Source organism: Arachis hypogaea, chromosome 16 (assembly GCF_003086295.3).
Source record: "Arachis hypogaea cultivar Tifrunner chromosome 16, arahy.Tifrunner.gnm2.J5K5, whole genome shotgun sequence".
NCBI lineage: Eukaryota > Viridiplantae > Streptophyta > Magnoliopsida > Fabales > Fabaceae > Arachis > Arachis hypogaea.
This window is the reverse complement of record NC_092051.1, coordinates 63,295,185-63,439,363: the sequence shown is the minus strand read 5'-3', so window position 1 is coordinate 63,439,363 and position 144,179 is coordinate 63,295,185. Positions and strand designations below refer to the sequence as shown.

The 144,179-nt window shown below is 38.3% G+C and overlaps 3 protein-coding genes and 4 non-coding genes across 18 annotated transcripts; 5 read left to right on the top strand and 2 right to left on the bottom strand.

Annotated features, from left to right (window-relative positions):
- The first annotated feature begins 31,492 nt into the window (after positions 1 to 31,492).
- Positions 31,493 to 31,600, top strand: LOC112760420 (small nucleolar RNA R71). Its single transcript, XR_003180862.1, has one exon. It is a non-coding gene; the product is annotated as a small nucleolar RNA R71 (small nucleolar RNA).
- A 31,061-nt stretch (positions 31,601 to 62,661) lies between these two features.
- Positions 62,662 to 68,738, top strand: LOC140180336 (uncharacterized). Of its 12 annotated transcripts, none has more exons than XM_072220835.1 (11): positions 62,662 to 63,110; positions 63,927 to 63,995; positions 64,384 to 64,499; positions 64,834 to 64,887; positions 65,269 to 65,327; positions 65,566 to 65,652; positions 65,772 to 66,797; positions 67,760 to 67,821; positions 67,924 to 67,969; positions 68,226 to 68,259; positions 68,347 to 68,738. In XM_072220835.1, exons 4-7 carry the CDS (start codon positions 64,872 to 64,874, stop codon positions 66,117 to 66,119), a joined length of 510 nt encoding a protein of 169 aa, XP_072076936.1. In that variant the 5' UTR covers positions 62,662 to 63,110; positions 63,927 to 63,995; positions 64,384 to 64,499; positions 64,834 to 64,871; the 3' UTR covers positions 66,120 to 66,797; positions 67,760 to 67,821; positions 67,924 to 67,969; positions 68,226 to 68,259; positions 68,347 to 68,738. The 12 variants fall into 12 exon arrangements, with proteins under 12 accessions (XP_072076936.1, XP_072076934.1, XP_072076935.1 ...); XM_072220830.1 differs by lacking the exon at positions 67,924 to 67,969 and having other exon boundaries at positions 62,684 to 62,874; positions 63,037 to 63,110; positions 63,932 to 63,995; positions 64,771 to 64,887; positions 67,760 to 67,860; XM_072220829.1 differs by lacking the exon at positions 67,924 to 67,969 and having other exon boundaries at positions 62,684 to 62,874; positions 63,037 to 63,110; positions 64,771 to 64,887; positions 67,760 to 67,860.
- Positions 68,739 to 74,556: 5,818 nt separating this feature from the next.
- LOC112760578 (small nucleolar RNA R71) lies at positions 74,557 to 74,664 on the bottom strand. Its single transcript, XR_003181011.1, has one exon. It is a non-coding gene; the product is annotated as a small nucleolar RNA R71 (small nucleolar RNA).
- Positions 74,665 to 103,809: 29,145 nt separating this feature from the next.
- On the bottom strand, positions 103,810 to 103,917 carry LOC112760780 (small nucleolar RNA R71). The gene has a single exon (XR_003181203.1). It is a non-coding gene; the product is annotated as a small nucleolar RNA R71 (small nucleolar RNA).
- Positions 103,918 to 118,064: 14,147 nt separating this feature from the next.
- LOC112757119 (uncharacterized) lies at positions 118,065 to 118,505 on the top strand. Its single transcript, XM_025805722.1, has one exon. It carries the CDS (start codon positions 118,065 to 118,067, stop codon positions 118,503 to 118,505), a length of 441 nt encoding a protein of 146 aa, XP_025661507.1.
- A 12,254-nt stretch (positions 118,506 to 130,759) lies between these two features.
- LOC112758102 (protein IWS1 homolog 1) lies at positions 130,760 to 132,665 on the top strand. The gene is made up of 5 exons (XM_025806683.3): positions 130,760 to 131,086; positions 131,278 to 131,511; positions 131,611 to 131,761; positions 132,102 to 132,150; positions 132,585 to 132,665. Exons 2-5 carry the CDS (start codon positions 131,420 to 131,422, stop codon positions 132,596 to 132,598), a joined length of 306 nt encoding a protein of 101 aa, XP_025662468.1. The 5' UTR covers positions 130,760 to 131,086; positions 131,278 to 131,419; the 3' UTR covers positions 132,599 to 132,665.
- Positions 132,666 to 141,360: 8,695 nt separating this feature from the next.
- On the top strand, positions 141,361 to 141,464 carry LOC112760185 (small nucleolar RNA R71). The gene has a single exon (XR_003180637.1). It is a non-coding gene; the product is annotated as a small nucleolar RNA R71 (small nucleolar RNA).
- The last annotated feature ends 2,715 nt before the right edge of the window (positions 141,465 to 144,179 follow it).

The window sequence follows — 144,179 nt, the reverse complement described above, 5'->3', positions numbered from 1 at the left end:
AATGTTATTTGAGGTATTGCAGTTTAATATTGCTTTCTTTTATTTATGTTACCATTGCTTTCAATCTGAAGACATTATTATTCCAGTAGATTTATTTTTCCCTTTTTGGTTTTGGTTAAGAAATCAGTAACTCAGGAGTTATCCAATTCAACAAATAGGATTCGAAGGTCAAACTAATTAGTCCCTTGACCTTCCTTTGCTTTAGTAAAGGTTAACTAAGTGGAATTACGATTCAATTTTCATTATTATTGATAAGGATAACTAAGTCTGGACTTCCAATTTCTCATACCTTACCAAAAGTTTGCTTTACAGTATTTATTTATTTTAATTGCCATTTAAACTATTTGTCATACTTATTCCTCACTCTCAACCCCGATTTACAACCTTTATAGCCAATAATAAGAACATACTTCCCTGCAGTTCCTTGAGAAGACGACCCGAGGTTTGAATACTTCGGTTAACAATTTATTTAGGGGTTTGTTACTTGTGACAACCAAAACGTTTGTATGAAAGGACTTTTGAAGGTTTAGAAACTATATTTGCAATGAGAATTTATCCACAAATTTCTAGACCACGCAAAAGTTCCTCTCATCACTATCCTAGACTCTATACTCACCTAGTCCCTCTACACTACTAAAGCGAGCGAAAATATGTTCTAGGTCTTCAAAACTCGAGTCAGGTCGAATGCCATCAAAAGGTGGAAGGTCATCTACTACTCCTCTATACGATCATACATTGCCATATGACATCCCACGGGTACTCCATCAAGTAGCCACATAACAGGAGTCCCGTACACAGGATTTAGGCTAAAGTGCACATACGAACAGGGTGCAGACGTTGGCTTGTCTCACAGTATATATTTAAAAACAGAGAACGAGATTCACCCGAGACTCAGAAGACTACCTAGAGCTGAATCCTTTTTACGTACGATCATCAACGAACTACGAAAGGGAACTCATACTTCCATCTGAAGGGGGAAAGGAGAGAGAAGGGGTAAGAACTAGAGAGTTCTTAGTAGGGCCGGGGTTATTAGTTAAGTTTATTAATTCTGTGTTTTTTAGCAGACGAATAGCAAACTACAAAAAAGCAGTAAATAGAAGAAATAGATAAATAGAGAAAATAGAGAAAACAGAAAGCAAAACACGAATGAAAGAATACAAGAAAATAAGACGTAGACAGTAGAATCCAAACAAACAAAGCATACATTCATTCAACAATCATAACAGAGGAAATGCACAACCAAGTATGATGCATGTCTGTCCTATGCAGGCCATGAGCTCATGTTTCGGTTTACACCCTGCATCCCGACATTACCTAGGAACTAGTCCTAGATATGGCTTCATCTCTCTAGGTGAACTTCGGCCTACAGAAATGGTGCCCTTGTAAGTGAACTTCGGCTTACAGAAATAATCTAAATATAACACAACAACTTTCTGTAGGTGAATTTCGGCCTACAGAAATAGCACTCCTGTAAGTGAACTTGGGCTTACAAGAAAAGTCTAAACACAATACAATAACTTTCTGTAGGTGAACTTCGGCCTATAGAAATGGCACCTCTGTAAGTGAACTTTGGCTTTTAGGAATAGCACCCCTGTAAGTGAACCTTGGCTTACGGGTATCATAACTCTCTCTAGGTGAACTTCAGCCTACAGGAGCAACACACTGAGATACACAATTGATATTCACTGTTGGTGAACTTTGGCCTACAGGAATAACAACTTACTATAGGTGAACTTGGTCCTGCAGGACTGATAAACCCCGATTTCGTAATTTATCTTGTGCTTATTTTAGGGGATTTTACCACATTTTTTCACATTTATTCAATGAAATAGCATGGTTTTGTAATTCTCCCTTGAATTGTGCTTAAGTGTAAAAACATGCTTTTTAGGCCCTTAAATTAATGATTTTGATTCACTTAAATTCCATTCGATGCCTTGATGTGTTTGTTCAGTGATTCCAGGTTCATAAGGCAAGTATTGGATGAAAGAAATGAGGAGAAAAGAATACAAAGAGGAGAATGCATGAAGAAACAAAGATTGGGAATGCATCAATAGGCGCACACGGGTACAAAGCGCGCACGCGCAGAAGTGGTTTCACATAGGCACGCGCACGCGTACATGACGCGTCCACGCGGATAAGGAATTTGCCAATCGACGTGCACGCACACATGGCGCGTACACGCCGATAGTCTCACGTGACCCACTTAAAGGCAAAACGCTGGGGGGCAATTTCTGAGCTGCCCAGGCCCAAATCTAACTTGTTTCTGAGTGTATTTCATGCAGAATTGAAGTCGAAGCAAAGGGGGAACAATTAGCTTAGCCAACATGAGCCTTTAGTTAGTTTTCTAGAGAGAGAAACTCCCTCTTCTCTCTAGAATTAGGTTAGGATTAGGTTAAATTGTCATAGATCCATGTTTAATTCCTTGATCTCATCTTGTTTCCTTTATAATTTCTCATTTCTACATCTTGATTTTCTTAGTTGTAAAGTTAATTTCTCATTTTTCTCTCTTTTGTGATGATGAACTCAAGTTGGATTTTGTTTGTATTTAATGCAATTTGATGTTGATGTTTCTTTTTATTGATGAATTGAGTTGTTGATTTACTTTCCTTGCTATTTGTAGTTGTTAGATTTTACTATTTCTTGTCATTTATTATGCTTTCCTTTTATGCCTTCCAAGTGTTTGACAAAATGCTTGGAAGGATGTTAGAATAGACTTTGAGCATTCTTGGCTTGGAAAGAGTAATTAGGCAATCTTGAGTCATGAAAACCCAACTTAAGTTGGTGATCTAGAGTTGTTAGCAAGTATGATTTCCATTGACTCTAATCTTTTGCTAATTCTATTAGTGAGTTGATTAGTACATTTGGATTGAGATTAGCTAGTCATATTAGACTTTCTCTGAGTGTGAGGATAACATGATACTTTCTTCCATCTTCGGGGATGAGGTAATGAGATAAATTCTTGTTTATTATTGTGATGTGATTGATTAATCTTGTTTGACTTTTTCCCTATGTGTTGGAGTTGACTAAATAAGATGAATTAATCATTATATGACTAGGATAGAAAGCCTATGATCTCAACTCTTGCCATGAATGTCTCTCTTCTTTACTTGCTTCTTTTAATTGCTTGCTTGATTTACTTTTCTTGTCATTTAATTTCTTGTCCTCTCACCAATCAAAACCCCCTTTGCCCCTTCATAGCCAATAATCATACACTTCACTGTAATTCCTTGTGAGATGACCTGGAGTCCAAATACTCCGGTTAATTCTTATTTGGGGTTTGTACTTGTGACAAAACCATAAATTTTTGATTGGGAGGATTGTTTGTTGGTGTAGGACTATGCTTGCAACGAGAATTCATTCATTTTGTGTGAAATTCTATACCGACACGACAATTCTTCTTAAATCAAAATGGTGCCGTTGCCGGGGAGTTACAATGGTGCTATATTATTGGCTATTGTATATATTGTGAATAGCTTGATTTTGGTTTGTTTGTTAGTTTTTGCTAGTTGTAGGATTTTTGTTCTCTTTGTTTCTTGTTAGTTTTTGTTTTTATTTTCCCTTTCACTATGAATTCTCATCCTTTTTGCTATGAACATGGTTACAACTATGTTGTAGGAAATGGAAGCTTCAATGAGGATGTGCATAAAGTGTTTGGAGATCAAAGGTGGGAGGAACTCTAAGCTTATGGACAATCTTCTTGGCAACAACTTCCTCCGGCTTCTTATGGGTACAATTCAAATCTTGATGTATTCCAATCTAATGTATGTGATGACCCTCATTGCGGTTGTCAACCACGACCATCATATGCAAATGAACCCCCTCCTCAACATAGCCCTCCACCATACTCACAAGCCCCATGCCACCATTCACCTCCATATGATTCCATCCCGTATCCACCATACCAACCACCATATCAACCATATATAGAGCCGCTACCATTCCAACACCAATACTCCCATGAACCACAAAGTTCATACACACCACCTCAAGAATTTCACCAATATATGAACCACCTTCGAACTACAATACCCTTCCCTCAAGAAATAAACCCTCTCTTCCACCATCACCTCCCGATGAAGCCCTTATGCTAGAATTGAGAGATCTTCAATCTCATATCTTAAGGCGACACGAGGAGGATGAAAAGAAGTTTGAGGAGTTAAGAGAAAAAATGGCTATCATGGTAAAAGCCATTGGCAATATAGTCTTATCCCACCTAAGCCTACGCGATCAAGGAACTCCCATTATTGAATGTGGAGAAGCACCCAAAGAGCTTAGTAAGGGATTGGAATTGGAGCTTTAAGGTGGAGAAGAAGAGTTGAAGAAAGAAGTACAGCAAGAGGAGAAGGTAGAGATGATTGAACCAAAGGAAGTAGTGGTTGGAGCCTTAGGATATGTTGAATACATAGAGGAAGCACAAATTGAAGAGCCTTCTTCCGTGGAGCTCGAATTTGATGTTGAGGAGGAGAGTGCACAACCTCCAAAGCTTAATGTGATTGAAGAATTGGAAGAAGTGTTCCAATCAATAGGCCCTCCTATTTATGATGATTCCATACCAACATATGATCCTTTTGAGCTTGAAGAATCCTTTCCCACTATGCTTAGAATTGATGATGAGGTAGATTTCACTCAACCTCCTATTTATGATTTGAGTGATGGGGAAGATCTAGAGGACATTGGTGAAGAAGAACTTGAACTTGAGGAAGCTTGGCAAGAGGTAGAGCATGAAGTATCTTGCCAAGTGGTGGAAGCCTCTAGAAGAGGATGGACGGGAGTGGAGCGTGCATTATCAAGATCATTGGGAACTCCTCCTCCTAGGTTATCATCCAATCCTTCATTCGAATGGGTAAAACTTCTAACTCTTAGCTTTATTATCCCATTTGAATTTGGTTTGCTTGAGACGGATGGCCAACTTAGGGCGTTTTGTGGAATTAAGCATAAGAGGAGGATGTTTAGTGGTTGGCATTGTAAGTCTAGGCTCATTATGGTTGGAAGCTCAAAATTGAAGAGCATGGATTGGTGTAGTACTCAATTGAATGGGTCTAGGAGGATAGTTTGGTGCTTCCATGAGAATTCATCTCTCTTGCCACCCGGAGGAAATCACCATGATCAACTCAAGGACGGGTGTGAAAACAAAGTGTGGGATCTCGGATCACACAAGGAAAATCAACTTTGGGAGCCTATGGTTTGTGAAGAACTCCATCAAAGCTTGGAGTTATTAACCTTGAATGATGAAGCACAATGGAAGTCCAAGCATTGGTGGATGTTCAAGGATGGGTTTAAGCACAAGCCACCTTGATGAGGAGCTCCCCATAAGTCCAACTTAAGGACAATAAACAAAAGTACTAGGTGGGAGACAACCCACCATGGTAAACTCTTTCTTTTTTTTCTTTTGTAAATATTGGTAAAATAAGTTTAATTTCATGTTTTGTTTGATTAGTTGAGTCTAATTGGGAGTCTAGTAGGTTAAATAAGGTTTTATGATGTTTCGGTAGCTGTTTGGAGGTTTGGAATGCTTGGTTTGGTGCAAAAACATAGAAAAATTTTGAAAAACAGAGCACCATCCATGCGCACGCGTGCTTCACGCGTATGCGTGCTTCACGCGTACGCGTGAATCAAGCAATTTCGACCATCCGTGCGCACGCGCCATGTACGCGTACGCGTGGATTGAATTTTTCCACCTCCTATACATTCACCCGAGAGTTGTGCCTGGAGTGTGCCAACTTTGTGCCTCAAGGCACGCGCACGCGTACCTTGCGCGTCCACGTCGACTCTCTGCTTTGCCATGCACGCGTACGCGCACTACACGAGTACGCATCGCTTCCCTTTCATCAATCCACGCTTACGCGCACATGACGCGCACGCGTGGATTGCCCTGTTTTACTCACCTTCTTTTCTTCTCCTCTTTCCATCTCTTTCCTTCTTCTCTCTTCTCTTCTTTTCTTTCCACCCTTCAAACATCATCCAACACTACCAAACACCATGTAACACCATTTCTTTTAGTTAGTTAGTTAGTTTAATTTTCGTTTTCTATTATGAGTGTTGGATTACTAATCTTGTTTACTGTTTTCTGCTGCCGCTCATTGATAGGATGTTAGTCTAACATCATTATTTTAATTGTCATTGTTGGATTCTTTGTTGAGGTTATATTTGGTTACTTGGTTCGGAACTTTTCATGTTTGATATTTGTGAGCACCAAGTGAATGTTACATTGCCTTTAAGCTTCTTAACTCTTTTGAATTGCATGTTTTGGCCACCATGCATTCATCACCCATTGCTAGGCAATTGTATATTATCATTGCATTTTTTTTAGGTGATGCTTGTTTATGGTTTACCCTTATTCACATCACTTATTTCATGCATTGAAATTTTAGAGTTGTGAAATTGGATCGAAAGCTTACATAGTGACATATTTTTGAGCTTTTCAAGCTTTGTGGACTATGCTTGCTATGTGATTGATCTTAACTCTTATATTTCTTTTTCTAAATTCTATAGCATCCATGTGTTTCACCTCTATGTCACTTAGGTGTTGCAACAACTTCAATAGGTGTCATTGATTGTGGTGTAAGTTTCATATACCATTATGTTCATTAAGTTCACTTACACATCAATCAATGCCCATTCATTATCCAATTTCACAGTCACTTGATTTTTGCTTGAATGCTTTTATGCTTCTTCACTACTTGTTGGGTTGTTTTAGCCTACGAGTCTTTTAAAGTATCTTAAGCACACTAGAATGAGTGAAGTGCATGTTTACTTTTGTATAATTGTGACATGATTTTTAAATACTAAGGTGTGAGTTCTAAACCGCGCGCAATTTTAGAACCCACACACCTATCTTTCATCAATGTCACACCAATTCACCCACTCAATTCTAGTGATTTACCTCATTCCAACAATTCATGCTTCCTTGCTTTTGTATTTTCTCATCTTACGGTGTTTATTTTGTTTTTCATGATTGATGCACCATAAGCAAAAATGGAAGCGGAAGGAAGAACACGCAGCACCGGTTGACCCACCAGCTGAAGGTGGCAACTCGAAAAGTCGCCCTAACCCCCCTTGCTCATCTTTGGATGCACCGAGGATGGTGCAAACTTTTATGTGTGAGGAGGTCGTCCGACCACTCGGCATTTTTGGGTAACAAGTTTCTAATCCCAACACTTTTGCATTTCATTTTAGGATTCTTAGTTGCATTTTCTCATTTTGCATATGTATATATTAAGCTTAGTCAAAATCATGACATTTCTCAAGAATTTTATCTATAGGCACCCCAATTGATTGAAAAAATTTTTTTAGAACTTGCTTGAATTATACAATTGTGGATCATGTTTTTGAGCTAAGAACACAAGCATGTGAGATTTGAGCCTAATTGTGTGGTTACATCCGACATAACCACTTACTTTAATTCTTGTGTGCATTATTCTCTTCCTATGAGTGTAATCTTTGATTTGTTTGATTCTTTATGTCCATTATTTTGTGTATACATGCATTTATATGATTGAGGCCATTGTTCAAATAGCTCACTTACCCAAATAGCCTACCTTTTATCTTCCATTGTTAACCAATCTTGAGCCTATGTTTAACCCATTTGTTTATAATTGTAGCATATTACAAGCTTAAGTGAAAAATAATAAATGTCCCTTGTTTGGATCTTTGATTAGCTTAGGCTAGTGAGAGTGTTCATCTATTGATTTTGGGAAGTTGGGAACATTGGGTAGAGATAAAAGTGTTTCTATATTTTTGTTGAAAAAAATTTTGGGAATTGGGTACATACTCATGTATTAATCATGTGTAAACCATATACATTGATGTTCTTGTATATATTTTAGCTTTTAAAAAAAATTTGAAAAAGAATTGCAATAAAAAGGGGACAAAAATGCCCCAAGGTTCAAAGTTTAATAATGATCAATGCATATGTGTGATGAACTAAAAGAGAATACATGAGTGTGTGTAAAAGAGAGAAGAATGGATAGCTAGGTTTGTTTAGAATTGTATAGGTTGTCATAAGGTTAGGTGGGAAGTTTAAGTTAATCAAAGATTCGAATTTCAAGCTCACTTGACCATATGCATCCTACCTTGACCCTAGCCCCATTACAACCCATGGGAAAGTCCTCATGATATTTGTATGCATGCATAAAGTAATTGCTGATTGTTAGATAAAAAATAAATCTTGGAAAGCATGATTAGGGGAGAATTGAGTGAATCAACCCCATATACTTGAGTGCCTAGAGCGGATACACATCCGGTGAGGGTTCGATCGCTCAATTACATGTTTCCACCCATGATCATCTTTTCTTACAAGTTTGTAAGATATTTCAATGATTCAATCCAATTGTGGTTTGATTTGATTGCTATTGCCTTAGCCCTTGTGCTTGCATGTATATTTTTGGACATTGATTCATTTTGATTGAGCCATTGCATTCATGTAAATAGGTTACATATAGATAGATTGCATTTAGTTAGCTTGCATTGAATACATGTTGATACCCTTTGCTTCTTTCTTGATTTTAGCATGAGGACATGCTTAGTTTAAGTGTGGGGAGATTTGATAAACCCCGATTTCGTGATTTATCTTGTGCTTATTTTAGGGGATTTTTCCACCTTTTCCCACATTTATTCAATGAAATAGCATGGTTTTGTAATTCTCCCTTGAATTATACTTAAGTGTAAAAACATGCTTTTTAGGCCCTTAAATTAGTGATTTTGATTCACTTAAATTCCATTCGATGCCTTGATGTGTTTGTTGAGTGATTTCAGGTTCATAAGGCAAGTATTGGATGGAAGAAATGAGGAAAAAATCATACAAAGAGGAGAATGCATGAAGAAACAAAGATTGGGAATGCATCAATGGGCGCGCACGTGTACAAGGCATGCACGCGCAGAAGTGGTTTCGCATAGGCATGCGCACGCGTACATGACGCGTCCGCGTGGATAAGGAATTTGCCAATCGACGCGCACGCGCACATGGCGCGTACGCGCCGATACTCTCACGTGACCCACTTAAAGGCAAAATGCAGGGGGAAATTTCTGAGCTGCTGGTGCACGAAATTGTGTATGTCAATGTCAATATTACTATTTCTCACAAATTCGCACAACTAACCAGCAAGTGTATTGGGTCGTCCATGTAATACCTTACATGAGTAAGGGTCGAATCCCACGGAGATTGTTGGCTTGAAGCAATCTATGGTTATCTTGTAACTCTTAGTCAAGATATCAATTATATTTATCAGTTTGAATTGCGAAAAATAAAAGAGCATGAAATAAATACTTGTTCTGCAGTAATGGAGAATATGTTGGAGTTTTGGAGATGCTTTGTCTTCTGAATCTCTGCTTTCCCCCTGTCTTCCTCTTCATGCACGCAAGGTTCCTCCTATGGCAAGCTATATGTTGGTGGATCACCGTTGTCAATGGCTAGCATCCGTCCTCTCAGTGAAAATGGTCCAGGTGCGCTGTCACCGCTCGGCTAATCATCTGTCGGTTCTCACTATGCTGGAATAGGATCCGTTGGTCTTTTTGTGTTTGTCACTACGCCCAACCTTTGTAAGTTTGAAGCTCATCTCAGTCATTCAATCCCTGAATCCTACTCAGAATACCACAGACAAGGTTTAGACCTTCCGGATTCTCAAGAATGCTGTCAATGGATTCTAGCTTATACCATGAAGATTCTGATTAAGGAATCCAAGAGATATTTATTCAATCTAATGTAGAATGGAGGTGGTTGTCAGGCACGCGTTCATAGGTTGAGAATGGTGATGAGTGTCACGGATCATCCCATTCATCATATTGAAGTGCAAATAAATATCTTAGATAGAAACAAGCGTGTTTGAATGAAAGACAGAAGTAATTGTATTAATTCATCGAGACACAACAGAGCTCCTCACCACCAACAATGGAGTTTAGAGACTCATGCCGTCAAAGAGTACAAATTTTAGATCTAAAATGTCATGTGGTGCAAAATAAATCTCTAAAAGTTGTTTAAATTCTAAACTAGTAACCTAGGTTTACAGAAAATGAATAAACTAAGATAATTGGTGTAGAAATCCATTTCTGGGGCCCACTTGGTGTGTGCTGGGGCTGAGACTTAAGCTTCTCACGTGCCTAGGCTATTTCTGGAGTTGAACGCCAGGTTGTAACCTGTTTCTGGCGTTCAACTCCAATTTGTAACCTGTTTCTGGCATTTGACGCCAGACTACAACATCGAACTGGCATTGAATGCCAGTTTACGTCATCTATCCTTAAGCAAAGTATGGACTATTATATATTGCTGGAAAGCCCTGGATGTCTACTTTCCAACGCAATTGAGAGCGCGCCATTTGGATTCCTGTAGCTCCAGAAAATCCATTTCGAGTGCAGGGAGATCAGAATCCAACAGCATCTGCAGTCCTTTTTCAGCCTGAATCAGATTTTTGTTCAGCTCCCTCAATTTCAGCCAGAAAATACCTGAAATTACAGAAATACACAAAAACTCATAGTAAAGTCCAGAAATATGATTTTTATTTAAAAACTAATACAAATATAATAAAAACTAACTAAATCATACTAAAAACAATGCCAAAAAGTGTATAAATTATCCGCTCATCACAACACCAAACTTAAATTGTTGCTTGTCCCCAAGCAACTGAAAATCAAATAGGATAAAAATAAGAGAATATACAATAAATTCCAAAAATATCTGTGAAGATCAGTATTAATTAGATGAGCGGGGCTATTAGCTTTTTGCTTCTGAACAGTTTTGGCATCTCACTTCATCCTTTGAAGTTCAGAATGATTGGCATCTATAGGAACTTAGAATTCAGATAGTGTTATTGACTTTCCTAGTTTAGTATGTTGATTCTTGAACACAGCTACTTTATGAGTCTTGGCCGTGGCCCTAAGCACTTTGTTTTCCAGTATTACCACCAGATACATAAATGCCACAGACACATGACTGGGTGAACCTTTTCAGATTGTGACTCAGCTTTGCTAGAGTCCCCAATTAGAGGTGTCCAGGGTTCTTAAGCACACTCTTCTTTTTGCTTTGGATCTCGACTTAAACCGCTCAATCTCAAGTTTTCACTTGACACCTTCACGCCACAAGCTCATGGTTAAGGACAACTTGGTTTAGCCGCTTAGGCCATGATTTTATTCCTTTAGGCCCTCCTATCCACTGATGCTCAAAGCCTTGGATCCTTTTTATTACCCTTGCCTTTTGGTTTGAAGGGCTATTGGCTTTTTTTGCTTGCTTTTTCTTTTTTTTTTTCTTTTTTTTTCTTTTTTTTCTTTTTCTTTCATTTTCGCTATTTTTTTTCTGCAAGCTTTTGTATTCACTGCTTTTTCTTGCTTCAAGAATCATTTTTATGATTTTTCAGATTATCAAATAACATTTCTCATATTTCATCATTCTTCAAGAGCCAACAATTTTAACATTCATGAATCAACAATATTAAAAATATACACTGTTCAAGCATTCATTCAGAAAGACAGAAGTATTGCCACCACATCAAAATAATTAAACTGTTTTAAAATTTGAAATTCATGCACTTCTTTTTCTTTTTCAATTAAAAACATTTTTCATTTAAAAAAGGTGATAGATTCATATTCATAACTTTAAGGCATAGACACTTAGACACTAATGATCATGTAACAAGACACAAACATAAACATAAAGCACAGTAAATGAAAAACAGAAAAATAAGAACAAAGAGATTAAGGAATGAGTCCACCTTAGTGAGGGTGGCGTCTTCCTCTTCTTGAAGAACCAATGGTGCTCTTGAGCTCCTCTATGTCTCTTCCTTGTCTTTGTTGCTCCTCCCTCATAGCTCTTTGATCTTCTCTAGTTTCATGGAGGATGATGGAGTGCTCTTGGTGCTCCACCCTTAGTTGTCCCATGTTGAAACTTAATTCTCCTAGGGAAGTATTGATTTTCTCCCAATAATTTTGTAAAAAAAGCACTGCTTTTTCCATAACAAACTTAGAATGTTTGCTCGTCCTCGAGCAAAAGAAAGAAAGTAGTAGAGGAAGAAGAAAATAGATGAGATGGAGAGGTGTGAGTGGTTTGAATGATGGTTTTGGAGGACTAATGGAGGTGATTGGTGGAGGTTAATTTGGGGAAGAGTGTTATGGAAAGGTGTAATAAGGAGAGAAGAAGAGGTGGGGATCCTGTAGGGTCCACAGATCCAGTGGGGTTAAGGACTTAACATCCCTGCTCCAATTAGGCGTGTAAAACGCCCTTGCTGTGCAATCCTGGCGTTTAAAGCCAGACTGCTACCTGTTTCTGGCGTTAAACGTCCAAATGTAGCTTGTTTCTGGCGTTTAACGCCAGGTAGATGCTTGCTTCTGGCGTTAAACACCAGCTTGGTGCCTGTTTCTGGCGTTAAACGCCAAACAGATGCTTGTTTCTAGCGTTTAAACGCCAGACTGTTCCTCCTCCAGGGTGTGCTATTTTTCATTCTGTTTTTGATTTTTCAGTTATTTTTGTGACTTCACATGATCATCAACCTAAGGAAAACATAAAATAGCAATAGAAAATAAAGTGATATAATTAAATAACATTGGGTTGCCTCCCAATAAGCGCTTCTTTATTGTCTTTAGCTGGACCTTGCTGAGCTTTTAATCTAGCCTCAGCCTTGAGCACTCTTGCTCAACATTGCCTTCAAGATAATGCTTGATTCTTTGTCCATTAACAATGAACTTCTTATCAGAATCAATGTCTTGAAGCTCCACATAGCCATATGGTGACACACTTGTAATCATATATGGTCCCCTCCACCGGGATTTCAGTTTCCCGGGGAAAAGCCTGAGCCTAGAGTTAAACAACAGAACTTTCTGTCCTGGTTCAAAGACTCTAGATGACAACTTTCTGTCATGCCATCTTTTTGCTTTCTCGTTGTAAAGCTTGGCATTTTCGAAAGCAGTGAATCTGAATTCCTCTAGCTCATTCAGCTGGAGCAATCTTTTTTCTCCAGCTAATTTGGCATCAAAGTTTAGGAATCTGGTTGCCCAGTAGGCCTTATATTCCAGTTCCACAGGCAGATGACGGGCCTTACCATACACAAGCTGGTATGGAGAGGTCCCTATAGGAGTCTTGAATGCTGTTCTGTAAGCCCACAGAACATCATCCAAGCTTCTTGCCCAATCCTTTCTACGGGTACTTACAGTCCGTTCCAGGATTCTTTTTAGTTCTCTATTAGAAACTTCAGCTTGTCTATTTGTCTGTGGATGATATGGAGTCGCCACCTTATGGCGAATCCCATACCGGACCATGGCAGAGTAAAGTTGTTTGTTGCAGAAGTGAGTGCCCCCATCACTGATTAGTACTCTAGGGACACCAAACCTACTGAAGATATGTTTCTGGAGGAACTTTAGCACTATTTTAGTATCATTGGTGGGTGTGGCAATGGCCTTTACCCATTTTGATACATAGTCGACTGCCACCAGAATATAAGTGTTTGAGTATGATGGTGGAAAAGGTCCCATAAAGTCAATTCCCCATATATCAAACAACTCAATCTCCAAGATTCCTTGTTGAGGTATGGCGTAACCATGAGGCAGATTACCAGATCTTTGGCAACTGTCACAGTTACATACAAACTCTCGGGAATCCCTATAGAGTGTAGGCCAGTAGAAGCCACATTAGAGGACCTTGGTGGCCATTTGCTCACCTCTGAAATGGCCTCCATATTGTGATCCATGGCAATGCCATAAGATCCTCTGTGCTTCTTCTCTAGGCACACACCTACGGATTATTCCGTCTACACATCTCTTAAAGAGATAGGGTTCATCCCACAAGTAGTACTTTGCATCAGTAATTAATTTTTTCTTTTGTTGCCTGCTGTACTCCTTGGGTATGAACCTTGCAGCTTTATAGTTTGCAATGTCTGCAAACCATGGTGTTTCCTGAATGGCAAACAAATGCTCATCCAGAAAGGTTTCAGAGATCTCAATAGAGGGAAAAGATGTCCCTTCTACTGGCTCTATCCGGGACAGATGATCAGCCACTTGGTTCTCTGTCCCTTTTCTATCTCTTATTTCTATATCAAACTCTTGCAGAAGCAACACCCATCTTACGAGCCTGGTTGATCAATCAGCTGGTCAGTGTACACAATCACTTTTGATCCTACTAAGTATGATCTGAACTTGTCAATGGTATAAACCACTGCAAGAAATTCTTTTCCTGTGGTTGTGTAATTTTTTTGGGCATCATTTAAAACACGGCTAGCATAATAAATGACATGCAGAAGCTTGTTATGCCTCTGTCCCAGTACTACACCAATGGCATGATCACTAGCATCACACATTAGTTCAAATGGTAATGTCTAGTCTGGTGCAGAAATAACTGGTGCTTTGACCAGCTTAGCTTTCAGAGTTTCAAATGCCGGCAGACACTCTGTGTCAAATACAAATGGCATGTCAGCAGCTATCAGATTGCTCAGAGCTTTTGCAATTTTTGAAAAATCCTTTATAAACCTCCTATAGAATCCTGCATGCCCCAGAAAGCTTCTGATTGCCTTAACATTGGCAGGTGGTAGTAATTTTTCAATTACTTCCACTTTAGCTTGATCCACCTCTATTCCCTTGTTTGAAATTTTATGCCCAAGGACAATTCTTTCAATCACCGTAAAGTGACATTTTTCCCAGTTTAAAACTAGGTTAGTCTCTTGGCATCTTTTCAGAACAAGTGCTAAATGGTCAAAGCAGGAGCTGAATGAATCTCCAAATACTGAAAAGTCATCCATGAAGACTTCCAGAAATTTCTCTACCATATCAGAAAAGATAGACAGCATGCATCTCTGAAAGGTAGCGGGTGCATTACACAGCCCAAATGGCATCCTTCTGTAGGCAAATACTCCAGATGGGCATGTGAATGATGTTTTCTCTTGATCCTGGGGATCTACTGTAATTTGGTTGTAGCCTGAATAGCCATCCAAAAAGCAGTAATAATCATGACCTGCTAGTCTTTCTAGCATCTGGTCTATGAATGGTAAAGGAAAATGATCCTTTCTGGTGGCTGTATTGAGCCTTCTAAAGTCAATACACAAGCACCACCCTGTAACTGTTCTTGTAGGAACCAGTTCATTTTTTCATTATGAACCACTGTCATGCCTCCCTTTTTGGGGACAACCTGGACAGGGCTCACCCAGGGGCTATCAGAAATAGGATAAATAATCCCAGCCTCCAGTAACTTGGTGACCTCTTTCTGCACCATTTCCTTCATGGCTGGATTTAGCCGTCTTTGTGGTTGAACCACTGGCTTAGCATCGTCCTCCAATAGGATCTTGTGCATGCATCTTGCTGGGCTGATGCCCTTAAGATCACTTATGGACCACCCAAGAGTTGTCTTGTGTGTCCTTTGCACTTGAAGTAGCGCTTCCTCTTCCAGGGGATTTAAAGCAGAGCTTATGATTACCGGAAAAATGTCACATTCTCCCAGAAATGCATATTTCAGGGATGGTGGTAATGGTTTGAGCTCGGGTTTAGGAGATTTTTCCTCTTCCCGAGGAAGTTTCAGAGGCTCTTTCAATTCCTCTGATTCCTCCAGATCAGGCTGAACATCTTTAAAGATGTTTTCCAGCTCTGATTCGAGACTCTCAGCCATGTTGATCTCCTCTACCAAAGAGTCAATAAGATCAACTTTCATGCAGGCTTTTGGTGTGTCTGGATGCTGCATGGCTTTGACAGCATTCAACTTAAACTCATCCTCATTGACTCTCAGGGTTACTTCCCCCTTTTGTACATCAATGAGAGTTCGTCCAGTTGCTAGAAAAGGTCTTCCGAGAATGAGAGTAGCACTCTTGTGCTGCTCCATTTCCAGCACTACAAAGTTAGTGGGGAAGGCGAATGGCCCAACCCTAACAATCATCTCTTCAATCACGCCTGATGGGTATTTAATGGAGCCATCAGCAAGTTGGAGACATATCTGGGTTGGTTTGACTTTGACGTTAGGATTTTTGCCAGTAAAGAATGTCATAAAAACAGTCGTGTTGTAGATATAGTCTCTAAACCGACAGAAATCCCTTCGTACAAACGTTTTGGGTGTCACAAGTAACAAACCCCTTAAATATTTGTTAACCGAGTATTCAAACCTCGGGTCGTCTTCTCAAGGAACTACGAGGAAGTGTGTTCTTATTATTGGCTATAAAGGTTGTAATCGGGGTTTAGAAGGTGAGAAGCAAGTAATTTAAATGACGAGTGAATTAAATGGCAATTAAAAATAAATAATAACGGTGAAACAACTTTTGGCAATATAAGGGAAATTAGAAGTCCAACTTAGTTATCTCTCTCAACAATAATGAAAGTTGTATCTTAATTCCACTTGGTCAACCTTTACCAGGGCAAAGAAAAGTTAAGGGACTAATTAAATTGACCTTTGAATCCTAATTATTTCCTAAGAAAAGGTTGGGATTATTTAAGTTCAGCTCAATTAGCAAGATAACGATTATCAGTTATGTTGAGTTTAATAACTGTTGAGTTACTGAATTCTTAACCAGGACCAAAAGGGGGAAAAGTAAAATTGCTGGAATAATAAAAATATCCTTAGATGGGAAGCAATGGTAACTTAAATCAAAGGGAACAATCATAAACTGAAAATACCTCAAATATCATTAATTCAAATAACTGTCTATAACATGGAATAATTCATGAATCAAATTATAATAATCAATTCAAATGTTGGAATAAATAAATATAGAACTAAAATAAAAGAACATTAAAACCTGGATCCAGAGTTACTCCCAAAACAAGAAGAAGTCCTAAATCCTAAAAGAGAGAGAGAATCTCTCTCTAAACTAAATCTAAATCATGAAAACTAGAAATTGGCGAGCTCTCTTTGAATGGGTGCATTCCCACACTTTATAACCTCTGGTCTATGCTGTCTGTACTTGGATCTGGGCCAAAAAGGGCTTCAGAATTCGTTGGGGGCGTATTCTGTAAATTCTGATACGTGGCCTCTGTCACGCGTCCGCGTGGGTCACGTGGTCGCGTCATCTGGAGCTTTTCCTTTCCACGCGGTCGCGTCAGTCATGCGATCGCGTCATGTGCGTTCTGCTTAAGGCGCGCGGTCGCGTCAGTCATGCGGCCGCGTCGCAGCTGATTCGTGCTTGGCACGCGATCGCGTCATCCATGCGATCGCGTGAATACCAGTTTCCTTCAAAGCTCCGTTTTGCTTTCTCCTTCCATTTTTGTATGTTTCCTTTTCTATCCTTTAAGTTATTCTGCCTTAGAAAATCTGAAACTACTCAACACACTAATCACGGCATCGAATGGAAATAAATGTAATTAAAATAATTAATTTTTAAAGCTTAGGAAACATGTTTTTCACAATATGACATAATAAGGAAGGGAAAGTAAAACCATGCAATTAATGTGAATAAGTAGGTGAACAATTGAATAAATCACTCTAATTAAGCACAAAAGAACTCATGAAATATGGGTTTATCAACCTCCCCACACTTAAACACTAGCATGTCCTCATGCTAAATCCAAGATGAATAACTAAGGTTAAAGTGATGGAATGTTATGAAATGCAACCTATGCTAAATGCATCTACCTAATGAGTCATGCATCATGCAACTCTAACTTATTCACTCATATATAAAGCTTACATGTAGTCAAGTTAATTCACATTCTCAAGGAGTCAAGTATATATATATATAGCTAACCCTTAAATAATAAAGCATCTTAGCAAATGAGATGTGAAAGAAAATATTGTACAAACTTGCAAAACAATTAGTAAATATAAGCACAGATATATGTTGATGAGTTATAGAACCCTCACTGGATTTTGTGTTTACTCTCTAGTCACTCAGTGTTTATTGGGTTTATTCACTCTATTTTTCTTTTTATCCTTAATTTCTATAGCTTTGTTTTTCATCTAACCAATCAACAATTATAGAATATAGTCATACCAAAAAGTCATGAGGTCTTAATTAAGGTTGTAATGGGGCCAAGGTAAAGGTAAGGATTTATGTATAGGGTTAAGTGAGCTAATAAGCGAATCCTTAATTAGACTAAGATCTCACCTTAACATACATTTTTAGCAAGATAAAACTTCTTTACCTATTCTCCCATATTATCCTACTTATTGTTTTACATGCTCATGTTTTACTTTTTATTTTTATTCCTGTGCATTGTTTTTATTTTGCATTGGGGAATTTCTTTTGTATCCCCTTTTATTTAGATGCTGAAAAATAAATTTTTTTTATTTGCACATGGTAGTTGAATCACTTTGATTTTCTCATGAACATGCTTCCCAAATTTATTTTATTTCTTTTAACTTTTCTACCTTTTGTTTCTATCATCCATGTTTCCAAAAGGTTTCCCACATTTAACTCTATTAAGGATTTTCTATCTTAAGCTAACCAAGGATTCACTTGGGATTTTCTTTTGTTTTTCTTGCTTAAGGCTAGTAATTTGGCTAAATAGAATAAAGGGGTTTTTAAAAGGCTCAAGGGGGCTAACAAGGGTGATGTAAAAGGTAGGCTAATTTGGGGTAAGTGAGTTGAAATCAAATGATGGCCTCAATCATTCTCTTGGTATGTATCTATTCTGTATTCTATAACTGGACATATAGATTAAAGCAAAGGAAAGAACATCAGAATAAAAAGAAATGTAACACACAGAAATGAAATTATGGTTTGAATGCAACCATACAATTTAAGCTCAAGACTCACAGGCTGTGTGTTCTCTAACTCAAGCATCATATATCATTTATATATTGTATGCAGGTTTAGTTAAAAATTCCCATTATTCTCCTAAAAAAATTATTTAGGGTGGCTTTTAAAGTTTTAATGTTCCTCCTTGATGAAATGTTGTCAGCTTAACTACATCATGTAATGCTATATATACAAGGTTTTATGGATCTAAATCTATTATGTTCAAGTTCCTAGCTTACTCTTTTTTATATTTGTCAATTTAAACTAAGCTATAACTAAGCTATCTTATGTAAAAAGGGTAAACTATACTAATTAATCCACTAATAAATCAGAATTGCAAACTAAACTAAATGACTAAAATGTGAACAAAAAATGCAAAATGCAGAAAATAGAGTAAAATACACAAGTAGCAATGTATAAGTACTCAAAAAATAATAGTAAAAGAAAAAGAGAAAAAAATACAGAAAAATATCCAAAATGAAAGAAAAAGTATGTAGTAGTTCACCAAAATAAACGCCAGAGATGGCGACCTCCCCACACTTAAAAGGAAGCATCGTCCCCGATGCTCAATCAAGCCGGGTGTGAAGGAGTGTCATCACTAGTAGGGATGGTAGCTGGGGTCTCTGTGGCGGTGGTGGGCTGAGAGTCTTGCTGCTGTAGAGGGGGGACTGACTAGAGCGGAATCTCCGGATCTGTAGCCTCAAGCTGATGTGGGGCCTCCTGCTGTGGTGTGGCGTGCTCTGTGCCTGCCTGCTGATGAGTCTCCGCCTGGGAATGAGGCTCCTCCTCGTGCTCATCCTCCTCCTCCTCTGATGGCTCTGATGGTGTGTCGGGCTTGGAGGGGATGTCGGCGCCCTGTCTGATCATCAGCTTTAGATGGGAATAGCGTCGCCTGCTGCGGCGCTCCAGTCTCTCATACCGGCGCCTGTTACGGCGCTCCATCTGATCAAGCTGGCGGAATAGACGGTGCACGAGGCGATAAACTGGCTCAGAGGCGGGTGGAGGTGCAGTGGTGGCAGCAGGGGCAGCTGGGGCAGCTGTAGATGAAGAGGGTCCAGCAGACAGAGGGGCTGTCTCATCAGTAGTAGTGACAGGTGGTGGTCTGTAGCCCAAAGCAAGGAAGTTCCTGCTGTGAGGGATGATCTTCCTGTAGTCCGCTGGTGGTGGTCGCTCATCGGCATCCTCCCAAGGCACATCAGCCTGACAGCCTAGCCGTGTAACCAGATAAGGAAAGGGGAGGGTGCCTCGGACGTGGACCCTGGCCATATAATGCCAGATAAAACGAGGCAAGTATAGGTCCTTACCCTCCAGCACACACCAAAGGAGGGTGATCATGGTAGCCGGGATCTCCGTCTCGTGAGTACTCGGCATCACAAAATTACTCAAGATCTGATGCCATAGCCGAGCCTCATCATTCAAGTACACTCTCTTGATCCCTCTAGGCATAGTGGTGTTCTGAACCATCTCCCAAGGAATAGCAGGGTCGAGAGCTATCCGTGCCTTTACGGCGTCCCAATCAAACCGCATCTGGCCCATGTCATCCTCAGCCTGTGCAAAACCATCTGGCTGATCGGACTTGGCTGGGAGCTGGAGAATGGTCTCGATGGCCTCCTCAGTGACCAGAATTTTCTTTCCCCTCAGGTTCACTGCATCTAGGGTAGTAAGGTAGTAGTTGCAATAGAATTCCCGGACCCAAGATGCATTGACCTCTGTTAGTGGTCTCTCCAGAAAGAACCAGCCCCGTTGCTTGATTTGCTCAGTAGTGTATTGCTGGAGGGCTTCTGGAATCTTCAAGGTACGTTCCAGGTATATATTTCTGGAGTTTGCAAAAGTCGGGTACTTCAGCTCACAGTACCGGTTTGGAAATTTTATAGGATCAGTCGAAGGGAGCAGCTGGTCAGCTTTTTCCTGCTGTGTAAAGTTCTTCTCCCGCCATGAGGAATCGTGCATTAGAGCAATGATGGACTGGGAGGAATCTTCTCTCTTGCGCTTGCCAGTAGCCTTGCCTTTGCCTTTTTTCTGTGAGGCAGACATCGTGGTAAGCGGAAGGGGTGGACCAGGGAAGAAGGTGGCTGCGGCGGGGTCCGGCGCGGTGGTGGTGCACGGCGTCGCGGTGGCTGCTGATGGGGGCAGTGGCGGCGAGGGTTTTAGGTTAGTGATAGAAGAAGGGGGGTGCGGTTGGGTGGCGGAGAGAGAGGGGGGTGCGGCTGGGTGGCCGGCGGTTGGGGGCGGTGGTCGCGGAGGCAGTTGTGGTGGAGAGAGGGGGAGAGAGGAAGATGGAAGAAGAGAGAAGAGTAGAGGGTTGGGGCGGCGGCGTACGGGGTGGCGGCGGCGTCTGGGTGGCCGGCGGTGGCGGCTGGGTGGTGCTGGGTGGTGGTTGGAGGGAGAGGGAGTAGAAAGGGAGAAGAGGGTTGGGGGTGGAGGGGGGCTCGCGACTGATAGGGTTCGCGGGCTGGGGGGGTTATATTTTCGAATCCACGCGGCCGCGTGGGGCACGCGGTCGCGTGGTTGGGACGAAAATGGGAGTGACGCGATCGCGTGGGGTGCGCGATCGCATGAGAGGGGGGAAGAAGGTTGACGCGATCGCGTCGGTCGCGCGATTGCTTCGCTGGAATTTGTGCTAAACGCACGACTCCAGCGCCGTTTTAGCGCAACTCTCTGTCTCCTTTTGGGGTGATGTGCAATCCATGCGACGCGATCGCGTCGATCACGCGGTCGCGTGGGATCGATATTGGGTAAGTGAAGCGATCGCATGGGGCATGCGATCGCGTGGGCCAATTTGTGCGAAACGCACAGGGGCTGCACGATTCCAGCCTAACTTTCTGTTCGTTGGATCCTTACGCCGATATATATATCACGCGGCCGCGTGGGTGACGCGGTCGCGCGGGTGGTGTTTTCTGCGATATGACGCGATCGCATGGGGCATGCGGTCGCGTCGTGCATCCCCTTTTTTTTTGTGCATGAAAAATGCAGAATGCAATGATTAATAAGAATGTTATGCATGATTCCAGGTTTAATAAATTAAAATGAAAAAGGAAAAATGAAAGCAATTAAAAAGAAATAAATCGAAAAAGAAGCGACCATACCCTGGTGGGTTGTCTCCCACCTAGCACTTTTAGTTAAAGTCCTTAAGTTGAACATTGGAGGAGTATCCTGCTATGGTGGCTTATGTTTAAATTCGTCCAAAAATTTCCACCAGTGCTTGGAATGCCAATAGCCTCCGGGGTCCCAAACTAGGCATGTAAAGCTTTTAAGCAGCTTCAAACAGATATTCAGCCTCCCGGGATGACGAATGTCAGAATATAATCCATGATCCCAAGCTGTGTTTTTAGATCCGCCTCCGTTTTGATTTGTAAGTTTCCATTCGGGCGGGTTAAAAAGTAGAATCTCACCGTGGTGACCAAACTTTCTCCGTGATCCATGCAATTGAGCATGATACCAACCCGTGTACTTCGAGGTGAAGCGTGGAACCTTATTGAAGCTGGTGCACTAGTTCTGAGTACGAGCCAATTCCCTTTTACTCTTAAAGCCGCAAAGAGCTCTAAGTTGGCCATCTGTTTCAAGCAAACCATATTCAAGTGAATAAGTAAAATTATAAGTTAAGGATTGTACCCACTTGAAGCTTGTATTAGGTGGTAATGGCCTTGGGATAGGTGTTTTTGGTGGTTCTGCAAGTTCCGTTTCCTTGTGCTCTTCTGTGAATTCTTCTACTTCCTTGTAAAGATCTTCAATTGTATATGTATCCTGGTCGAAGTCTTCTATGTCTTCCTCATCACTCGAGTCATAGATTGGAGGTTGAGAGAAATCTACCTCCGCATCATCTTCATATTCACTTGGGAAAAATTCTTCAATCTCAGAGAATTCACTTGCGGACGCAAGTTCATCACTAGGAGAACTAGACTTGTGACTATCATCATCAAGGAAATTTGCTTCTTGGGTTATTCCGTCTGATTCTTCGTAAACGACTTGCCTTGGAGATTGTACGGTATCCTCCTTAGCATCAACTGTAGCATCTTGGACGGAGTTTTCCTCAATTCTGGATTCCCAAGGAAGTTTAGCATCTCCTAGATCTTCAACCAACTCTTCTACTTGAACAATGACAGTTTCTTCCACTTGTTCTAGTACGTATTCATTCTCTGTCTAGTCCACTGGAGTCTCTAGTATTTCTTTCATGCTATGCTCTTCATCGGGCTGTCCACATGGAGCTCTGGTTGGTCCTTGTATATTTGAGCGTCTAGTGGCCCATTGAATTACTGCTTGCTCCAATTGTTAAATGGTTGTTTAAAATTTACTCACTGTTTCTCTTAGGCGATCCTCTGCTTCGCGGTTTGCCAGACTTGGACATGATACAAAGGAAAGTGGTGATGATTGGGAACGATTGGATTGGTATTGGGGTAAGGAAGGACCATATGATGGCGAATGGTGAAGAGAAGCTTTTGAGTGTGGTGGTTCGAGCTTATGTTGAAAGGATGGTTCATATGCACGGGGTGGGGCTTGTTGGTAGTTACAAGGTTGTCCACCATGTCTTTCAGCTGGGTATGCACGGTAGAATGGTCTTTGCCCAGGATATCTCAGAGGGTGTTGCTGCCAAAAGGGTTGATTAGATCCTCTTGGTTCCATCCATCCTTGATTGGTCTGACCTTGATGCACATTCCTGCTGTAACTTCTATTTCCTTTAACAATATTAGAACCAAACTCAAAGCGAGGGGGGTAAGAGTTTATAGTAGCAAATAAAGATAAAAAGGAAAAACAAAAATAAATAAACAAGCAAAAGAAAAAAATATTTACAATAACCAATAATAAGGCACACGTTAGCAGTTCCCCGGCAACGGCGCCATTTTGACGTTAGGATTTTTTCCAGTAAAGAATGTCATAAAAATAGTCGCGTTGTAGATATAGTCTCTAAACCGACAGAAATCCCTTCGTACAAATGTTTTGGGTGTCACAAGTAACAAACCCCTTAAAAATTGTTAACCGAGTATTCAAACCTCGGGTCGTCTTCTCAAGGAACTGCGAGGAAGTGTGTTCTTATTATTGGCTATAAAGGTTGTAATCGGGGTTTAGAAGGTGAGAAGCAAGTAATTTAAATGGCGAGTGAATTAAATGGCAATTAAAAATAAATAATAACGGTGAAACAACTTTTGGCAAGATAAGGGAAATTAGAAGTCCAACTTAGTTATCTCTCTCAACAATAATGAAAGTTGTATCTTAATTCCACTTGGTCAACCTTTACCAGGGCAAAGGAAAGTTAAGGGACTAATTAAATTGACCTTTGAATCCTAATTGTTTCCTAAGAAAAGGTTGGGATTATTTAAGTTCAGCTCAATTAGCAAGATAACGATTATCAGTTATGTTGAGTTTAATAACTGTTGAGTTACTGAATTCTTAACCAGGACCAAAAGGGGGAAAAGTAAAATTGCTGGAATAATAAAAATATCCTTAGATGGGAAGCAACGGTAACTTAAATCAAAGGGAACAATCATAAACTGAAAATACCTCAAATATCATTAATTCAAATAACTGTCTGTAACATGGAATAATTCATGAATCAAATTATAATAATCAATTCAAATGTTGGAATAAATAAATGTAGAACTAAAATAAAAGAACATTAAAACCTGGATCCAGAGTTACTCCCAAAACAAGAAGAAGTCCTAAATCCTAAAACAGAGAGAGAATCTCTCTCTAAACTAAATCTAAATCATGAAAACTAGAAATTGGCGAGCTCTCTTTGAATGGGTGCATTCCCACACTTTATAACCTCTGGTCTATGTTGTCTGTACTTGGATCTGGGCCAAAAAGGGCTTCAGAATTTGCTGGGGGCGTATTCTGTAAATTCTGATACGTGGCCTCTGTCACGCGTCCGCGTGGGTCACGCGGTCGCGTCATCTGGAGCTTTTCCTTTCCACGCGGTCGCGTCAGTCATGCGACCACGTCATGTGCGTTCTGCTTAAGGCGCGCGGTCGCGTCAGTCATGCGGCCGCGTCGCTGCTGATTCGTGCTTGGCACGCGATCGCGTCATCCATGCGATCGCGTGAATACCAGTTTCCTTCAAAGCTCCGTTTTGCTTTCTCCTTCCATTTTTGTATGTTTCCTTTTCTATCCTTTAAGTTATTCTGCCTTAGAAAATCTGAAACTACTCAACACACTAATCACGGCATCGAATGGAAATAAAGGTAATTAAAATAATTAATTTTTAAAGCTTAGGAAACATGTTTTTCACAATATGACATAATAAGGAAGGGAAAGTAAAACCATGCAATTAATGTGAATAAGTAGATGAAGAATTGAATAAGTCACTCTAATTAAGCACAAAAGAACTCATGAAATATGGGTTTATAAGACTTCTTCAGTTAAACCAAGCTTTCTGATAGTGGATGCAGGTATTAGGTTGATGCTTGTCCCAAGATCACATAAAGCTATCTTGGTGCAATTACCCTCTAATAAGCATGGTATCGTAAAGCTCCCAGGATATTTAAGCTTTTTTTGGGAAGATTTTCAGAATGATTGCACTGCATTCTTCAGTGAGGAGAACTCTTTCAGTTTCTCTCCAATCCTTCTTATGACTCAAGATCTCTTTCATGAACTTGGCATAAGAGGGTATTTGCTCAAGTGCCTCTGCAAACAGAATCTTTATTTCAAGAGTCCTGAGATAGTCTGCAAAGCGGGAAAATTGCTTATCCTGCTCCTCTTTGCAGAGTTTTTGAGGATAAGGCATCTTGACTTTGTATTCCTCAACCTTGGTTGCTGCAGGTTTATTTCCTACAGAGGTGGTTGGAGAATCCTTTTTAGAGGGGTTGTTATCAGTACTTGTGTGTGTCTGATCCCTCACTGGCATTTGAATGCCAGGGTTAGAAGCTTGATTGGCATTGGACGCCAACTTCTTACCTGTTTCTGGCGTTTAAACGCCAGAACTGAGCTTCCATTGGGCGTTTGACGCCATCTCCTTGCCTGTTTCTGGCATTTGAACGCCAGAACTACGCGTGGGTTGGGCGTTTAACGCCAGCTTTGCATCCTTTTCTGGCGTTTGAACGCCAAAGTTATTCTTCTCTGGGCTCTTACTGTCCTCAGAGGGATTTTGGATAATATTTTGTTCATCCTCTGTCAGTTGTTCTTTTCTTGGCTTTCTACTACTCTGAAGTGAGGTATTTAATGTTTTCTCACTTCTTAATTTAACTGCCTGGCACTCTTCTGTTAACTGCTTTGATAATTGCTATTTTGTCTGATTCAATTGTGCTTCCATATTTTTATTTGCATTTTTTATGTCTTCTAGCATCTCCTTGAATTCTGCTAACTGCCTTGTTATAGAAGATAGTTGCTGATTGAGTTCAGCAACTTGTTCCTGAGGACTAAAGTCAGTTGATACTGCCTTAGTGGTGCTCGAAATTGTGATTCATACTTAAATTGTTGTTCGAAATTGATTCCCTGGTAATGGCTCCAAAAACGTATGCACAATACCATGGTCCAGACATAACTTCACAACTTCGCGCAACTAACCAACAAGTGCACTGGGTCGTCCAAGTAATAAAACCTTACGTGAGTAAGGGTCGATCCCACGGAGATTGTCGATATGAAGCAAGCTATGGTCACCTTGTAAATCTCAGTCAGGCGGATATCAAATGGTTATGGAGTTTTCGAATAGTAATAATAAATAAACATAAAATAAAGATAGAAATACTTATGTAATTCATTGGTGAGAATTTTAGATAAGCGTATAGAGATGCTTTCGTTCTTCTGAACTTCTGCTTTCCTGCTGTCTTCATCCAATCAGTCTTACTCCTTTCCATGGCAAACTTTATGTAAGGGCATCACCGTTGTCAATGGCTACATCCCATCCTCTTGTGAAAAAGGTCCAAATGCTCTGTCACAGCACGGCTAATCATCTGAGGTTCTCGATCATACTGGAAAAGGATTCACCCTCCTTTTGCGTCTGTCACTACGCCCAGCACTCGCGAGTTTGAAGTTTGTCACAGTCATTCAATCCCTGAATCCTACTCGGAATACCACAGACAAGGTTTAGACTTTCCGGACTCTCATGAATGCTTCCATCAATCTAGCTTATACCACGAAGATTATGATTAAGAGATCCAATAGATATTCATTCAATCTAAGGTGGAACGGAAGTGGTTGTCAGGCACGCGTTCGTAGGAGAATGATGATGATTGTCACGTTCATCACATTCATATTGATGTGCGAATGAATATCTTAGAAGCGGAATAAGTTGAATTGAATAGAGAAACAGTAGTACTTTGCATTAATTCGTGAGGAACAGCAGAGCTCCACACCTTAATCTATGGAGTGTAGAAACTCTACCGTTAAAAATACATAAGTGAAAGGTTCAGGCATGGCCGAATGGCCAGCCCCGAAACGTGAGCAATATGATCCGAAGAAGAACTAAAAATCATAAGATGTCTAATACAATAGTAAAAAGTCCTATTTATACTAAACTAGCTACTAGGGTTTACAGAAGTAAGTAATTGATGCATAAATCCACTTTCGGGGCCCACTTAGTGTGTGCTTGGGCTGAGCTTGAAGTTTACACGTGGAGAGGTCATTCTTGGAGTTGAACGCTAGTTTGTAACGTGTTTCCGGCATTCAACTCTGGCTTGTGACGTGTTTCTGGCGTTTAACTCCAGACTGCAACGTAGAACTGGCGTTCAATGCCCTTTTGTGTCGTCTAAACTCGACTTATGGACTATTATATATTGCCGGAAAGCCCTGGATGTCTACTTTCCAACGCAATTGGAAGCGCACCATTTTGAGTTTTGTAACTCCAGAAAATACACTTTGAGTGCAGGGAGGTCAGAATCCAACAGCATCAGTAGGCCTTCTTCAACATCTGAATCTGATTTTCGCTCAAGTCCCTCAATTTCAGTCAGAAAATACCTGAAATCACAGAAAAACACACAAACTCATAGTAAAGTCCAGAAATGTGAATTTAACATAAAAACTAATAAAAACATCCCTAAAATTAACTAGATCCTACTAAAAACATACTAAAAACAATGCCAAAAAGCGTATAAATTATCCGCTCATCACAACACCAAACTTAAATTGTTGCTCTTCCCCAAGCAACTGAAAATCAAATAGGATAAAAAGAAGAGAATATACTATAAATTCCAAACTATCAATGAAACATAGCTCCAATCAGATGAGCGGGACTTGTAGCTTTTTGCCTCTTGAATAGTTTTGGCATCTCACTTTATCCATTGAAGTTCAGAATGATTGGCATCTATAGGAACTCAGAGTTCAGATAGTGTTATTGATTCTCGTAGTTCAGTATGTTGATTCTTGAACACAGCTACTTTATGAGTCTTGGCTGTGGCCCTAAGCACTTTGTTTTCCAGTATTACCACCGGATACATAAATGCCACAGACACATAATTGGGTAAACCTTTTCAGATTGTGACTCAGCTTTGCTAAAGTCCCCAATTAGAGGTGTCCAGGGTTTTTAAGCACACTCTTCTTTTGCTTTGGACCTTGACTTTAACCGCTCAGTCTCAAGTTTTCACTTGACACCTTCACGCCACAAGCACATGGTTAGGGACAACTTGGTTTAGCCGCTTAGGCCAGGATTCATTCCTTTAGGCCCTCCTATCCACTGATGCTCAAAGCCTTGGGATCCTTTTTATTTACCCTTGCCTTTTGGTTTTAAGGGTTATTGGCTTTTTGCTCTTGCCTTTTGGTTTTAAGAGCTTTTGGCTTTTTCTGCTTGCTTTTTCTTTTTCTTTCTAATTCTTTTTTCACCTTTTTTTTTCTTTCTTTTTTTTTCTGCAAGCTTTTGTATTCACTGCTTTTTCTTGCTTCAAGAATCATTTTTATGATTTTTCAGATTATCAAATAACATGTCTCCTTGTCATCATTCTTTCTAGAGCCAACATATTTAACATTCATAAACAACAACTTCAAAAGACATATGCACTGTTCAAGCATTCATTCAGAAAACAAAAAGTATTGTCACCACATCAATATAATTAAACTAAGTTCAAGGATAAATTCGAAACTCATGTACTTCTTGTTCTTTTGAATTAAAAACATCTTTCCATTTAAGAGAGGTGATGGATTCATATTTACCACTTTAAAGCATAGACACTTAGACACTAATGATCATGTAATAAAGACACAAACATAGATAAACATTTAGCATACAAAAACGAAAAACAGAAAATTTAAGAACAAGGAATGAGTCCACTTTAGTGATGGTGACGTTTCCTTCTTGAGGAACCAATGATGTCCTTGAGCTCTTTTATGTCTCTTCCTTGTCTTTGTTGCTCCTCCCTCATTGCTCTTTGATCTTCTCTAATTTCATGAAGGATGATGGAGTGCTCTTGATGTTCCACCCATAGTTGTCCCATGTTGTGTGGAGGAAAATGTATCTTCTGAGGTATCTCAGGGATCTCTTGATTTGCAGTCAAATGTTCTACCACGAGCTATAGACCCTTGAGATGAATCTTTTCATCTCCCATGACTTGGAGGTGGAAGCTTTTGTCTTCCCTTTCCCTTTTCTAGAGGTTTCTCTGGCCTTAGGTGCCATCAATGGTTACGAAAAAACAAAAAAACTATGCTTTTACCACACCAAACTTAGAATGTTGCTCGACCTCGAGCAAAAGAAGAAAGAATAGAAGAAGAAGAAGATGTGGAAGAATCTAGGATTATGAGGAGGGAAGGTGGGGATCCTGTAGGGTCCACAGATCCTGAGATGATCCTGTGAGGTCCACAGATCTTGAGGTATCAAGGATTTACATCCCTGCACCAATTAGGCATGTAAAATGCCTTTGCATGCAATTCTGGCGTTTAAACACCGAACTGATGCTTGTTCTGGGTGTTCAACGCCCAGATGCAGCATGTTTCTGGCGTTGAACGCCAGTTCTATGCTTGTTTCTGGCGTTCAGCGCCAGATCCATGCTCTGTTCTGGCGTTGAACGCCAGCCAGATGCTCCTTACTGGCATTTAAACGCCAATAAGCCCTTCCTCCAGGGTGTGATTTTTCTTCTGCTGTTTTTTATTCTGTTTTTAATTTTTGTAATTATTTTGTGACTCCACATGATCATGAACCTAATAAAATATGAAAGAACAATAAAAATAAAAATAAAATTAGATAAATAAAAATTGGGTTGCCTCCCAACAAGCGATTCTTTAATGTCAATAGCTTGACAGTGGGCTCTCATGGAGCCTCACAGATGTTCAGAGCATTGTTGAGACTCCCCAACACCAAACTTAGAGTTTGGATATGGGAGTTTAACACCAAACTTAGAGTTTGGTTGTGGCCTCCCAACACCAAACATAGAGTTTGACTGTGGGGGCTCTGGTTGACTCTATTTTGAGAGAAGCTTACTGTGCCTCTTTTCCATGTTTACAGAAGGATGTCCTTGAGTTTTAAACTCAAGGGAGTCCTCATTCAATTGAAGGACTAGTTCACCTCTGTTAACATCAATCACACCTCTTGCTGTGGCTAGGAAGGGTCTTCCAAGAATGATGGATTCATCCTCATCCTTCCCAGTATCCAGGATTATGAAATCAGCAGGGATATAAAGGCCTTCAACCTTTACTAACATGTCCTCTACTTGTCCATAAGCCTGTTTTCTGGAATTGTCTGCCATCTCTAATGAGATTTTAGCAGCTTGTACCTCAAAGATTCCAAGTTTCTCCATTACAGAGAGTGACATGAGGTTTATTCCTAACCCAAGGTCACATAGAGCCTTTTCAAAGGTCATGGTGCCTATGGTGCAAGGTATTAGGAACTTTCCAGGATCCTATTTCTTCTGAGGCAATCTCAGTTGATCCAATGCATTTAGTTCATTGGTGAACAGGGGAGGTTCATCTCCCCAAGTCTCTTTACCAAATAAATTGGCATTCATCTTCATGATTGCACCAAGGAACTTGGCAACTTGCTCTTCAGTAACATCTTCATTCTTTTCAGAAGAAGAGTACTCTTCAGAGCTCGTGAATGGCATAAGGAGGTTCAATGGAATCTCTATGGTCTCTAGATGAGTCTCAGATTTCTTTGGTTCCTCAGAGGGAAACTCCTTATTGATCACTAGACGTCCCAGGAGGTCTTCCTCCTTGGGATTCACGTCCTCCCCTTCCTCCTTGGGTTCGGCTATGATGGTTATATCAATGGCCTTACACTCTCCTTTTGGATTTTCTTTTGTATTGCTTGGGAGAGCACTAGGAGGAGTTTCAGTGATCTTCTTACTCAGCTGGCCCACTTGTGCTTCCAAATTTCTAATGGAAGACCTTGTTTCATTCATGAAAATCACAGTGGCCTTAGATAAATCAGAGACTAAGTTTGCTAAATTAGAGATATTTTGTTCAGAGTTCTCTGTCTGTTGCTGAGTGGATGATGGAAAAGGCTTACTATTGCTAAACCTGTTTCTTCCACCATTATTAAAGCCTTGTTGAGACTTTTGTTGATCCTTCCATGAGAAATTTGGGTGATTTCTCCATGATGTGTTATAGGTGTTTCCATAAGGTTCAACCATATAATTTACCTCTGCTATTGAAGGGTTCTCAAGATCATAAGCTTCTTCTTCAGAAGATGCCTCTTGAGTACTATTGGATGCAGCTTGCATTCCATTCAGACTCTGAGAAATCATATTGACTTGTTGAGTCAATATTTTATTCTGAGCTAATATGGCATTCAGAGTATCAATTTCAAGAACTCCCTTCTTCTGAGGCGTCCCATTACTCACAGGATTCCTCTTAGAAGTGTACATGAACTGGTTATTAGCAACCATGTCAATGAGTTCTTGAGCTTCTGTAGGCATTTTCTTTAGGTGAATGGATCCACCTGCAGAAGTATCCAATGACATCTTAGCTAATTCAGACAGACCATCATAGAATATATACAGGATGGTCCATTCTGAAAGCATGTCAGAAGGACACTTTTTTGTCAGTTCTTTGTATCTCTCCCAAGCTTCATAGAGGGATTCACCTTCTTTCTGTCTGAAGGTTTGAACATCCACTCTAAGCTTACTCAGCTTTTGAGGAGGAAAAAACTTGGCTAAGAAAGCCGTGACCAGCTTATCCCAAGAGTTCAGGCTATCTTTGGGTTGAGAGTCCAACCACACTCTAGCTCTGTCTCTTACAGCAAAAGGGAAAAGCATGAGCCTGTAAACTTTAGGATCTACTCCATTAGTCTTAACAGTATCACAGATTTTCAAGAATTCAGTTAAGAACTGAAAGGGGTCTTCAGATGGAAGTCCATGAAACTTGCAGTTTTGTTGCATCAGAGAAACTAGTTGAGGTTTAAGCTCAAAATTGTTCGCTCCAATGGTAGGGATGGAGATGCTTCTTCCATATAAATTGGAATTAGGTGCAGTAAAGTCACCAAGCATCCTCCTTGCATTATTATTATTTTCGGCTGCCATCTCCTCTTCCTGTTCGAAAATTTCTGTAAGGTTATCCCTGGGTTGTTGTATTTTAGCTTCTCTTAGTTTTCTCTTCAGAATCCTTTCAGGTTCAGGGTCTGCTTCAACAAGAATGTTCTTGTCCTTGCTCCTGCTCATATGAAAAAGAGGGAACAGAAAAATAATAATAATAGGGATCCTTTTTGCCCAAGTATAGAGGTTCCCCTGTGTGAGTAGAAAAAGAAAAGAATGTAATGTAAAGAAGGGAAGAAGAGAAAATTCAAACACAGATGGAAGAGGGGGTTCGAATTTGGGTGAGATGAAGTGTTAGTAGATGAATAAATAAATAGAAGGAGATGAGAGAAAAAGAGGATTCTCGAAAATAAAATTTTGAAAAGGGGTTAGTGATTTTCGAAAATTAGGAATGAAATCAAATTAAAATTAAAAATTGAAACAATTAGTTAATTAAAAAGAATTTTTGAAAAAGAGGGAAGAGATTTTCGAAAATTAGAGAGAGAGTTAGTTAGGTAGTTTTGAAAAAGATAAGAAACAAACAAAAAGTCAATTAGTTAGTTGAAACAAATTTTGAAAATCAATTTTTAAAATATAAGAAGATAAAAAGTTAGAAAAGATATCTAAAAAAATCAAATTTTTGAAAAAGATAAGATTTTAAAAAAAATGATAGGAAGATATGATTAGAATTATTTTTGAAAAGGATTTGATTTTTAAAATCACAATTAATGACTTGATTCACAAGAAATCACAAGATATGATTCTAGAACTTAAAGTTTGAATCTTTCTTAACAAGCAAGTAACAAACTTGAAATTTTTGAATCAAAACATTAATTGTTGATGATATTTTCGAAAATTATGATATAAAATTAAGAAAAATATTTTTGAAAAATATTTTAAAATTTTTGAAAATAAATAAGAAAAGTGAAAAAGATATAATTTTTTAAAAAGATTTTGAAAAAGATAAGATTTTCAAATTGAAAATTTGATTTGACTCATAAAAAACAACTAGATTTTAAAATTTTTTTTGAAAAAGTCAATCAAATTTTTGAAATTTATGAGAGAAAAAAGGAAAGATATTTTTTTTATTTTTGAATTTTTATGATGAGAGAAAGAAACACTAAAAATGTTCAATGCATGGAAATTTTAGATCAAAACAATGAATGCATGCAAGAATGCTATGAATGTCAAGATGAACACCAAGAACACTTTGAAGATCATGATGAACATCAAGAACATATGTTTGAAAATTTTTTCAAGAAAAGAAAACATACAAGACACCAAACTTAGAAAATTTTCATGTATAGACACCATGAATGCAAGAATGCATATGAAAAATAAGAAAAGACACAAAACAAGAAAATATAAGGATCAAACAAGAAGACTGGTCAAGAACAACTTGAAGATCATGATGAATGCAATGCATGAATGCATGAATTTTCGAAAAATGCAAAGAATTTTTAGAAAAAATGCAATTGACACCAAACTTGAAAGTGGCTCAAGACTCAAACAAGAAACACAAAATATTTTTGATTTTTATGATTTTATGAATTTTTTTTATATTTTTCGAAAATTATTTGTGAAAAAGAAAAATAAGGATTCCAAAATTTTTAATATGAATTCCAGGAATCTTGCACTCTTAGTCTAAAGCTCCAATCTGAGGGTTAGACATGGCTTAATAGCCAGTCAAGCTTTAGCATGTAAATCAGGTGGATCAGGAACAGCAGCAGGTGGATTAGCAACAACTAGCTTGCTCTTAATAATGTTGGGTTGGAAGCCCCAGTCCAAATAAATTTAGACATGGCTTTGCAGCCAGCTAGGCTTCACATGCTTCATGAAACTCTAGAATTCATTCTTAAAAATTATGAAGAAAAAATATATATTTTTTTTTGAAAATAATTTTTTTTTTGGAAAATTTTTTTGAAAACTTTTTGAAAATAAAATAAGAAGAAAAATACCCAATCTGAGCAACAAGATGAACCGTCAGTTGTCCAAACTCGAACAATCCCGGCAACGGCGCCAAAAACTTGGTGCTCGAAATTGTGATTCATACTTAAATTGTTGTTCGAAATTGATTCCCTGGTAATGGCTCCAAAAACGTATGCACAATACCATGGTCCAGACATAACTTCACAACTTCGCGCAACTAACCAGCAAGTGCACTGGGTCGTCCAAGTAATAAAACTTTACGTGAGTAAGGGTCGATCCCACGGAGATTGTCGGTATGAAGCAAGCTATGGTCACCTTGTAAATCTCAGTCAGGCGGATATCAAATGGTTATGGAGTTTTCGAATAGTAATAATAAATAAATAGAAAATAAAGTTAGAAATACTTATGTAATTCATTGGTGAGAATTTCAGATAAGAGTATAGAGATACTTTCGTTCTTCTGAACTTCTGCTTTCCTGCTGTCTTCATCCAATCAGTCCTACTCCTTTCCATGGCAAACTTTATGTAAGGGTATCACCGTTGTCAATGGCTACATTCCATCCTCTTGTGAAAAAGGTCCAAATGCTCTGTCACAGCACGGCTAATCATCTGAGGTTCTCGATCATACTGGAATAGGATTCACCCTCCTTTTGCGTCTGTCACTACGCCCAGCACTCGTGAGTTTGAAGTTTGTCACAGTCATTCAATCCCTGAATCCTACTCGGAATACCACAGACAAGGTTTAGAATTTCCGGACTCTCATGAATGCCGCCATCAATCTAGCTTATACCACGAAGATTCTGATTAAGAGATCCAAGAGATATTCATTCAATCTAAGGTGGAACGGAAGTGGTTGTCAGGCACGCGTTCGTAGGGGAATGATGATGATTGTCACGTTCATCACATTCATATTGAAGTGCGAATGAATATCTTAGAAGCGGAATAAGTTGAATTGAATAGAGAAACAGTAGTACTTTGCATTAATTCGTGAGGAACAGCAGAGCTCCACACCTTAATCTATGGAGTGTAGAAACTCTACCGTTAAAAATACATAAGTGAAAGGTTCAGGCATGGCCGAATGGCCAGCCCCTAAACGTGAGCAATATGATCCGAAGAAGAACTAAAAATCATAAGATGTCTAATACAATAGTAAAAAGTCCTATTTATACTAAACTAGCTACTAGTGTTTACAGAAGTAAGTAATTGATGCATAAATCCACTTTCGGGGCCCACTTAGTGTGTGCTTGGCCTGAGCTTGAAGTTTACACGTGGAGAGGTCATTCTTGGAGTTGAACGCCAGTTTGTAACGTGTTTCTGGCGTTCAACTCTGGCTTGTGACGTGTTTCTGGCGTTTAACTCCAGACTGCAGCATAGAACTGGAATTCAACGCCCTTTTGCGTCATCTAAACTCGGCCAAAGTATGGACTATTATATATTGCTGGAAAGCCCTGGATGTCTACCTTCCAACGCAATTGGAAGCGCGCCATTTTGAGTTCTGTAGCTCTAGAAAATCCACTTTGAGTGCAGAGAGGTCAGAATCCAACAGCATCAGCAGTCCTTCTTCGACCTCTGAATCTGATTTTTACTCAAGTCCCTCAATTTCAGTCAGAAAATACCTGAAATCACAGAAAAACACACAAAGTCATAGTAAAGTCCAGAAATGTGAATTTAACATAAAAACTAATAAAAACATCCCTAAAAGTAACTAGATCCTACTAAAAACATACTAAAAACAATGCCAAAAAGCGTATAAATTATCCGCTCATCACTTAGCTTCTTCTTTCATGGAGGACTCATTACCTATGTACAGATGCTGATTTCTAGCAACTATATCAATAAGCTCTTGAGCCTCTTCAATAGTCTTTCTCATGTGTATAGATCCACCAGCTGAGTGGTCTAGAGATATCTGAGCTTTTTCTGTAAGCCCATAGTAGAAGACGTCTAATTGCACCCACTCTGAAAACATTACAGAGGGGCATTTTCTTAGCATCCCTCTGTACCTCTCCCAGGCGTTATAAAGGGATTCATCATCCTCTTGTTTAAAGCCTTGGATGTCCAGCCTTAGCTGTGTCATCCTTTTTGGAGGGAAATATTGATTCAGGAATTTGTCTAATAATTGTTTCCATGTCCTTATGCTTGCTGTGGGTTGGTTATTTAACCACCTCTTAGCTTGATCTTTTACAGCAAATGGAAACAGTAACAGCCTGTATACGTCCTGATCTACCTCCTTGTCACGCATTGTGTCAGCAATTTACAAGAACTGCGCCAGAAACTCAGTAGGTTCTTCCTGTGGAAGACCGGAATACTAGCAATTTTGCTCCACCATGACAATGAGCTGAGGATTTAGCTCAAAACTGCTTGCTTTGATGGGAGGTATACAGATGCTACTCCCATATGCAGCAGTAGTGGGGTTAGCATATGACCCCAGAGTCCTTCTAGACTGTTCATTTCCACTTAGGTCCATGATGGAAAAAGGGAGATGATGCGGATTGCAAATAAAATATTTTTATTTTTATTTTTTTTTTGAAAACCGAAATTAAAATAAAATAAAATAAAATAAATGAAAAATTGACTATAATTTCGAAAATTAGAAGAAAAAGAAATAAAAAATTGAAAACTAAATTAATTAATTAAAAAGATTTGAAAAAAATGTGGGTGAGGATTTTTGAAAAAATGAAGAGAGAGAAATTGGTTAGGAAGTTTTGAAAAAGATACGTCTTAAAATTAAAGATACTTGTAAGAAAATAAAATAAAATAAAATAAAATAAATAAAAGAAAAGATATGAAAAAGATTTTATTTTAAGATTTGAGATTTGAAAAGATAAAATAAGCTAGGTAAGAGAAGATAAGGAATTTAAATTAAAAACTTTTGAAATTTAAATTTTGAAATTTGAAATTTGAAATAAGATAAGATAAGTTTTTGAAAAAGATATGATTTTTTTTTTTGAAAAAGATTTGAATTTTGAAATTTTTTTTTAAAACTAAGATAAGATAGAGTAGAAATTTTAAAATAAAAATCTGAAATTCTTATGTAAATTTCAAAAATTACATAAAATAAAGAGAAAAGATATATTTTTTGAATTTAATGAGGAAAGAGAAAAACAATAAAATGACACAAAACTTAAAATTTTTAGATCTAATGCTCCTTATTTTCGAAAATTTGGAGGAAAAACACCAAGGAACACCAAACATAAAAATTTTAAGATCAAAACACAAGCAAGACTCAAGAACACCTTGAAGATTCACAAGAACACGAAGAACAAAAATTCAACGACTCAAAGTACTCAATAACAAAAAAAAGAACACCAAACTTAAAATTTGACACAAGATTTAATCAAAGAAAAATTATTTTTGAGAAAATTTTAGAAAGAAGGACTCAAAGGAGCAACTATTCACAAGAACATAGACGCATTCAACAAATGCAAGGATTAAACAGAGAAAAACTATTTTTTTTTTGGATGACAAAAACACAAAGGACACCAAGCTTAAAACATGCAACTAGACTCAAATAGAAAACTCTAAAGATTAATAAAGAAAAATAATATATTTTTGGAAAATTTTTGAAAAGAAAATAAAAGACTCTGACCCAAAAGACAAAATTTTCCTAATCTAAGCAACAAGATGAACCGTCAGTTGTTCAACTAGTAACCTAGGTATACAGAAAATGAATAAACTAAGATAATTGGTGCAGAAATCCACTTCTGGGGCCCACTTGGTGTGTGTTGGGGCTAAGACTTAAGCTTCTCACGTGCCTAGGCTGTTTCTGGAGTTGAACGCTAGGTTGTAATCTGTTTCTGGCATTCAACTCCAATTTGTAACCTGTTTCTGGCGTTTGACGCCAGACTGCAGCATTGAACTGGCGTTGAACGTCAGTTTACGTCGTCTATCCTTGAGCAAAGTATGAACTATTATATATTGCTGGAAAGCCCTGGATGTCGACTTTCCAACGCAATTGAGAGCGCGCCATTTGGACTCCTGTAGCTCGAGAAAATCCATTTCAAGTGCAGGGAGGTCAGAATCCAACAGCATCTGCAGTCCTTTTTCAGCCTGAATCAGATTTTTGCTCAGCTCCCTCAATTTTAGCCAGAAAATACCTGAAATTACAGAAAAACACACAAACTCATAGTAAAGTCCAGAAATATTATTTTTATTTAAAAACTAATAAAAATATAATAAAAACTAACTAAATCATACTAAAAACATACTAAAAATAATGCCAAAAAGCGTATAAATTATCTGCTCATCAGCTGCCCAGGCCCAAATCCAACTTGTTTCTGAGTGTATTTCATGCAGAATTGAAGTCCAAGCAAAGGGGGAGCAATTAGTTTAGCCAACATAAGCCTTTAGTTAGTTTTCTAGAGAGAGAAGCTCCCTCTTCTCTCTAGAATTAGGTTAGGATTAGGTTAACTTGTCATAGATCCATGTTTAATTCCTTGATCTCATCTTATTTCCTTTATAATTTCTCATTTCTACATCTTGATTTTCTTAGTTGTAAAGTTAATTTCTCATTTTGCTCTCTTTTGTGATGATGAACTCATGTTGGATTTGGTTTACATTTAATGCAATTTGATGTTGATGTTTCTTTTTATTGATGAATTGAGTTGTTGATTTACTTTCCTTGCTATTTGTAGTTGTTAGATTTTACTATTTCTTGTCATTTATTATGCTTTTCTTTTATGCCTTCCAAGTGTTTGACAAAATGCTTGGAAGGATGTTAGAGTAGACTTTGAGCATTCATGGCTTTGGAAAGAGTAATTAGGCAATCTTGTGTCATGAAAACCCAACTTATGTTGGTGATCTAGAGTTGTTAGCTAGTATGATTTCCATTGACTCTAATCTTTTGCTAATTCTATTAGTGAGTTGATTAGTACATTTGGATTGAGATTAGCTAGTCTTATTAGACTTTCTCTGAGTGTGAGGATAACATGATACTTTCTTCCATCTTCGGGGATGACGTAATGAGATAAATTCTTGTTTATTATTGTGATATGATTGATTAATCTTGTTTGACTTTCTCCCTATGTGTTGGAGTTGACTAAATAAGATGAATTAATCATTATATGACTAGGATAGAAAGCCTATGATCTCAACTCTTACCATGAATGTCTCTCTTCTTTACCTGCTTCTTTAATTGCTTGCTTGATTTATTTTTCTTGTCATTTAATTTCTTGCCCACTCACCAATCAAAACCCCCTTTGCCCCTTCATAACCAATAATCATACACTTCACTGCAATTTCCTTGTGAGACGACCCAGAGTCCAAATACTTCGGTTAATTCTTATTTATGGTTTGTACTTGTGACAAAACCATAAATTTTTTATTGGGAGGATTGTTTGTTGTTGTATGACTATGCTTGCAACGAGAATTCATTCATTTTGTGTGAAATTCTATACCAACAGGACAATTCTCTTAAATCAATGACCTCTAGGGCCAACAGATAAGTAGCAGATGAATATAAAATAGAATATCTTGTCGCAAGGCTTAACTCTTTATTTTTACACTCTTTCCCTCTATTCTCTTAGTTATATTACTCTTTTCTCTTTGTCTCTTTATTCTTCTCTAATTACTCTATTCTCTGTGTCTCTCTTCTCTTCTCTGATTTCTCTGTTTAACGTATGTATTTAAAGCTTATGCAAATTTTGGTATGAATAGTTAGCCTGTCCCACGTATAGGTTCATTAAGTCTACACTGAAACAGTTTAACTTTTCATATAATACCTAACCCTAGGCGCAACTCAATAACTAACTATGTTGCTCCAAGTTCATTCACTAGTCTGTGTTAGTTTTTGTCGTTAAAACTTTACAGACTTTTTCTTTGATTTTTATGTTTTCTTTAACTTTTTATCTTTCCTTTGTCTTTGCCTCACAAATATGTTTTTACAACTCCCTAAGTTTTTTATGAAGGTGATTATGAGATTCTGCGCTTAAAATTGTTTTTCTAAAGCTTTTGCCTTTTCCACATTATTTTATTATTTTTATTAAAATATTATTTTTAATTAAATATTATTATTTAATATTTTATTATTATTTATTATTTTATCATTAAATTTTCGAAAATTACCTTCCTTTTACCTTTTACTTTATAAATTCACTTTTTACCACCCGTAACTTTTAATATTTCTACTTTAACCATCCTAACTTTTGGAAATTACCAAATAACCCCCCAAACACAAAAAAATTTACTTCCTTGCCCTTTTCAAGATCTAAGGCCTGTTCTTCCATGTTCTTCATCACACTCAAAGTGTTCTTCGTGAATTCTTCATATTCTTTCTCTGTTTTCACCCGTTTTTCAATCTTTTCAGCAACCGATTTTTACCATAATTCATAATAAGTTCCCAGCCACTAAAACCCTATCTTTTTTACATAATTTTAACACAAATTAAATCCCAATTTGAGGTCTAGGGTTCATTTTTCCAGCTGCACTCGAGAACATGTTTCATAGCTTGAATATCATCAAATTTCATCAAAATTTCAACAAACTTTCACCAAGAATAGCTCATATAAGCAATCAATTTCAAGCATAACCAAAGAATACAATAATCACACGACTCAAACACAATTAATAAAGATTAATTTCATCAAACCCTACCTTGATTTGCTACTCCAAATTCGGTTACTACTTGAAGTGTTCTTAAAGTACTTTTTCCTCCTAAATCACATCAAGAACAACTTTAAATCCACAAATCCTCAACTGACCAAATCTCATTCAGCATGTTAGGAAGAGATTTATCACCTTAAACTTGCTGGAAATAAACATTTCTTGGTCCTCAAGTCAAGTTAAGCATGATTCCTAAGGAAGAACATCAAGAAAACACATGTTTTTAGCATGATTCCTTGAAAACCAAATTCAAAGGGGAAAGGAACAGCCATCTTACCTTATTTCCATCCTTGATAAGTTACATGGTTATGTAGAGGAAGAAGAGAGGATCATTTTAGTGTAATCGGAGTTCTGATTTGAGTTTTAGTTCAGAAAAAATCAAGCTTTGAAGATTTATGAAATAAGAACTTTCTCTCCTTTTCTCTTGATGATTTTCGGCCACAATGAGCAAATGAGGCAGCCTTGGAGGTCTTGAGGGTGTAAGTTGAGTTGTGATTGGTTGGCTTGGAGGTGTGTTAAAATAATATTAAAATATCTCAGGTGTATAACTACTAAAACTAGATGTATTGGAACACTGGTAAAAACATCTCTAAAAATTCTTTTCTGAGCTACAAGCATAAATGACACTAGTAACATATTTAATATGAGAATAGAACATGTATGATGAGGCATTAGCAATGCTAAAGTCATCAAAGCGTGCTGGTGCTAAGCTGCACCAGTAAACTGTGTACCCGGTTAAATCGATTTCCTGTTTTTAACTAAAACAGACCAGGTAACCTTATAATAACATTCAAGCATCTTCTAATACTAATATAATGATAATAGTATACTATTATCTTTCTTATCTCATGAATCGAGTCTGGTTCGTCAAACAGAGACTATTTACGAAAACTAGAATCAAAACTCCAAACTGATATGGTTCAAAAACTAGGTTCTTCATGATTGCGTTATTGAGCTTGCCTCAGAAGAAGTTCTAGCTTAAGGATGACATAATGACAATGAGTATTGAGATGCTTGATGATACAGCAGAGGTGTTCCCTTTACTGATCTTCTGGAAAAATCCGTGCCCTCAAAAAAGATCTCACGTACTCGAAAAACGGGGTTGTTACATTGGGAGTATAGCAAAGGGAGAAATTCTATTCCCACTAGTATTTCATACTCTAATTTAAATGATGAAGCTCGTATATGGCTTCAGATTGTGGCGGACTACATCAACCCGAGAACCCACACTACCCATGTGAGATTTAGAACTGCTTTGCTACTGTGGGCTATTATGGAAGGGAAGCATATAGCCATTGTACTTTTGTTGTGCAAATCGATTTGGAAATTAGTTGAGAAGAAGAATATCAACATTCCATTTCCGTCGAAGGTGATGCGCTTAGCAAATGCAGCGGGGGTAGAGAGGCAACCAATGGATATCATGTTCGAGTTTCCAAGAGGCAACAAGTTCATTCCGAGGGGAGAATTGGATGGATCATCAGATAAGACACCCTCGAAGAGGAAGGCACCCATAGCACCACCATCAAGTCAACCAACCTCATCGACTACTTTACCGGTTCTCTGGTCTCTTCCGAATTTATTCCGAGACATCTTGCACGATATCCACCACATGGAGCAATTGGAGCAGAAGCATTTTGAGTGGATATCGACAAAGCCAGAAGGAAGAGACCTCGGCCTAGCTCCTGAGGCTTCATCCGAGCTAGTTGGGGAGGAGTATGATGAAGGTGACCAACCCATTCCTAATACCACCAGCTGAAGGTGGCCTCGAAGTTCTCATTCTCCCGAATCCGAAGCAAGCATGGAAGACCGTGCAAGAACTAAGTGTGGGGGAGTATCGACTCCGTGGATGGTAAAAATTTCTTTTCTCAAAACACTTTGCAGTACTTTTTTAGTTCTTTTTACTGAATTTTAGTAGCTTTATCTTTATTGCATCTTAGTTGGTTTGTCTATATATATCTCTTTAGTGTTCATAGTTATATGGTAGTTAATGTTTGCATGTTGCATGATAGAATGAATAAGTTGGTGAAACACCAAGGAATTTCCATGAAATCTTTCTAAGGGCATACCATCGGTTGAATTGAAGAAAAATTGTGTTTTCTAACTTGCTTGAAGTTTTCTGTTTGTGGAACATAGAAAAGAGCTAGAACAACATACCTTACAAGATTTGAGCCTTGATAGATGGTTGCTTTTTTCAACCATAATGTTTGTTCTAGTATGATTTCACTCCTTTTTTATTGTGATCATTGATTTTCATGATTCTTTACATCCTGTATTTGTTTTTTGGATGCATTTAGCATGATTGAGGCCATATTTGATGTTAAACTCACCAACCTATACGGCCAACCCTTATACTCACCATTGTGAACCCTTGTTGAGCCTGTAATTCCCTTTTGTTTTAATTTTAGCACATTATTTCCCCTTAAGCGAAAAACCATTGATGTCCTTGAATTACTCTTTGATTAGCTTGGGCAGATTAGTGTGTACATTCTAAGTGTGGGGGGAATTGTTGGGAAGCATTTGCTGATAAAGGCATGGAACTCATTGTGAAAAATTGGCAATTGAAAAATGCTTATGGCTTCATTGTTTTAGGTCATATGCATCTCTTGTGCTAACAAAGGCAATAAATAATCTAAAAAAAATTGTGCATAATAGAAAGTGAAATAAAAAGTTAAAATAAAGGATCCATATTTTCATGTTTTGAAAAGAAAGTACATGAGTAAGGTGATATAAGAGGAAAATTGGGTAGCTAGGTTGCATTGTTATGAGTGTATAGGTGATATAGGATTAGGTGGACACTTAAGCTAATCAAAGAACTAATTCTTTAAGTCCATGTAACCATATTTATCCTACCTAAACCCTTGCCCCATTACAACCCTCAAAAGACCTCATGATATTTGTCTTTCATGCATCAAATACTAGTTGATTGTTAGATGAAGTGCAAATCTTTGAAAAGCATGATAAAGGAGAATTGAGTGATTAAGCCCTAAACACTGAGCGAATTGAGCGAATACACATTCGGTGAGGGGTTCGATCGCTCAATTCTATGTTCTTGCATCTCATGTTGTATCTTCTTGCAAGTTGTTTGTTGATTAGATCTGAAAAGTTCAATTCAATTCTTTAGATATTGGTTTTAGTGCATAAACTCTTTGTATTTGCCTAATAAACCCCGATTTCATGGTTTATCTTGTGCTTATTTTAGGAGATTTATTCACCTTTTCCCACATTTATTCAATGAAATAACATGGTTTTGTAATTCTCCCTTAATTTATGCTTAAATGTAAAAACATGCTTTTTAGGCCCTTAAATTGGTGATTTTAACTCACTTTAATTCCATTCGATGTCTTGATGTATTTGTTGAGTGATTTCAGGCTCATAAGGCAAGTATTGGATGGAAGAAATGAGGAGAAAAGCATACAAAGTGGAGAATCCATGAGGAAACAAGAATTTGGAATGCATTGATGGGCGCGCACGCGTACAAGGCGCGCGCGCAAAAGTGACTTTGCATAGGGATGCGCACGCGTACATGATGCGTCCGCGCGGATGAGAATAGCCAATTCGACGCTTGCGCACATGGCGCGTACACGCCGATACTTGCACGTGACTCACTTAAAGGCAAAACGCTGGGGGCGATTTCTGAGCTGCCCAGGCCCAATTCAAACTTGTTTCTGAGTGTATTTCATGCAGAATTGAAGCCCAAGCAAAGGGGTAGTAATTGTTTGTAGGATTAGTATCATGTAGTTTAGTTTCTAGAGAGAGAAGATCCCTCTTCTCTCTAGAATTAGGGTTTCTAGGATATTCCCATCTTAGATCTAGGTTCAGTTACATGTTTTCATCTTGTTTCTTTTAGGATTTCTTGTTCTTATTACTTGATTCCCTTAGTTTTCATGTTAATTTCTCCTTTTTGCTCTCTTTTATGTTGATGAACACTTGTTGGATTTGGGTTTTCTTTTAATGAGATTTGATTTTGATGTTCTTTTATTGTTGATTTGAGTTATATTCTTACTTTCCTTGCAATTGGTAGTTGGTAGATTTATATTTCTTGCTCATTTACCATGTTTTCCATTTGTACCCACCAAGTGTTTGACAAAATGCTTGGTTGGGCTTTAGAGTAGACTTTGAGCATTCTTGGCTTGGAAAGAGTAATTAGGTAATCTTGAGTCATGAAAACCCAATTTAGATTGGTGATCTAGAGTTGTTAGTTAATATTAATTCCATTGACTCTAAGCTCTTGCTAATTCAATTAGTGAGTTGATTAGGACATTTGGATTGAGATTAGCTAGTCTTGTTTGTCTTTCTCTCATGGAAGATAACTTACACCTTCTTCCAATATTGGAGATGACAAAATAAGATAAATTCTTGTTAATTATCGTTATTAGTGACTAGGATGGAAAGCCTATGATCTCAATCCTTGCCATGAATGTCTCTCTTTATTACTTGCTTTCTTTAATTGCTTGTATTCTTTAAATACTTGCTTGATTTACCTTTCTTGCCATCTATTTTTCTTGCCAATTAAAAATCAAACCCCTTGTCCTTCATAGCCAATAATCATTCACTTCATTGCAATTCCTTATGAGATGACCCAGAGTCTAAATACTTCGGTTAATTCTTATTTGGGGTTTGTTCTTTGTGACAACCAAAATTTTTTATGTGAGAATTGTTTGTTGGTGTAGAACTATACTTGCAACGAGAATTCATTCATTTGAGGAAATTCTATACCATCACAACAAATCTCATTATCATTGCCCCAAAGCCTTCTTGTGATGGATTGGAATTTCATGGTCTGTTCTACCAACTCTTTGCATAGTACATATCGGTAGTAACCTTTAGGATAGTTGCATGCATTTAGGTAGTACTTAGAATAAGTCGTTTTCCTTTCATCTATCTCCTTTGAGTATGTTTAGCATGAGGACATGCTAGTGTTTAAGTGTGGGAGAATTGATGAATCCATATTTGATGATGATTTTTGGTTGAAATTGAATGGATTTCATCATATAAACTTGCACTTATTCCACTAAATAGCATGCGTTTGAACTTTCCTCCTAATTTGTGCTTAATTATGAAAACATGCTCTTTTGTGCCTAATTTGATTAATTTTATCCCATTTAACTTCCATTTGATGCCTTGATATTATTTGTGAGTGATTTCAAATGTATAAGGCAGGAATAGCTTGGAGAAAATGGAAGAAGAGCATTCAAAGTGGGGGAAGCATGAAGAATTAAAGGAGAAGAGCTCAGCCTAGTGTGCGTATGCACAGACCTACGTGCGTACGCACAGCCATCAATTCAAAGCCACACGTGCGCGTGAGCCGTACAATGCGCGTCACACGTTCCATTCAAGCATCACCTAGTGTGTGCGCGAACAACCTCCTGTGCATACGCACGGGTCGAGATTTTTCGCAGAGTGTGCGGACGCACACGTCTGTGCGTCCGCACAGGTGGACGCACATACCTTCATTAAAATCTCACGTGACTCGTGATTTTGGTGGTTTGGAGGCCCATTTCTGAAGCCATTTATCTCTTAAGGAAGGGAAAATGAAGACCATACCATAGCATAACATTAGTGTAGCTTAGGAGTTAGTAGTAAATAGCTTTTAGTGTAGTTTTTCTTTAAGTTTTTCATCATCTTCTCTACTAGGGTTTATACTAGGGTTTCTACATTCAAGTGTCATTTCCATTTTGATCTTGGATTTTGCTAATTCCCATTGTAAGTATCTCTTTGTTGCTAATCTTTATAGTTACATTGTTCTTACTCTTTCTTATAATTCAAGTTATAGTTCAATTTCACTTCTCTTTTGCAATTTCTATTTCTTGTTGATAAATTTGATCTTTGATGATTGTTACATGCTTTCTTGAGTCTTTATTGTTGATTGAGATCATTTGTTGCTTTTGGTTTCAAGCTTTTTCTCATTTTTCCCATGTTTAAGTTTTTTGCCCACCAAGTGTTTGACAAAATGTCAAGTATGATTTTGGGCTAGTTTTCTATCTCTTGGCTTGGGAAAAGTGAGCAATTGGGTTTCTAGAGTCGGAATGTCCAATATTTAGTGTCAATTTTGGATTGTTAATTGTTCTTGTTACCACTAACGCTATGTTGTTGCTAAGGCAATTAGCAAGCAATTTAGGGTTTGTGTGTTGAGAACACTTATGCTCATTTAACTTACCCTCCGATGTGAGCGTTGATCAAGTGAGATTAATCCATTTTAGTTGTCATAGTTATGGTTCCAACAAGGAAAGGACTCTTAGCTCACTCCAAGCCAAGACACCTTTTATGCTTCAATTTCTTCATACACATTTACATTAGTTCCTTTTTATACCTTTCTTGTCTGTATTGCAGTAACTTCATTAATTCCTTTATTAGTTCATTTATTATAATTTTGCATGTTTTTTTATTGCTTTATATATTAATCTCTTTATTGAAAACCCCATGATCCTCACAACCAAGATTACACACTCATTGGTCTCAAGTGTCCTTGGGAGATGACCTGGGAATTGAAACTCCCAGAATTGAACTGGTTTCAATTGTGACATATCCTTTGGATTAAACATTTGATTTAGAGAGTAATCGTTGGTCTAGGCTATACTTTCAATGATAGAATTCTAATTTGTGAAAACCTACATCGACGGTGTAATCTAGCCAACATCACACTGGTTTGAGCAGCTGCCAATACTCTTCCAGATCTGAACCCCAGGTTTAGTGTGGATCCATTCTGATTGAGGGTGAAGCTTGTATTGGTTCTAGCCTCTACCACAGAGACCCTAATCTCCCCGAAAATCAGTTGAACTGATGTCTCGAGAAGTCCCCAACAAAGTCGTGGATTAACCGTCCGAGAGACGTGTATTCAAGCTAGTGGTTCATCATTGTCCAATGAAAGATGCACTTTGAACCCATGTAGAATGTGATAACCTTATGCCAGTTCAATGCATTCATAGTGATGAAGAACGAATACACATGTTAGAATTAATCAAACACAGATCGAGAAGAAACAGAAATACTTTTATTTATTCATAGGACTCAGCAGGGCTCCTCCCCTTAACCTAGGAGGTTTAGAAACTCATACTAATGTGAAAACAATGACAAAAATGTGTATGGTGTATGATATGTTCTGAAAATCATGTAAAATACACTTTAAATGCTAAACAGATGACTATTAAGGGTAAAATAGTCTATTTAGTGCTAAAATCCACTTATGAGGCCCACTTGGTGAGTGTTTGGGCTGAGCTTTGATGAGATCCACGTGCTATGAGGCTCCTTGGGCCTTTGGATGCTGGGCTCTGCTCCTTGGGCGCTGGATGCCTGGAAGGGGGGCAGGAAGCCGGCATTGAACGCCAGTTTTGGGCCTTCTAATCCGAAGCAAAGTATGGAACATTATATATTGTTGGAAACCTCTGGAAGTTAGCTTTTCATATCCATTGAGAGCACTCCATTTGGACTTCTGTAGCTTCAGAAAAGCTCTTCCGAATGCAGGCAGGTCAGATCCGAACAGCATATGCAGTGCTTTCTCTGTCTCTGAATCAGACTTCTACTCCAGCTCCTCAATTTCAGCCAGAAAATACCTGAAATTATACAAAATTACAAAAACTCATAGTAGAATCAAAAAATGTGAATTTAACAGTAAAATCTATAAAAAATTAATAAAAAATAAACAAAAACTACTAAAAACTATATGTAAGTGATGTCAAAAAGCTTATAAAATATTCGCTCATCACAATACCAAACTTAAATCGTTGCTTGTCCCCAAGAAACTAAAAACACAGTAGGATAAAAAAAGAAAATTAAGATACAATAAATTTCTAAGTTTCAAATGAAGCTTAGTTATAATCAGATGAGCGGGACTTAGTAGCTTTTTGCTTCCGAATAGTTATGGCATCTCACTATCCATTGAAACTCAGAGATGTTGGCATCTTTAGGAACTTAGATTCTAGATGATATTATTGATTCTCTTAGTTAAGATTATTTTGATTTTTTAGCACAGCTTTCTGAGTCTTGGCCGTGACCCTAAGCACCTTGTTTTCTAGTATTACCACCGGATACAATAATGTCACAGACACTTTACCTGGGTGAACCTTTTCAGATTGTGACTCAGCTTTGCTAGAGTCCCCAGATAGAGGTGTCGAGGGTTCTTAAGCACAATATTTTTGTTTTGGACCATGGCTTTAACCGCTCAGTCTCAAGCTTTTCACTTGACACCTTCACGCCACAAGCACATGGTTAGGGACAGCTTGGTTTAGCTGCTTAGGCCAGGATTTTATTCCTTTGGGCCCTCCTAACCACTGATGCTCAAAGCCTTGGTCCCTTTTACCCTTTCCTTTTGGTTTAAAGGGTTATTGGCTTTTTTTTATTTCTTTTTATTTTTTTTTCTTTTTATTTTTTGCCACTTTTTTTTTCGCATGCAAGCTTTTTCTTTTTCTTTTTGTTGCTTTTTCTTGCTTCAAGAATCAATTTATGGATTTTTCAGATCACCAATAATACTTTTCCTTTATCCTTATTCTTTCAAGAGCCAACATTCATAAATTTCAACTTTAAATATGCACTGTTTATTTTATACATTCAGAAAACAAAGCAGATGACACCACATCAAACTAATTAAACTAATCTTATTTTAAGTATGAAATTCATGCATCTCTAAATTTTTTTCAATAAAAATTTTCATTTAAGCAAGGTGAGAGATATATGGAATGTTTTACAATTTAAAGACATCAATGCAAATGATCATGCAACTAGAACTAGAGAACAGATAAATAAACAGACAGAAAATAGAAAAATAACAGGAAATGGACATAAAGAGAACAAATCCACCTGAATGATGGTGGCTAGTGCTCCTCCTTGAGGATCCAATGTAGTGCTTGATCTCTTCAATGTCACTCCTTTGTCTTTGTTGAGGGGGCTGCACAGGCTCTTCTGCATGCTTCCTGGTGCACGAAATTACAATCACACTTTTGCAATTCCGCACAACTAACCAGCAAGTGCACTGGGTCATCCAAGTAATACCTTACGTGAGTAAGGGTCGATCCCACAGAGATTGTCGGCTTGAAGCAAGCTATGGTTATCTTGTAATTCTTAGTCAGGATATCAGTAATGATTCTTAGTTTTAATTGTAAAAAGTAAAAGAACATAAAATAAATACTTGTTATGCAGTAATGGAGAACAGGTTGAGGTTTTGGAGATACTCTGTCTTCTGAATCTCTGCTTTCCTATTGTCTTCCTCTTCACACACGCAAGGCTCCTTCTATGGCAAGCTGTATGTTGGTGGATCACTGTTGTCAATGGCTACCATCCGTCCTCTCAGTGAAAATGGTCCAAATGCACTGTCACCGCATGGCTAACTATCTGTCGGTTCTCACTCATATTGGAATAGGATCCATTGATCCTTTTGCGTTTGTCACTATGCCCAGTACTCGTGAGTTTGAAGCTCGTCACAGTCATCCCTTCCCAGATCCTACTCAGAATACCACAGACAAGATTTAGACTTTCCGGATCTCAGGAATGGCCGCCAATAATTCTAGCCTATACCACGAAGGTTCTAATCTTTGATTAGAAACCCAAGAGATATGCACTCAAGCTATTTCAGATAGAATGGAGGTGGTTTTCAGGCACGCGTTCATAGGTGAGAATAATGATTAGTGTCACGGATCATCACATTCGTTAGGTTGAAGTGTGAGTGAATATCTTAGAATAGAAACAAGCGTGATAGAATAGAAAACAGTAGTAATTGCATTAATTCATCGAGACATAGAAGAGCTCCTCACCCCCAACCATGGAGTTTAGAGACTCATGCCGTAGAGAATATAATATGAAACGTGTAAAGTGTCATGAGTTGTGTAAATACAATAGCAAAAGGTCCTATTTATAGAAAACTAGAAGCCTAGGGTTTACAGAAATGAGTAAATGATGCAGAATCCACTTTCGGGCCCATTTGTTGTGTGCTTGCGCTGAGCATTGAAGCTTTCACATGTAGAGACTTTTCTTGGAGTTAAACACCAGCTTTTGTGCCAGTTTGAGCGTTTGACTCCAGCTTTTATGCCAGTTCTGGCATTTTGACGCCAGAATTTTTATGCTGAATTGGAATGCCGGTTTGGGCCATCAAATCTCGGGCAAAGTATGAACTATTATATATTTCTAGAAAGCCCAGGATGTCTACTTTCCAACACAATTAAGATCGTGCCAATTGGGCTTCTGTAGCTCCAGAAAATCCACTTCGAGTACAGGTAGGTCAGAATCCAACTGCATCTGCAATCCTTTTTCAGCCTCTGAATAAGATTTTTGCTGAGGTCCCTCAATTTCAGTCAGAAATTACCTGAAATCATAGAAAAGTACAAAAACTCATAGTAAAGTCCAGAAATGTGATTTTTGAATAAAAACTAATAAAAACATAATAGAAACTAACTAAAATATACTAAAAATATACTAAAAACAATGCCAAAAAGCGTATAAATTATCCGTTCATCACAACATCAAACTTAAATTGTTGCTTGTCCCCAAGTAACTGAAAATCAAATAGGATAAAAAAAAGGGAATATACTATAAATTTCAAATTATCAATGAAACTTAGCTCCAATTAGATGAGCGGGACTAGTAGCTTTTTTGCCTCTGAACAGTTTTGGCATCTCACTTTATCCCTTGAAGTTTAGAATGATTGGCATCTTTAGGAACTCAGAATTTAGATAGTGTTATTGATTCTCCTAGTTCAGTATGTTGATTCTTGAACACAATTACTTTATGAGTCTTGGTCGTGACCCTAAGCATTTTGTTTTCCAGTATTACCACCGGATACATAAATGCCACAGACATATAACTGGGTGAACCTTTTCAGATTATGACTCAGCTTTGCTAGAGTCCCCGATTAGAGGTGTGAAGAGCTCTTAAGCACACTCTTTTTGCTTTGGATCACGACTTTAACCGCTCAGTCTCAAGCTTTTCACTTGACACCTTCACGCCACAAGCACATGGTTAGGGACAGCTTGGTTTAGCCGCTTAGGCCAGAATTTTATTCCTGTGGGCCCTCCTATCCACTTATGCTCAAAGCCTTGGATCCTTTTTACTTTACCCTTGCCTTTTGGTTTAAAGGGCTATTGGCTTTTTCTGCTTGCTTTTTCTTTTTCTTTCTTTTTCTTGTATTATTTTTTTCGCCTCTCTTTTTTTTCGCAAGCTTTTCACTGCTTTTTCTTGCTTCAAGAATCATTTTTATGATTTTTTAGATTATCAATAACATTTTTTCTTTTCCATCATTCTTTCAAGAGCCAACAATTTTAACATTCATAAACAACAAATTCAAAAATATGCACTATTCAAGCATTCATTCAAAAAAACAAAAAGCATTGCCACCTCATCAAAATAATTAATCTGTTTTACAATTCGAAATTCATGTACTTCTTTTTCTTTTTCAGAAAATATTTTTCATTTAAGAAAGGTGATGGATTCATAGGACATTCATAGCTTTAAGGCATAGACACTACGACACTAATGATCATGTAATAAGACACAAACATAAATAAAACATAAAGCATTGGGAACGAAAAACAGAAAGTAAAGAACAAGGAAATTAAAGAACGGGTCCACCTTAGTGATGGCGGCTTGTTCTTCCTCTTGAAGATCTTATGATGTGCTTTAGCTCCTCTATGTCTCTTCCTTGCCTTTGTTGCTTCTCTCTCATGGCCTTTTGGTCCTCTCTAATTTCATGGAGGATAGTGGAATGCTCTTGTTGAGGTCCATGAGTGGGCTCTCTTGTTTGCTCCATCCTTTTCTTAGTGATGGGCTTTTGAGATGAATATCTCCATCTCCCATGACTCGGAGGTGGAAGCTTTTGCCTTTTCTCTCCTCTTTCTAGAGGTTTCTCCTGCCTTAGGTGCCATAAATGGTTATGGAAACACAATAAGCAATGCTTTTTCCACACCAAACTTAGAAGGTTTGCTCGTCCTCGAGCAAAAGAAGAAAGAAGGGAGGATAAGAAGAAGAAATTAGAGGAGATGGAGAGGTGTGAGTGGTTAAGAGGTGATGGGGGAGAGTATTTAGTGAATGGTGTTATTGGAATGTGTGAAGAAGAAAGAGATTGTGCTGAGGTAGGTAGGGATCCTGTGGGGTCGACAGATCCTGAGGTGCCAAGGATTTCTAATCCTTGCACCATTTTGGCGTGTGAACGCCCCTTGGAGTGCCAATCCTGGCGTTAAACGCCCAGAATGGTGCCAGACTGGGCATTTAACACCCACTCTGCTATCCTTACTGCCGTTTAAACACTAGTAAGTTCCTCCTCCAAGGTGTGCTGTTTTTAATGCTGTTTTTGATTTTGCTTTGATTTTTGCAGTTGTTTTTGTGAGTCCACATGATCATCAACCTAAGGAAAATATAAAATAACAATGGAAAATGGAAATTAACATAGATAAATAAAAATTCGGTTGCCTCCCAATAAGCACTTCTTTAATGTCAATAGCTTGACTTTTTACTGAGCTTTAGTCTAGTCTCAGTTTTGAGCATTCTTGCTCAACATCGCTTTCAAGATAATGTTTGATTCTCTGTCCATTAACAATGAACTTTTTGTCAGAGTCAATATCCTGAAGCTCAACATATCCATATGGTGACACACTTGTACTCACATATGGTCCCCTCCACCGGGATTTTAATTTCCCGGGGAATAATCTGAGCCTAGAGTTAAACAGCAGAACCTTCTATCCTGGATCAAAGACTCTAGATGACAGTTTCTTATCATGCCACCTTTTTGCTTTTTCCTTATAAATTTTTGCATTTTCAAAAGCATTGACTCTGAATTCCTCTAGCTCATTCAGCTGGAGTAATCTTTTCTCTCCAGCTAACTTAGCATCCAGGTTTAGGAATCTGGTTGCCCAGTAGGCCTTATGTTCCAGTTCCACGGGCAGATGACAGGCCTTTCCATACACAAGCTGGTATGGAGAGGTCCCTATAGGAGTTTTGAATGTAGTTCTGTATGTCCACAGAGCATCATCCAAACTTTTTGCCCAATCCCTTCTACGGGTAATTACAGTCCGTTCCAGGATTCTTTTTAGTTCTCTATTAGAGACTTCAGCCTGCCCATTTGTCTGTGGATGATATGGAGTTACTACTTTATGGCTAATTCCATATCGGACCATAGCAGAGTAAAGCTATTTATTGCAGAAATGAGTGCCCCCGTCACTGATGAGTACTCTGGGAACACCAAATCTGCTGAAGATATGTTTCTGGAGGAACTTCAGCACTATCTTAGTATCATTAGTAGGTGTGGCAATTGCTTCTACCCATTTAGATACGTAGTCTACTACCACCAGAATGTAAGTGTTTGAGTATGATGGTGGAAAAGGACCCATGAAGTCAATACCCTATACATCAAATAACTCAATCTCTAAGATCCCCTGTTGAGGCATGGCGTAACCATAAGGTAAGTTACCAGCTCTCTGGCAACTATCACAATTACGCACAAACTCTCGGGCATCTCTATGGAGAGTAGGCCAGTAGAACCCACATTGGAGGACCTTAGTGGCTGTTCGCTCACCTCCGAAATGTCCTCCATACTGTGATCCATGGCAATGCCATAGGATCTTCTGTGCCTCCTCTCTAGGTACGCATCTGCGGATCATTTCGTCTGCACATCTCTTAAAGAGATATGGTTCATCCCATAAGTAGTACTTTGCATCAGAAATTAGTTTTTTCGTTTGCACCCTGCTGTACTCCTTGGGTATGAACCTCACAGCTTTATAATTTGCAATGTCTGCAAACCAGGGTGCTTCCTGAATGGCGAAGAGTTGCTCATCCGGAAAGGTCTCAGAGATCTCAGTAGGAGGGAGAGACGCCCCTGCTACTGGTTCTATCCGGGACAGGTGATCAGCTACCTGGTTCTCTGTCCCTTTTCTGTCTCTTATTTCTATATCAAACTCTTGCAAAAGCAACACCCATCTTATGAGCCTGGGTTTTGAATCCTGCTTTGTGAGTAGGTATTTAAGGGCAGCATGGTCAGTATACACAATCACCTTTGAACCTACTAAATAGGATCTAAACTTGTCAATGGCGTAAACCACTGCAAGCAACTCTTTTTCTATGGTTGTGTAATTTTTTTGTGCATCATTTAGAACACGGCTGGCATAGTAAATGACGTGCAGAAGCTTGTTATGCCTCTGTCCCAGCACTGCACCAATGGCATGGTCACTGGCATCACACATTAGTTCGAATGGTAATGTCCAGTCTGGTGCAGAAATAACTGGTGCTGTGACCAGCTTAGCTTTCAAAGTTTCAAACGCCTGCAGACACTCTATGTCGAACACAAATGGCGTGTCAGCAGCTAGCAGATTGCTCAGAGGTTTTACAATTTTCAAAAAATCCTTTATAAACCTCCTATAGAATCATGCATGCCTGATAAACCACTATTTTATGGTTTATCTTGTGCTCAATTGAGTGGTTTTTATCTACTCTTTACCCACTTATTCATACTATTTGTATGCTTTTACATTTGCCTTCCTAATTATGTGCTTTGATTGAAAACATGCTTCTTTGATCTTATATTTGCTTATTATTAATCCTTTCTTATCACCATTAGATGCCTTGATATGTGTGTTAAGTGTTTTCAGATATTATTGGGCAGGAATGACTTGGAGGATGGAAAGGAAACATGCAAAAGTGGAAGGAATACAAGAAGATGAAGAAGTTGCTAAACTGTCCAGCCTGACCTCTTCGCACTTAAACGGCTATAACTTTAGCTACAGAGGTCCAAACGCGGTTCCAGTTGCAGTGGAAAGCTAACGTCTGGGGCTTTGATTTGATATATAATATGCTATCGTTCCTCTGACGCTAGGCGACGCGACCGTGTGATCCATGCGGCCGCATTGCAGTGACGGAAATCAGCGTGTTTGAATTCTTCTCCAGCAATTTCCGGGCTGTTTTCGACCCAGTTTACGGCCCAGAAAACACAGATTAGAGGCTATAAAGTGGGAGAATGCATCCATTCATAAGGAGGCTCTCACATTCACAATTTTAGGAGTAGATGTAGTTTTTAGAGAGAGAGGTTCTCTCCTCTCTCTTAGGATTAGGATTTAGGATTTCTCTTAGTTTTAGGAGTGCCTCTAAATCCCAGGTTCAACATTCTTTTTACTTTATATTTCTCTTTTTACTTTCAGATGCTTCAATGCTTGTATTAGATATGTTGCCCAATTGGCTTGTGAACCTTTCAATGTTATGACTTGAATTTATGTTTAGACGTAGTTTGATTGCTTTATTTACATGAATGCTTTTAATTTAATTTAGATATTCTCTCTTTGATTTTGGTTAAGAAATCAGTAACTCAGGAATTATCCAACTCAACAGCATAATTGATAACTATTCTCATTGCTAATTGAATTGAGCTTCAATAATCCCAAACTTTTCTTAGGAAATAAATAGGATTCGAAGATCAAACTAATTAGTCCCTTGACTTTCCATTATTTTAGTAAAGGTTGACCAAGTGGAATTAAGATTCGACTTTCATTGTTATTGATAAGGATAACTAAGTCTGGACTTCCAATTTCTTATACCCTGCCAAGAGATTTTATTATTATTGTTTTATTTTACTTGTCATATAACATATTCCCACCTTACTTCCAAAACCCCCAATTTACAATCTTCATAACCAATAATAAGAACATACTTCCCTGCAATTCCTTGAGAAGACGACCCGAGGTTTAAATACGCGGTTATCAATTTTAAGGGGTTTGTTACTTGTGACAACCAAAACGTTTGTATGAAAGGACTTTTGAAGGTTTAGAAACTATACTTGCAACGAGGATTTATCCACAAATTTCTAGACCACGCAAAAGTTCTCTCAACAAAATGGCGCCGTTGCCGGGGAATTGCAAACATGTGCCTTATTATTGGTTATTGTAAATATTTGCTTTTTGATTTGTTTTTATTTTTATTTTTTTATTAAATTAAGAGGTTATTGATTTTTATTTTAAAATTTTTATCTTATCTTATCTTATTTCAAAAGTCAAATTTCAAAATTCAAAATTAAAATTTTTTTTTAAAATTCAAATTAAAATTTTTTTTTCAAATTTCAAATTTCAAAATTTAATTTTCAAATTCAAAATTTAAATAACCTTTTAATTTTAATTTGTTTTTATTTTTATTTACTACTATGAACTCTCACCCCTTTGGCTATGAGTCTGGTTACAATTATGTTGCAGGAAGAAGAAATTACAATGAGAACAGGCATCAAGGTTGGAACAATCAAAGATGGGAGGAGCCACAAGGACTTGATCAATCCTCATGGCAACAACCACCTCCAATGGACTATCAACAACCACCACCATATGCCTATGAATCCTTTCCTTAACATAACTTTGGACCACCAAACTCACAAGCCCCTTTCCGCCATTCACCTCCATATGACCCTAACCCTCAACCACCATACCAGCAACCTTATGAGCCATATGAACCATATATAGAACCACCCCAATTCCAACCCAATTACTCACAAGAATCACCACTTCAATATTCATCATCTCCATATCCATCAATCCAAGAGTACTATTATCCTATTTATGAAAGCCGAGTGCATCAAGAGACAAAGGATCGTTTCAAGGAAACAGTGGATCGATTTCAGGCAACCATTCGACAACTAGAGCAAGTAGTAATTCAATGGGTTTCTAGGCGCTCAAATACACAAGGATCAGCCACAGCCCCATGTGAACAGTCTAACGAAGAGCGTAGCATGAAGGAGATACCAGAAACTCCAGTGGATAAGACAGAGAATGAATTCGTGCTAGAACAAGTAGAAGAAGCTGTCATTATTCAAGAAGAAGAGTGGGTTGAAGACTTAGGAGATGCAGAACCACCATGGGAAAGTCTAGTCATAGAACCCCTTCCAAGACGTTTGAAATTGATGCTGAGGAGGGTGTACAACCTCCAAGGCATATCACAGTTGAAGACTTGGAAGAGGTTGATCAAGAGATGGAGATTCAAGAAGAAGAAGCACAACCTCCCATGCCCTTGGAAAGCAATGAAGAGGAGATTGAATTGGAAGAAAGCTACCAAGAGGAAGAGGTTGAAATTAAAGAAGTTTGCAAAGAGGTGGTAATTATCAGAGAAGAGCACAAGGGAGTGGAGCTTGCAATTTCATTAAAAACACCTCCCCCTAAGTTGCCATCATCCTTCACAACATTCAAGTGGGTAAAATTCATATCCCTTAGCTTTCTAATTCCACTTGAATATGGGCTACTAGAGACGGATGGTCAACTTAGAACTCTTTGTGGCATTAAGAGTAGGAGGAAGATGGTCAGTGGTAAGAACTGTCCTGCAAGGTTCATTATGGTTGGAAGCTTTAAGTTTAAACGCAAAGGTTGGTATAAAGCTCAACTGAATGGGTCTAGGAAGTTGTTTGGCCGCTTACGTGAGAATTCAGACTGCTTGCCACCCGGAGTGAACAATATTGCTCAACCAAAAGACGGGTGCAAAGGCACGGTCTGGGACCCCGGAATCCATTCTATCAATCACCACAATTGGGGCCTGATCACTTGCTTTAACTTACTTGAAGGCTTTCTGCGCCTAGTTTGGGACCCCGGAGGTTACTGAAATCACAAACATTGGTGGAGATTCCTGGATGAGTTCAAACATAAGCCACCATAACAGGAAGCTCACCAAATGTCCAACTTAAGGACTTTAACTAAAAGTGCTAGGTGGGAGACAACCCACCATGGTATGATCGTTCATTTTTCATTTTTATTTATTTGTTTTCGAGTTTTATTTTATTTTATTATATTGAACCTAGAGTTTTGCATTAACACTGTATTCTGCATCTTTTTTCAGATTATCCAAAAAAAAAAAAGCGAGCACGCGACGCGACCGCATCAGCGACGCGTCCGCGTCGCAAGGAGATGGGAGACAATATTAATATGAACAGAGAGTTTTGCAGGAGCAGCGCTGGAGGCGTGCCAATGGCATAAATCACCCCACGCGACCACGTCATATGGGAATAATGGCCTCCCACGCGACCGCGTCATCCACGTGGCCGCGTGACCTGAAATCGGCGTAAAAATGATGTATGGCAGAAAGTTAAGCTGGAGTTGGGCTGGACCCGTGCTAGTAGCACAAGCCCTGCCACGTGAACGCGTCACCCACGCGGCCACGTCATATTGGAAATAAGGCCACCCGCGCGATCGCGTCAACCACGCGACCGCGTCACCCTAGATTTTGGCAATACTGAATTTTGAACAGAGAGTTGTGCGACCGCGAGGCTGCACTCGCGCTACTAGCACAAATCAAGTCACGCGATCGCGTGCCCCACGCATCCGCATCACCCAACCTTATCGCGCACCACGAGACCGCGTCACCCACGCGACCGTGTCGCCAGCGTCGCACAACCTATCCAGATTAGTGCCAATTTTCTTATCTTCTCTTTTCTAATCCAAATTTCTTCCTTCTCCCTCCTTTCCCACTTTGTTTTTCTTCTTTTCCTCCTTTTTCCCTCTCATTTTATTTTATTTTATTTATTTGCATACTTTCATTCATTGCATATTTTTATTTTTCTAAATTTATTATTTTACCATTGGTGTTCAAATATTCTTATTCAACTATTATTTCTTTTCTGGTATTATCTTGGTGCTTATGACTTGTTTTATTCTGGTTAGGTAATATTATTTAAACCAATGCCAATCTTTTATACCTGTATTACTTTTGTATTGATTTTTAATTTATATTATCTTTTCTTCCCCACTCTCTTCCCCATTGTTGCATATTCTGTACCACTGGTATGCCATGGCTTCTATTGTTTTCTCACTTACATGTTGTAGCTACCATGTAAATGAGTCCTTTTCATTTGGCATTAACCCAACCATACTTCATTTATTTTTGTTATCTCTATTATTGGGTTACCTTTCTTTCCTTTTTCTTTCAGGATGGCCACCAGGAAGAGACCCGGAAGACGTTTACATGGGGAGACAGACAAGTCCATCTGCACAATCTTTAGAGAAAAGCAACAGTTAAAATAACCCGTCCACTTGCACATCTCAGCATGCACCGAGGACGGTGCAATCTTTAAGTGTGGGGAGGTCGATCCTGATCTCCGTGGGTTAGTACCTTCCTATCTCAAACACCAATGTTTTATTTTTTCTTGTTAGTTGTTGCATTTGCATATTTAATTGCATGTTTATTTGATTTTATGCATTTAGTTACTACTTGGTTGAAGTAATATTTTCTTTTTCAAGAAATTTTATAGCATTTCACTAATTTAAAAAAAAAAATTTATGTTAAAACTTGTTTAAAGTTGTATTTGGAACATGGTTTTTGAGCTAAAGAACACACAACCTGTGAGATTTGAGCTTATTTATATGGTTACATTATTTAACCATAAATATTTTATTCTTGTGTGTTTCCTTCTCTATGATTGTAATCTATTTTTTTGTTCCATTCTATATGTCCAATATTTAGTGTATTTACATGATTGCATATGATTGAGGCCATTGTTTGATTTTAGCTTACTTATCCTAAAATTAGCCTACCTTTTACATCACCCTTGTTAGCCCCCTTGAGCTTTTAAATCCCTTCTGTTTTATAACCACATTACTAGCCTTAAGCAGAAAAAAAAAAATAAGAATCCCAAGTTGAATCCTTGGTTAGCTTAAGATAGATATTGTGTAAAATTTAAGTGTGGGAAATTTTATGGGAACATGGGATGATATGAAAAAGTAGGGAATTAAATTGAATAAGTTATTTGAAAATTTGGGAAGCATGCTCATGTGAAATCAAAATAATTAAATTACCATGTGCATTGAAGAAAAATATATTAAGTAATTAAATAAGGGGATACAAAAAAAAGAGAAGAAGAAAAGAAAAATGAAAAAAAAAATATATTACCCCAAATGCAAAGAATCAATGCACATGGGACAAAATTCGAAAATAAGTTTGATACATGAGCATGTAATACAAAAGTGGGAAAAATTTGGGTAGTTAGGAAAAGTATTTTAAAATTGTATAAAGTATATATATGTTAGGTGAGATCTTAGACTAATCAAGGATTCACTTTACTAGCTCACTTAGCCTTATATATATACCCTTACCTTTACCTCAACCCCATTACAACCCTGAAAAGACCTCATGATGTTTGCATTAGTACATTAAATATTTGTTGATTGGTTAGATGAAAAACAAGGTTTAGAAATCATGATTAAGAGAAGAGTAGAGTGATTAACCCTATACACTTGAGAGACTAGAGTGATATACACTACCAGTAAGGGTTCAGTGCTTAATTCTATGTTCCCTGCTTTCATGAGCTATCTTCTTACAAGTTTATTTGCTTTTATTGTATGACTTGAATTAGTGAAATCTGGTTTATGTTTGTCTTAAAGAGCTTATTCACTTTTAACCAAGTAGGTAGAAACATTTTGCATGTAGTTGCATTCATATAGATAGGTTGCATTTCATACATCCTACCATTCCTCTTCATCTTTATAGTTTCTCTTGAGCTTAGCATCAGGACATGCTAGTGTTTAAGTGTGGGGAGGTTGATAAACCACTATTTATGGTTTATCTTGTGCTCAATTGAGTGGTTTTTATCTACTCTTTACCCACTTATTCATACTATTTGCATGGTTTTACATTTGCCTTCCTAATTATGTGCTTTGATTGAAAACATGCTTCTTTGATCTTATATTTGCTTATTATTAATCCTTTCTTATCACCATTAGATGCCTTGATATGTGTGTTAAGTGTTTTCAGATATTATAGGACAGGAATGACTTGGAGGATGGAAAGGAAGCATGCAAAAGTGGAAGGAATACAAGAAGATGAAGAAGTTGCTAAGCTGTCCAGCCTGACCTCTTTGCACTCAGACGGCTATAACTTTAGCTACAGAGGTCCAAACGACGCGGTTCTAGTTGCGTTGGAAAGCTAACGTCCGGGGCTTCGATTTGATATATAATATCTTATAGTTCCCCTGAGGCTAGGCGACGTGACTGCGTGATCCATGCGGCCGCATCGTAGTGACGGAAATCAGCGTTTTTGAATTCTTCTCCAGCAATTTCCGGGCTGTTTTCGACCCAGTTTGCGGCCCAAAAAATACAGATTAGAGGCTATAAAGTGGGAGAATGCATCCATTCATAAGGAGGCTCTCACATTCACAATTTTAGGAGTAGATGTAGTTTTTAGAGAGAGGTTCTCTCCTCTCTCTTAGGATTAGGATTTAGGATTTCTCTTAGTTTTAGGAGTGCCTCTAAATCCCAGGTTCAACATTCTTTTTACTTTATATTTCTCTTTTTACTTTTAGATGCTTCAATGCTTGTATTAGATATGTTGTCCAATTGGCTTATGAACCTTTCCATGTTATGACTTGAATTTATGTTTAGACGTAGTTTGATTGCTTTATTTACATGAATGCTTTTAATTTAATTTAGATATTCTCCCTATTGATTTTGGTTAAGAAATCAGTAACTCAGGAATTATCCAACTCAACAGCATAATTGATAACTGTTATCTTTGCTAATTGAATTGAGCTTCAATAATCCCAACCTTTTCTTAGGAAATAAATAGGATTCGAAGATCAAACTAATTAGTCCCTTGACTTTCCTTTATTTTAGTAAAGGTTGACCAAGTGGAATTAAGATTCGACTTTCATTGTTATTGATAAGGATAACTAAGTCTGGACTTCCAATTTCTTATACCATGCCAAGAGATTTTATTATTATTATTTTATTTTACTTGTCATATAATATATTCCCACCTTACTTCCAAAACCCCCAATTTACAATCTTCATAACCAATAATAAGAACATTCTTCCCTGCAATTCCTTGAGAAGACGACCCGAGGTTTAAATACTCGGTTATCAATTTTAAGGGGTTTGTTACTTGTGACAACCAAAACGTTTGTATGAAAGGACTTTTGAAGGTTTAGAAACTATACTTGCAACGAGGATTTATCCGCAAATTTCTAGACCACGCAAAAGTTTTCTCATCAATCCCCCAGAAAGCTTCTGATTGCCTTAACATTGGCAGGTCACTACAATAAAAAGATCTTAAAAGGGCATTAATAATATGGCATTCTGATATATCCGCCATAATATTCAGATACTATGGCGTATTATGTTATTGCCGTAATTAATGTGCGCAAAATGGCGGTTTTTGATGATTTTGGCGGTTTAAAACCGCCATTATTTGGGTCCATTATTTAAAAAAATCCACGTAGTCACGCATTCTATCTGATTCCAACCCTAATTGCAAAACTAACGCACTGTGTCTTTGTAAGGTAACGACGTTACCACTGGGATCTACTCCGCGCGCGATCTGTAGCAAGGATCTCCTCAGCGGCGTTCTCCGACTAGAATCTCCTCGCCGTTCACTGCCATCGTTCATCTCCTCGCCGCTGCCTCCAATGAGCTTCTATGATCTTGTTCTGGCTTCGATCTAAAGGTTAGCCATCGCCTCTCATCTCCCTTGCTGCTTCGTTCATCACCTCGCTGCCGCAACAACATTGTTGCTGCGAGCTTCTACATTTTGATTCCGCTTTCTCTTCACGTTTGTGATTACGTCCTTGCTCTCACCGTTGAGAACTTCCTCGAGCACCACCTCCAGACTCTTCTCTTCAAGGCCGGCATGGCCAAGTCAATCCACCATGCCAAGGTCCTGATCCGCCAGCGCCACATTAGGTCTTCCGTTCTTCTTTTCACTTTTTTCTGAAATTTAATATCAATTGTTGTTTGCTTTTGCTTACTATCAAATTAAGCATTTAATTTCCTTGATTTCTAGGCTTTTGATAAAATTTTCTAACATCAGATTAACCTTTCTGTAAAATTGCTCTTAGATATATAATATCAGTATTACTAAAGGTATAGGATCATCACAATTATATAGAGTGGTTTAGTTTAGTCAAAGTAGATGAAAAAAATTCACTCAAAAATCTAACCGGAATACCTTATTAGCTTAAAAATATTTTGAAAATATTATTAAATTTTGATATTATAGAAGATCTGTGCAATATAAAATTAGGCGGATAATTCCTTCCGAGTATTTTTGTTTGCTGAAGTAGGAGGTCTTATGTCATGTTTTGATATTTGATTTGGTAATTGAAAGTTGAAACACTTGCCTGATTTTCTTTCTATATGCATGTATGTAATATAATATAATTGCAAGAATATAATTGGATCTTATGAAAAATCAATTCTACATAGCTTTTGGTGCACTTGGTCATGTCAATTTCTAGTATTTGGTCTTGCCTTGAATAACTGAGTTCACCAACATGTTCCATGTTACTATAAGTGAACTAGATTCCTTGTCATCTTAAGTAATTTGAGTTCATCTTAACATCTGTGTAAATTGCATGCTCAGAGAAAGAAAAATGAAAAATTTAGTTGTCATTGTTAAATCCTTTCAATTTTTTTTCATTACTTCTGGTTTTTAAATGAAAATCTCTTGGAGCAATCCAGCAGGTTTTAAATTCTTTTCTCTTTTCTTTATTTTACTAGAGAAGGTGAATGCAGCAATCAATAACATGGCATCCTATGCTAAAGCAAATGCATCATAGTCCCGAAAAAGTAGGTTAACAATCAAATTCTTTTCAGATGTAAATTGTAGAGTACATTCTTTAAATTCTTGATAATTGTTCTATTTGTTCATGAAGTTGGCAACACTAACTGTGAATATTCTTGTCTATCCATATCAAATTTGCTTTAATTCTTCCAAAAAAGAAAAAAAAAGTGAATCCATGATTATTTATTTGTTTCCATTCTTACATTATAAATGTTCTGTTTTGCTATTCAACAATTCACTTCTGATAATGATTATGTCCTTTTCTTTTATTTCATTTGATTTGATATAATTTGGTACTTCTAATGTTGCTTGTAATTTTTAATTTTTCATTTATTCTTAATATGAAAGCTCATGCTTTATATCTTACTATGTGGTGGATTGTTTTATTGAAAGCTTTAAATTTTGGTGACGTGGGACAAGGGCAACCGTGGTCGAGATTGCTTCAGGAATCTGCTGCCAAAGAATATGGCAAGTCTGGAGACCCCTTTCTTCATTCAATCCCATTTCAGGTGTGACCCTTATAATCTCCTATTCCTTCATGTTGAACTTTAGAAGGAGAAGGAGGAGTATTAATATATTTGGAAGTTTAGTTAGCATCAGCAGTAATTTAGATTTAATGGAGACTTTAGACACCCTTTCTATTGATAAAAAGATTTAGAGTTTGATTTGACTCCTAAAAGAAAATTTCATTAGACACCCTTTCTATTGATAAAATCTATGTGAATTTCTCCATGTATAACTAATATATTTTTCTATGTGAATTCATTTTTATTTTACTAGCACACAACATGCCTGATGAAATGCTTCAACTAAATTCTGCCCTTATCAATGCTTTTATGACAGAACTGGAACCTGATTCTCCGATTATCCAGGTGATAACTATGATCTTCTTAAGAGGTAATTTTGGTTATTTAAAAGTTTACTTTATGTTATCAACTAATGTTTTTCCATTGCAGTGTGATTATGATCGTCTTCAATTGTCAACTAGTTCATTAATGGAGTATAAATTTTGATTCCACTTACATATTATGGAGTTTAGCCTTTACTCATGAAAGTATTTTATCAGTTTAGTTTTAACTGATGACCAATGTTAATTTTGAAAAGTAGGATATAATATTATTTGATTTGGAAGAACCAGTATTTCTTATTTGATCTCAAATTTGTGGAGCATTGAAATGTACATCTTAGATAGTATTTCTTGAGAGTGAGTAGTAACCTTTATTTTTTCTTCAATCCTTCTGATTTGGTGATTTAATTGGTATGTGATACATGCTGTAGTTGACTTGCCGCCATGGTTCTCTATGCCGTCTATAGCATTGAACTCAAATGTAGACCTTGTAAGTATATTCACTTCATACTTCTTTGTTGGTAGGAATGATGATTGTTAATTGAATTCATTTCATGTTATTCTATTTTGATGTCTTGTTTTATGATGCCTCATATTGTATTAGTTAAAGTTAAAATGAAATAGTGCTCTGATTATCGTAGCTCTCTAAGATATCATCTTACTGTGTGATCGGTGGGCTCGGAAATATTTTTTGCCTCTTTCATTTGTTCGTATGCACACTATTTCAGGATGTCTTAAGAATTGAAACAGCTCCACATAGTATGTTGCCGATCATATGCTTTAGAGACGGTAAAAACTACCTGAAAAAAAAAGAGGTAAATAAGCTTAGTTCATAAATAATTATATTACAATTTTATATACTTTTATCAATATCATTAGAAAAAGAGGCAAGCCTGAATAATCAGGTGATGAATAATGATTAATGATCTGGCAGGTACTTCTTGGGGACATGGGAGTAGGGAAGACAAGTTTGGTTCTTAGATTTGTGAAAGGCCAATTTTCTGAGTACCAGGTTACTCTTAGTTATTGCATTTTCTTAATATATTATATGGCTATTAGTGTTGGGAATGGATTAACCTTATTCTATGTAGAAGGGTGCAGGAATCAACAATTGGGGCAGCTGATTCTTCAATTTTGGTTATATTTTTCAATTTTGGTATATTTATCTCAATTTTGGTTATATTTTTCAATTTTGGTGAAAGGTTACTTATCTCAATCGGGTAAGATTCTTCAATTTTGGTATATTTATCTATTTGATTTGTTGTTACCTTTTAATATTTGAAGGTACATTATGTTTGAACTTTGCAGATTCGACCTGGTTCTGGTAGTATTTTTCTGGGGCTGCTGACAAAATTCAGCTAGTAGTATTTCTTAAATTTTCTCATTCATCTCCAATTGGATCCTTCTTATTCCACTTGGTCCATATGCACAACTAACATAGATTAGTTGACTTTATTTACCGTCCTAACTAGCATATATAAGCCTAATATTTTTAAATAACCAACTAACACAAGGACCATTCAATGTTGTTCATATCCCTTTTGAAGAATTCACATTCATATAAACATGAAGAAGAATATTTATGTTATCTATATATAGCTCATCAGCTAGTTTTTTGAGACCATATATATGATATCTACATACGTAATTAGTCTGGCCCCATTTAATCTAATCAATTGTTTAGAAAGAGATATAGCTAGCTAGCACTACCACTATACATATATATATATATATATACATGTTCACATTTGATGAAGCCGTCAATTATGATATGATTGTTGTTCTTACCAAACTTTTATCGTGCTACAAAATATATATATATATACTCAATTTACTCAGTTTGTTATCAGTAGAAAAAGACTTTGACAAGTGCATCATCAACTTTTGGGACCTTGACAAGCTACTGGCATTGGCTAGGAACATATTTTAGGCGTGAAAGCTAACAATCAAATTAAACCAAGTAAGTAGTGAATAATTCAGTTAGATCGACATAGAATACAATTGGTCAACCAAGGTTAGCTTATTCTAGATAATAAAGTATATATATTTTATAAATTTAAACGGGGAGTGCTCGGGGCAAAAAAATTTCTAAGTGTCCTTTAAGTTGTTATTGAAACTGGAGTATTGTATTATTTATTAATTTGATGGAATAATATTTTTAAAAAGGAGTGGAGAACAACTTTATCTATTTAAGAAACTTGATAAATGCAGCAAGGCAATCATGGTGAACCTTCAAATCTCAAACACCTTTAGTAGCTTCATTCTTTTGTCTTAGTTATGAGGTCTTCCCCTTCTTCCAACACCATTGCTTCTTTAAGGTATTTGGCTATCATCTCTACTAAATGAACATAACAATTAACACATTATGGATATAATACTAGAGAAAAGATAGACCTAGAAATTTGATATATTCATTTTTTTCTGAAATATTTTGTTATGTATCCATACAAAAAGAAAAAAAAAAATCATAAGGCTAATGTCCAAGACTCTTCTGATCTACAAAATCGTTAATAGGAAAGGGTCAATACATGGAAGCTTGACCTCCTAAATTCTTTAACAATATCAATTCCAATGGAGGCTTCACTAGCGATTAGAATTTAATGATGCTACTTCCTCTTTTTTTTCTGTTTTTTTATTTTTATTTTTTTGTTTGCTTCTCAAATTCTGAAGAAAGTGATTGATATTCACACCTGAAGATTCTGGTGATGGCTTTTTTTTTTATTGATTTTGGTTATCATGATTCCATTCACAGGAACTAGAAAGGTTATCACAAAAATATTAAAAAGTCTTGTTTTGTAGGTAAAGTCTTGTTCTTGATTGGGTTCTTGGAACTCATGGTTATCCATAGAGTAAAATGTCCTTGATGCAAATATTGCATTTGTTCTACTATGAATTTGAGTTAAATAGTTGAATTTGTTGCAGGCTCTTGCTAGCTGTTCTTCATAGGGTGATTACAGAATGTGGGACTCAGGACTTGGATGAAAGCATGCCTCTTGCACTTTCTTTAGCTTCTTTATTACAAGGTAGCACCTTGTTAATTTATTTCTCAGCCCATTGTATAACTTGTCCATCTTATATATTTGCAGAGCTTGGTTTAGTTTGTGAAGAAAGGTTACTCTTATTCCATGAAAGGTGATGCTTACTGTGACTCATTACATTCTAAACTTTAATCTGACAAACTAGTAGGTAGAATTTTGATACTTAAATGCTGTAATGATCGAATGATGCTTTAAGTTTCTGTATTATTTATTCTTAGTTGTATGTCTTGTAGGATGCTTTAGGTTTTTGTGTGATTGGAAATAGACATTATGAATTTTAAGTTGAATGAAGTAGTTAGTGTTCCATTGACATTTTTTTTAAATTGATCATCTTGTGTTACTTTTTGCAGGAATCTTGATAACTCTAATCTATCTGGACATTTGGTATCTAAACTTGGGAAGCTTAAGCATTTTATAATATCTATATGCTATATATACTATGGTTAAAATTTTCTGTGTTTTGTTGTTCAGGGGTATTGCTTGGGGACTGGTGAAACTGTGGCTATAAAGAAGGTTCTTCAAGACAAGAATTTGAAGAGGTTTAAAATCAGTGGAAAGTCAAGGAAAGTTCTTTGGAGACTAGGAATTCTGGTGGGTTAATTTCTCGAGCTCATGCCAATGCTACTAGAAATATTATGATGCCAGAAGTCAACTTTTTAGCTCACAGCTCATGTCCTTCGAGCTCCTTTTTTTGCATGCCTATGCTAATACTTCTCAAAGTAATAGTTAGTGGATATAATTTGCTTAATTATTTGTATAGAAAAAGTAATAGTTAGTGGATATAATTTGCTTAATTATTTGTATAGAAATTATTACTTTTGATTTCTAAAACTAATAAAAAAAGTTATATATTATGTTTGATATTTTATTTGAGTTAGGTAATATTTTGTTTATGGGTTTAATTTTTTGTTATTGTAAAATTTTAAACAAAAAATTGTTTGTTTCACGTGGTAAAAATAATAGTTAAAAATTCATTTTTAAACGATAAAAAATGTCATTTTTATTCAGTAAAAACAGCAGTTTATGAATGTCATTTTAAACATGAAATGCCATTTTAACTCGATAAAAATGTCGGTTTCAAATGTCGTTTTAACCAATTAAAAAATACCATTTTATCTAAAAATAATGACGGTTTGAACCGCCGTTTTAATCAACAAAAAAATGCCATTTTTTCCGGAAATAACGGCGGTTTGAACCGCCGTTTTAACCAACCAAAAAAATGTTGTTTTATCCGGAAATAACGGCGGTTTGAACCGCTGTTTTAACCAATTTAAAAACGCCATTTTTTCCGGAAATAACGGTGGTTTGAACCGCCGTTTTAACCAACCAAAAAAACGCCGTTTTATTCGGAAATAACGGCAGTTTTAACCGCCGTTTTAACCTGTTAAAAAACCGCCGTAATAACCAAATGGCGCTTAGAATTCTAGCGGTTTTTCTTAGTCGCCATTCAAGGTAATAATGGCGGTTCAAACCGCCGTAATAACCCTAAAAAACCGCCATAATTACCAAGTTTTTTTGTAGTGGGTGGTGGTAATTTTTCAATTACCTCCACTTTAGCTTGATCCACCTCTATTCCCTTGTTTGAAAATTTATGCCCAAGGACAATTCCTTCAGTCACCATAAAGTGACATTTTTCCCAGTTTAAAACTAGGTTGGTCTCTTGGCATCTTTTCAGAACAAGTGCTAAATGGTCAAGACATGAGCTGAATGAGTCTCCTAATACTGAAAAGTCATCCATGAAGACTTCCAGAAATTTTTCTACCATATCAGAGAAGATAGAGCGCATGCACCTCTGAAAAGTTGCAGGTGCATTGCACAGACCAAAAGGCATCCTTCTGTAGGCAAATACTCCAGAAGGACATGTGAATACTATTTTCTCTTGGTCTTGAGGATCCACTGCAATTTGGTTGTAACCTGAATAGCCATCCAAAAAGCAGTAATAGTCATGACCTGCTAGTCTCTCTAGCATCTGGTCTATGAATGGTAAAGGAAAATGATCCTTTCGGGTGGCTGTATTGAGCCTTCTGTAGTCGATACACATTCGCCACCCTGTAACTGTTCTTGTAGGAACCAGTTCATTCTTTTCATTGTGAACCACTGTCATGCCTCCCTTTTTGGGTACAACTTGGACAGGGCTTACCCAGGGGCTATCAGAAATAGGATAAATAATCCCAGCCTCTAGTAACTTAGTGACCTCTTTCTGCACCACCTCCTTCATAGTTGGATTTAGCTGCCTCTGTGGTTGAACCACTGGCTTAGCATCATCCTCCAATAGGATCTTGTGCATGCATCTTGCTGGGCTAATGCCTTTAAGATCACTTATGGACCACCCAAGAGCTGTCTTGTGTGTCCTTAGCACTTGAATTAGTGCTTTCTCTTCCTGTGGACTTAAAGCAGAGCTTATGATCACCGAAAAAGTGTCACCTTCTCCCAGAAATGCATATTTCAGGGATGATGGTAGTGGTTTAAGCTCAGGTTTAGGAGGCATATCCTTTTCCTGAGGAATTTTCAGAGGTTCATTTATTTCCTCTAGTTCCTCTAGATCAGGCTGAACATCTTTAAAGAAGTCCTCTAGCTCTGATTCTAGACTCTCAGTCATATTGATCTCTGATGAGCGGATAATTTATACGCTTTTTGGCATTGTTTTTAGTATGATTTTAGTATGATCTAGTTAATTTTAGGGATGTTTTTATTAGTTTTTATGTTAAATTCACATTTCTGGACTTTACTATGAGTTTGTGTATTTTTCTGTGATTTCAGGTATTTTCTGGCTGAAATTGAGGGACTTGAGCAAAAATCAGATTCAGAGGTAGAAGAAGGACTGCTGATGCTGTTGGATTCTGACCTCCCTGCACTCAAAGTGGATTTTCTGGAGCTACAGAACTCAAAATGGCGCGCTTCCAATTGCGTTGTAAAGTAGACATCCAGGGCTTTCCAGAAATATATAATAGTTTATAATTTGGCCGAGTTTAGACGATGCAAAAGGGCGTTGAACGCCAGTTCTACGCTGTAGTCTAGAGTTAAACGCCAGAAACACGTTACGAACTAGAGTTGAACGCCAAAAATACGTTACAACTTGGCGTTCATCTCCAAAAGAAGCCTCTGCATGTGTAAACTTCAAGCTCAGCCCAAGCACACACCAAGTGGGTCCCGGAAGTGGATTTATGCATCAATTACTTACTTTTGTAAACCCTAGTAGCTAGTTTAGTATAAATAGGACTTTTTACTAATGTATTTACATCTTATGATTTTTAGTTGAACTTTGGATCATATTGATCACGTATGGGGGCTGGCCATTTGGCCATGCCTGGACCTTCATCACTTATGTATTTTCAACGGTAGAGTGTTTACACACCATAGATGAAGGTGTAGAGCTCTGCTGTTCCTCGTGAATTAATACAAAGTACTACTGTTTTTCTATTCAATTCAACTTATTCCGCTTCTAAGATATCCATTTGCACCTCAACATGAATGTGGTGATCGTGACAGTTATCATCATTCCCTATGAACACGTGCCTGACAACCACTTCCGTTCTGCCTTAGATTGAATGAGTATCTCTTGGATTCCTTAATCAGAATCTTCGTGGTATGAGTTAGAACCCATGGATGGCCATTCCTGAGATCCGGAAAGTCTAAACCTTGTCTGTGGTATTCCGAGTAGGATCTGGGAAGGGATGGCTCTGACGAGCTTCAAACTCGCGACTGCTGGGCGTAGTGACAAACGCAAAAGGATCAATGGATCCTATTCCAGTATGATCAAAAACCGACAGATAATTAGCCATGCAGTGACAGCGCATTAGACCATTTTCACTGAGAGGATAGGATGTAGCCATTGACAATGGTGATGCCTAACATATAGCTTGCCATGGAAAGGAGTAGGAATGATTGGATGAAGACAGCAGGAAAGCAGAGGTTCAGAGGAACGAAAGCATCTCTATACGCTTATCTGAAATTCTCACCAATGATTTACATAAGTATTTCTATCTTTATTTTCTGTTTATTTATTATTATTATTCGAAAACTCCATAACCATTTGATATCCGCCTGACTGAGATTTACAAGATGACCATAGCTTGCTTCATACCGACAATCTCCGTGGGATCGACCCTTACTCACGTAAGGTTTATTACTTGGATGACCCAGTGCACTTGCTGGTTAGTTGTACGAAGTTGTGAAACAGATATAAGATCATGAACGTGCGTATTATGTTTTTAGCACCATTACCAAGGAATGGAATGATCACGATTTCGCACACCAAGTTTTTGGAGCCATTACCAGGGATCACAATTTCGTGCACCAAGTTTTTGGCGCCGTTGCCGGGGATTGTTCGAGTTTGGACAACTGACGGTTCATCTTGTTGCTCAGATTAGGTAATTTTCTTTTTGTTTTATTTTCAAAAATCTTTCAAAAATTTCTCATCTGTTTTCGAAAATTATTCTAAATTTTTAAGAATGAATTCTAGTGTTTCATGAAGCATGTTGAAGCCTGGCTGGCTGTAAAGCCATGTCTAATTCTTTTGGACTGTGGCTTCCAACCATTAGCATAGAGGCAAGTTAACTGGAATATCAGCTGTTGCATGCCTGATTTATATCCTAAAGCTGGCTGGCTATTAAGCCACGCCCAACCCTTGGATTGGAGCTTTAGGCCAACATTGAAAGATTCCTGGGATTCTTATTAAAAATTTTGAATTTCTTATTTTCTTTTTCCTATATGTTTTTCGAAAAAAAAATTAAAAGAAAATACAAAAAAAATCATAAAATCATAAAAACCAAAAATATTTTTTGTTGTTTGTTTGAGTCTTGTGTCAAATTTTAAGTTTGGTGTCAATTGCATACTCATCTTGCTTTTTTTTTTTTTGAAAATTGCATTCATGCATTGCATTCATCATGATCTTCAAGTTGTTCTTGATAAACCTTCTTGATTGATCTTCATATTATATTGTTTTGTGTTGCATGGTGTTTTTCATATGCATTCTTGAATTCTTAATGTCTAAGCATTAAAGATTTCTAAGTTTGGTGTCTTGCATGTTTTCTTTGCATCAAAAATTTTTCAAAAATATGTTCTTGGCTTTCATCTTAACATTCATAGTGTTCTTAGTGTTCATCTTGACATTCATAGAGTTCTTGCATGCATTCATTGTTTTGATCTAAAAATCCTCATGCATTGAGTCTTTTTGATGTTTTTCTCTTTCATCATTAAAAATTCAAAAATAAAAAAATATCTTTTCCTTTTTCACTCATAAATTTTCAAAATTTGAGTTGACTTTTTCAAAACTTTTTAAAAAATTTAGTTGTTTCTTATGAGTCAAATCAAATTTTCAATTTAAAAATCTTATCTTTTTCAAAAATCATATCTTTTTCATTTTTTCTTAATTATTTTCGAAAATTTTAAAAAAATATTTTTCAAAAATCTTTTTCCTAATTTTATCTCATAATTTTCGAAAATATTATCAACAATTAATGTTTTGATTCAAAAATTTCAAGTTTGTTACTTGCTTGTTAAGAAAGATTCAAACTTTAAGTTCTAGAATCTTATCTTATGATTTCTTGTGAATCAAGTCATTGATTGTGATTTTAAAAATCAAATCTTTTTCAAAACTAATTTCAATGATATCTTTTCAAAAATATCTTTTTATCTTATCTTTTTCAAAATCATATCTTTTTAATCATACCTTTTCATATCATATCTTTTTCAAATATATTTTCTAACTTCTTATCTTCTTATCTTTTCAAAATTGAATTTCAAATCTTTTTCAACTAACTAATTGACTTTTTGTTTGTTTCTTATCTCTTTCAAAACTACCTAACTAACTATCCCTCTCTAATTTTTGAAAATACCTTCCTCTTTTTCAAAAAATTCTTTTTAATTAATTAATTGTTTCAATTTTTAATTTTAATTTTAATTTTATCTTAATTTTCGAAAATCATTAACTCTTTTTCAAAATTTAGTTTTTGAAATTCCCTCTCTCCCATCTCCTTCTATTTATTTATTCATCTACTAACACTTCTCTTCACCCCAAAATTCGAACCCCTTCCTCTCCTCTGAGTTCGAATTCTTCTCTTCTACATTCTTATTCTTCTTTTCTTCTACTCACACAAGGGAACCTCTATACTGTGGTAAAGAGGATCCCCGGTATCTTTAGTCCTCTTTTTTTTTTTACATGAGCAGGAGCAAGGACAAGAACATTCTTGTTGAAGCAGACCCTGAACCTGAAAGGACTCTGAAGAGGAAACTAAGAGAAGCTAAATTACAACAATCCAGAGACAACCTTACAGAAATTTTTGAAAAGGAAGAGGAGATGGCAGCTGAAAATAATAATAACTTGGTGACTTTACTGCACCAAATTCCAATTCACATGGAAGAAGCATCTCCATTCCTACCATTGGAGCAAACAATTTTGAGCTTAAGCCTCAACTAGTTTCTCTGATGCAACAAAACTGCAAGTTTCATGGACTTCCATCTGAAGATCCCTTTCAGTTCTTAACTGAATTCTTGCAGATCTGTGATAATGTTAAGACTAATGGAGTAGATCCTGAAGTCTACAGGCTCATGCTTTTCCCTTTTGTTGTAAGAGACAGAGCTAGAGTGTGGTTGGACTCTCAACCCAAGGATAGCCTAAACTCTTGGGATAAGCTGGTCATGGCTTTCTTAGCCAAGTTCTATCCTCCTCAAAAGCTCAGTAAGCTTAGAGTGGATGTTCAAACCTTCAGACAGAAAGAAGGTGAATCCCTCTATGAAGCTTGGGAGAGATACAAGCAACTGACCAAAAAGTGCCCTTCTGACATGCTTTCAGAATGGACCATTCTGGATATATTCTATGATGGTCTGTCTGAATTAGCTAAGATGTCATTGGATACTTCAGCAGTGGATCCATTCACCTAAAGAAAACGCCTGCAGAAGCTCAAGAACTTATTGACATGGTTGCTAATAACCAGTTCATGTACACTTCTGAGAGGAATCCTGTGAGTAATGGGACGCCTCAGAAGAAAGGAATTCTTGAAATTGATACTCTGAATGCCATATTAGCCCAGAATAAAATATTAACTCAGCAAGTCAATATGATTTCTCAGAGTCTGAATGGAATGCAGGCTGCATCCAATAGTACTCAAGAGGCATCTTCTGAAGAAGAGGCTTACGATCCTGAGAACCCTGCAATAGCAGAGGTAAATTATATGGGTGAACCTTATGGAAACACCTATAACCCCTCATGGAGAAATCACCCAAATTTCTCATGGAAGGATCAACAAAAGCCTCAACTAGGCTTTACTAATGGTGGAAGAAATAGGTTTAACAATAGTAAACCTTTTCCATCGTCCACTCAGCAACAGACAGAGAATTCTGAGCAGAATCCATCTAGCTTGGCAAATTTAGTCTCTGGTCTATCTAAGGCCACTTTGAGTTTCATGAATGAAACAAGGTCCTCCATTAGAAATTTGGTGGCACAAGTGGGCCAGCTGAGTAAGAAGATCACTGAAACTCCTCCTAGTACTCTCCCAAGTAATACAGAAGAGAATCCAAAGAGAGAGTGCAAGGCCATTGATATAACAATCATGGCCGAATCCAAGGAAGAAGGGGAGGACGTGAATCCCAAGGAGGAAGACTTCCTGGGACGTCTAGTGATCAATAGGGAGTTCCCCTCTGAGGAACCAAAGGAATCTGAGACTCATCTAGAGACCATGGAGATTCCATTGAACCTCCTTATGCCATTCATGAGCTCTGATGAGTATTCCTCATCTGAAGAGAATGAGGATGTTACTGAAGAGCAAGTTGCCAAGTTCCTTGGTGCAATCATGAAGCTGAATGCCAATTTATTTGGTAAAGAGACTTGGGGAGATGAACCTCCCCTGTTCACCAATGAACTAAATGCATTGGATCAACTGAGATTGCCTCAGAAGGAACAGGATCCTGGAAAGTTCCTAATACCCTGTACCATAGCACCATGACCTTTGAGAAGGCTCTGTGTGACCTTGGGTCAGGAATAAACCTCATGCCACTCTCCGTAATGGAGAAACTTGGAATCTTTGAGGTGTAAGCTGCCAGAATCTCATTAGAGATGGCAAACAACTCAAGAAAAGAGGCTTATGGACAAGCAGAGGACGTGTTAGTAAAGGTTAAAGGCCTTTACATCCCTGCTGATTTCATAATCCTAGATACTGGGAAGGATGAGGATGAATCCATCATCCTTGGAAGACCCTTCCTAGCCACAGCAAGAGCTGTGATTGATGTTGACAGAGGTAAACTAGTCCTTCAATTAAATGAGGACTCCCTTGTGTTTAAAACTCAAGGTCACCCTTCTGTAAACAAGGAAAAGAGGCACAGTAAGCTTCTCTCAAAACAGAGTCAACCAGAGCCCCCACAGTCAAACTCTAAGTTTGGTGTTGGAAAATCTTAATAATGCTCTGAACATCTGTGAGGCTCCATGAGAGCCCACTGTCAAGCTATTGACATTTAAGAAGTGCTTGTTGGGAAGCAATCCAATCTTTATTTATCTAATTTTATTTTTATTTTTGTTTTTCTTTCATGTTTTATTAGGTTCATGATCATGTGGAGTCACAAAATAAATAGAAAAATCAAAAACAGAATCAAAAATAGCAAAAGAAAAATCACACCCTGGAGGAAGGCCTTACTGGCGTTTAAACGCCAGTAAAGAGCATCTGGCTGGCATTCAACGCCAGAACAGAGCATGGATCTGGCGTTGAACGCCAGAAATAAGCAGCATTCTGGCGTTCAGGCGCCAGAAATGCACACTGAGGAAAGCTGGCGCTGAACGCCAGAAACAAGCATAGAACTGGCGTTCAACGCCAGAAACATGCTGCATCTGGGCGCTGAACGCCCAGAACAAGCACCAATTCGGCGTTTAAACGCCAGAGTTGCATGCAAAGGCATTTTAGATGCCTAATTGGTGCAGGGATGCAAATTCTTGACACCTCAGGATCTGTGGACCCCACAGGATCATCTCAGCATCTGTGGACCCCACAGGATCCCCACCTACGTCCACTCATATTCTTCCCTCTTCTCAATGTTCATCCTCTCTTCCCAATAAACACCCTTCCCCAAAACCCTTCACCAATCACCTCAAAGCTCTCTTCCCTATTACCCATTCACCACTCACGTCCATCTACTCTTCCCCATAAACCTACCTCATAAACCCCACCTACCTTCAAAATTTAAAATCACTTTCCCACCCAAACCCACCCCATATGGCCGAGCATTAACCCCTCTCCCTCCGCTATATAAACCTCTCCATTCTTCTTCATTTTCACACAACACATCCCTCTCTTCCCCTTCTTGGCCGAAACACAACTCTCTCTCCCTCTCCTCCATATCTTCTTCTTCTTCTACTATTCTTTCTTCTCTTGCTCGAGGGCGAGCAAAAATTCTAAGTTTGGTGTGGTAAAAGCATAAAGCTTTTTGTTTTTCCATTACCATTGATGGCACCTAAGACCGGAGAATCCTCTAGAAAAGGGAAAGGGAAGACAAAAGCTTCCACCTTTGAGTCATGGGAGATGGAAAGATTCATCTCCAAAGCCCATCAAGACCACTTCTATGATGTTGTGGCCAAGAAGAAGGTGATCCCCGAGGTCCCTTTCAAACTCAAGAAAAATGAGTATCCGGAGATCCGACATGAGATCCAAAGAAGAGGTTGGGAAGTTCTAACAAACCCCATCCAACAAGTCGGAATTCTAATGGTTCAAGAGTTCTATGCTAATGCATGGATCACTAAGAACCATGATCAAAGTAAGAACCCAAACCCAAAGAATTATCTCACCATGGTTCGGGGGAATTACTTAGATTTTAGTCTGAAAAATGTGAGGTTGGCGTTCAACTTGCCAATGATGGAAGAGAACGCATGCCCCTACACAAGGAGAGTCAAGTTTGATCAAAGGTTGGACCAAGTCCTCATGGACATATGTGTTGAAGGAGCTCAATGGAAGATTGACTCAAAGGGCAAACCAGTTCAACTGAGAAGACTGGACCTTATGCCTGTAGCTAGAGGATGGTTGGAGTTCATTCAACGCTCAATCATTCCCACTAGCAACCGGTCTGAAGTTACTATAAACCGAGCCATCATGATCCATAGCATCATGATTGGAGAAGAGGTGGAGGTTCATGAGATTATACCTCAAGAACTCTACAAGGTGGCTGACAAGACCTCCACTGTGGCAAGGTTAGCCTTTCCTCACCTCATTTGCCATCTATGCAATTCGGCTGGGATTGACATAGAGGGAGATATCCTCATTGATGAGGACAAGCCCATCACTAAGAAAAGGATGGAGCAAACAAGAGAGCCTATTCATGGATCTCAAGAGACGCATGAACAAGCTCATCACCAAGAAATCCCTGAGATGCCTCAAGGGATGCACTTTCCTCCACAGAACTTTTGGGAGCAAATCAACACCTCCTTAGGAGAACTGAGTTCCAACATGGGACAACTAAGGGTGGAACATCAAGAGCACTCAATCATCCTCCATGAAATTAGAGAAGATCAAAGAGCTATGAGGGAGGAGCAACAAAGACAAGGAAGAGACATAGAAGAGCTCAAGGACATCAGTGGTTCCTCAAGAAGAAAACGCCACCATCACTAAGGTGGACTCATTCCTTGTTCTCAAATTTTCTGTTTTTCGTTTTCTTTATGTTAAGTGCTTATCTATGTTAGTGTCTTATTACATGATCATTAGTATTTAGCAACTTTGTCTTAAAGTTATGAATGTCCTATGAATCCATCACCTCTCTTAAATGAAAAATGTTTTTAATTCAAAAGAACAAGAAGTACATGAGTTTCGAATTTATCCTTGAACTTAGTTTAATTATATTGATGTGGAGACAATACTTTTTGTTTTCTAAATGAATGCTTGAACAGTGCATATATCTTTTTGAAATTGGTGTTTTAGAATGTTAAATATGTTGGCTCTTGAAAGAATGATGACAAGGAGACATGTTATTTGATAATCTGAAAAATCATCAAAATGATTCTTGAAGCAAGATAAAGCAGTGAATACAAAAGCTTACAGAAAAAAAATGGCGAAAAAAAATAGAAAAGGAAAAAGCAAGCAGAAAAAGCCAAAAGCTCTTAAAACCAAAAGGCAAGAGCAAAAAGCCAATAACCCTTAAAACCAAAAGGCAAGGGTAAATAAAAAGGATCTAAGGCTTTGAGCATCAGTGGATAGGAGAGCCTAAAGGAATAAAATCCTAGCCTAAGCGGCTAAACCAAGCTGTCCCTTACCATGTGCTTGTGGCGTGAATGTGTCAAGTGAAAACTTGAGACTGAGCGGTTAAAGTCAAGGTCCAAAGCAAAAGAAGAGTGTGCTTAAGAACCCTGGACACCTCTAATTGGGGACTTTAGCAAAGCTGAGTCACAATCTGAAAAGGTTCACCCAATTATGTGTCTGTGGCATTTATGTATCCGGTGGTAATACTGGAAAACAAAGTGCTTAGGGCCACGGCCAAGACTCATAAAGTAGCTGTGTTCAAGAATCAACATACTGAACTAGGAGAATCAATAACACTATCTGAATTCTAAGTTCCTATAGATGCCAATCATTCTGAACTTCAATGGATAAAGTGAGATGCCAAAACTATTCAAGAGGCAAAAAGCTACAAGTCCCGCTCATCTGATTGGAGCTATGTTTCATTGATATTTTGGAATTTATAGTATATTCCCTTCTTTTTATCCTATTTGATTTTCAGTTGCTTGGGGACAAGCAACAATTTAAGTTTGGTGTTGTGATGAGCGGATAATTTATACGCTTTTTGGCATTGTTTTTTGTATGATTTTAGTAGGATCTAGTTACTTTTAGGGATGTTTTTATTAGTTTTTATGTTAAATTCACATTTCTGGACTTTACTATGAGTTTTTGTGTTTTTCTATGATTTCAGGTATTTTCTGGCTGAAATTGAGGGACTTGAGCAAAAATCAGATTCAGAGGTAGAAGAAGGAATGCTGATGCTGTTGGATTCTGACCTCCCTGCACTCAAAGTGGATTTTCTGGAGCTACAAAGCACAAAATGGCGCGCTTCCAATTTCGTTGGAAAGTAGGTATCCAGGGCTTTCCAGAAATATATAATAGTCCATACTTTAGCCGAGTTTAGATGACGCAAAAGGGCGTTGAACGCCAGTTCTACGCTGCAGTCTGGAGTTAAACGACAGAAACACGTCACGAACCAGAGTTGAACGCCAAAAACACGTTACAAATTGGCTTTCAACTCCAAAAGAAGCCTCTGCACGTGTAAACTTCAAGCTCATCCCAAGCACACACCATGTGGGCCCCGGAAGTGGATTTATGCATCAATTACTTACTTTTGTAAACCCTAGTAGCTAGTTTAGTATAAATAGGACTTTTTACTATTGTATTTACATCTTATGATTTTTAGTTGAACTTTGGATCATATTCATCACGTATGGGGGCTGGCCATTCGGACATGCCTGGACCTTCATCACTTATGTATTTTCAACGGTAGAGTTTCTACACACCATAGATTAAGGTGTGGAGCTCTGCTGTTCCTCATGAATTAATACAAAGTACTACTGTTTTTCTATTCAATTCAACTTATTCCGCTTCCAAGATATCCATTCGCACCTCAACATGAATGTGGTGATCGTGACAGTCATCATCATTCCCTATGAACACGTGCCTGACAACCACTTCCGTTCTGCCTTAGATTGAATGAGTATCTCTTGGATTCCTTAATCAGAATCTTCGTGGTATAAGTTAGAACCCATGGATGGCCATTCCTGAGATTCGGAAAGTCTAAACCTTATCTATGGTATTCCGAGTAGGATCTGGGAAGGGATGGCTGTGACGAGCTTCAAACTCGCGACTGCTGGGCATAGTGACAAACGCAAAAGGATCAATGGATCCTATTCCAGTATGATCGAGAACCGACAGATGATTACCCATGCAGTGACAGCGCATTAGACCATTTTTACTGAGAGGATAGGATGTAGCCATTGACAACAATGATGCCTAACATACAGCTTGCCATGGAAAGGAGTAGGAATGATTGGATGAAGACAGTAGGAAAGCAGAGGTTCAAAGGAACGAAAGCATCTCTATACGCTTATCTGAAATTCTCACCAATGATTTACATAAGTATCTCTATCTTTATTTTCTGTTTATTTGTTATTATTATTCGAAAACTCCATAACCATTTGATATCTGCCTGACTAAGATTTACAAGATGACCATAACTTGCTTCATACCGACAATCTCCGTGGGATCGACCCTTACTCACATAAGGTTTATTACTTGGACGACCCAATGCACTTGCTGGTTAGTTGTACGAAGTTGTGAAACAGATATAAGATCATGAACGTACGTATTGAGTTTTTAGCGGCGTTACCAAGGAATGGAATGATCACGATTTCGCACACCAATCTCTTCCACCAAGGAGTCAATAATATCAATGCTCATGCAGTCATTTGATGTGTCTGGATGCTGCATAGCTTTGACAACATTTAACTTGAACTCATCCTCATTGACTCTCAGGGTCACTTCCCCTTTTTGGACATCAATGAGAGTTCGTCCAGTTGCTAGGAAGGGTCTTCCTAGAATGAGAGTTGCACTCTTGTGCTCCTCCATTTCCAGCACTAAAAAGTCAGTGGGAAAGGCAAATGGCCCAACCTTGACAATCATGTCCTCAATTAGCCTGATGGATATTTAATGGAGCCATCAGCAAGTTGAAGACATATCTGGGTTGGTTTGACTTCTTCAGTCAAGCCAAGCTTTCTGATAGTGGATGCAGGTATTAGGTTGATACTTGCTCCAAGGTCACATAGAGCTGTCTTGGTACAAGTACCCTCTAATGTCCACAGTATCATAAAGCTTCCTGGATCTTTAGGCTTTTCTAGTAAGCTTTTCAGAATGACTGCACTGCATTCTTCAGTGAGAAAAACATTTTCAGTTTCTCTCCAATCCTTCGTATGACTTAAGATCTCTTTCATGAACTTAGTATAAGAGGGTATTTGCTCAAGTGCCTTTGCAAATGGGATCTTTATTTCAATAGTCCTGAGATAGTCTGCAAAGCGGGCAAATTGTTTATCCTGTTCCTCTTGGCAGAGTTTTTGAGGATAAGGCATCTTGGCTTTATATTCTTCAACCTTAGTTGCTGCAGGTTTATTCCCTACAGTGGTGGTTGAAGAAACCTTCTTAGAGGGGTTATTATCAGCACTTGCAAGTGTCTGATCCCTTATTGGCATTTGAACACCAGGATTAGGTGCTGGATGGGCGTTTAACGCCAGCTTCCCACCCTTTTCTGGCATTTGAACGCCAGAAGTGGGCATCCACTGGGCGTTTGACGCCAATTTTTCACCCTTTTATGGCGTTTGAACGCCATAATTATTCCTCTCTGGGCTTTTTCTGTCCTTAGAGGGATTTTGGACAATGGTTTGGTCATCCTCTGTCAGTTGTTCCCTTCTTGGCTTTCTGCTACTTTGAGCTGAATTATTCAATGTCTTCCCGCTCCTTAGTTGGACAGCTTGGCATTCTTCTGTTATCTGTTTAGATAGTTGCTGTCTTGTCTGATTCAATTGTGCTTCCATATTCTTGCTAGCATTTTTAGTGTCTTGGAGCATCTCTTTTAATTCTGCTAATTGTTTTGTCATAAGGAGTAATTGCTGATTAAGTTCAACAATCTGTTCTTGAGGATTAGGATTAGTAGTTACTGTCCTAGCCTCTTCTTTTATAGAAGTCTCACTGCTTGAGTACAGATGTTGATTTCTAGCAACCGTATCTATGAGTTCTTGAGCTTCTTCAATCGTCTTTCTCATGTGTATAGATCCACCAGCTGAGTAGTCTAGAGACATTTGAGCTCTTTCTGTAAGCCCATAGTAGAAGATGTCTAACTGTACCCACTCTTAAAACATTTCAGAGGGGCATTTCCTTAGCATCCCTCTGTACCTTTCCCAAGCATTATAAAGGGATTCATGATCCTCTTGTTTAAAGCCTTGGATGTCCAGCCTCAGCTGTGTCATCCTTTTTGGAGGGTAAAATTGATTCAGGAATTTGTCTGATAATTGTCTCCATGTTTTTATGCTTGCTGTGGGTTGGTTATTTAACCACCTCTTAGCTTGATCTTTTACAGCAAATGGAAACAGTAATAATCTGTAGACATCTTGATTCACTTCTTTATCACGTATTGTGTCAGCAATTTGTAAGAACTATGCCAGAAACTCAGTAGGTTCTTCCTGTGGAAGACCAAAATACTAGCAATTCTGCTGCACCATGATAATGAGCTGAGGATTTAGCTCAAAATTGCTTGCTTTCATGGGAGGTATACAGATGCTACTCCCATATGCAGCTGTAATGGGGTTAGCATATGACCCCAGAGTCCTTCTAGACTTTTCATTTCCACTTATGTCCATGATAGAGAAAAGGGAATTGATATGAATTGCAAATAAATTATATTTTTAAATTTTTTTATTTTATTTAATTAAAAGTAACCGAATAAAATAAAACAAAATAAATGGAAGATAAAAGAAAAGTTTCAAAAATTAGAAGAAAATGAAATAAAAGTAAATTGATAACTAAATTAATTAATAAATTAAGAAGATTTTGGATTTAGCAATCAGAAAGATATGATTGAAAATTATTTTGAAAAAGATATGATTGAGAAGATATGATTGCAATTTATTGAAAAAGATATGATTGAAAATATATGATTGAAGAAATTAAAAAGATTTGATTTTTGAAAAATATTTGAAAAGATCAATTTTTGAAATTAGAATTTTGACTTGACTAAAAAAAATATGATTTTGAAATTTATGAGTAAAATAAGGAAAATGTATTTTTTTAAGTTTTGAATTTTAATGAGGAAAGAGAAAAACAACAAAATGGCACTAAACTTAGAAATTTTAGATCAAAACAAAGAGAACAAACAAGAAAACTTTGAATGTCCAGATAAACACTAAGAACACTTTGAAGATCAAGATGAACACCAAGAACAAATTTTTGAAAAATTTTTATGTGAATAAAAGCACAAGGGACACCAAACTTAAAATTTTTAGAAAATCAAACACAAATTTTCGAAAAATTAAAGGAAAACACAAAGAAGACACCAAACTTAGAATTTTTAAAGATCAAGAAAGAACTAAGAACATGCAAATTCGAAAAATTGAAAGAAAATAAAAGCATGCAATTAACACCAAACTTAAAATATGAAACTAAACTCAAATAAAAGACTCAAATTTAGTGGCTCTAAACCAACAAAAATAAATTATTCCTAATCTAAGCAACAAGATAAACCATCAATTGTCCAAACTAGAACAATCCCCGGCAACGGCGCCAAAAACTTGGTGCACGAAATTACAATCACACTTTTACAATTCCGCACAACTAACCAGCAAGTGCACTGAGTCGTCCAAGTAATACCTTACGTGAGTAAGGGTCGATCCCACGGAGATTGTCTACTTGAAGCAAGCTATGGTTATCTTGTAATTCTTAGTCAGGATATCAGTAATGATTCTTAGTTTTAATTGTAAAAAGTAAAAGAACATGAAATAAATACTTGTTATGCAGTAATGGAGAACAGGTTGAGGTTTTGGAGATGCTCTGTCTTCTGAATCTCTGCTTTCCTACTGTCTTCTTCTTCACACATGCAAGGCTCCTTCCATGGCAAGCTGTATGTTGGTGGATCACCGTTGTGAATGGCTACAATCCGTCCTCTCAGTGAAAATGGTCCAAATGCGCTGTCACCGCACGGCTAATCATCTGTCGGTTCTCACTCGTGTTGCTCATCCATTGATCCTTTTGTGTCTGTCACTACGCCCAGCACTCGTGAGTTTGAAGCTCGTCATAGTCATCCCTTCCCAGATCCTACTCAGAATACCACAGACAAGTTTAGCCAATAATTCTAGCCTATACCACGAAGGTTCTAATCTTAGATTAGAAACCCAAGAGATATGCACTCAAGCTATTGCAGATAGAACAGAGGTGGTTGTCAGGCACGCATTCATAGGTGAGAATAATGATGAGTGTCACGGATCATCACATTCGTCAGGTTGAACTGCGAGTGAATATCTTAGAATAGAAACAAGCGTCATAGAATGGAAAACAGTAGTAATTGCATTAATTCATCGAGACATAGCAGAGCTCCTCACCCCCAACCATGGAGTTTAGAGACTCATGCCGTAGAGAATACAATATGAAACGTGTAAAGTGTCATGAGGTGTGTAAATACAATAGCAAAAGGTCTTATCTATAGAAAACTAGTAGCCTAGGGTTTACAGAAATGAGTAAATGATGCAGAATCAACTTCCGGGCTCCTTTGGTGTGTGCTTGGGCTTAGAATTGAAGCTTTCACATGTAGAGACTTTTCTTGAAGTTAAACGCCAGCTTTTGTGCCAGTTTGGGCATTTAACTCCAGCTTTTATGCCAGTTCTGGCGTTTTGACGCCATAATTTTTATGCTGACTTGGAACACCAGTTTGGGCCATCAAATCTCGGGCAAAGTATGGACTATTATATATTTCTGGAAAGCCCAGGATGTCTACTTTTCAACGCAATTGAGAGCGCGCCAATTGGGCTTTTGTAGCTCCAGAAAATCCACTTCGAGTGCAGGTAGGTCAGAATCCAACAGCATCTGCAGTCCTTTTTCAGCCTCTGAATCAGAATTTTGCTCAGGTCCCTCAATTTCAGCTAGAAATTATCTAAAATCACAGAAAAACACACAAACTCATAGTAAAGTCCAGAAATATGATTTTTGAATAGAAACTAATAAAAACATAATAGAAACTAACTAAAATATACTAAAAACATATTAAAAATAATGCCAAAAAGCGTATATATTATCCGCTCATCACTTCCTAGTTTGCTCCATCCTCTTCTTCCATACTTAGGAAAGGTAGAAGGCTAAAAGAAAAGCTTTTGCAACACCAAACCTAAGAGTTTTGCTCGTCCTCGAGCAAAGTAGAGTAGAAAAAGGTGTAAGAACCAGAGTTTTCACGTAAAACCGTTTTAAATAAAATAATTTTAGTGCCCGAAATAGATTCAAAATTTAGAAGTTTTAATTTGAAAATAGAAAGGTGAATTTTGATTTTAGTTGATTTTTCTAAGTTGGAAAATGTAGCTTTTTCGAAAAGTTTTTGTAAAAATACGTACTAGCACTTAAGCTGGCAGTACCGGCTCTAGTCTGTCCAGAACTGCGTATTGTGGAAAAATGAGATTTTGGGAAAATGGATTTATTATTTTGAAAGGATAAAAATAATTTAGAATAAAAAATTGGACACTAATCTTAAAGGTGTTGACCCAAAGTGGGGCAAACGGGCTAAAAACGCTAACGAGTTGGACTGGGCCCTAACCGGGCCCAAGACCCAACATATATAAGCTCATTAAATGAGCTTTTCCACTCATTCTTCTCCCCAAATGAGAAAGAGCTCGGATTGAGAAAGAAGAGAGGTGAGGGTGGGGTTTCACTATTCACCTCCACCTTTTGGGAGCCATATCTTGAGCTACAGAGCTCCAATTAACGAGCCATTTGCGGCCACGTGAAGCTCTTGACGAGCTCTTCCTTTTTATCTAAAGAAATTTGGTAATATTTCTGTCTTCACGCCCCAGTTTTCTGCCCTAAGTTTCTGCACATTTTTGTGCTGGGATTTTAAGCAAGTTTTGTGGTTTTGCTTGTTTAGGTGATCTCTAGTAGAGAGTAATTATTGGATTTTACCCCTAATCTAGTTGGGTAAGATAAGATTTCACTAAACCCTTGTATTTAGTTATTTTGTGTATCTTAGGTTTTGATGTTAGTGATATATGTGTTGTTAGTTTGAGCTTTGGTGTTGGTTGGAGTTGGTTGAGGCTTTCGATCAAGTTTGGTGGCTTCGATTTGGTGTTTGGTGTGTTTGGGAATCGGCCAAGGTATGGTTTTGGTTTCCTATATGGAATATGTAATGTTTCTGGAAACTTAGGCTAGTTGACCTTAAGATAGGATTGAATGCTTTGGGTGTATCTTTGATTGTATGTGATTTTGATGTTTGGGAATAACTTATATGATAGTGATGATGATATGGAGTTTTGGTATGAGGAGTATATAAGTTTGATGATGATTGTTGGTATTTAATGATGATGAAGGTAGATGATGAATGTGTGATTTAATTGTAATCAAGGAGGGATTGATGATTATTGAAATTGATGAGGATTTGTAGTGATTGTTCATATTGTTAATGGTTGATATTGATTATGAGTGTTATGATGGTTGTTGATGTTGATGAAATTGAGGATGAATGTTGATATTTGTTATGGTTGTTAAGAGTTGTTAGTATTGTTGATGATTATTGATGAGTTGTGTTGATTATGGTAAATGATGGTGTTGGTGTATGATGTGGGAATTGGAAAATGGTGACTTTTGAGGATTATTAATGGTTGATGGGGTTTGTTGATGTTAATAAGGTTAATGGAAAGTGGAAAATGTGAATTTAGTTGGATTAGAAATTGTTGAATGGTTTAGAAGGTTGTGTGATTGAGAAAATGGTTGAAGTAGTGTTTGTTATGAATTTTGGGTTGTTTTGGTATGGTTGAAATGAGATTGATTTGGTATTGGATTGTGAGTAGTATGGTTTTGAAGTGAGGGTTTTGTTGAAAGTAAGTTTTAAGGTTTTTGATAAAAACAAATTTTTGGTGAACTTTGACGGATCATAACTTGAGCCTCAGTTTTTAAAATTGGTTGGGATTTACTTTAAATTAAAGTTCATTGAAAACTCTTCAAATTGATATAAAGTCTGTACAATTTGGATTTTTGTAGACGAAGTTATGATCATTCAAAGTTTGGTGTGAAAATTTGAAATTCTGCAAAGCTGCAGAATTTTGTGATTTCTAGTATGTGCGCATGGACAGCCTTGCGCGCATGCACAACCATGCAAGATTTTAAACCTGTGCGCAAGCACAGACCTGTGCGTACGCACAGGCAGGGATGGGCATGCTATTTGCAGCGCTAGCACAACTTGTGCGCGCACACACCAATGAGGAATTGCAACCTGTGCGTACGCACAGTCATGTACACACGCACACGTTGGGAAGGTCAGTCTGTTGGGGGCATTAGCACGGCTTGTATGAGTGAACAGACTTGAAAATTTTTGTACCTACGCGTTCGCACACCCCTGTGCGTACGTGCACTTTAAAAATCTTCCTGGGCGTGCATACGTACACTTCTGTGCACACACACACGCCTGTTTCTCAAATTTAAAACTTTTTTTCAACTATTTGACCTTCCCAGCAAGCTTGTAAGCTTCTGTGACACCATTTTAAGACTCTTGGGCTCAATTTTTAGATTTTGGGACATGGGAAAGGTCCTAGGAGGTTTAATTGGGTTTTTCTTTGAAAAGTTAGCAAACAGAGGTTTAGGTTTCTGGTGTAGTGAGGATGAATTGGTTGAGAGAGAAGGAAGAGTGGTAAATATGGTGATTGCTGACAACGAATTTGAGAAACTAATGAACTAAGCAGTTCGGAATGGAACTTATGAATTGATGATGGTTGTGATGAGTATGAGTGGAAGTGTGCTATGAGCAGTGGCCTCTTAGATTGAATACGTGATTGTGATATGTATTGTTATCCGTCATATGGGCTGTGAAAGTCTTCCGCCTACGTTCGGATGTGTGAGTTGATGCTAGGCTTCTCACTCATATTTCTCGCAACCAGAGGAAGGTGGTAGGGCACGCTCCCTCGGAATGTTTCCCTCTGAAAGGAGAAGGTGGTAGGGCACTCATCCCTCAGAATTATTCCTCCTGAAAATGCAATTTCTCTCTGATTGCAAGGTGGTAGGGCACTAACCCACGAAATCATGCGGCAACCAGAGGAAGTTGGTTGGGCACGCTCCCTCAGAATATTTCCCTCTGAAAGGAGAAGATGGTAGGGCACTTATCCCTCAGAATTATTCATCCTTATACGCAATAGAGAGACTAATCCGGGAGTTGTCGACCAGATTTTCTGTCGGGTTTGGCAATAACTGACATGTGATATCACAGCCAATAGGACAGACATTCATCATGTGTATCTTCTATATGTTTGCTTACTTTGATTACTTGAGTTTGCGTAATTGTATAATATGCCTACTTGCTTCTTGAAATACTTGTTATATATATGAATACTACCTGTGTTTTACTTGCTTTCATTAATTGTGATTGTCTAGAGATGTGGAGGTTAGGTAGGTGGTGGTGATGGGATCGCACGAAGGTTAGGTTGGTGAAGGCTGTGGGATACAGCGGTGTGATTAGTATTAGTTAGAATCATTTACTTTTAGAAGACCCTATTTATTGTTTAAGGTTTATGTTAATTATTTTGTTCTAAGCTTGAATATCGGTTTGGTGTGAAGTTCTAGGATTGCCTTTGGCATCCCGGGGCCTTACATTTTACATATTGGGCACTGTTACCATACTGAGAATCTCCATTTCTCATTCCATACTTTGTTGTTATTTTTCAGATGCAGGCCGTAATTCACTTCGGTGAGATTGCGGATATGGTGACAGAGCGGAGTATGGTTCCTCCTTGGTTTATTTCTATTTTACTTTGTTATATCTACTCTCACATTTCTTTGTATATTTATCATTATGGCCTTAGAGGCTTATTTGAGAGAATAGTTGTATAAGCTGTTTTTAACTCAAAAACTCTGTATTTTACTATTTGTAACTTGTCGGCTTAAACTCTGCAAGTCGTGGCTAGTTCCCTATGATAATTATATTCTTATATCTATATATGTTCTATTCTTTGCATCTGTACCTTGTATCATATGCGTTAGCTTCGTGTGAACTTTTTGCGCTTTTGTAATTCTGTCTTTGAGCTTAATCCTTCTTCGGGCTTCTAGAATATATTATTGCCTTCTATATATAATATGTATATGCCTTAGAATTGTCGTAACCTCTGATTAACCTTTGCTTTACGGCTAGAGGTAAGGCTCAGGGTAATTAGGGTGTTACAGAAGGTGGGGTAGGTGGAGCTTTTGTGGGACCTACAGGTCCTGAAAGGCTGGGAAATCTAGTTTTCCTACTTCTCTGCATTGGCATTTAAATGCCCAGGGGCTGCTCCCTAGCTGGCGTTCAACTTTGACACTCTATCCAGAGTGCTCTATTTTCACTGCCGTGGATTCTGTCTCTTGACTGATGCATATGATCATGACTCTGACAACTAAAAAGAAAAAAAATAAAGAAAATAAATATAGTTGAGTAAGGTTGGGTTGCCTCCCAACAAGCGCTTGTTTAACGTCACTAGCTTGACCTTTGCTGTACTTAATTTAGTAAAAAAGTTGAGCCTCCTGGCTCTATATCTCCTTCAAGGTAATGCTTAATTCTCTGTCCATTGACAGTGAACCTGTTTTCAGGATCTTTTCTTTGAAGTTCTATGTGTCCATAAGGTGATACTCTTGTAATCACATACAGTCCCTTCCAGCAGGATTTGAGTTTCCCAGGGAATAATCTGAGCCTTGAGTTGAAGAGCAGAACTTTTTGCCCTGGTTCAAAGACTATAGAATCTATCTTCTTGTCATTCCACCTCTTTGACTTTTCCTTATAGGTCTTTGCATTCTCAAATGCATCTAAGCGAAATTCATCCAACTCATTTAGTTGGAACAGCCGTTTTTCTCCTGCTGCTTTAACATCGAGGTTGACGAATCTAGTGGCTCAATAGGCCTTGTGTTCTAGTTCCACTGGTAAATGACAGGACTTCCCATATACTAACTGATATGGTGAAGTTCCAATGGGGGTTTCGAAAGCTATTCTGTATGCCTACACAGCATCATCAAGCTTTCTGGCCCAATCCTTTCAAGAGGCACTTACTGTCCTCTTTAGGATTCACTTTAGTTCTCTATTTGAGACTTTAGCTTGCCCATTGGTTTGTGGATGATACGGTGTTGCTACTTTATGGTGAACTCCATAAAAGCTCAAGACAGAATTCAGCTGTCTGTGGCAGAAATGAGTTCCTCCAACACTGATTAATGTCTTAGGGACACCAAATCTACTAAAGATGTTCTTTTGGAGGAACTTCATTACTACTTTGGTGTCATTGATGGGTGTTGCTATTGCTTCAACCCATTTAGACACATAATCTACTGCCACAAGGATGTAGGTGTTTAAGTATGAAGGCGGCAATAGTCCAATGAAATCTATGCCCCGTACATCAAACAACTTAATCTCTAGAATTTTTTGTTGAGGTATGCTGTGACCATGAGGAAGATTATCAGCCCTCTGGCAACTATCATAGTTACGTACAAACTCTCTAGAAAGTTTGAAGAGAGTAGGTCAGTAAAAACCACTTTGGAGTACCTTAGTGACTGTCCGCTCACCTCCAAAGTGTCCTCCATAGTCAGAGCCATGGCAATTCCATAGAATTTTCTGTGCCTCTTCTTCAGACACACAATTGTCAACCAATCAAGACCACAAGAAGCATCTAGAATAGGAATTTTCATTTAATTGTAATTTGCTTTTAATTTCATTTTGTAATTTAGGAGAGCCTATATAAAGGCCTTAGTCTTTACATTGAAAGCATTCGAGAGATTCTGGAAATCCTGGAATGGGGATTAGAGAGGGGTCTTCGGACTCCCTCCCCTCACACACTTTTCCTTTTCTTTCTTTTCTTTGTACTTTTCATTTATGAATTTTGAAGTTTTATTTTCGGTTTTTATCTTCATCTTTACTTTTCTGCAACTTTCTTTCTTTTCTATTTTTGTAGAGCAATGATCAACTAACTCTTTACATTGGGTTAGAGAGCTCTATTGTGATTCAATGGATCAATTGTAGTTCTTATTCTTCTTCTTCTTTCTTTTCTCTTGATTTTACTTGAAAGCTTTCGATCTTCATCCAATTGGGTAGTTATCTTGGAAAAGAAACTATTCATACTTGGATCTCTTCTGAACCTTGGAAGAGGAATGAAGAGATCATGCTAGAAATGCTTTCTCATGCTGGACCAAATTGGGTGTGGATGGATATGTGACTATAATCCTTCCAACACTTGATTTGGGAAATGCATGTGGTATAATCAGTGACCATACTTCATCTCTTCTCATAAGCAATTGGCCAAGGAATTGGCTATTGATCAAGATTTGAGAGATTGAATTCCAAGAAATTGGAATTCGATCAATTAAGATTGCCAAGGAGATCAATGAATGCATTGATTGAGGAAGAGATGAGAATGAACTTGATCCGGAGGATTGCAATATCTCTTGATCCCAATGTTTATTTTATTTTTTTAGTTCTTACATTTACTTTTCTTGCCATTTTACTTTTCTGCACTTTATCGCTTTCTTTACTTTCATGCAATTTACATTTCATTGCTGCTCATCATCCAAATCTGAACCGTCTAACTAGGATAATCAATTAACCATTGATTGCTTAATCCGTTAATCTCTGTGGGATTCGACCTCACTCTATTGTGAGTTTTTACTTGACGACAATTCGGTACACTTGCCGAAGGAGATTTGTTGCGAGACAAGTTTTTCGTGCATCACGGATGCAAGTTCATTACTAGGAGAACTTGACTTGTGACTATCATCATCAAGGAAATTTGCTTCATGAAAGACTTACTCTGGGGATTGCGCACAATCCTCCTTAGCATCAATTGTAACATCTTTGACAGAATGCTCCACAACTTTGGATTCCCATGGAGGTTCAGCGTCTCCTAAGTCTTCAACCAACTCTTCTTCTTCAATAATAATAGCTTCCTCTACTTGTTCCAGTATGAAGCCATGCTCTTTCTTGTCCACTGGAGTTTCTAGTATCTCCTTCATACTACGCTCTTTGTTAGATTGTCCACATGGGCTGTGGGAGGTCCTTGAATGTTCGAACGTCTAGAAGATAATTGACTTACTACTTGCTCCAGTTGATGAAGGGTTATTTGAAGTCGATTTACTATTTCCTTGAGGCGAACCTCTGATTCTTGGGGTGATAGATTTGGATATGGTACAGGGAGAAGTGGTGGTGTTTGGGAGTGATTGGATTGGAACTGGGTTAAATGAGGATCATACGGTGGTGAATGGTGAAAAGGAGCTTGTGAGTGTGGTAGTTCGAAGTTGTGTTGAGAGGATGGTCTATAAGTACAGGGTGGGGCTTGTTGGTAATTACAAGGTTGTCCACCATGCCTATTAGCTTGGTATGCATTGTGGAATGGTCTTTGTCCATCATATCTTGGAGGGTGTTGTTGCCTAAAGGGTTGATCAGATCTTCTTGGCTCCATCCATCTTTGATTGCTCTGACCTTGATGCATGTTCCTGTTATAACTTCCATTCCTTTCAGTAACATTAGAACCAAACTCAAAGCGACAGGGGTGAGAATTCATAGTAGCTAAAAAGAAATAAAGAGGGGAAAAATAAAGATAAATAAATAAGCAAAAGAAAAATATTTACAATAACCAATAATAAGGCACACGATTGTAGTTCCCCGGCAACGGTGCCATTTTGACGTTAGGATTTTTGCCAGTAAAGAATTTCGTAAAAATAGTCGCGTTGTAGATATAGTCTCTAAACCAACAGAAATCCCTTCGTACAAAAGTTTTGGTTGTCACAAGTAACAAACCCCTAAATAAATTGATAACCGAAGTATTCAAACCTCGGGTCGTCTTCTCAAGGAACTGCAGGGAAGTATGTTCTTATTATTGGTTATGGAGATTGTAAATCGGGGTTTTGAGAATGAGGAGTGAATAGTTTAATTAGCAAATAAAGTAAATGAAGAACAAGCAATTTAAATGGCAAGTAAAATAAATTAATGACTGTAAATAAACTTTTGGCAAGGTATGAGAAATTAGAGGTCCTATCCTAGCTATCCTTATCAATGATGATGAGAATTGAATCTTAATTCCACGTTGTTAACCTTTACTAAGATAAAGGAAGGTCAAGGGATTAATTGGTTTGATCTTCGAATCCTATTTATTTCCTAAGAAAAGATTGGGAATATTAAAGTTCAATTTAATTAACAAAGATAACAATTATCATTCATGTTTGAGTTTGATAACTCCTGAGTTACGGATTTCTTAACCAAGACCAAAAGGAGAAAAGTAAATCTACTAGAATAAAAATGTCTTCAAATGGGAATAACAATAATGTAAATAAGAGAAAGTAATATTAAACTGAAATACCTCAAATAGCATTAATTCAAAAAAGTAATCTATAACATGGAAGAATTCATAATATAAATTGCAAAAGTAAATAAAAGGGAATATTGAACCTGATAAAGAGATAATCCGGAAAGCGAATAAAATCCTAATTCTAAATCCTAATCCTAAAGAGAGAAGAGAGAGGAGAGAACCTCTCTCTAAACTAAATCTAAATCATGAAAACTAACTGAAGTGGTGTCTCTCTTTGAACAGATGCATTCCCCCACTTCATAACCTCTGGTCTATGCCTTCTGAAATTGGATTTGGGCCAAAAAGGGCTTCAGAATTCGCTGGGAATGTTTTCTGCAATTTCTGGTGCGTGGCCTCTGTCACGCGTCCGCGTGGGTCACGCTATCGCGTCATTCGGAGTTTTTCCTTGTCACGCGGTCGCGTCAGTCATTCGACCGCGTCATATGTGTTCTGCTTAAGGAAAGGAAAGTAAAACCATGCAATTAATATGAATAAGTGGGTGAAGGATTGAATAAATCACTCAAACTAAGCACAAAATATATCATAAAATATGGATTTATCATACGCACAGGTCAATTTTTAGCCAAGTGTGCATACGCACACATCTGTGCGTGCGCACAGGCCGCTGCACGTGGTTGCATTAATGAAACACGTGCTGTGCATTTTTTTGAAGCCTCTTGGCCCATTTTGGAAGCCTTGGATGCTGATTTTGGAGTGCTATATGAAGGGGATATCAACATATATGAAGGCATTAGTTATTATTAGGTTTTCATTAGGTAGTAGTAGTATAGGAGGCTTCTATAGGAGTAGGAGTAATGTAGATAGTAGAATTCTCTCTTAGGGTTTCATTTTCATTCCAATTGTATCATTTTATAGCAAGCTTAATTTTGGACTTTGATCATCTTTAATTGTAAGTACTCTCAATTTCCTCTTCAATTATAGCACTTTTACTTTCATTTCCTTTTGTTCAAGCTACCTTGTTCATATTTGCAATTTTGTGTTTCTTGAAGTTTTGATCAATGAATTTTATGTCTCATGTTTCCTTTATGTTTGATTGCTTGCTTATGTTTGGTTTTGTTGATAGTTGGTTGTAGTTTTCCATTTTACTTTACAAGTTTCTATGTTTTACTTTCATGCACACAAGGTGTTTGTGAAAATACTAACTTTAGATTTCGAGTAAATTTTCACACCTTGGCTTGAAGTTTGAGTTCCTAGGATACTAGAGTCATAATGTCCGACATTTAGTGGTAATTCTTGGGTAGTTAGTTGACTCTTGTTTCCATTAACGCTACCTTTTTATCAACTAGTTTGGTAAATTAGCTAGGACTTATGGATTAAGGTCAATTATGCTTGCTTGACTTACTCCTCGATGTTAGGGTTTAACTAGGCGACATTGACTCATCATAATTATCATAGTTGTGGTTATGACGATGATAGGATTCCTCGGATCCTCATTCCCAAGTCAAGGCTTTTCATGCATTTATAGCATTTTCACAAGTTTTGATCTTGTACCTTGTTGCTTGCATTACTTTCCATTTTGATCATCTCTTTGTTCTTTTATTGCTTAGTTCTTTTACTTTTTCGTATCTTTGATTGCACAAAACCCTTTGTTTTTAACAACCGAAAGCGTAACACTTTGATTGCATTCCTAGCGAGAATGACCCGAGGTTGAATTACTCTTGATCTCGGTTTATGTTTTGTATTTGAATATCTAAACTTTGAAGTTGAGAGTTAGTTGTTGATTTAGCTATGCTTGCAACAAAGTGATCTTATTTTGAGAAATTCTAGATCAACACAAATCTTCTCACTCACCAAGTTTTTTGCATCGTTACCGGGGATGCAAACGGTGTTATATCTTTTGGTTGTTGTGAATATGTTAATAGTGTAAATAGAACTTTTTGGTTGTTTGTTTGTTTTTGCTAGTAGGTTTTGTTTATATTTTCTTTATGACTTTTTCACACCATCACCACAATGCACCTCAATGGAACCCAACACTTACTTTTCTAGTTACCAATTCTATACACCATCACCTCACTACATACAAAACCAAAACCCTTACCCTCATGAATTTGATTGTCAACCTTCATCGACTCAATCTTCATCTTCACATATGGATCAAGCCACACAAGAAGTACTTTTCATGCTCATTCAAGAGTTCCGGAAGAAGCAAGAGCAAGTCATGTCTACAATAGTGGAAACTCTTGACCGGTTAGCTTTATTGCGTTCATGTCATAACCAAGAAATTCTAGCGGATGAATGTGTGGAATCAAGTGAAAAGTGTAGAGTGAGTGAAGAATTGCAAAATCAATTTGAAGATGTCAAGTCACAACATGAAGCACAAGAGGAGACAAATGAAGAGTTAGTGAGAATTGATCAAGAGGATTCCATCATTCAAGATTTTTTGTCCAACTTGGTTGATCCCTTCAATAACCTTCATAAGCCTCCATTGTTTGAATTTGAAGGAGATGTTGATGTGGACTTCACATAACCTCCAATCTTTGACTTGAGTGATGATGAGGAAGATTCTATTCACCAAGAAGTAAAGATAGTTATGCAAGAGCAAATTGAGTGGGTGAAGATGTCTCCAACAAGCTTTCTAGGCCCACATCAATATGCCATCTTGGAAACGGATTGTCAACTTCAAACCCTTCTTGGAGTAGTGGATAGTGGAGAGAAAAATGTTAATTGGCAAGGAAATGGAAATTTCATCAAAGGAGCCAACTTAACATTTGGAGCTCAATTTTGGTTCAAGAGTCAATTTAGTGGATTCTGGGGAGTGCACAAGTGTTCTAACGGTGATTTGAGGCAATGTTCATCTAAGTGCAACAATGAAGATCAACAAGAAGATGAACAAAAGACTAAAGTATGGGATCCGGGTATTAATTTCAAGAATCAACACTTATGGATCCTGGTTGCTAGCTTAAAGTCTCTTAAGAGTTTGATTCAATTCATTTGGGACCCCGGAGGTCAAATCATGAGCAAACTTGGTTGGAGATTCAAGGAGGAGTGGAAGCACAAGCCACCCTAACAAGAATCTCCTCAAAAGTCCAACTTTAGGAGTTTAAACCAAAGTGCTAGGTGGGAAACACCCCACCATGGTAATATCCTTCTAACTTTCTCTCTTTTAATTTTTAATGGTTGAATAATTGGTTATTTTGCTTCTTTGATTAGTTTTATTTTGATGGTTGTTAGTTAATTTTAGTGAAATAACGTTCTTTGGAGTTTTATGGTGTTTTGGGACTTGAAAACCTATTTTGGATGTCATATTTGATGTCTTAGAGGCATAATTTTCGTTGCAGGAACAGAGTCCTATGCGTACGCACCGACCCGTGCGGGCGCACAATCCCCATATTTTTCCGTCCTTGTGCGTACCCACTCAGCTGTGCGAACGCACAAAGCTAAATACTCCCTCTGTTCACAGCACGCGCACGGCTTCTGCTCATGTATACGCCTCTTCTTTTATCTTTGTGCGACCGCACACCCTGCGTGCGTACACACACTCCACCCTTTTTTTTCGGAAAAAAAAAAACGAAGCCACCTATGCGCGCATAGCTATGTGCGCCCGCACAGCCCTTGGCAAACCCTCTGATCGCAGCACACACCCTCTTTGTGTGTGGGAACACAATACCCTTTCTGTCCGCAGCGCCCGCACACTGCTGTGCGCACACATACCCTTCCTCCGTCCTTGTGTACGTCCGCACACGACCTTGTGCGTTCGCACAGGTCACTTTTCGAACGTTAATTTGAAAAGAGGGACACCTTCGCGCTTCAGCTTCATTTCAAACCCCTTCTTCTTCTCTCTTCTCTGAAAGAAACCCAACCCCCCCACCCCTATCACCCTGACAGCCACACCAACCACCACTTCCATCCACCACGCATCAACGTCGGCGACCACACCACCGTCGTCCCCCCTCTCTCTCTCCTCCCATTCTCTCTCGTTCTTCTCCTTCTTTTCCATTTCTTCTCTAGTTCCCATATCTCTGCCTGCACCTTTCTAGGGCCAGCCAGCCCTAGTCGCGCCAACTAGTTCGACGACCAGCCACCAGCGGCGGTGAGCTTCTGCGCCGCCGCGACATCTGCCGCAATCCTCATTCTCCGTCCATTTCTTCTTCTTTTTCCTTCTGCATTACAGGTTCCCTTTTCTTTCTTGTAACCTGTTTCTTTACCGTTTCTGTTTCCTTTTCCTTTTTTTAGCTACATTTTAAATTTTGTTTAGTAAATAGGAGGCTATAGGTTTGTTGCTTTCTGGTCCTCTGGATTGAATGTTGATGCTAGTTGATTGTTTTTGGTTTTACTGGGTTGGAGAACTGCTACATTGAACTATAAATGTTGCTGTGTATGAACTGAGAATGCTGTTTCACTAATACACATAACATGCTTGATTTAATGCCTGAATGGATTTTTGATTCAACTCCTGTGTCTGATCAGCATAGGTTTTGAATTTCCTTCCCATTTTGCATTGTTAATTTCTACTTGTGTAATTCTCTGTTGATTTTGGATGTTACCTAAAATGAAACTATTTTTGCACTCTGTGTTATTCACGCTGGAATATCAAACTGAGCTCAAAATCTGTAACTGTGTAGAATACCAGGCTGACATTATTTTGTTTGAGGCATTTGCAAGTGCATAGTATGCTAATTTGCTGCATTATGTACTGACTGCTCATTTTTTTTTCTCAAACACCGAACTCGCCTTAAACTTATAAATTGTGAAATATGTTTGGTGCCATTTGCAGCAGTACATACATTGTTTTTTTCGAATGAATTGATTTCATGTGTTTTTTTTACATCAATGACCATATACATAGCCACTTGTTCCTTTATGTTTTTTAGCAATGCAATCTGTTCTTCAACCAAGTATTGCTTTGGACAAGAAGTTATGTATATGTGATCATTTCTTATCTTCTCAACGTGAATATGTGCATGCTTCCACTATGGCTTTGATTATTGCCTTTTGTGCCAATTTTTGCAAATTCTTCCAATTTCCAGGGCACAATTGCAACACTCAATTTCTTTCAAGTCAATTCACTTGCATTGTACACCTAAGTCATGTATGACCCTTTATTGTTGTTCATTCTAATTCATGTTACTTAGGTTGCTTGATTGTGGAAACATACATTTCTTTTTAATCATATCACTTGTTGTGAAAATATTTTCCTCAATTAAGTGTCTGTTTACCTTTTTGGCTCTTACTTGAACTATTTGATTATTCCTACTTTGTTTTGTGAATTTTATCTGTTCTCCTGAGTTGTACTCTGTTTTTTGTCTTTTTCAGGATGACTCGCAAAGGGAAGGAGACAACCAATCCTTTGGCTTGTCCTTCTCCTGCGCCTCCGAGTTCTCAACCGGACACATTCATCAATGAAACAGCCGAGGAGCAATACAATAAACTAGCAAAGTGAGCCTTTCACTATGAGAGGAAGTTGAACTCACCGAAGAAATATGCGGATCTAATACAAAATAGACTAAATTTTTACCATTGGAGATTCATGGAATTCGACCCGGTGGAAATCAATGAACACCAGGTCAAAGAATTCTATGGAAATCTCCTAAAGAGGGACACCCCAACTATTTTTCTAAGAGGTATCACATTGGGCACCTCTGATCATGCTTTGGAGGCTCTCTTAGATATTCCGCATATTCCTCCGGCTAGGGATGCTTACACTCAGATAGTGAAGGACTTGACATCCGGCAAGCTTTCATTGGACGTGGTCCTGAAGAAGATTGGCTTCCCTAAGGCCAGACGGGAGTACAGTAGAGGGGAGAATGCGGTTTGATTGAGCATCGCGTGCACCGATTTGACTCCAGAGGCAAGGATCTGGCAACAGATCATTGCCGACTATATCCTGCCAGGCACGTGATGAGCGGATAATTTATACACTTTTTGGCATTGTTTTTAGTATATTTTTAGTAGAATCTAGTTACTTTTAGGGATGTTTTTAATAGATTTTATGTTAAATTCACATTTCTGGACTTTACTATGAGTTTGTGTGTTTTTCTGTGATTTCAGGTATTTTCTGGCTGAAATTGAGGAACTTGAGCAAAAATCAGATTCAGAGGTTGAAGAAGGACTGCTGATGCTGTTGGATTCTGACCTCCCTGCACTCAAAGTGGATTTTCTGGAGCTAAAGAACTCAAAATGGCGCGCTTCCAATTTCTTTGGAAAGTAGACATCCAGGGCTTTCCAGCAATATATAATAGTCTATACTTTGCCCACGTTTAGATGACTCAAACTGGCGTTCAACGCCAGCTCTCTGCCCAACTCTGGAGTTCAGCGCCAGAAATGGATCAAAAACCAGAGTTGAACGCCAGAAATGGATCCAAACCTGGCGTTCAACTCCACAAATGGCCTCTGCACGTGGAAAGTTAAAGCTCAGCCCAAGTACACACCAAGTAGGCCCCGGAAGTGGATTTATGCATCAATTACTTATTTCTGTAAACCCTAGTGACTAGTTTATTATAAATAGGATCTTTTGCTATTGTATTAGACATCTTTGGACGCCTGGTTCTTAGATCAGAGGGGCTGGCCATTCGGCCATGCCTGGACCTTTCACTTATGTATTTTCAAACGGTAGAGTTTCTACACTCCATAGATTAAGGTGTGGAGCTCTGCTGTTCCTCAAAGATTAATGCAAAGTACTACTGTTTTCTATTCAATTCATCTTGTTTCGCTTCTAAGATATTCATTCGCACTTCAATTTGAATGTGATGAATGTGACAATCATCATCATTCCCTATGAACGCGTGCCTGACAACCACTTCCGTTCTACATTAGAATTGAATGAGTATCTCTTAGATCTCTTAACCAGAATCTTCGTGGTGTAAGCTAGAATGATGGCGGCATTCAAGAGAATCCGGAAAGTGTAAACCTTGTCTGTGGTATTCCGAGTAGGATTCAATGATTGAATGACTGTGACGAGCTTCAAACTCACGATTGCTGGGCGTTAGTGACAGACGCAAAAGGAGGGTCAATCCTATTCCAGCATGATCGAGAACCGACAGATGATTAGCCGTGGTGTGACAGAGCATGTGAGCATATTTTTCACTGAAAGGAGGGGATGTAGCCACTGACAACGGTGATGCCCTTGCATAAAGCCAGCCATGGAAAGGAGTAAGACTGATTGGATGAAGACAGCAGGAAAGCAGAGGTTCAGAGGAACGAAAGCATCTCTATTCGCTTATCTGAAATTCTCACCAATGATTTACATAAGTATTTCTATCCCTATTTTATTAATTAATATTCGAAAACCACATAACTATTTTATATCTGCCTGACTGAGATTTACAAGGTGACCATAGCTTGCTTCATACCAACAATCTCCGTGGGATTCGACCCTTACTCACATAAGGTATTACTTGGACGACCCAGTGCACTTGCTGGTTAGTTACACGGAGTTGTGAACCATGGTCTTGGCATCATGTTTTTGGTGCCATTTCCAGGGAAAGAAAGAGCAATGAATTTTACATAATTAAAGTGTAATCACGATTCCACGTACCAAGTTTTTGGCGCCGTTGCCGGGGATTGTTCGAGTATGGACAACTGACGGTTCATCTTGTTGCTCAGATTAGGTAATTTTCTTTTTGTTTTCTTTTCAAAAGTTTTTCAAAAATCTTTCAAAATTTTCTCACCTGTTTTCGAAAAAAAAAATTTTTACTAAAAATAATGTTTTCAAAAATAAATTATTCTATGGCTTCAAAAATTTTTAAGAATAAATTCTAGTGTTTCATGAAGCATGTTGAAGCCTATCTAGCTGTAAAGCCATACCCGAACTGCTTTGGGATTGGCTAATCACCTCAGTGGAGTCATGCCCAATCCTTCTGGATAGGGTATGTCAGGCTTGTCATGTCTGAATTACACTCATATTTTTATTAAAGCTTGGCTGGCTATTAAGCCATGCATGACCCTTTGATTGGAGCTTTAAGACTAACATGACAAGATTCCTGGAATTCATATTAAAGATTTTGAAATCCTTATCTTTGTTTTTCAAATAATTTTCAAAAAAAAAAAAAAAACCAAAAAAAAAAATTTAGAAAATCATAAAAATCAAAAATATTTTTGTGTTTCTTGTTTGAGTCTTGAGTCATATCATAAGTTTGGTGTCACTTGCATATTCATCTTGCATTTTTCGAAAATTCATGCATTCATAGTGTTCTTCATGATCTTCAAGTTGTTCTTGGTCAGTCTTCTTGTTTGATCTTGATGTTTTCTTGTTTTGTGTCTTTTCTTGTTTTACATGTGCATCTTTCGTTTATAGAGTCTAAACATGAAAGATTTCTAAGTTTGGTGTCTTGCATGTTTTCTTTGCATATAAAATTTTTCAAAAATATGTTCTTGATGTTCATCACGATATTCACGGTGTTCTTGGTGTTCATCTTGACATTCATAGCATTCTTGCATACATTCATTGTTTTGATCTAAAAATTTCATGCATTGCATTATTTTACTTGTTTTTCTCTCTCATCATAAAAATTCAAAAAAAAATCAAAATAATATCTTTCCCTTTTTCTCTCATCAAATTTGAAAATTTGGATTGACTTTTTTAAAAAATTTTTAAATCAAATTATTTCTCATGAGTCAAATCAAATTTTCAATTTGAAAATCTTATCTTTTTCAAAATCTTTTTCAAAAATCAAATCTTTTTCAAAATTCTTAGTTATTTTCGAAAATTCCAAAAATATTTTTCAAAAATATTTTTCTTATTTTTATACCAAATTTTCGAAAGTAACAATAACAATTAATGTTTTGATTCAAAAATTTCAAGTTTGTTACTTGCTTGTTAAGAAAGATTCAAACTTTGAGTTCTAGAATCATATCTTGTGATTTCTTATGAATCAAGTCATTAATTGTGATTTTAAAAATCAAATATTTTTTCAAAAACTAAATTCTATCATATCTTTTCAAAAATATCTTCTCATCTTATCTTTTTCAAAAATTTGATTTCAAAATATCTGTTCTAACTTCCTAACTTCTTATCTTTTTCAAAATTTGTTTCAACTAACTAACTAACTCTCTCTCTCTCATTTTCGAAAATCCCTTCCTTTTTTTCAAAATTTCTTTTTAATTAACTATTATTTTAATTTTTAAATCTAAATTTTCGAAAAACTACTAACATTTTTCCAAAAAAGAAAAAACTATTTTCAAAAATCACTAACTCTTTTTCAAAAATTATTTTCGAAAATTCCTTCTCTCTCATCTCCTTCTATTTATTTATTCATCTACTAACATCTCTCCCTCACCCACCAAAAATCCGAACCCTCTCTCTCTTTCTGAGTTCAGATTTTTCTCTTCTTCTTTTCTTCTACTAACAATAAGGAACCTCTTTACTGTGACATAGAGGATTCCTCTTCTTTTCTTTTTCTCTCCTCTTTCTTATGAGCAGGGACAGAGAAAAAGACATTCTTGTTGAAGCTGATCCAGAACCTGAAAGGACTCTGAAGAGTTAATTAAGAGAAGCTAAATTACAACAATCCAGAGACAACTTGATTGAAAATTTCAAACAAGTAAAGGAGATGGCAGCCGAACCCAACAACAATGCAAGGAGAATGCTTGGTGACTTTACTGCACCTAATTCCAATTTACATGGAAGAAGCATCTCCATTCCTGCCATTGGAGCAAACAACTTTGAGCTGAAACCTCAATTAGTTTCTTTGATGCAGCAGAACTGCAAGTTTCATGGACTTCCATCTGAAGATCCTTTTCAGTTCTTAACTGAATTCTTGCAGATATGTGACACTATTAAGACTAATGGAGTAGATCCTGAAGTCTACAGGCTCATGCTTTTCCCTTTTGCTGTAAGAGACAGAGCTAGATTATGGTTGGATTCTCAACCCAAAGACAGCCTGAACTCTTGGGATAAGCTGGTCATGGATTTCTTAGCCAAGTACTTTCCTCCTCAAAAGCTGAGCAAGCTTAGAGCTGATGTTCAAACCTTCAGACAGAAAGAAGGTGAATCCCTCTATGAAGCTTGGGAAAGATACAAACAGTTAACCAAAAAGTGTCCTTCTGACATGCTTTTAGAATGGACCATCCTGGATATATTCTATGATGGTTTATCTGAGTTATCAAAGATGTCATTGGATACTTCTGCAGGTGGATCCATTCACCTAAAGAAAACGCCTGCAGAAGCTCAAGAACTCATTGACATGGTTGCTAATAACCAGTTCATGTACACTTCTGAGAGGAATCCTGTGAGTAATGGGACGCCTCTAGAAAGAGGAAAGGGAAGACAAAAGCTTCCATCAAGGGTCCATAGCTCAGTGGTAGAACATTTGACTGCAAATCAAGAGATACCTCAGGGGGTACATTTTCTTCCACACAATTATTGGAAGCAACTAAGGGTGGAACATCAAGAGCACTCCATCATCCTTCATGAAATCAGAGAAGATCTAAAAGCAATGAAGGAGGAGCAACAAAGGCAAGGAAGAGACATAGAAGAGCTCAAGGACATCATTTGTTCCTCAAGAAGGAAACGCCACCATCACTAAGGTGGATTCATTCCTTGTTCTTATTTCTTCTGTTTTTCGTTTTCTATGTTATGTGCTTATCTATGTTTGTATCTTCATTACATGATCATTAGTAGTTAGTAACTATGTCTTAAAGTTATGAATGTCCTATGAATCCATCACCTCTCTTAAATGAAAAGAATGTTTTAATTCAAAAGAACAAGAAGTACATGAGTTTCGAATTTATCCTTGAACTTAGCTTAATTATTTTGATGTGGTGACAATGCTTCTTGTTTTCTGAATGTATGCTTGAACAGTGCATATATCTTTTGAAGTTGTTGTTTAAGAATGTTAAATATGTTGGCTCTTGAAAGAATGATGACAAGGAGACATGTTATTTGATAATCTGAAAAATCATAAAAATGATTCTTGAAGCAAGAAAAAGCAGCAAAGAACAAAACTTGCAGAAAAAAAAGAAAAAAATAGGCGAAAAAAAAATATAGAAAGAAAAAGCAAGCAGAAAAAGCCAAACCTCTTAAAACCAAGAGGCAAGAGCAAAAAGCCAATAACCCTTAAAACCAAAAGAAAAGGGCAAATAAAAGGATCCCAAGGCTTTGAGCATCAGTGGATAGGAGGGCCTAAAGGAATAAAATCCTGGTCTAAGCGGCTAAACCAAACTATCCCTAACCATGTGCTTGTGGCGTGAAGGTGTCAAGTGAAAACTTGAGACTGAGCGGTTAAAGTCAATGTCCAAAGCAAAAAAAGAGTGTGCTTAATAACCCTGGACACCTCTAATTGGGGACTTTAGCAAAGCTGAGTCACAATCTAAAAAGGTTCACCCAATTATGTGTCTGTGGCATTTATGTATCCGGTGGTAATACTGGAAAACAAAGTGCTTAGGGCCACGGCCAAGACTCATAAAATAGCTGTGTTCAAGAATCATCATACTGAACTAGGAGAATCAATAACACTATCTGAACTCTGAGTTCCTATAGATGCCAACCATTCTGAACTTCAATGGATAAAGCAAGATGCCAAAACTATTCAAGAGGCAAAAAGCTACAAGTCCCGCTCATCTGATTGGAGCTATGTTTCATTGATAGTTTGGAATTTATAGTATATTCTATTCTTTTTATCCTATTTTGATTTTCAGTTGCTTGGGGACAAGCAACAATTTAAGTTTGGTGTTGTGATGAGCGGATAATTTATACGCTTTTTGGCATTGTTTTTAGTATATTTTTAGTAGAATCTAGTTACTTTTAGGGATGTTTTTAATAGATTTTATGTTAAATTCACATTTCTGGACTTTACTATGAGTTTGTGTGTTTTTCTGTGATTTCAAGTATTTTCTAGCTGAAATTGAGGAACTTGAGCAAAAATCAGATTCAGAGGTTGAAGAAGGACTGCTGATGTTGTTGGATTCTGACCTCCCTGCACTCAAAGTGGATTTTCTGGAGCTACAGAACTCGAAATGGCGCGCTTCTAATTTCTTTGGAAAGTATACATCCAGGGCTTTCCTGCAATATATAATAGTCCATACTTTGCCCAAGTTTAGATGACGCAAGCTTAATTTTGGATTTTGATCATCTTTAATTGTAAGTACTCTCAATTTCCTCTTCAATTATAGCACTTTTACTTTCATTTTCTTTGGTTCAAGCTACCTTGTTCATATTTACAATTTTGTGTTTCTTGAAGTTTTGATCAATGAATTTTATGTCTCATGTTTCCTTTATGTTTGATTGCTTGCTTATGTTTGGTTTTGTTGATAGTTGGTTGTAGTTTTCCATTTTACTTTACAATTTTCCATGTTTTACTTTCATGCACATAATGTGTTTGTGAAAATGCCAACTTTAGATTTTGAGTAGATTTTCACACCTTGGCTTGAAGTTTGAGTTCCTAAGATACTAGAGTCATAATGTCCGACACTTAGTGGTAATTCTTGGGTAGTTAGTTGACTCTTGTTTCCATTGACGCTAGCTTTTTATCAACTAGTTTGGTAAGTTAGCTAGGACTTATAGATTAAGGTCAATTATGTTTGCTTGACTTACTCCTCGATTTAGGGGTTAACTAGGAGAGAATGACTCATCATAATTATCATAGTTGTGGTTATGTTGATGATAGGATTCCTCGGATCCTCATTCCCAAGTCAAGGCTTTTCATGCATTTATAGCATTTTCACAAGTTTTGATCTTGTTCCTTGTTGCTTGCATTACTTTCAATTTTGATCATCTCTTTGTTCTTTTATTGCTTAGTTCTTTTACTCTTTCATATCTTGGATTGCACAAAACCCTTTGTTTTTAACAACCGAAAGCGTAACACTCCGATTGCATTCCTAGGGAGAACGACCCGAGGTTGAATTACTCTTGATGTCGGTTTATGTTGTGTATTTGAATATCTAAACTTTGATGTTGAGATTTAGTTGTTGATTTAGATATGCTTGCAACGAAGTGATCTTATTTTGAGAAATTCTAGATCAACACAAATCTTCTCACTCACTAGTGTTTTTATTTTCAGTATGAGTTTCTAAACCTCCTAGATTGAGAGGAGGAGCCCTGTTGAGTCCTATGAATTAATTAAAGTACTCTTTCTTCTTCTTCAATCTGTGTCTTATCTATCTCCAAGATGTATATTTCGATCTTCATCATGATGAACAGGACGATCTAACAAATTGGCTCTGTTCATCACATTAAGACGAATGTTCCTGACAAACACCTGCATCTACTTGGGTTCGTGTGAATACTTGGCTGGAAAGTACGAGCCAACAGCTATGGATTTGCATCTCTCAGACAGTTAATACACGATTTCGTTGGGGACTTCTTGAGACATCAGTTCAGCCGGTCTATGGGGAGATTAAGGTCTCCGTGGTATAGGCTAGATCCAAGAAGTAGTGTTCTCTGATTCGAAAGATTCTACCTTATCTGCGGAGTTTTGAGTAGGATCGCCAAGAGAATGGATTGCTATGCGCTTCATTCTCCATTGGATTGAATACCAAGGGCCCTAGCGTTCATTCTGTAGTAGAGAAGATCAAGGACCATTGGCGTGGCTTTGATGATCACTTACAGCCTGCCATAGAAGAAGATCATTCACAAGCAAAGAAGATGATAGTACCAGAGTTACTTCAGAAAGACAAAGGAACTCCAATCCTCAACTCTATTCCATTCTCGAAAACACTTGGTTTTACAAATACAAATTATGAATAGTTTCCTCTATCCAACTCCTTCTGATTTCGCTTGACTAAGACCTGTAAGACAACCATAAGCTTGCTTCAAGCCACAATCCTCGTGGGATCGACCCTGACTCGCTCAGGTATTACTTGGACGACCTAGTGCACTTGCTGGTACTGCTGCTGTTGTATGAAATAGTTTGGGTTTTGCATACATGCGCACCAAGTTTTTGGTATCGTTGCCGGGGATTGTTGACTTTGGACAAACTGCCAGATTGTCTTTCTCATTATTTCAAGTAATTTTTATTTTTATTTGAGTCTTTAATTTTTGATTTCTTCTTCCTCTATTTTTTCAAAAAATTCTAAAATTTTTTGTCCATGCATTTTTTGAATGTGTCTATGTTCCTGGTTTGAGTCTTTGAATCTTTTAATTTTAATTTTTCTTCTTTAATTTTTGAAAATTTCAAAAAGGTTTTTCAAAATTATTGTTAAATTTGTAGCTCAATTGGTCAAAGCGTTGTGTTCATGTTCTTGGTAATTTATGTTCCTTTGATTCTTTCTTTCTAAAAATTTTTTTCAAAAATAATTTTTCTTTGTTTAATCTTGTGCCAAGTCTTTAAGTTTGTTGTTTTCTTTTTATTTTTCTTGCAATTTTCGAAAATTTACTTTTGGTTTTCTAAAAATTTTAAATTTAGTGTTCTTTTTTGTGTTCTTGAGTTCTTTGAGTCTTTAAATTTTGTTCTTCGTGTTCTTGTTCATCTTCAAAGTGTTCTTGAGTCTTGTATATGTCTTGATCTTAAAATTTTTAAGTTTGGTGTCCCTTAGTGTTTCCCACCAAAATTTTTGAAAATTAGGGGCTCTAGATCTAAAAATTTTTAGTCTTGTGTCTTTTTTGTGTTTTTCTCTTTCATCAATAAATTCAAAAATATAAAAAAATATCTTTTCTAACTAATTTTTAACATAATTTTTCGAAAATTAATCATAAAATTCAGATTTCAATTTTTAAAATTTTATCTTATCTTATCTTAGTTGTCAAGTTTTCAAAAATCAAATTTTTCAAAAATAAAAATCATATCTTTTTCAAAAAAAAAATCTTATCATTTTCAAAATCATATCATATCTTTTTCAAAATTCAAAAATCTCATCTTATCTTTTTCAAATTTAAAATTTTTAAAAAAATTAAATCTTTTTCAAAATCAATTTTCTAATCTTATCTTTTTGTTTCTTATCTTATCTTTTTCGAAATTCATAATTTTAAATCATATCTTTTTCAAGAATCAAATTTCAAAATCTTATCTTTTTAAAATCAATTTCAAATCTTTTTAAAATCATATATTATCTTTTTCTAATTTCAAATTTTGATTTCAAAATCTTTTCTTATCTTACCTTTTATCTTATTTTAAATTTAAATATTCTCTTATCATATCTTTTGATTTCTACCTTTTATTTTTATTTTTATCTTTTCTTAATATCTTATATTCTCACTCATATTTTTCAAAATCTCCTAACTAACTTTTCTATTCTTAATTTTCAAAAAAAAAACCACTTCTCTTCTTCTCTCTCTTCTTTTTTTCAAAACCTCCTAACTAACTCTTCTCTTCCTTAATTTTCAAAAAATATTTATCTTCTTCTCTCTCTCTCTTCTTTTTCAAAACTACCTAACTAACTTTCTTTTCTCTCTATTTTCAAAAATTAATCCTCTCTCTCTCTCTTCTATTTTCGAAAATTTAACAATTAAATTTTAATTTCTTCTTAAATTAAATAAATTATTTTCAAAAATTAATTAAATAAATAAATAAAAATAAAAATATTTTAATTTTCTTTTTCTATTTATACCTCTTCTCTCCTCATCTCTTTTCACTCAACTCTAATAGCTTTAGCTCAACTTCTTTACATGCATTCTCTATCTTCTTCATATCTCACTTAGAGCTGCTTGGAAATTGGCACAAAAAGCTCTCTTGTGATTTCTTTTCCATCTTGTCAACTTTTATCTTCTCTTATTTACTCTAATTTACTATATCTAAGGTATTTAGACTCTACTTATTTCATTTACTTTTATTTTTAATTTTTATTATCTTTTTCGTTCTCTACTTCTGACTTTAAGGAGGAGTTTCTTGCTAAGTGGCATAAAGAACTTTCTTCATTTCCATCTTTTTTTTTCTTCTTGTTTATGTCCAGGAAAAAGGATAAAGAACCCCTCTTGACTCCTGATCCTGAACCTGAAAAGACTCTAAGTAGGTGTTTACAACAAGCTAAAGCAAAACACTCCGGAAGAGACTTTTCAGAAAGTTTTGAACAAGAATTGGAGGACATGGCCGAACCACAAGAGGATACCAGAAAGGTCCTTGGTGACTTCACCATGCCTACCTCTGACTTTTATGGTAGAAGCATTGTTGTACCTGCCATTGGAGCTAACAATTTGAGCTTAAACCTCAGTTAGTCTCTCTTCTGCAGCAAAACTGCAAATTTCATGGACTTCCATTGGAAGATCCACATCAGTTCTTAGCAAAATTTTTACAGATCTGTGATACTGTAGAGACTAATGGAGTTAATCCAAAATTATACAAGCTGATACTTTTCCCCTTTGCTTTAGAAGACAGAGCTAAGTTTTGGTTAGATGCCCAACCAAGAGAGAGTATTGACTCTTGGGAAAAGCTTGTAAATGCTTTTCTTGCTAAGTTCTTTCCTCCTTAAAGGATGAGCAAGATTAGAGTGGGAGTTCAAACCTTCAACCAAAGAGAAGGTGAATCCCTCTATGAAGCTTGGAAAGGATACAAGCAGCTGATCAGGAGATGTCCTCCTGATATGCTCTCAGAGTGGTCCCTCATAGGAGTGTTCTATGATGGGTTGTTTGAGATATCCAAGATCTCCTTTGATAGCTTTTCAGATGGATCTCCCCACTTGAAGAAAATGCCTACAGAAGCTAGAGAGCTCAATGAGATGGTTGCTAACAACCAGTTCATGTACACCTCTGAGAGGAATCTTGTAAATCATGGAGCCTCTCAAAAGAAAGAAGTTCAGGAAGTTGAGACCCTGAATGCCATCTTGACTCAGAATAAGATCTTGACCCAACAAGTCAACATGATCTCTCAACATCTCACTGGGATGCAAACTGCAGCTGGCAGGAATCAAGAAGCTTCTCTTGAAGAAGAAGCTTATGATCCTGATCAACCCACCATAGAGGAGGTGAATTACATGGGAGAAGCCTATGGAAACCCCTACAACCCTTTATGGAGGATTCATCCTAACCCCTCATGGAAGGACCAACAGAAACCTTAGCAAGGTTTCAACCAAGGTGGTAGGAACCAGAATAGGTTCAATAACAGACCACCATTCCCATCTTCTCAAGGGAATATGGAGACCTCTAAGCACAGTCTCACTGACTTAGCCATTCTAGTTTCCAGGCTCACTAAGACCACCCATAGTTTCATTAATGGAACAAGGTCCTCCACTAGAAAGTTGGAGGTACAGATTGGTCAACTGAGCAAGAGGATCCCTGAGATCCCTCCTGACACTCTCCCCAATAATACTGAGGTTAATCCTAGAGCAGAGTGCAAGGCCATAACCATAGAGGTTGAGGCCGAATTGGAAGAGAATGGGAAGGCATTGAACGCTAGTGAAGAAGCCTTCACTGGTCATTCAATGCCCACTAGCCCAGAACCAAAGGAAACCATAAAGACAATTGAGGTTCCTTTGAATGCACTTCTATAGTACATAAGTTTTGGTGACTACTCATCCTCAAGTGAGGATGAAAACACTAGGGAAGAGCAAGTTGATCGATACCTAGGAGCCCTTATGAAGCTAAATGCCAAACTATTTGGTACAAAGCCTTTGGAGGAAGAACCTCCACTGCTTACTGATAAACCCCGTTTTTGGGGTTTATCATCTATAGAATCTAAGGGTTTTATCTATGATCTTCCACACTTATTCATATAAAACTGCATGATTTTGTGTTCCTTTCCCATTTTAACTCAGATGAAAATATGCTTCTTTTGCATCAAAATTGATATATTGTAATCCCCCTCTATTACCATTCGATGCCTTGATCCGTTTATTAAGTGGTTTCAGAAGTTATAGGGCAAAAATGGCTAAGAGGAGTGAAGGAAGCATGCATGGATGGAGGGAGCATGGAATAAATTGAAGATTTGAAGTTTGGACATGCACGCGCACGCGCACCTTGCGCGTACGCGTGAATGCGTGCATCTAGAGCCAGCGCAGTGGAGCCGAGCGAGGATCCGGCGTGCTTATACGGCTGGGCAATATTCCCTCTGACGCTCGTGCGTACCTTACGCCTGCGCACAGATCTTAAAAGACCCCAGGGACGCGTACGCGTACAGTGCGTTTACGCGTCGATGTGCGCACATGATTTTTTAAAAGGAACACATGCCCAACGATTTCAGGGAGTCCCCAGGCCCTGTTTTGGAGTAGATTTTGGAGGGAAAAGCTTAAGAAGACCAAAGATTAGGAGTGTTAGGACAATTAGTCATAATTCTAGATATTTTAGAGAGTTAGTTACATTTTATTTCTAGAGAGAGAAACTCCAACTTTTCTCTAGAATTTCACTTCTTCCATTGCAATTCTCCTTGGATTTCTTGGTGAGATCCATTGCTAATTCATAGATCTACTCTTCCTATACTCTTAATTGATGTTCTTTTGATTCAATCTCTTAGCTCTAGACTTGTTTGACTTTGTTACCTTGATTTTGGATTAATGAATTGTGTAATTTCATTCAATTGCTTGATTATTGATGATTGTTTGGATTAGATAGCTTTAATTCAATTCTCTTCTCTCAATTACATCATGTCTTCTATGATTGTCTACCAATTATTTGTGATAATGACAACCCTAGCTATGGAGTAGATTTTTCTTACTTGGCTTAGTGGTTGAGTTATTGGAGAAACTTAAATAGTAGATTTCAATTGTAGATTATGAATTGAGAATTGCTAATTGACTTGGAGTGCACTAAAGCTAGACTTCCTTAGGGTGAGACTAGGACTTGTGACTCAAGTTAGTTACTCTCACTTGACTTTCCTCCATTGTTAGGGGGTTAACTAAGTGAAGCAATAATCAATTCTTATCATAATTGAAGAAAACTATAATGATGGAACTTCCAATGCTTACCCTTAGCCAAGGCTTTTATCTCAATTAATTGTTGTTTGCTTTTGTTAGCTTGAATTCTTGCACCAACTCTCAAAACCATAAAAGCTTTCCTAATCAATGATGCACATTCTAAGGCAATTCCTAGGGAGAACGACCCGGGATCAATACTCTCGGTCATAGATTTTAGAATTGTTTGATGCGGTATTTGTGTGTTGGTTAGACTATACTCACGCTCGGAATCATTGCTAGTTTCTAACCGGCATAAGAATATTCCCGTTCATCAAAATGGCGCCGTTGCTGGGAAATTGCTTATGTGACCCATTCTATTGGTTAGTGTGAATACGTTAATATGTGAATATTTGCATTTCTCTCTTGATTGATTGCTTGTTTGATTGTTACATAGGACTAGATTTTTCTTAGACACCAATTAATGTCATGAACTTCTTTTCCCCTTCATTGCATGACTCGTTCACTATCAAATCCGAGCTTAGCACCATTTAATTCGGAAATTGAAAGAACTTTGCTTCATATTAGGCAAGCTCGGAGGCGGTTAGCCTTTGAGGAAGGTGAAAAGGTTCTTACCAATTCACCAACCACATCATCGTCATCCAACGAAGGCACTAATTACTCTTCCATTGATACTACTAATAGTTCCTCTTTTGATCTAGGTTTTGACAACATGGCCGCTCCAAGGAGAGTTACTCTCAAGGAAGCGAGTGCACCGGATTTTGTTCTCCAACCTCTTCATGTGCTTTATCCTAACTTGAATGTAAACTTTGAACTGAAGACCGCTCTCATCAATCTCTTACCAAAGTTCCATGGACTTCCCGCACAAGATCCAATTAGACACCTCAAGGATTTTCATGGTGTATGCTCGACTACTAAGCGGGAAGGGTCCGATGAAGTGGCTATATGGTTGTTTACCTTCCCTTTCTCTCTTGAGAGAAAAGCCAAGGAGTGGTTCTATACCTTACCTAGCAATGTTGTGTCCGATTAGAACTTGCTTAAAAGAGGATTCCTTGATAAATTCATGCCTAGAGAAATGATGGACAAGCTAAGGAAGGAGATCTCATGCATTGTACAAGGCGAGATGGAAACTTTATATGAATATTGGGAGCGGTTCCGCAAACTTCTTGACTTATATCTGAACCATATGCTCGACACTCAAGTATTGCTTGGCTATGTGTGCCAAGGCATGAGAGAGCAAGATAAGAGTCTATTGGATGCCTCAAGCAACGATTCTTTGTCTAAGTATAGAATGGCAGAGGAGGCATGACAAATCATTACCGACTTGACCGAATCCACTCAACATGCTAGACGGATAGTCAACCGCCTAAAGGCCGTGAATGAAGTCTCTTCAAGTGGTGAGATCGCTACCCTTACTAAGACCTTGTATGAGATGACAAGCCTTCTAAAGCAACTCCAAGTAAATCAACAACAACCTCCATCCCAACAACAACCACTACACGGATGAGTGTCCAAGTCTCCAAGAAGATAACACTCTAGCGGCTACCCACAATTTTTATGATCGCTCCTACTATGAACGTGCTAATCAAGGATACCATTCACAAGGGAGCAACTACAACCAAGGGTACCCCCAACATGGAGGCAATTATAACCAAGGGAGTAACAACTCTAATCAAGGTTGGCGGGACAATTATCAACAAGGGGGTAGGGACAATGGAGGCAACCAAAGATGGAACAACAACGCTCCACAAAACCAATACTCACAAAACCCTCCGAACCAAGGAAGGAACTACCAAACCTACATACCACCTCATAGACAACTACCTCAACCCAACCAACCCCAAGCACCACAAATCACATACCCTTCCACATCTCCAAATCAAGATGACACACTCCGGTCCATACTCCAAGGAAAAAAAGAACTCCAAAACACACTCAACTCAAGTCTCAATGGTCTTACTTCCACCCTCCAAGCTCTCATTGCTCGCACGGAGCCACCTTCTACTTCCACTCCTCAAGCCTCAAATCCTAGTGCCATACCTTCTCAACCTCTACCCAACCCCGAGGGTGGCATCAACGCCGTAATCTTGAGGTCTGGGACTCAATTGAAAGAGAGGGACTTAAAGGCACCTAGCCCAATGATAATTACTTAAGAGGAAGATGGAGTTGAGATAGAAGAGATAGAAGAGGAGGAGGAATCACATGTGATAGTTGAAGATGAAGACCCTCAACCAAGGAATGAAGTCCCTAGAAAGGAGCAAGTCTTAGAGGAAGTGGCTCAACCAATCCCATTTCCTACGTTGGCAAGAAAGGCTAAGAAGCGTGTAGAACTTGACCCAAAAATGGTGGAAATGTTCAAGAAAGTGGAGGTAACTATCCCCCCTCTTTGATGCTATACATCAAGTGCCTAAATATACGAAATTTCTTAAAGATTTGTGTATGAACAAAGATAGAATTCATGAGTTGGAAACCATTCCATTGGGGAGTTCCATTTCGGCTTTAATGGGGGCCATTCCAGAGAAGTATGTTGATCCGGGTCCTTGCTTAATCACTTGTGTCATTGATGGAGTCCAATTCATTGATTGTATGTGTGACCTTGGTGCATGCGTTAGCATTATGCCTCTTTCCATTTATCATCTATTGAAGCTCCCACCGTTGAAGCGATCGGCAGCTAGGTTTGTCTTGGCGGACAAGAGCATAATAATCATGACGGGTATTGCGGAAGATGTGTTGGTCAACATAAAGGGCTTGATATTTCCAATTGATTTCCATATCATTGAGATGCCACCAAGTGAATCCGAAAGGGCATCATCTATCCTACTTGGGAGACCATTTTTGAGGACTTCTAGATTAAAGTTAGATGCCCATTTGGGAACTACTCATTTGAGATAGATGGGAGAGTTGTAAGTTTTAACCTAGAAGAAGCAATGAGGCACCCACCAGAGAACCATTCCATATTCCGGTGTGATCTAATTGACAACATTGTGGCCGAAGTGTATTGTGTAAAGCTAGAGGAAAAACATATGGTTGAAGAAGATAGTGAAGATCCAAGTGTAGAAGTTTAAGTGACAAGCCAAGAGCAAAAGCTAGAATTGAAGCCACTACCGCCCCACCTAAAGTACTCATACCTTGATGAAGCCCACAGGTTCTCGGTGATCATAGCAAGGGAACTAAATCCTAAATAAGAAGAAAAGTTACTATGTGTTTTGAGGAAGAACAAAAGGGCAATAGGGTGGAGCTTGGCGGATCTAGTGGGGATAAGTCCCCAATTGTATGAGCACCGGATCTTTTTGGAAGAAGAAGCTAGACCCATGAGACAACCTCAAAGGCGATTGAATCCTACCATTTTGGAGGTTGTCAAGAAAGAGGTGACACGGTTACTCGAGGCGGACATCATCTACCCTATTTCGAATAGTGAATGGGTGAGTCCCGTTCAAAGAAGTCCGGAGTAACCACAATCAAAAATGAAAGCGGGGAGCTCATAGCAACACGGGTGCAAAACTCTTGGCGAGTATGTATAGACTACCGAAGGTTGAACTCGGCCACTAGAAAAGATCACTTTCCACTTCCGTTTATCGATCAAATGCTCGATCGATTATCCGGTAAATCCCATTATTGCTTTCTAGATGGCAATTTGGGATACTTCCAAATACACATTGCTCTAGAGGACCAAGAGAAAACAACATTTACTTGCCCTTTTGGAACTTATGCCTACAAGCGTATGCCATTCGGCTTATGCAATGCACCAGCAACTTTCCAAAGGTGCATGATGAGCATATTTGCGGATCTTCTAAAGCAATGCATGGTGGTATTCATGGATGACTTCACGGTATATGGTGATTCTTTTGATCATTGCTTGGATAGCCTTGAAAAAGTTTTGGAAAGATGTACTAAAACCAACCTTGTCTTGAATTTTGAGAAGTGTCATTTCATAGTCAAGCAAGGGATTGTTTTAGGACACATTGTTTCCAAAGACGGTATTTCCGTAGATCCGGCAAAGATTAATGTTATATCTAGCTTGTCTTACCCCTCTTCCGAGAGGAAAGTCCGCTCTTTCCTTGGACATGCAGGATTTTATCGAAGATTCATAAAGGACTTTAGTAAGGTAGCATTGCCTCTATCAAGGTTATTGCAAAAGGACATTGAGTTCGATTTAAGTAAGGAATGCATGGAGGCTTTTGACAAGCTCAAGGTAGCATTGACCCAGGCTCCCATTATGCGAGGGCCGAATTGGAGTCGGCCATTCGAAATAATGTGTGACGCCTCAAATTTTTCCATGGGAGCCGCGTTAGCACAACGCGAGGGTAAGAACCCATATGTCATAGCCTATGCATCAAAAACACTAGATGGAGCCCAATCTAACTACACTACCACCGAAAAAGAACTTTTGACCATTGTCTTTGCCTTGGATAAGTTTCGAGCATATCTACTTGGTTCAAAGATGGTAGTGTACTTGGATCATGCGGCATTAAAGTATTTATTGGCTAAGAAGGAATCTAAACCGAGATTGATTAGATGGGTTTTATTGTTGCAAGAATTTGACTTGGAAATCAAGGATAGGAGTAGTACGCAAAAGCTAGTGGCAGACCACTTAAGTCGCCTTGAACACACAAAAGGCGATAACACTCCTATTAATGATTCTTTTCCCTTTGAGGGCTTGCATGCAATCTCAGAAACCATTCCTTGGTATGCACCAATCGCCAATTACTTAGTATCTCGCTCCTTCCCTCCTAATCTCTCCAAACATCAAAGGGATAAGCTAAAAAGTGAATCTAAATACTATGTGTGGGATGACCCATACCTTTAAAGATGTAGGGCGGATCAAGTAATTCGGAGGTGCATTCCACAAACCGAATTCCACTCAATCTTGGAAGCTTGCCACTCTTCCGAAGGAGGAGGCTATTTTCGACCTCAAAGAACGGTAAGGAAAATCCTAGATTGTGGCTTTTGGTGGCTAACTCTTTTCACGAATTCTTCTCATTTTTGTAAATCTTGTTCTCAATGCATTAGATTTGGTAATATCTCCAAGAAGGATGAAATCCCCCAACAAACCATGCTATTTTGTGAGATTTTTGATTTGTGGGGAATCAACTTCATGGGGCCATTCCCAAATTCTAATGGTTTTCTCTACATTCTACTTGCCGTTGATTATGTGTCCAAATGGGTGGAAGCGATACCCACCAAGACGGATGATGCTAATGTGGTCCTTTCTTTTGTAAGAAACAATATCATTTGTAGATTTGGGTCGCCACGGGCAATCATGAGCGACCAAGGTTCACATTTTTGCAATAAAAGAATGGAAGGGCTCATGAAGAAATATAGCATCATGCATAAAGTAGCCACGGCCTACCACCCATAAACAAACGGCCAAGCCGAGGTTTCCAATCAGAAAATTAAACGCATCTTGGAAAGGATTGTGAAACACAATAGGAAATATTGGAGTGCTAAGCTCACCGATACATTATGGGCCTACCGAACGGCATACAAAATGCCAATTGGCATGAGTCCCTTTCGGTTGGTATATGGCAAAGCTTGCCACTTACCGGTGAAGATAGAGTACAAAGCATATTGGGCCATCAAGGAATGCAATCCAAGTTTGGGTAGAGCCGGAGTTGAGAGGAAGCTACAACTAGTGGAGTTGGAATGTTTGAGGCTTGAAGCTTATGAAAACTTTAGGCTTTACAAGGAGAAAATGAAAGCCGTTCATGATAGGAACATAAGAAGTAAGGAATTTAAAGCCGGTGATCTAGTCCTTCTTTACAACTCTAGATTGAGATTGTTGCCCAGCAAACTAAGGTCGAAATGGGAAGGCCCGTATCAAGTAGTGAAAGCGGAACCCTATGGGTTTACCATTTACGCCATCCCTCAAGTTTGGATATCTTCAAGGTCAATGGGCACCGTCTCAAGTTATATCATGGTGTGCAAATGAAGAGCAACAAAGAGATTGAGGTATTCCTTTTGGAAGATGCACCTCTTGGCAAAGAGCAATGAGCTAGTGGAAGTCCAACTTAAAGACATTAAACAAAAGTGTTAGGTGGGAGACACCCCACCATGGTGAGATCTATCCTTTTTACCCTTTTGTATATAGTTCGTAAACTCTTTATTGTTTTGCGATTGCTTAGCTATATTCTTATTTGATTAGAGTTAATTGTAAATAGCTTGGATATTTTGTTCATGAAGAATTGCATTGATTTTTCAACAAATGGATTGATTGTGTGGTAGAAGAACACCCCTCTTTAGGTTTTGCATTGATTTTGGGTGTTCTTGGCCTCTTTGGCTTATTTGGCTATTAAATTCATGTTAATTAGGCATTCTTCATGTTTTCAACAAAAAGGGGGGGGGGGAGGGGGACGCGCGCGCGCACTATGCGCGTACGCGTCCATAGGTCTTTGCAGCTCCTGGGCAATTTTCCAGAGAGTTGTGCAAAATCTGGGCGAGTTCTATGCTCTGGGCATAACCAGCATCACGCGTGCGCGCACTATGCGCGTACGCGTCCATGGCCATTTGAGCAAAAGCACGTGTACGCGTACTAGCCGCGTTCGCGCCATTACCGCGATTTGCGATCTTGGGCTATTTTTCCCAAGAGTTGTGCCCAGGTTGGGCCAATCTCATGTTATTGGCCTAACTCAACTCACACGTATGCGCACCAGGCGCGCACGCGCACTTCAATCATAATGCAAATCGACGCGCCAGCGTACTGTGCGCGTCCGCGTCGATTATCAAATTTCATCTTCTGGCACTTTTTCCGGAGAGTTGAGCCAAAGTTGTGCCCAACTTATGCTGAGGGCACAACTCATGTGCACGCGCATGCACACCTGTTGCTCGCGCGTGCACCTACATTTCGCCACTTCGCGCATCCGTGCACCGTGCGCGCGCGCGTCAGTTCCGCGAACCAATTGCATTAGAGCGCGCCTTTCTCCTTCAATTTCCTTTCTTTCTTCTTCCCACCATTCTTCTTCTTCACTTCTACCCTCTTCCACCATATTTACCACCTATTCTCTGCCACCACCGGCGGCAACCACCACCTTCGGCATTCCCACACCTCTCTTTCTCTCCTTCTTTCTCTTACTCTTCACTACCTTTTCTCTCACCTCCATACCCCATCTCTCTTCTTCCTCTCAAGGTACTTCTCATTTCTATTTTTGTTTGGTTTTCTTATTCCTTCTTCCTTTCCTTAGTTACATTCCCTTACTCTTCCTCTTAGCTAGTTCCATTCATGTTTTCGTTGTTTGATTGAATTTTCTTTCTCTCTTTCTTTTCATTTTCTTATGGGTGTTACAAGTAGAGATTCCTCTTGGATTGATGAGTTCATTTGATTTACTTGCTCTTTTTTTTTTTGCAATATGTGGGATGTTACGATGAGTGATGATGCTTTATGGGATGTTACATTGTCACCCTTCTCTCAATTTTGTCACAAAAAGGGATGCACACCAAGTGTTAGATGGAAGACCCACATGACTTTTTGGAGTCACTTTGACTTAGTGTTTTCTATCTTAATGTTCTTTCTCATTCACTTGTTTGTTCATATGTGCATTGAGCTTACTACATTTCTTGTTTCATTTCTACATGCTCATCCCCTAATTCTCACTTCTTGTTATTGATGTTAAGAGTGTGTGCTTCTCATGCTTCTTGTTTGCATGCATATACCACTCATACATCACATGCTAGTGATTAACCATGATCTTCGTTATTGCCTTAGTTACATGTTGTAGCTGTCATGTATCTAAGTCACTTATTCTCTTATACCTTGTCACTAGCATGCTTATCATTTCTTCGTGCTTCTTTGGACTTAATTTCACCATCTTTCCCTCTTTTCTAGCATGGTACTCAAAAGAGATAATGGAAAGGCGCCCAAAAAGGCACCCTCATGGTCCACTAGCAAAGCACAACAAGGATCTAGAGTCAAGCTCCTCCCCAATAAGACAAGGAGTGTTGCTAACATTGATGTTTTGGAAAAGGACAATCCGGCAAGGGCTCCGAACAAGTTCCCCAACCGCTATTGTGAACTTGTCTTCCCCTTGATCAAACCAAGGAACTATCATGCGGAGCCTCTACTAGCCTCTCTGGCTCATGTCATTCCACTCATCATGCCCCGCATCGAACGGCGGCAATGGGAGTTCCTATTGAGAAAGCCACGGGAAGCAAACTTGTCCTGGGTGGTAGAATTTTACACCAATTACCACTTCCCCTCTCTTGCATCGGTATTTGTGCACCGAAGACAAGTTCCCGTCACAAAGGAGGCCATCCAATGTGTGCTTAAGACCGGACCATTAGCGGAAGGGATTGATGCATATCAAGAGATTTTGTCAGCACGGTGCGAATATGAGTTTGATTGGGATGCCATCCTCAAGGTCATTGCTATACCCGAATCATTCTGGATTCGAGGAAGGATGAGACCCCGACCCAAGGGCATCACCGCACGTTTTTTCACTAGAGAGGCTCAGGCTTAGGCCCAAATTCTAGCCCACTATGTGCTCCCAAGCACCCATGGCTCATCTATCACTGCCGAGTTAGCCTTGTTGGTTTGGTGTGTCCTCACAGAGAGACCGGTGCATATTCCCCGTCTCATTCACCAAGCTATGGGCCGCATCCACGCTAAGGGGAATCTACCTTTTCCCGCTCTAGTGATCGATCTAGTTGCCGTAGCCGGTGTTCCCCGAGAGACTAGGGATCGGAGGGCCATGATCCCGATGGATGGTGATGTTGTTCCGAACGGGAGATATTTTTACCCTCCGACGGACACCTGATGCCAGGGCATCTTGGCCAGTTTCACTGACCTTTTCTTTACTGTTTTTAGGTTAGTTTCATGCATTTCTTTAGGAAATAAGCTAGTTTTGGGTAAATATTCACTTATGCCTTGACTCAAGCATACATTGTGCATTTTACATGATTTCATGAGGATTTTGCATAAGTTTAGTGACAAATATTATGTTGCATTACTCATGACTTGGACTAGAGCTTTGATGCACTTTGTTGCTTGATTTCAGGACCAAAAAGAAGCAAGAAAAGGGGAGGTAACTTGCAAGATTAATGAGAAAAGTGATTGCCAATAACACTCTCAAAAAAGCCATCAATGCCCATGTTAGAGAGTCACGTTAACCAAGTTAACGTAAACTCTAACGTGGAGAAGAGAAGTTAAGCCAACGTTAGTGACACTCAACATTGTCACTAACGTTGGCAATCACCCATAAGTGGCCACGTTAGAAGCCACGTTAACCTAGTTAACGTGACCTCTAACGTTAAAGGGGGGAAGAGAAGCCAACGTTAGTGACACTCAACATTGTCACTAACGTTGGCCTATGGTGCAAAGTACCACGTTAACTCCCACGTTAACTTGGTTAACGTGGGAACTAACGTGGAGGATGAAGAGTTGTCGACAACGTTAGTGACACTCAACATTGTCACTAACGTTGAAGCAACCACACAACCCCCAAGAGTCACGTTAACTTGGTTAACGCGGAAGCTAACGATGAGAAATGAAGGATGAGCCAACGTTAGTGACACTCAACATTGTCACTAACGTTGGGATGGCTAAAAGATGGCCACGTTAGAAGCCACATTAACCTAGTTAACGTGGACTCCAACGTGAGACCTAGGGGCACATTGGAATGTTAGTGACAATGTTGAATGTCACTAACGTTCTCGAAGGATGGCAAAGGCCACGTTAGAAGCCACGTTAACCTAGTTAACGTGAGCTTTAACGTGAAGCAAGAAGGGGCACACTGGAACGTTAGTGACAATGTTGAGTGTCACTAACGTTCTCGAAGGTTGACAAGGCAACGTTAAAAGCCACGTTAACTTAGTTAACGTGGGTTTTAACGTGAGGCAAAAGGGGTGCATTGGAACGTTAGTGACAATGCTAAGTGTCACTAATGTTCCCGAACTTGGACTTTCACTAAATGATTAACACTCCTTATGCCCTGAGCTTAAGTCTCTGCCCACTCCGCACTTTCTCTCTGCAAGTAAAGCCAAGCCCAAATAAAGAAAGAAACTGCTTCAAACTCAAGATCCAAAGGCCCAAGACTTGAAGAGTGAACTAGAAGCTGAGAAGAGTAGTATATATAGGAGTAGCTTTGAATTGTAAAGGAGTTCTGGAGGCTGAAGAACCACTCTCTGTATTTTACTTTCTTTGCAATTTCTAGTTTTATGATGTATTCTCCATCTTTGTTTTCATCTTCAAGAGCTATGAACAACTAAACCCCTTTCATTGGGTTAGGGAGCTATGTTGTAATTTGATGGATCAATACTAATTTTCATTGTCCTTCTTCTATCTTTCCTCTTGATTTTACTTGAAAGCTTTCGATCTTCATCCAATTGAGTAGTTATATTGGAAGAGAAGCTATTCAAACTTGGATCTCTTTTGAACCTTGGAAGAGGAATGAAGAGATCAAGCTAGAAATGCTTTCTGATGCTGGACCAAATTGGGTTTGGATGGGTATGTGACTGTAACCCTCTCAATACTTGGTTTGGGAAATGCATGTGGTATAATCAGTGACCATACTTCATCTCTTCTCATGAGCAATTGACCAAGGAATTGGCTATTGATCAAGATTTGAGAGATTGAATTGCAAGAAATTGCAATTCAATCACTTAAGATTGCCAAGGAGATCAATGAGTGCATTGATTGAGGAAGAGATGAAAATGAACTTGATCTGGAGAATTGCAACATCTCCTAAGCCCAATGAACTCCCCGTCTCTAATCTCACCCATTCTCTTTAATTTCTGCGATTTACTTTTATGAGCAAATCCCCCATTCCCATTTATAATTCTGCAATTTATTTTCAGTCATTTACTTCCAGTCCTTTAATTCTAGCATTTACTTTTCTGTTATTTACGTTCCTGCCATTTTATTTTCTGCAACTCTCAACCCAATTTCTGGATTCGCTCAACTAGAACATTCTTCTAATTAAAGTTGCTTGATCAATCAATCCATGTGGGATTCGACCTCACTCTATTGTGAGTTTTTACTTGACGACAACTTCGGTACACTTTCCGAAGGAAGATTTATTGAGAGACAAGTTTTTCCCGCAACAACACCGAAGAGCCGAACTTAGCCGTCCCCATGAGCATCCCCTCCACCTTATCCGCACCACCAAAGTCATCCATGCAACGCATAGAGGACCTCCACAAGATGCTTGACCGTTATGAGCGGCGTAAACAACGCCGATACACCTTTATCAAGAAGCTTCTAAGTTGCCTAGTACCACCTATGGAAGAACCGAAAATTTCCACGTCCACCGGCACCGATAATGAAGAGAGTGACCATGACAAAGAGGATGGACACTCGAAAGCCGATCAACCACTGCGTCTCACTCAAGGCACGGAGGATCGTGCTAACTTCTAAGTGTGGGGAGGTCGGTCGGCCGACCGGTCTTCATAGGTAACACCCGAATAAATTTCTTGAATCTCTTTTGTTAACTAAAATAGATCACATATTAGGTTTTTCATTTTCGACATCCTTTGCATATTAGTATCTCTTAATAAATCCACTTGGCTAGAGTAATGACATCTCTCCTAGAAAACTAGAATTTTAGGGCAACCCTACCAATTTTGAAAATCTTTTGATGCTTAGCTTGTTTGAAGAATGTAATTTGGAACATGGATTTTGAGCCAAGAACACAAGCAAGTGAGTTTTGAGCCTCATTGCGTGGTTACATCTTATAACCACTTACTTTCCTTCTTGTGTGCATTGTTCTCTCTCTATGATTGTGATCCTTAATTTGTTTGACTCTATATGTCCATTGTTATATGTATGAATGCATGTGCATGATTGAGGCCATTAATTCACTTAGCTACTTACCCAAATGACCTTACCTTATAACAACCTTTGCAACCAATTTTGAGCCTACACTTAACCCGCTTATTCTTAATTTTAGCACATCACAAGCCAAAGGCGAAAAACCATGAATGTCCCTATTTGAATCCTTGATTAGCTTAGGCTAGTACGTGTGTGCCACTCAAGTGTGGGAAAACAGGGGGAAGCATTGGTTTAGATAAGAGCATGTTGTTTTTGTTGAAAATATTGGGAAGTGGATACATACTCATGTGTTGATTAAATGTATAGACCATATGTATTGATGTTCCTGTGCAAAGTTGAAAAAAAATATATGAGAAAAACAGAAGAAGAAGAAGAAAAAAATATACATAAAAGAAAAGAGAAATATATATATATATATATATATATATATATATAGAAAAAATGAAAAGAAAAAAAGAAAAAAAAAATAATAAAAGAGAAGCAATAAAAGGGGACAAAATGTCCCAACGCAAGACTTAGAGACAAATCAATGCATATGTGTAATGATCAAAAGTAAATGCATGGGTATGTGAAAAAGTGAGGAACGGGTAGTTAGGTTAGTACATAATTGTATAGGATATTATATAGGTTAGGTGGGAAGCTCAAGTTAATCAAGGGATTCAAATTTTAGCCGACTTAGCCAAATATATAACCCTACCTTAACCCTAACCCCATTACAACCTAAAGAAAGACCTCATGATACTGTAAAGACTAATGGAGTTAATCCAAAAGTATACAAGCTGATGCTTTTCCCCTTTGCTTTAGATGACAGAGCTAAGTTTTGGTTGGATGCCCAACCAAGAGAGAGTATTGACTCTTGGAAAAAGCTTGTAAATGCTTTTCTTGCTAAGTTCTTTCCTCCTTAAAGGATGAGCAAGATTAGAGTGGGAGTTCAAACCTTCAGCCAAAGAGAAGGTGAATCCCTCTATGAAGCCTGGAAAAGATACAAGCAACTGATCAGGAGATGTCCTCCTGATATGCTCTCAGAGTGGTCCCTCATAGGAGTGTTCTATGATGGGTTGTTTGAGATATCCAAGATCTTCTTGGATAGCTCTTCAGGTGGATCTCTCCACTTGAAGAAAATGCCTATAGAAGCTAGAGAGCTTATTGAGATGGTTGCTAACAACCAGTTTATGTACACCTCTGAGAGGAATCCTGTAAATCATGGAGCCTCTCAAAAGAAAGAAGTTCAGGAAGTTGAGACCCTGAATGCCATCTTGGCTCAGAATAAGATCTTGACCCAACAGGTCAACATGATCTCTCAACATCTCACTGGGATGCAAACTGCAGCTGGCAGTAATCAAGAAGCTTCTCTTGAAGAAGAAGCTTATGATCCTGATCAAGCCACCATAGGGGAGGTGAATTACATGGGAGAAGCCTATGGAAACCCCTACAACCCTTTATATAGGATTCATCCTAACCTCTCATGGAAGGACCAACAGAAACTTTAGCAAGGTTTCAACCAAGGTGGTAGGAACCAGAATAGGTTCAATAACAGACCACCATTTCCATCTTCTAAAGGGAATATGGAGACCTCTAAGCAGAGTCTCACTGACTTAGCCATTCTAGTTTCCAGGCTCACTAAGACCACCCATAGTTTCATTAATAGAACAAGGTCCTCTATTAGAAAGTTAGAGGTACAGATTGATCAACTGAGCAAGAGGATCTCTGAGATCCCTCCTGACACTCTCCCCAATAATACTGAGGTTAATTCTAGAGAAGAGTACAAGGCCATAACCATGGAGGTTGAGGCCGAATAGGAAGAGAATGGGAAGGCATTGAACGCTAGTGAAGAAGCTTTCACTGGTCATTCAATGCCCACCAGCCCAGAACCAAAGGAAACCATAAAGACAATTGAGGTTCCTTTGAATGCACTTCTGCAGTGCATAAGTTCTGGTGACTACTCATCCTCAAGTGAGGATGAAAACACTATGGAAGAGCAAGTTGAGCGATACCTAGGAGCTCTTATGAAGCTGAATACCAAACTATTTGGTACAAGGCCTTTGGAGGAAGAACCTCCACTACTTACTGATAAACCCCATTTTTAGGGTTTATCATCTATGGAATCTAAGGGTTTTATCCATGATCTTCCACACTTATTCATATAAAACTGCATGATTTTGTGTTCCTTTCCCATTTTACCTCATAGATGAAAATATGCTTCTTTTGCATCAAAATTGATATATTGTAATCCCCCTCTATTACCATTCGATGCCTTGATCCATTTGTTAAGTAATTTCAGAAGTTATAGGGAAAAAATGGCTAAGAGGAGTGAAGGAAGCATGCATGAATGGAGGGAGCATGGAATAAATTGAAGATTTGAAGTTTGGACATGCACGCGAACGCGCACGCGCACCTTGCGCGTACGCGTGAATGCGTGCATCCAGAGCCAGTGTAGTGGAGCCGAACGAGGACCCGGCGCGCTTATACGGCTGGGCCATATTCCCTATGATGCTTACGCGCACCTTTCGGATGCGTACGCGTACAGTGCGCGTACGCGTCGATGTGCGCACATGATTTTTTAAAAGGAACACGTGCCCAGCGATTTCAAGGAGTCCCCAGGCCCTGTTTTGGAGCAGATTTTGGATGGAAAAACTTAAGAAGACCAAGGATTAGGAGTGTTAGGATAATTAGTCATAATTCTAGATATTTTAGAGAGTTAGTTACATTTTGTTTCTAGAGAGAGAAATTCCAACTTCTCTCTAGAATTTCAATTCTTCCATTGCAATTCTCCTTGGATTTCTTGGTGAGATCCATTGCTAATTCATAGATCTACTCTTCCTCTACTCTTAATTGATGTTCTTTTGATTCAACCTCTTAGATCTAGACTTGTTTGACTTTGTTACCTTGATTTTGGATTAATGAGTTGTGTAATTTCATTCAATTGCTTGATTGTTGATGATTGTTTGGATTAGATAGCTTTAATTCAATTCTCTTCTCTTAATTACATCATGTCTTCTATGATTGCCTCCCAATTATTTGTGATAATGACAACCCTAGCTATGGAGTAGATTTCTCTTACTTGGCTTAGGGGTTGAGTTATTGGAGACACTTGAATAGTGGATATCAATTGTAGATTATGAATTGAGAATTGCTAATTGACATGGAGTGCACTAAAGCCAGACTTCCTTAGGGTGAGACTAGGACTTGTGACTCAAGTTAGTTACTCTCACTTGACTTTTCTCCATTGTTAGGGGGTTAACTAAGTAAAGCAATAATCAATTCTTATCATAATTGAAGGAAACTATAATGATGGAACTTCCAATGCTTACCCTTAGCCAAGGCTTTTATCTCAAGTAATTGTTGTTTGCTTTTGTTAGCTTGAATTCTTGCACCAACTCTCAAAACCATAAAAGCTTTCCTAATCAATGATGCGCATTCTAAGGCAATTCTGATGCATGGAAAACTTGTCTCTCAACAAATCTCCCTTCGGCAAGTGTACCGAAGTTGTCGTCAAGTAAAAACTCACAATAGAGTGAGGTCGAATCCCACAGGGATTGATTGATCAAGCAACTTTAATTAGAAGAATGTTCTAGTTGAGCGAATCCAGAATTTGGGTTGAGAGTTGCAGAAAATAAAATGGCGGGAATGTAAATAACAGAAAAGTAAATGCTAGAATTAAAGAACTGAAAGTAAATGACTGAAAATAAAATGCAGAATTGTAAATGGGAATGGGGGATTTGCTCATAAAAGTAAATAGCAGAAATTAAAGAGAATGGGTAAGATCAGAGATGGGGAGTTCATTGGGCTTAGGAGATGTTGCAATTCTCCGGATCAAGTTCATTTTCATCTCTTCCTCAATCAATGCACTCATTGATCTCCTTGGCATTCTTAAGTGATTGAATTACAATTTCTTGCAATTCAATCTCTCAAATCTTGATCAATAGCCAATTCCTTGGTCAATTTCTCATGAGAAGAGATGAAGTATGATCACTGATTATACCACATGCATTTCCCAAATCAAGTGTTGAGAGGGTTATAGTCACATACCCATTCAAACCCAATTTGGTCCAGCATGAGAAAGCATTTCTAGCTTGATCTCTTCATTCCTCTTTCAAGGTTCAAAATAGATCCAAGTTTGAATAGCTTCTCTTCCAAGATAACTACTCAATTGGATGAAGATCGAAAGCTTTCAAGTAAATTCAAGAGGAAAGATAGAAAAAGAATAATGAAAATTAGTATTGATCCATCAAATTACAACAGAGCTCCCTAACCCAATGAAAGGGGTTTAGTTGTTCATAGCTCTTGAAAATGAAAAAAAAGATGGAGAATACATCATAAAACTAGAAATTGCAAAGGAAGTAAATACAGAGAGTAGTTCTCTTTTCCCAGCCTTCCAGAACTCCTTCTCAATTCAAAGCTACTCCTATATATACTACTCTTCTCAGCTTTTAGTGTGATTCTTTAAGTCTTGGGCCTTTGGATCTTGAGTTTGAAGCAGTTCCTTTCTTTATTTGGGCTTGGCTTTACTTGCAGAGAGAAAGTGCGAAGTGGGCGGAGACTTTAGTTCAGGACGTTAGGGGTGTTAAAATTTAGTGAGAATAATAGTTCGAGAACGTTAGTGACACTTAACATTGTCACTAACATTCCAATGCACCCCTTTGCCTCACGTTAAAACCCACGTTAACTAGGTTAACGTGGCTTTTAATGTTGCCTTGTGAACCTTCGAGAACGTTAGTGACACTCGACATTATCACTAACGTTCCAGTGTGCCCCTTCTTGCTTCACGTTAAAGCCCACGTTAACTAGGTTAACGTGGTTTCTAACGTGGCCCCTGCCATCCTTCGAGAACGTTAGTGACATTCAACATTGTCACTAACGTTCCAATGTGCCCCTAGGTCTCACGTTAGAGTCCACGTTAACTAGGTTAACGTGGCTTCTAACGTGGCCATCTTTAGCCATCCACTACAACAAAAAAGGCCTGTCGGCACCCTTTTTTCTTGCCACGCTTTTAAAGCGTACCCAAAAGTGGTCTATGGACACGCTTTTGCGAGGGTGGCCACTAATTTGTGATTTGGCCACGCTTTTTTTGTCACGCTTGAAAAGCGTGGCCATAGAGAGAAATCGGCACGCTTTTATGAGGGTGGCCACTTATTTGAAATCTGGCCACGCTTTTTTATCGCCACGCTTAAAAAGCGTGGCCGTAGAAGGAAATTGGCACGCTTTTGAAGCGTGGCAAAATAGTTTCATTAACGTTACATTTTTAAAGCGTGGCCGTTTCCTCTAAATCTTTCGGCACGCTTTATAAGCGTGGCCACAAAGTTCCAAAAAAAAAAAAAGAACTCCACCCCTCTTAATTCGAAACAAACAGTTTACACACCAACCCCCTAACAACACTTCTTCCTTTCTTCGAAACACACCCTCCTCTTCTTTAAAACAATGCCTTAAAAGCCAAAACCCTAACACAGAGCTCATCACCCTAACGGCGGCGGCGCTCTTCACCTAACATAGAGCTCATCGCCGGTGCTCTCACTCTCTCCCCCAATAACATTCGTTGGTCAACCTCGTTCCAACCCTCTCTAGCAACCCCTTCGTAGGTGCCACCTCTGCCGGTGTTCCCTGCGTCGGCGCTCCTTCCGTCTCTCCTGTAAACACCTATCCCTCCTTCGGCGGTGACTCACTCTGGTAAGGCCTCCCTCGGCGCTTACTCTATCGCAAACCCTCCGTCGACGCTCACTCTCTCTCGCAAAGCCTCAATCGTCACTCCTCCCTCCATGGTTCAGCACCCGCCGCGTTGCCGTCTCCCTCTCTGAAGTCGTCGCGCCGCCGTCTCCATCTCCTTCACTCGTCGCACCTCTGTCAGCCACGTTCAGCGTTCGCAGCACCGTGGTAAATTATCTGTTCAAAATTTTTCTTGATCTGATTATTTGTGTTTGAATTTGATTTTTTTGTTTTGATTTTCTTGGTTCTTCATTTTTTTCTGATTTTTCTAAATTTATATTTTTTGTTCTAATCTGATATTTGGTTCAGGGTTTTTTTTTCTCTAAACTTTTTGACATTTGGTTCTGTTCTGCTACAGCTGTGGTAGTGCTCAGCTGCTGCTATGTGATGCTGAACTGCTACTGCTTTGCCTGTTCTGTTATTCTAGTTTTTCTACATCAACTAGCAGTAGGTTAATCTTTTCATACTTTAAGCATTCACGGTTAGGATTTTGATTTGTTTAATTTTTGTTGATTGATATTGATGGTTTGAGTTAATTGTTCCTTTGCTATGTGTGTGGTTTAAGATCTGAGTTGTTGTATGTTTTTATGAAAGAGGATTGAAACTTGTTAAATGAATTAAACTTTGTGTTTAGATTTGTTCTTGTCCCAAGAAACTCTGCTTGTGATAAGTCGTTTTAATTAATAACTCTGCTTGGCAACAATGTGTTTTGAAAGAGCAGGGGACTCCTACTGGGAGAAAAAGTCTAAGGCTTCTGGTCTTAGGGCAACTGCAAACCATTTGCGCGATTTGAATCCTGAGGATGCGCATGAAATTCTTAGGCAAGCTGCTGAAATTTTTGAAGGAATAGGAATAATTAATATTGCAGCTCAATGTTTTTCAGATTTGGGGGATCATGAAAAAGCTGGTATAAATTTGAAGTTTAGCTTCTATATCTATGTTTGTCATCTGTTATTAGTTACCTCTCCACATTTTTTCCTCTTCTCTTATCGAAGTCCGACGAAGAAATCAATGTAAATAGAAAACTAGCTAAGGAACTGGTTGACAAATGGGTAAGTAATCTGTGAAACTCTTGCTTCAGCATGTATCATTTATCTTTCCTTAAAAATTATACTGATTCTTGAAGACATTATAATGGTATGCATTTTCTTTTTTTACAAGCTATCCATTTTCATCCAGGAGTAGTTTTCTTTTTTGGGGACAGATACTTAAAAAGCACATCATTTTTGCTTTGTAATTGCAGAGCCGACCCATATTTAATAAGAGTACACGGTTTGAGGACATGAGAAATGCTGAGGACGACAGGATTCCTTTCAGGAGGCCAACTGTTAAAAAGTGCTCAACCATTCTGATTTAAATTGCTTGTCTTAAGCAATATTTGTCTTATGTATTGCAATATGCTGAATTTCTACAGGCCGACAAATAAAGCAGCAGGGATAGAATCTAGAGATGGTGATCTTGATTTGGAATTTTCACAGTAAGTCTTGGGCATTAAGATATTACTGGTGGAGCAGTGTGAACTAAGTTGTCACTGATTTGTGTTATAGATGCTAATTGTTCTGAATGTATAATGCAGGCCTAGGTCTGGACAGTCTTCTTCAAGGCAACATGCATCAAGGCCAGAAGCAACACCTTTGGATTTTGTGATCCATCCCCAATCTAAAATTGATCCAGAAGAAGTTAGAGCGCGAGCAAAAGCTGCTGCACAAGATCAGCAGAGAATGAAGGTTTGTGCTTTACCTCGGGGTGGGAGTATTGTTTTTTTTGAAGCTTTTTATGATTCCCTGAAATTCTTTTAAGTTTTCAAGTGTTTTGAGAGTATCTTACAAATGTAGAATACTGAGGAAGTGAATATGTAAAAATAAAAATTGGAAGTAGAGAGATGTAGTTTTTCTCAATATTTACTAAGAGGGAATAAAACTGATCTGCCTAAATGATATTTGGACTGGTATATAGGAAGGGTTGAAATAAGTTGTCATGTCATTGTCTACATGTGATCATAAATCTTTTTTCCTATAAATTACTTGATGTACACAGCTCTGACATAGCTCTTCGAAAACATTTCAGCCTTTCCCAGTTGAGCAAGCGAAAATTCTATCACTCTCGCATATACCAGGTAATAAGTGATTGCCATTTATTTGTTTACTGTTCTGCACTTCAGTTTCCTTGACATACCACATATAAATCGTCCTGAAAACACAAGAGCCGAGTACAATGAGAGGCCTATACAGAGTGCTCCCTGTATCTTCCTGTGGAAATTTTCTATTTGTTGCAATTGTTTGGATAATAAATGTGATTTTAGATCATCGGTTCGATAATGTTGGGGATGCGAATAGAAATTTTTTACCAAAAATATGTTTTTGTCCATCAAATGGAAAGTTCTTAATAGAGTATGCTAGCAATTCTATATTTTAGAAAAATATCTCCTCTCTCTCTCTCTCTCTCAAAAGAAATCAAAATATGTAATTACATGCTCTTTAATGGTTTTTTATATCGGACAAATATTTTCCTCATTTCCGTTTTCATTTATTTATTTATTTGTCCTTCAAGCCAATGGAACTTGAAGAAGTTCTATCAGAAGGACATAGTGAGGATGAAGTTGATGATGAAGTTGCTGATTTTGAAGAGCTAAGGGTATGCATGATTATATATATGATCCTTGTTTCAAAATTTATAATCTCTTTTACCTTTTTAAATGTAACTCTTGTGATACAAGAATGGTCTGATAAAGCTTTTGGGTAAAACTTGGATGGCCCTGTGGCTGTGAGGCTCAGTAGTTCTTTGTTACTTTTATTATTAACTCCTTGAAACACAAGTGTCTCAAAGGGAGAAAGAAAGAACATAGAAAAGCTGTAGGGAAATATTTTGCCGTTTACCCAAAAACCTACTTAATAGTGTTTACATGTTAGCGATGTCACTAATTACTTAACCCATAAGAGTCTCCTAATTACTTTATATGCCGTTTCTTAACAAATTGTTGTTTGGATTTACATCAACTGCACTTAAAGGATAAAATATACTCTTTTGTCCCTGAAGTTTTCGAGAAATTTTAAAATTACCCTTAACGTTTCAATTTTGTTCCTCTAATTTCAAATATGTTTCAATTATACCCTTCGGGGTTAAGAGACACATTTGAAACAATAGGGACACAATTGAAACAAATTAAACGTCGATATTTTTGATACTTTTCGAAAACTTCAGGAACAAAAAAAATGTACTTTACCAACACTTAAATTGGATGGTTTAATCGAATTTTAGACCTTGTTAGGAGAGCTTAATTACCATTTGTGATTCTAATTTGACAATTAAATTTCTGCTTGATCATTGTATAGGTTTAGTTTGAGGCTTTGGGATGGGAATATGAAATCTATTGCACCTTTTAGTATTTCTTCATACTTTACATTTTGAAGATTCATTGAAACATTTTGATACCTTGCAGAGGCTTGGTAATTTTGATAATGTGACCAATGCTGAGAAGAAATTCATGCATATGTGGAACTCGTTTATTCGAAAGCAACGGTAAGTTCTTTTCATTTTGACTCTATTCGCTCTCTGTTCGTTGCATCTTCCTTGTTTTGATAAAGGAGCAAAACATAAAAAAGATGTAATCAATTTCAAGGCTGAGACTTTCATAAATTGTGAGCATAATAACCAACAACATACATCAGCCATGTATCTTGTGTTTACAGGGCTGTTTTAGCTTGGCTTTCTATTATTGCGCACCGCAACAAAGACATGAAGGCAGGGGAGAAACTGATCTCTGTGGCTGATGTTGTGAAGGAACACTGGGCAACTTATGGAAGAAATTTTTTTCTAGATATGAGTATGAGGTAGGTGTTCATCATGGCTGCAATTGAAGTTTCATTTGTAACATGATCTTGGCATTTCAGTTTTATCTTTTGATTTTCTTAGTAAAATGAGCATGGTTAAGTGTAATGGTTTATTTTACAAATCCATCTCCTTCATGTAGGAATGTGAATCTGAAGGTGCCAATAAAATGGTAGCATACCTACGAGAGACTGCATCAAAGAGCAAGACTGGTGACAAGTTCTAATGATAATTTTGATAGTTCTAATGATCTCCTAAGTGGAATGTGAATCTGAAGGTGCCAATAAAATGGTAGCATACCTACGAGAGACTGCATCAAAGAGCAAGACTGGTGACAAGTTCTAATGATAATTTTGATAGTTCTAATGATCTCCTAAGTTCTAATGATGAACTTATTTTGTCCTAATTCAATTATTAGTTTTGTTAAAGTATTGTAATTTTTTAATTACAATTTTAGCATGTAAATCATTCATGTAAATCAATAAAAAATCAATTTTTTATACCTTCTAATTTTTTCCTTTTTTTTTAATTTGACAAAGGAATAGGCCACGCTTTGAAAGCGTGGCAAAAGATTTTAGTTGGCAAGCCACGCTTTTGAAGTGTGATTGTATGAGCTCAAAGCGTACCGAAAACCAACCTAATCAGCACACTTCAAAAGCGTGGTGATATGTACAAAGCGTGGCAAAAGATTTTAGTTGGCAAGCCACGCTTTTGAAGTGTGATTGTATGAGCTCAAAGCGTACCGAAAACCAACCTAATCGGCACACTTCAAAAGCGTGGTGATATGTACGCTTTTTGGTACGCTTTTAAAGCGTAGCTATAGGTTAATAGATATGGCCACGCTTTTTAAGCGTGGCAAGACATGAAAGCGTGCCAATAGAAAAAGGGTGCCAATAGATCCACAAAAGCGTGGCGATAGAGCTATCGGCACGCTGGCGGATGTGACCCTTTTAAAAGTGTGCCGATAGCTCAAAAAGCGTGGCGAAAAGCTATCGGCACGTTTTTTTGTACTTTTCGGCACGCTTTTAAAGCGTGGCAGAAAGCTTATTTTCTTGTAGTGATCCCAACGTTAGTGACAATGTTGAGTGTCACTAACGTTGGTTCATCCTTCGTTCCTCATCGTTAGCTTCCACGTTAACCAAGTTAACGTGGAAGTTAACGTGACTCTTGGGGGTTGTGTGGTTGTTTCAACGTTAGTGACAATGTTGAGTGTCACTAACGTTGTCGACAACTCTTCATCCCTTACGTTAGTTCCCACGTTAACCAAGTTAACGTGGGAGTTAACGTGGTACTTTGCATCATAGGCCAACGTTAGTGACAATGTTGAGTGTCACTAACGTTGGCTTCTCTTCCCCCTTAACGTTAGAGGCCACGTTAACTAGGTTAACGTGGCTTCTAACGTGGCCACTTATGAGTAATTGCCAACGTTAGTGACAATGTTAAGTGTCACTAACGTTGGCTCAACTTCTCTTCTCCACGTTAGAGTTCACGTTAACTTAGTTAACGTGACTCTCTAACGTGGGCATTGATGGCTTTTTGAGAGTGTTATTGGCAATCACTTTTCTCATTAACCTTGCAAGTTACCTCCCCTTTTCTTGCTTTCTTTTGGTCCGGAAATCAAGCAATAAAGTGCATCAAAGCTCTAGTCCAAGTCATGAGTAATGCAACATAATAATTGTCACTAAACATATGCAAAATCCTCATGAAATTATGTAAAATGCACAATGTATGCTTGAATCAAGGCATAGGTGAATATCTACCCAAAACTAGCTTATTTCCTAAAGAAATGCATGAAACTAACCTAAAAACAGTAAAGAAAAGGTCAGTGAAACTGGCCAAGATGCCCTGGCATCACAACACCAAACTTAAAGCTTGCTTGTCCCTAAGCAAGTACTGGAACAAGAGAATGATGAATGAAATGTCCAGAGGAATGAGTCATTCTTGTGGAAGTCATGTTACTAATTTTATGGTGGTTTCATGCATAGCAACTTAGGTTCATTCCATTACTAGCTTTCAGACCTTTATCATGTCCTAAAACACCCACTTTGTTTACATCCCATGAGACTTTTATTCATCGATCCTTTTATTGTTATTTCAAGGGTTGTTTGTGTTATTTAGGCTAAGTGCTCTGTAAGGGGGCAACTCTTTAAGATAAGCTTTCAGCCAACACTCCCGAACCAGTTGGTTCAAGGTGCTAGGTGTTGAGACACCCCTAAGGACTTACTCCCTCAAGCCTATCCCCCATACATACACACCACAGGAATATAGTTTGTTTATTTTCTTTTCTTGAGACCTTGGTGTCCCGCACCTCTTTGGGTTACTAAATGCTCTGTAGTGAAGATTACTCTTGATAGTGGACTTTCAGTTGATAATCCCGAGTTAGTTAACCCAAGTTACCAGGTGATAAGGCACCCCTAAGAGCTTATTCATCCAAGTAGATCCCTCACACAGGAGCACCACAGACACTTGCTTCAAGATTAAAACCATTGATGCCTAGCCTTATTGCTTACTCTTTTTCTTTTGTTTTTCACTTCGATTGTTCTTTCCCTTTTCTCTTCTTAGGATCTTGTTATTAACTTAGTCTCATGAGTGTATCCAAAGCAAAGTATTCAGGCCATATAATTGTCATCCCAGCCTTGTGGTTGAACCAACTTAGCTAACTTATGACTACCCCAAAGATTCATGAATGCACTTCCACAATATGAACTCTACTTCTGGTCTTTTAAAAACACTCATTCTCTTTTTATTTGATTTAAAGGGACAAGCATACAAGTAAGTTAAGTGATGGTGCAGTAACATAAAGACTAGTGCACATAGACCTATTCAATACCACAAACTTAAAAGACATGATTGAAAAAGGTTTAACATAACATGGAAGCAAGTTCTATTTCATACAAGATCTTCCTTATTTTAAGACATAGAGAAAGATGGAACAAAGAAGGAACTCCACCACCTTTTACTATTGTGGATGTCCATGCTCTTTTCCTTGCTTGTCCTCCTTGTTTCCTCTTTCATTTCCTCGCATCCGTGCCAATCTTGCTTGCTTCCAATCCTCAAGTGCCTTCCTCACTGACTCATGACTCTCTTCCACCCTTTGTCTTTCCTTTCGTGCTAATTCATCCTTCATTTCGTCATACTTGGCTATTCCTGGATGCAATACTGGCAGCTGTCCCACTAAGTAACCAAGCCTGGCTTGAGTGTTTATATGATGTCCTGTTTGGCTCATGTAAACTCCTTCTGCGAATGCCCTTTGCTTGTCCAATAGTTCTACCTGTTCTATTTGTCTTCGATGCATCTCATGTATGTGTGCCCCTTGATGTGCTTGGATGTTGATTAGCCTCTGGGTGGATTCTTGTTGCTCGTTTTGCCTTTGTTCCATCCTGTTGAATGCTTCTCCCCATTGTTGTCCTTGGCTTAGTTGCTGATCCATCATTTGCCTTTGCCACTCACCTTGCTGAGTCATCCATCTTGAAAGTGTTTCCTCTTGCCGCCCCATCATCTGTAGTTGAAGCTCTTTATGTGCTCCTTGGCTTTCCAAATATTGTCTAGATAAGCCATCAATGGCCTCCTGCAATTGGTGCATGTCCAAGGTCTGTTGTGCTTGACCCTCTAAGACTTGGCCTTCCACTACTTAAGGGGCTGTCCTCTTCCTTTGCTTCCGTTGAGGCAGGGGGGATGCTACAGCGTTCATCCTTCGGACCGTTATTGGAATGCCTTCTTTTATCCAAACGGGGTCCTCATCTTCAAAAACCACCCTAGCTTTCTTGCATATTCGGTAAATAGTGCTGGGATAACCTAATGTTCCTCTTGAGTCACTTTTCTCTGCCATCTTTCTAATGCCTTGAGCTATGATCTCATGAACTTTGATTTCTCCTCCCTTGAGTATACAATGCACCATTGTTGCTCTCTCGAGATTCACCTCCGAGTTGTTTGCAGCTGGGAGAATAGACCTCCTCACTAGCTCGAACCACCCCTTAGCTTCAGGAGTGAGGTCTGTTCTCTTAATGAACTTTGGTTTATTTCCTGTACCCCTTTCCCAGTCAGCTCCTGGTACACAAAGGTCTCATAAAAGCTGGTCATAATTGGGGTTGTTGTCCAATCTTGAGTGGTAACTTTCTTCTTCAAACGGTATAGACTGTAGCTTCAATGCCCTCATTACACTCATGGGACTAAAATCCACCATTGTTCCTCTCACAAAGCTTGTATATGACTCATCTTTCTTATCATATCTGACTACATTTGCATAAAATTCTCTTATGAGATTTGCATTCACCTTAGTGACCGGGTCAGTGAGGAGCTCCCATCTTCTCCTTTCTACCTTCTCTGTGATTTCGGGGCATTCAGTCTTCTTAACCTGAAACCCCAGCTCATAGATGATTTCCTTATCAACCATCCACCCGTATTGCAATGCATGATGCAAGCTTCTAAATCTCTTCTCATCATATGGGTGTTCTTCCATGGGTTTCTTTCCCTCCCTTCTCTTAGAACTTGAAGATGCCATGAATGATGGTTAATATGTGAAGGTGGTAAGGTTGTGGAGACTTTTGGTCGTTTAGGGTTTTATGGCAGTGAAGAGAGTGGGGAAAAAATGTTTATAATCGATAGAGGGTGTCTTGTACAGAAAGGAAGAGTGGTGAAGGGTGTGTGATGACAATGAAAGGTAGTACGGACAAGGGTCATTTATATAGAGAAGTTGTGAAGGAATGGAGGGTGTAGATTGATGCAATAGTCACTTGATGGACGGTTGGGGTTATGCATGGCTAGAAGACAAGGATCATCACTTTATGATGGGGATTGCTCGGTCTTCTAGGGTCCCATTTTTTCAATGTTGCATGGCAACATTTTCCAATGTATTCCCTTTTTAGAACAAGTGTGAAGCCCCTCCTTTTGTGGTGTCTGAACCTTCTTTGTTTGGTTGTCCAATCTATCCCTTTTCATGCTTCTTTTCCTCTCCTATAAAGATTTAAAATAAGGCAATTAATATGATAAAAAAAATTGAAACTCTACGGCTAAAATAAAATGAAAGAAAGGATTTGATTGTTCATTTATGAATTCCAACTAACTAACTAACTATTGGTGGGTCCTTATATGCATTTTGGTGGCACCATGGGGTGACACCAAACTTAGTTTGAAGCAATGTGATGAAAAGTTTTTGTTCAAAGCTCCCAAGACTAGCATGCATGTTGGCTTGCTTTGAACACCAAACTTGTTCTTCACTATATACTGCATGATAAAGATTTCACCAAATGTTTGTCAAGTTTGGGTTGAAATTCATAAACATTGATTTATTCATTATTTTTTTAAAAACATATAAAACATGGGTTGCCTCCCATGAAGCGCTTCTTTAGCGTCACTAGCTTGACGTTTTTCCTTCATCAGGGTGGTTGGTAGTGCTTAAAGTCCTCCCCTCTTGCTGTGGACTTGTATCCATTGGTTGGATCAATGATCTCCACATGTTCTAGGGAAAGAACTTTGTTGATAGTGAAGACCTTAGGTAACTGAGATGGTACAGTAGGGAGATTAGGGGGAATATCTGGGAAGTAAGCTGAGACAACTCTATCCCCTGGAGAGAAATCTTCCGTAGGAATCTTCTTGTTCCTCCATCTCCTTGGTAACTTCTTCTTTGTTTCTTTTGAGGTTGCCTTCCCCTTGGTGACCTCTTTTCTCCAAGGAGTTGTGATGCTATCTTCGCCTGCCTCTAGAGGTTTGGGTTCCTCCAACTTTTCTTTGAGCTGTGGCAATTGCTGTTTTCCTTGTTTATCAATTGAGGGGTTTCAGAATAAACTGGCTGTGCTTCAGTGCTTGTCTCCTCCTTCAATGTCTCCTTATCGTTTGTGCTTAGTTTCTTGTCCTCTTGATCTGTTTCTTGTGAGAGTTTGAAGACATTGAAGCTGAGTCGTTCATCATGGATTCTCAATATTAGCTCCCCTTTCTCTACATCGATAAGTGCTCTGGCCGTAGCTAGGAATGGTCTTCCCAATATGATTGGGTGAGTGTGACTCTCTTCCATGTCCAGAATGACAAAGTCTGTTGGGAGAAAGTACTTCCCAACCTTTAGCAACACATTTTCCACCACTCCTACTGCTTGCTTTTGAGTTTTGTCAGCCAGTCTGATGATTACATCTGTGGGCATTATCTCATTAATCTGCAGCCTCTTCACCAGGGATAAAGGCAGTAAGTTGATGCTGGCCCCCAAATCACATAGTACTCTATCGATCATAGTTTCACCTATGGCACAAGGGATGTGAAAACTCCCTGGGTCTCTTCTTTTCGTAGGCAGCTCAGGTTGAATAAGGGCACTACATTCCTTGTTCATCACTATAGTCTGGCCTCCTTTGGGTGAGCTTTTCCTGGGAAGAAGTTCCTTCATATACTTGATGAATGCAGGCATTTGTTGAATTGACTTAATGAATGGTATGTTTACATGCAGAGATGCAAACAAGTCTAGGAACCTTGAGTATATTCTCTTTCCCACAGCACCATTGAGCAGTTGAGGGAATGGTGCATAGAGCTTCAGCAGCTCTTGTTGTGAGATTTCTGGTTCTTTGTGATCTCTATCCTCCTCCTTTGTTGAGTTGTCTTCAGGTTGTTTGTACATTTTGCCTTGCTTGTCTTCAATCTCTTGATCACTTGTAGTGACCATTTTGCAATCTTCCCATCTTACTTTCTTTGCTTCTCCCTTGGGATTTTTCTTCGTGTCACTTGGGAAGCTATCAGTAGGTTTGGGAATCTTCTCAGCTAAATATCCCACCTGGAATTCCAGCTTCCTAATGGTCTCTCCCTGGTTCTTAATATTGGCTCGCACCTCCTCTTTGAACACCTTATTTTCTTGAATCTCTTGGCTTATTCCTTCAAGTAAGGCTTCAATCTTAGAGAGCTTGTCATCAATTGATGAGTGGTTCGGAGCAGATGTGCTGTTTTGGTTTTGATAAGTGTGTAGAGAAGTGTTGTTGTGGGGGTGTTGAGATGTCCTCTGGGTGAATTGCTGGTGAGCTGCATTATTGTTGGAGTTGTAACGTCTCTGGTCTTGGTTTTGATCTTGCTCACTTCCCCACCCAAAGTTTGGGTGGTTTCTCCATCCAGGGTTGTAAGTTTTGTAGTATGGATCATAGTTTTTCCTTGGTGAATTCCCAATGTAGTTGGCTTGCTCCTGACTCCCTTCTGCTTCTTCATTCACCCCTTCTTGGATTGTTGATGAAGATGAGATTGTTGCTACTTGGTTCCTCTCCATCTTCTTGGTGAGGTCAGCCAGCTGCTGGGTAATGAGCTTGTTTTGGGCCAACAGAGCATCTACATTGTTTAGCTCCATCACTTCTCTTGTGTTCCCTCTTTTGGAAGCATAGAAGTAGTCGTTTTCTGCTACTGTTTCAATAACATCTATGGCTTCCTCAATGGTCTTCTTCTTGTTCAAGGATCCTCCAGATGAATGGTCCACGGCCTTCTTTGACTCATAAGAGAGCCTTCATAGAAAATGTGCAGCTGGACCCATTCATTGAACATGTCAGGTGGACACCTCCTTGTCAAGTCCTTGAACCTCTCCAATGCTTCATACAGAGTCTCACCATCTTGTTGCCTGAAAGTTTGAACCTCAGCTCTCAGCCTATTGATTTGTTGAGGAGGGTAGAATCTTGCTAAGAATTTGTTCACCACATCCTCCCAATTGTCAAGCTCTCCCTTGGGAAGGATTCCAGCCACTTGGCTGCCTTGTCCCTGAGTGAGAAGAAATAAGAGCAGTCTATAGGCGTTAGGATGAACACCATTAGATTTCACTGTGTCACATATTCTCAGGAAGGTGGTCAAATGTTGATTGGGGTCTTCTTGAACACCTCCTCCAAACGAACAGTTGTTCTGGACAAGGGTGATGAGCTGTGGTTTAAGTTCAAAGTTGTTGGCATGGATTGTTGGCTTTTGGATGCTACTTCCACAATTGCCTGGGTTTGGAATAATGTAAGAGCCCAAAACTCTTCTATCCTCCCCAGCATGATTTGCTCCACCTCCTCTGCCATGGTTGTGAGTCTCTTCTTCATGATGATTTTCCATGTTTTCTTCCATGTTTGGTTCAAAGTATTCCTCAAGTGTTCCTCCTCTTCTTCAGCACTAACTACTCGTTTTTCTTTTGCCTCCCTCCATAGTCTAAGGAAGGTTCTCTCAGGTTCAGAATCAAAGGAAGTTGAAGCCCCGCTTCTTCTCCCTGTCATACAACCACAAGTACAAGCAAGAAAATAAGTGCAGACAGTATTTGTGTCAGAATTACTGTTAGTTGTGGGTGATGCAATATATCAAACAGTTAGTGGGTTAGCAAACAGAATTGAAAATAACAAAGAAAAATAAAAGAGTAGAGGGGGAAGGGAAGAAGTTTAACTGAAACAAAAAGTAAATTACTCAAACAGAAAATGTAATTCACAAAATAAAATGCTCAATCTAGTGATCTTCCAATTTAATCATTGTTGATTCACAATCAATCCCCGGCAACGGCGCCATAAACTTGATGCACGGAAAACTTTTCTCTCAACAAATCTCCCTTCGCAAGTGTACCGAAGTTGTCATCAAGTAAAAACTCACAATAGAGTGAGGTCGAATCCCACAGGGATTGATTGATCAAGCAACTTTAATTAGAAGAATGTTCTAGTTGAGCGAATCCAGAATTTGGGTTGAGAGTTGCAGAAAATAAAATGGCGGAATGTAAATAACAGAAAAGTAAATTTAGAATTAAAGAACTGGAAGTAAATGACTGAAAATAAATGCAGAATTGTAAATGGGAATGGGGGATTTGCTCAAAAAAGTAAATGCAGAAATTAAAGAGAATGGGTAAGATCAGAGATGGGGAGTTCATTGGCTTAGGAGATGTTGCAATTCCCGGATCAAGTTCATTTTCATCTCTTCCTCAATCAATGCACTCATTGATCTCCTTGGCAATCTTAAGTGATTGAATTACAATTTCTTGCAATTCAATCTCTCAAATCTTGATCAATAGCCAATTCCTTGGTAAATTGCTCATGAGAAGAGATGAAGTATGGTCACTGATTATACCACATGCATTTCCCAAATCAAGTGTTGAGAGGGTTTAGTCACATACCCATGCAAACCCAATTTGGTCCAGCATGAGAAAGCATTTTTAGCTTGATCTCTTCATTCCTCTTTCAAGGTTCAAAAGAGATCCAAGTTTGAATAGCTTCTCTTCCAAGATAACTACTCAATTGGATGAAGATCGAAATCTTCAAGTAAAATCAAGAGAAAGATAGAAGAAGAATAATGAAAATTAGTATTGATCCATCAAATTACAACAGAGCTCCCTAACCCAATGAAAGGGGTTTAGTTGTTCATAGCTCTTGAAAATGATAATAAAGATGGAGAATACATCATAAAATTAGAAATGCAAGAAAGTAAATACAGAGAGTAGTTCTCTTTTTCCCAGCCTCCAAACTCCTTCTCAATTAAAGCTACTCCTATATATACTACTCTCTCAGCTTCTAGTTATTCTTCAAGTCTTGGCCTTTGGATCTTGAGTTTGAAGCAGTTCTTTCTTTATTTGGGCTTGGCTTTACTTGCAAGAGAAAGTGCGAAGTGGGCGGAGACTTTAGTTCAGGACGTTAGGGGTGTTAAATTTAGTGAAATATAGTTCGAGAACGTTAGTGACACTTAACATTTCACTAACGTTCCAATGACCCCTTTGCCTCACGTTAACCCACGTTAACTAGGTTAACGTGGCTTTTAACGTTCCAGTGTGCCCCTTCTTGCTTCACGTTAAAGCCCACGTTAACTAGGTTACGTGGCTTCTAACGTGCCTTGCCATCTTCGAAACGTTAGTGACATTAACATTGTACTAACTTCCAATGTGCCCCTGGTCTCACGTTAGAGTCCACGTTAACTAGGTTAGGTGGCTTCTAACGTGGCCATCTTAGCCATCCCAACGTTAGTGACAATGTTGAGTGTCACTAACGTTGGTTCATCTTCATTCCTCATCGTTAGCTTCCAGTTAACAAGTTAACATGGAAGTTAACGTGCTCTTGGGGGTTGTGGTTGTTCCAACATTAGTGACTATGTTGAGTGTCACTAACGTTGTCGACAACTCTCACCTCTTACGTTAGTCCCACGTTAACCAAGTTAACGTGGGAGTTAACGTGGTCTTTGCATCTTAGGCCAAGTTAGTGACTGTTGATGTCACTAACGTTGGCTTCTCTTCCCCCTTAACTTAGAGGCCACGTTAACTGGGTTAACGTGGCTCTAACTGGCCACTTATGAGTTTGCTAACGTTAGTGACAATGTTAAGTGTCACTAACGTTGGCTCAACTTCCTTCTCCACGTTAGAGTTCACGT

Coding starts and splice junctions, on each gene's coding strand:
- LOC140180336 (XM_072220828.1), top strand. CDS start 64,779: ATGCCTGATGAAATGCTTCAACTAAATTCTGCCCTTATCAATGCTTTT. Junction 65,328..65,565: donor TGAACTCAAATGTAGACCTT/GTAAGTATATTC, acceptor ACACTATTTCAG/GATGTCTTAAGAATTGAAAC. Junction 65,653..65,771: donor ACTACCTGAAAAAAAAAGAG/GTAAATAAGCTT, acceptor ATGATCTGGCAG/GTACTTCTTGGGGACATGGG.
- LOC112757119 (XM_025805722.1), top strand. CDS start 118,065: ATGCCAATTGGCATGAGTCCCTTTCGGTTGGTATATGGCAAAGCTTGC.
- LOC112758102 (XM_025806683.3), top strand. CDS start 131,420: ATGTATTGCAATATGCTGAATTTCTACAGGCCGACAAATAAAGCAGCA. Junction 131,512..131,610: donor CTTGATTTGGAATTTTCACA/GTAAGTCTTGGG, acceptor TGTATAATGCAG/GCCTAGGTCTGGACAGTCTT. Junction 131,762..132,101: donor AAGATCAGCAGAGAATGAAG/GTTTGTGCTTTA, acceptor AAAACATTTCAG/CCTTTCCCAGTTGAGCAAGC.